Consider the following 121896-nt stretch of genomic DNA (forward strand, 5'->3'; position numbering starts at 1 on the left):
AGTGTGATGAGACAGCGCGGTGGAGTGTGGTGAAACAGCGCGGGAAAATAAGTAAACGGATGACGAACTAGGTATGAGGAATAAAAAATATAATACGAATGGTGTCGCCATCATTGATATCTAAATTAAGAATACATGCTAACATAGTAACAAGCAAGTCTTTGGTTTTGTTGGTAGGTAACATAGAGAAAAATAACAACTTGAAGCAGGTCTGTTCACGTAGATTGCTGTTTCGTAAGTTTATGTTAGATCGCGATCAACGTGTATTAAATATCACTTAACGCAGTATGTTTCTTTTATATACGTCGTGCTGTAAACTACGTGCCTCCCTTTTAGTACATAGGAATAAAATAAACTCCGCTTACTAAAAATGTAGTATTGATAATTTCGGACTAGGTGTCATTTGGTAGGTAGGGTAGTAATGTGACAAAATTCTTGACAATTTTGAACTTCCATTTTTCTTCTCTATTTTAATAAAATATCCGTACTCTGTCTGTTTGTACGCGGGAAATAAGTCGTGCTACAGAAACACAAAATGCGATATATAAAAGACGGACGAACCAATGGATTTATTCACAAACTACTGACTAGTTTATTTTATTTATTAATACACGTTCAAAACAAACGACGCCTTCTAGAAAACACCCAAATAAGTCTTCCATTGTTTGGAAAATAAAGGTAGAGTAAACTCTCTTTTTATCTTGCACATCGCCATATCTCGAACAAATATTTTTGTCCTTTTTCTGTTTTTTTACAACCTACATGCTTTCTTTTTTCCCACCTTTCTCTATCTAGAACAAATCTCTCAGTTTTGCAAGTTTGGAATGGGTTGCTTTTGCTTCAATAAATTACTATTAAGATCCCACGAAACACTGGTGTCTGTGCAACTTTTTTAGTGATTAGCTTAAAACTCGCCTTTGATTAATTTCATTTTGAATGGATGTGACAGTGTTTGAATTACAGACTATATTCTAAATCTATTTGCTTGAATGATAAATATATCTCCGGTGGACGAAATAGTATGGCTTAACGAAGATTAGCTGTCATCCGATCAAAATATCCTTTGATTGTTTATTCTTCCTTGAGAAACCTTCATCAATCCATAACGATAGCAATAAACCTTAAACTTAAATAAATTTTTCAATATAAGATTACAAATAAATCGTAACGGCCCTTGTTGTATCCGTTTTGAAAAAAAAAGGAACAAGAAATAACAACAAAATAGCTGTTGTCACGATGTATTTGCCATCTTGGTATGTCTACGGAATTCATTCTGCAAAATAACAACTTCAAAAAAGGAAATGAAAAGTAGCAAGCTTTGTTCAAATGGCGACATGGTAATTGCTTCAAATACCAACGAACAAAAACGCAAGAAATGGTTGCTATTATTATTTTACCTAACCTTGCGCGTTGCTTAGACTGAAACCACGTTCTTTTGCAATCAATCATAGTCCAATGGCGACAAGGGAGGTACAGCGGTTTGTGAAAACATTCGCGTATAATTTACTACAGCGTATTGTCCTAATTAACTAAAATTACAGGCTGTAGAATTTAATGAAACGTTGCTAATTTAATGAAACAATTAATTGGGCATAAACTTTACAATTTGTGACGTAATTATGATAATTGAAGTCGCTTTTTACTGCGTCAGATGTTTAGAGGTAGTGGCGTAGAAACGAACTTGTGACAAAACATATAGTTTTGTTTATGACAACACACGAGAAAATAGACGAGGTTTATTTTCTTTTTTACTTAAACCAACACACCTGTCAACTATATCAACTATAGATCCTTACAAAACATTGGAAAAACGCATTGTAAACGATGTAGAGAGGGTGCTAATGTCCTTGCCACCACGTCTTGGTTGCCTAGGAATAAAAATTCTTAAAAATATTTCCGACCAAGGAGGTTTTTAAAAACTTTATAAAACCTCCTTGTTTCGACACAGAATACGAGAATTCTCGGAAAATAACGACGGAGCTCGTAAATACGTTTCTCAGACAAGACGAAAATGCGAACGAGATCAGCAAAACGAAAGCCCAAATAAAGTCTGAGAGAAATAAAAGCTATCTAAACATTCTACAAGGACTGTTGTCTCAAATGGATGAAATTGCTAAGAGGCGGAACGAAGCAAATCAGGAAACGGGTGCGTCAAACTGATTGACGACTCTACCAATAAAAGAGAGTGGTTGCTACCTCACAAAGGATTAGTTTTTTGACGCATTGAGAATTTGATATAATTGGGAATTACCCTGATCACCATTTGAATGTGTATGTGGCTCAAAGTATAATCTCGCTCATCCGTTATCCTGAAAAAAAGTTGGGTTTGTCACACAACGTCATAATGAAGTTCGGGATATAACTGCTCAGCTTTTAAAAGAAGTATGTAAAGACGTACGAATTGAACCGATGTTTGCTCCACTACAAAATGAACGCTTCGACCAGAAAAGTGCGATCACATCCAATGAATCTCGATTAGATGTAAGCGCACTTGGTTTCTGGATTCCTGGCCAACGGGTATTCTGCGATGTCAGGGTCTTTGATCTTAACGCCCAGAGGTACAAGAACACAGAAATCAAACGCTGCTTTGAAAGGAGTCAGCAAGAAAACAAAAGGTCATACAACGAAAGGGTTTTGCAGGTTGAAAATGGTTCTTTTACGCCCTTGGTTTTTTCTACACACGGTGGGTTAGGGAGAGAAAGCAAGAGGTTCTATCAACGTCTTGCCGAGTTGATAGCAGACTTGTGGTATACCAACGTCTATCACTATGACGTTTGTCAGAATAAAAATTTGCTTTTCGCTACTCCGATCGACGTTGCTATGCCTGCGTGGATCTAGATCATTGTGGCGGGATGTTGACATATCTGATATCGACATGTCTTTGACCAACACACTATCGGAAATAAGGGAATTCCGATAGCCGAATTAGTACTATATATATTTTATATATTTTAAGCGGTGTATGAATTTTTAACGTATCAAGCCAAACACACAGATGATAGTGTAATTTTATAATAATGAGTTGAAAATAAATGTTAAAAAAAGGAGAAAACGTACTGAGTTTTGGCGGGAAATGCCTTAAATAGCTTAGGTAAAACTTGTTTAGGCATATGGAAAAATATATGTTACCATCACACAAACAATGGTTATCACTATAAAGACAAAGGAGGCCAGAGTAAAATCGGATTAGCTTCAGATTGGCGGTTACCACATTCGAGGCGGCTTATAAGGTGTAGTTTACATAACTTGGAACTTTTACTTAGAAAACAGGTTGAATCTTTTAACTTTAAGTTATATTGAAAATAAGTTGGAATAGGATACAGAACCCCTGCAACCAAAATGCTCACCTTGATTTAAAGATTTAAAAAAGACGAAGATGCGGATGAAATCGTAGCTATACGAAATCTACCGAACACTTGAACCGCTGTTTGCAACTAGCGAAAAAACGATCGTCATATTCTTTAATTCAAATGGATTCTACTCGTTTCTTAGAAGGGTGTTCCCAATCGCAAACTAATTCAAAGTAGTGGAAATTTCTAACCTTTACCTGTTAGCTATGCTAGGATGTATGACAGCAGAATACCTCAATTGCTTTTATTTTTTAACTCACCCTTTGACTAACCCTAACCCGAACTAATCTGGAGTTATAGGTAACTTCGAAATTAGCATCTTTCTTAAAGTATAGGCTTAAATTATAGATTTCAAGCTACACATCGATCTTTCTAATGAGAGTTAATATGTCGGGGGCTTGTTACTACCATAAACACAGACAGTTGACAATAGACAAGTAATGAACCCGCTCTTCCTCCGGAGCCGAACCAATACTGAGATTAAGAAAATAGGAAGAAAGATTAACTAGCTTAAAGGAAACGCTAACAACTATGTTAATAAAGAAAATCGAGAGACATTTTGGTGAAAAAAGTTAAAAAGTTAAAAACAAATAGGAAATCTTTGTTTATAAATCACAACTTTGTTTCCAAAGCCTCTTTGATAAGGAAGACCTAGGACGAATCTAGATGGATCATTGCAGAGGTGAAATAAATAATTACTAGCGCTGCCTTAGGCTGTAGTTGCTATAGATACGTGCTTTTTGTCTTAGTTATCTCATTAATTGCCCAAGTGGCGACATTGATGTTAATGTGTTCCTGATTTGTGTAACATTAATGACATCAAGGTAATTAATTAAAATTTGTGTTTTTAATTAGCTTGCGTTATTCTAATTAACAGCTAATTAGGTAGAGACCACAGATTATGTTCTCTCACAACGGTATTGCAGAACTTAAGGCCATTTTTACGTCAATAATTTATAAGTTAGCCAGACACGACTTAAAAAGGGCATCTTCAAAAGAATGTACTTTGTAATTTGCCATTCTCTGGACTCAGATATATCAAAACAGCTTAAAAGAAGCTCTGTGAACGAGATTGCAAGGCTGTAGGTTATGACAAAAGCGCTAACCTTAATTACAGGATATTTTTTAAAAGAATTTAAGTTATGGAAATGAGATGGGAAATGACAATTTGTGTCCTTTTTCATAGGTTGTCTTAATCTTCTTTTATCATTTCAGAAGTATAGAAACTGTGAAGTAGTACCGTGACGTTCTCCATCTTTGTGGAAAGTAATATGATATCACAGAGATAAACAAGTCAACCCAAGCCATATCAATCTCTGCAAAGCGCTTACGTACACCGCGCTCTCCTCCCTATGAATGAATCCTCTGTTATTAACCTCGTCCTTGTGCATGTCTGACGTGGTATTTTGTACAATTAAAGTTAGTAATAAAAAATTATCAATCCAAAGGATGTACATAACCACACAGCCAAAATTCACCAGCTCGGATTATTTTGTGACCCGAACTCTTCTATTTAAAGTTCCATCCCTACGGACCAACAGATTTTGTGCCGGTAAGGTATGTTTTAACATTTAAATGAGCAAAGAGATTGGAAACTGGGGTTTATATTGAAAGTTTTGCAGTGAAATATTTTTCGGTCACACTATACCAGTTCACAACCTGGCCTCCAGGACTAATTTACGCAGTCAGCATGTAGAGTCCGTAGCTTAGTGGTTATAACTCTCGCACTTTGTGCTGGACATCAGGATTCAATTCCATTTAGCGGCGATTTAACATGGGCGAGTGAATGTTACCATAGCCCCGGGTTAACACAAGCCATGTGAGGGAAATTGGGGAGGTGGCACACTGTGTGGGCCTTTGGATGTTGTAGGAAGTTGTCTAGTAAGCGCGTAGCATTATAAACTCTAGGACTCTCCATCTAAGCCATAGTCCCTCCTGGAAATAATAGACAGGGTTTATCCCCCGATATTTGTGAGGCTAGCCATGTAAAATATGCACATCTGTCTATCTCTATATCGTAGGCATCAAAGAAATCTGGGGGTAAAGTTTACCAGTTTTTTAAATTATCAGAAAACATGAGTACGCAAGGCGTATGTATAATTTATTTTGTTGATAAAATAAAATTTTTTAGAAATTGTATTTCAGTTGACAACTTCTGCATAATTTCTTGAAGCTGTTCTTTCATGGATTTTATTTCACTTAGTTCGTGGCGTAATGATGAACGCTGGAAAATCCGCCATCTTTGATTTAACATATCTTCCGTTTCCTTGCTTTCGTCATCAAGAGATTCAATAACAGACGACAAATTCGAATTTGTTCTATCCAATGCGATCAACATTGCTGTCTAAAGTAACATAAACAATAGATCAAGGATAAAATGTTTACACAGCCATATTTTTTTCACTTCGATATGGCAGATATACATCAAAACAGACTCCTGGAAACGAAATCGCTACCAAGTACCGTGCAAGTCAATTAAATAAGTCTTTTTTAAAAACAAACAATGCAGTATAAGAAAAATAACATTTGATGAACCTGGAAGTGATGTTAGGTCTTGATAAAGTGGGTGGCTGGGGTTAATAGAAGAGAGGAAATTATATTATGTCAACTGGTGTACATTCTCCCCAAAAAGTAAACCAAAAAGCTATATACTACTTGCATTCGGTTGTCAAAATCTCAAACCCTAACGGCTCTAAAAAATCTCTTTTGCGAATCATTGTTTGTTTAAAGACATACAAAATCTTTGAATGTCGCCCGTGTTAGTTTTACCTTGTAGGATTCAAATCTTTCTTGTGACTCTCTTATCATCTGCTTAGCTTCATCGGTAGCTGCTATGATCTGGGTGGCTTGCAATTTATGTTGTTTCTTTTTCCCCTTTAACTTTCTAAGAGTTTCTTTGAGTTCTTTCACAGCCTTCATTTTCCTATCTCTCTCCCAGTGTAACAATTTTACATTCCACGACGTATTTCCCCATCTTTTGTCTTCTACACTTGCTTTAGTTTGAATTCTTTTTCTTCGAAGGACTAAATTTCGAAATAATCGACTTTGTTTTTGAATTTTATTTAAAGCTGGTATATCAAGCAAAGGCTGTATCATATCTCGCTCACTTCTGACTGCTTGGACATTTTTTTCGCTTTTTTGTGGCTCTGTACGTGAAGAATCATTAAGTTGAATTTCTTCATATGGTCGTTCTTCAGCAAAAGCTAATTTTACATCCACATCTCCGTCAAAGCAATGAGAGGAATAATCGACATATTCAAAACTCTCGTCCATTGCTGTTTTTGAAAGTCGTTTTAATTATGGAGAAACAATGTAAGGAAGGCATTACAATGTCACTATAAAGGTATCATCCCATTGCAGTGAGAATACGTAAAGGCTGGGTGTAAGGAGAAGTAAAAATATTGAAAAGCGGTTTTCCCGCTCTTTTAGAAATAGACTTATTTCCATATTTATTTTCGTTCTGCGGAATATACATACCAACATACAAAATAACATAAAAACAAGATTAGTTTTAAGCAAATTTTCTTGGAATGTTCTTGCTTAATTTTGTCACATTTTAAGCTTCTATCGTAGATTGTATTTGTTAAAAAAATATTTAAAATTTCAAAATGTAAGGTTAAAAAAAAGGATGATATTCTAATTCTTATATTTTGTATTCAGAGCGCCATCATTTTTCCTTGGATCACTTCACAATGCAATTTAAAATTATTATCAAAAAAAAAAAACACAAAATAGTTACTCGAACGGTTCCGACATATTGCCTAATACTGCTGACAATAATTTCTGTTAAATTTTGCCCATGAAATAATAAGTTAAAAAACAATGTAAACATTTTTATGAGGTCAAAAACAAAATATTTGGTTTTATATTTTCACAAATTTACATCGGAAGAATTTCATGGAGATTATTTTCTGTGAAAATAATGTATAGGGAGATGTGGTTTTGATGATTGGTTAATGGAGACATCGATTTTGATGACGTCAGCGAGGAAAACCCATCCATGCAAAAAACATTTTAGGAATTTGTTACGTCGTTACTTCTATTGTGTAGACCTTAAAAAGCTGACCAAAATTTTAAACATTAACCTGCTGGTTCCGAAACAGGTGGGTTTTCAAAATTTGGGAAATATAGCTATTTTGATCTTAGGTGGCTCCTATTTATCCACGCGGGAGATGACGGCAGTTATTTTTTCACAGGTTTCCATACTATTGACGTCAGTTTAATGTTAAATACACAGAAAGGTTACTAAAATGGACAATTTAGGCATGTGCATATTTGGCTATTTCAAAACACACCCAATTTGCCTGTCAGATCAAATATCAATAGGTATGACACGAATTTAAGATTAATTGATCTGCATTAAAATTTAGTTAGGATAGCGAGCTAAGTAGCTGGTCTGATTATTATGGAACAGCGTTTGCCAAACATTCATTTTTATTACATCAGTTCGAGGAATTTTAACCGTTTTTTGTCCCCTTTAAAAACATAAGAAGTTATAATCATTTCATACATGTCAACTTATAATAGAAATTTATAAAAAAATTTGAAGTACTAAATTCGCGCCTAGAATTAATAGAGAATTTCAGCTTTCTTTTTTAATATTTCGCAGCATAATCCTTACAAAGCTAGGAACAACTATTTAACAGAAAAATATATAATTTTATTTCATTTATTTATGAATACGGGTTCGTTTTGTTTAAGCGTGCTTCTTCTTTCCTTTGGATTTTTTTACCAACTTTTTTAAATGCTTTTTACTAGATGCTTTAACTTTTCCTGATTTACCTTTTTTCTTCTGTGGTGGTGGTGGAGCTGGCTCTTCCACACCTGGAGCAGGTGCTGGTGGAGCTGGTGCTGGTGGAGCTGGTGCTGGTGGTTCTATCGCTGGTGGAGCTGGCGCTGGTGGAGCTGGCGCTGGTGGGGCCGGCGCTGGTGGAACTGGCGCTGGTGGAACTGGTGCAGGCACAGGTGGGAGCACGGGCGGTGCAGGAGCAGGGGTACAGTTAGGATTGTAGTTGGGGTCGGATGGGTCAAGGCAAACTGGCAGTGCAGGTGGTGGAACGCCAGCAGGAGGCGGTGGAACAGGTGCAGTGGATCCTTCCTCTTCCTCTTCATCTTTGTCCTTTTCATCATCGTCTTCATCATCATCACCTTCACTATCTCCACCATCAGGTTTTTTTTCTTCTGCTTTTTCGTTGGAGGTTGTAATGGTTTTTTTACTAGCATCTTCTTCCTTGGTTACTTTTGAGTCTCCCTCCTCTTTTTCCCCGTCTTCCTCTGAGCTTCGTTTGCCAATTTTCCCCTTTTTAGAATGTTTTTTATTTACCTTTTTCTTGATTTCTTTTTTTGGTTCTTCTTCGTCTTCTTCTGGCTCTGACACAGCATCTTGGTCTGGTTCTTCTATTAAATAGAGTTAGACAACAATCCAAGCGAGATAGAACAGGGAAATGAGAAAACCAAAATATCATAAATTGAATCATATGTAAATTTATTAAACACATAAAATGTCCAGACTTAACTAAAAACTTCTATCTATCAATTTACTGCGTATATTTACTCATTTTGTTTTAAATGGCTTGTGGATTTAGTATGAGATTTAGCATGTTGAACAGAAGGAGCGTTTGGAGTTTGAGAGATTTTGTTGACCGTATGCGTTAGCACGGTTCCCTTCTTGTTAGATTTAATCGCTTTTGCCAACATGCTCTTTCTGGATCCGTCTTGCTTAAGATGACTGGTTGACTTAGTATGGGATTTAGCATGTTGAATGGTAGGAGCATTTGGAGTTTGAGAGATCTTATTAACTGTGTGTGTCAACACAGTTCCCTTCTTGGAAGATTTCTTTAACTTCTTTTTAGGTAAGTTTTTAGGTTCTTCTTCTTCCTCTTCAATTTCATTTTCATCTAGAAGAAGAACGTTGCTTCTTTAAATCGATTATGTGTTAATAAAGTTGTTTGGGCTTAATAGCTTTCCTTCTTTTATTGTTAGTTGCGTGTGTTAGTTTATCTTGAGTGACTAAAATCTCTACACTATTTCTGTCTTACTAATTTCATTACTGCTGAGGTACATGATAGCAGCAGATACACTTGAAAAGTTTGAACTAATGACAGATCTTTTGGTTTAAGACTGTTCTTACATTCATATATTTTTTACTGATTATTCTAACTAACCATGGACCGTAGCAAGATGTTGAAGGTTGTGGGGGAAAAATGCCTCACCATTTAATCGGCGTTTTTGCTATTTTCAGGAAAATAATTGCGACTTATTTACGGTGGTCAAGACGAGAAAAGTTAAGACACAAAGGCACTCTGCAATCTACAAGTTTGCTGATAAACAAATGCTATACTTATTTTGCATTGAGGTTAATAACAAAAAATCGAAGATATTAGAGTACAAATGTCAAAAATAAGGTGCTGTCTGTCAATTTATGCATCTTATTTGTACTAATTTTATGTCCGCGTGTATTAATTTTCGCGAAGTGAAAAAAGATTTATTTCACGCGTATCAATTTTCGCTTTTATCATTTTGCGCGCAAGTTAGAATTACTTAACAAATCACATAAAAAGTGAACTTCAGGATTTCAGGCAACCTAAGATGCATTCTTTTCGCGCGAATAAATATTTCGTGCAAAAGCGGAAAGTAGAACGCGCAAAAATTAGTACGAATATGGCAATTCCTCGACATTATACTGCTGATATATTTCTTTTGCAGCTAAGCGTGACTACAGCCATACAACGTGAGAAGTCTTACAAAAATAATTGTTATTGATATAGCACAAAATATAAATGTGAAGGAAATATTTTTTATACAAAAAAGAATCCATTGTAATTAACTAGAAAAAGAAGAAGAAAAAGAAGAAGCGATAATGTCTAATGAGAGAAATTAGTTTATGGATTAGTTTATTTCCTTTTTAATTTTTATTTCTTATTATTATTACTTTCTGAAACATTATGATTTCACGGGACTGAATCCGTTTAAAGTTTAAAGATAATTAACCATGACGTTAAATGGAGACTGTTATAAAAAATTCTCTTCTGAGTACCCCCTGCTGTTCGTTGCTTCACGTTCTTGACATAGAAGGTTTATTACTGACCAATGAACTGACTTAACCTCTTTTTTGATTTCTTGGCCTTTTTCTTCAATGACTTTGAGGTTTTAGCATACTTAGATTTTCCTTTTTTGACCTTCTTCTTAAATGGTGGTGGTGGTGGAGGCGGTGGCGGAGGTGGTGGAGGTGGCTCGGTTGGTGGTACTGGTGGTTCAGTTGGGGGTGGAGGTGGCGGTGGTGGAGGTGGAGGTGGTGCTGGTGCTGGCGGTGGTGGTGCGTCTGGGGGTGGTGGGGGTGGATATTGAGGTGGTGGAGGTGGTGGGTACTCTGGTGGAGGATATGGATATGGTGGCGCCACAGGTTGTTGCTCTTCTTCGCCACTTTGTTCATCATCTTCTTCCTCGGGTGTCTCTCCTCCATCTCTTTGTTCAGCTTCTTCTGGCTGTTCATCTTCTTCACCATCAATGGAAGCTGGTTTTTTCCCATGCTTTGCCTTCTCTGCTGGCGCAGCTTTTGCAGCTTCTTCTTCTTCATCGTCATCATCATCATTCTTGGTATGTTTAGCTTTACCTTGCTTTATCTGTACTTGCTTAGTGACCTCTGGTTCACCATCCTCTTCTTCATCGTCATCATCATCACCTTCCTTATTATACTCATCCAACAGAATGGACAGCAAGCTTCGTCGTTTTCTTTCGCCATTTTGTTTCAAGTGGCTTTTAGACTTAGTATGAGATTTAGCATGTTGAATAGAAGGAGCGTTTGGAGTTTGAGAGATTTTGTTGACCGTATGCGTTAGTACAGTTCCTTTTTTATGAGACTTCTTTTGCACTTTTTTATGCTTTTTTACTTTCTTTTCCTCTTTAACCTCCTTCACTTCTTCTTCGCCATCTTCACCGTCTTCTCCGTCTAATTGTTCTAAAAATCCATACCGTAATTAACGTTTTTTTTTGTGTTGATAATTATACATAAATCGTGTGAATGTGCTGCCATCTGTGCTTGGATGATAGTTATATATGCGTGAATGTGCAGACGTTCTGGTGAATCTTGATCAACTTTAGTTTTAGTGTGAAAACTCATTATTCTTCATGTGTGTCCGTGTAGGGTATCTTTGCGTTATAAGCGCGTGTTAACATATGAAAAACTATAAGACTATCCTACGTTAGCGTCTTTCTTTCTGATAATAGTTAAATATAGATCTTACTACATACGGTGGATGCTCTTGAATAGGTTATATATAATTTGCAACAACTTTAACTAATCTAATTCAACCTCAACTCAGTATGTGTGTAGGTAATTATAAGTAAAAGAAAATGTAAGCGATAAAAAAAATATATATAAGTAAGGCATGTATAACATAGCGTAAAGTATTGAGATGAAATGTAGATGGAAATAGACTGAAGTATGTCACTTAAAATAGTTAAACTCACCAGCGGAGCCATCATCATCTTCGTCAGCTTTTGCTGGCGGTGGTGGTGGTGGAAGCTCTGGTGGTGGAGGAGGTGGTGGTGGAGGAGGTGGTGGGACCTCTGGTGGAGGTGGTGGTGGATACTCTGGTGGTGGCGGTGGTGGAACCTCTGCTGGTGGTGGTGGGGCTTCCGCTATAATAAAAAAAATTATATATAAATATATATATATACATAAAAGTTAATCTAATAAACAATATTGTGAAAAAAGTTCAGTTATATTTACCTGGTGGTGGACAATCCCAGATTTTCTCTGCGTCGTTCCATACTCCCCCGTCGCATGGCGGCGGTGCGGGAGGTGGTGGGCCGGGAAGTTTAGTCCAGCCTGGTGCTGGTACTGGTGGTGGGGGTGGAGGTGGAGGTGGAAAGCCTGGGGGTGGTGGAGGGGGTGGCGGAGGTGGAGGTTCGAATTGGCTGTCTCCTTTGTTTGAATTAGCTGCTTTTGCGTTCTTTGGGGCTTTTTCTCCGATTTTCTAGATGTATAAATGATGTTTTATATTGACAGATGTTCAGTAGAGATGAGAAAGATGTTTTGGGCAGGCATCATTCTATGTGGAAAAATACGCCACATACCCAAAATTCAGAATCATATTTTTATCGGAAAAAAACCAAGTTACTTTGCCACAATAATTCTATTATGTCAAGATAAGATAAAAGCATGTTCTGAGGGTTAATACCGTCTTGTCGTTGGGGACAAAATTGTTTTTTTTAGACCTGGCAAAAATACAGTGTAAAAGTATTACAATTACAAATAAGCTTACCTTCACTTTAATTTCTGAAGAAAGGCCACCTGATTTTGCATGAGCTTTGTGGTGTTTATGCTTCTTAGCTAAATAAACAGAAAGTTAAAGAAATCAATAATCATTAATGCTATGTCTAAAGTCCAATCTTTTGGTGCAGTCATTTTAAGTTTATGCGTGCATTTCTGTTTCCAGTATACATTGTACTGCTTGGATGCACGACTGCGCATCGCTAAGTATGCCGTACTTAACTTAATGTATCTTTAATTTTGCGTATTATGGCAAAATTTTCTAATCTCGCCAAAATTTATTTTCTCAAATTCTCAAAATATTTTTATTTTGGAAACTAAGATAGGAAATTATTTTATTTTAAATGTTATGTAAAATAACCGCGAGAAAGACTTGAACCTGCTTCATGCTTATAAAAAATCAATACCGTCTCACGGATTTTTAGGCCATGGTCTCTAGAATCTAAATTTTATAGGTTTTTGTAATCCCTCTGGGAACCTAAATTAGACGCAATTGGTTTTTAGGCCTTCCAGAAAATTTAAGATATATTTATTTCCACCTGTAATATTGATTATGGCTTTTCTCAAAAAAAATATTCTATCCAGACTACCTCGTCCCCATGGCTCTTTTTCTCTTTCTGACCTCAAACGGCGGAGATTGTCAGAAAAAGAAAAAGGGCTCTGGGAACGAGTTTGGTATCCGGACTTACAAGAAAAGCTTTTAGGTGAACATTTTGCAAAGAAATTATTTGTTTTTTGTTATAGATTTTTTTAGTTTTTTAGTTATTTTAACTATATGACAGCGTAGCTTGTAATTAAGATAGATAGCTATATCTCCCTAATTTAACATTAAAATATTGCACTTTTTTATAAGAACTTTTTTTAATAACACCGAGGCTAAGAATTGTTAAAAAATAAAAACAAAAAAACAACAATAGTAAGGCCTAAAATTTACTGTTTTTTTCTTTTTTCCTGAAAAGCACAACAAAAAAGGAGACATATTCAACACAGCATATTTCACAGAATCAATGTTGCGATTTTACAATATCCATATACACGGGGGACGAGAATAGGTTTACCATATATTTAAAATAAAATCGTAAAAAAAAAACGTGTAAATATATTGAGAAATAATTCAAAAGCAAACAAAAATAAACTAGTCTAGTTGCTTGTGATTTCTAAATATTTTCGCCACAAAGTTTGTTTTAAAAATAATTAGACTACTCTTTGTGCAAGCGGTTGAGCTCCCTACGTCGTCTTTTCATTCAAAACCTATTTTTAAAAAATTTGAAAAGCATAAGAGAATTCCATTAGTTTGACAGCTAATTGTAAGTTGAAGGTAATACATACAAATAACTTTATCATTATTTTTGGCGAGTTGTATGTAACTGCCGAGTTATAAATTGTAATTCATTCGACGGTATTTCTGTCCGAAAAGTCTAATAGAATAACATAGCACATAGAGTATAATATAGTATGCCAACAACCGTAAAAAGATATAAATTATTCTTACCAGAAACAATGGCGCACACCAAAACGCCCAAAAGGACGATTTGCAAAAATCTCATCTCTCTCTCTAGGTTTCGACTACAACGCCAAAAAAGATAAATGTTTTATTTCTATTTTTTTTTTCACCGGAAAAAAACAATTACTCAAGGTAAAAAAAAAATCTATAAATAATTAATGAAATACAACCAGTTTTTTCTATTAAGTGGGCGACCAAGCGTGTACACATATGCAATATCGCTTGTGAGCTCACCTCAGCTTTGCTAAAATATTTTGTTTAATTCACTTTCTGTATGATTTTGATTTACTTTCGGTATGATTTGGTACCAGGCTCCTTGCCATAACATTTGTAATAATTTAAAAGGTTGCCAAATACTTCTTTCCCAGGGCACCTTACATTCCCTGCTATGAAACATAGGTACGGGAATGAGGTTGCTTAACATATTCTTGAACTTAGAAAGCTCTGCAACCTCCTTCCTAGACCAAAAATAAAAAATAAACAGGAACTGGGAATTATCCTTAAAGATATCGCAAGAAAATTTTCAACGACGCGGAATCAGCGCCCCATGCAGAAAAGCAGCTACTCGTATGGCAAAACAAAATGTGGCTTGGTTATCACTGACCTAATACATTAATATGTCGATAAATGGCCTTTTTTAATTTTGTTAAGTCTTATAGAATCTATATCTATATCGTGGAATAAACCCATTAAAAAGCACTGAGGAAATCAAGTTTGTGTATGGGACACAAACTCGTCTGACATAATATTTCCACAAGTTAATATAACCTTATAAACTCATAACCGGGTTGTTTTAAACTCGTTTTCAGAGACAAAAGGAAATAGGAACATCCATCATACCCTCCTTCCCAGGTTTTTTAAAGTTGATCGTAAGTTGACAGAGCATAAACACTTGTAGAAGAAGTGCTGATGGGTAAAATATTTCACACCATGTTCGATCAGGCAAAAAAAAAAAGTGTTAAGCAAATTCGTCTCCAGACCTATTGGGTTTCTATATTTATATGGAAAAAATTAAAAAGATCGAGGAAGAGGTTGTGTGTTACGGAGCTAAAAATTTTGCCCAAATAAGGATAACTCAGTTTTTCTTTGTTTAAAAAAATACGCTTTAATAAGAACCTAGTTTATAAGAACATTGAGGCATAGGTTTTGCCCAAAATAAAGAACATAAAAGTGTTATCCGCTTGAATTTCTTCATAGATTATAAAATAAAATAATTTACGTCTAGAATTAGGAAGAAAGAATTATTTCCAAACAGTTTCTTGTTTTTTACTAGTACACGTGTATGTTTTTACAACAACATTATTTTGACATTATCTGGGTTTTTTTTTCAATCCTGAAAATTATGCATCATCAATCGTTAAATTTGATCGTATATTTCGCTACATTTCGGAAAGAGCATAAAATAAGAACATGTAAGGCTGAGAGAGTTTGAAAAAAATAAGCACATCCAGCTTCAGCTGAAAATTACTTTTTATATAAAAGAAAACACAAGAACGAAAGGTTTTAAAAATATTTGCTGCATCCAATCTTGTCCCCCGGACTTGTTAGGCTTTTTATATTTAGACGGCCTGAACATGTTTGTGCAAAAAATATAAAAAGCCCAACAAGCCCTGGGGACGAGATTGTGTTTCATCCTGATGCGCGAAATAAAAAAAATATTATCTGTGAATGGATTATAAACAATCTTTGTAAGAGTTTTTCATTCAACTATGTTTTAAGTTTACTATATTGTATCACCGACACAATAATAACAAAATGCTGACATCAGCATCTTTCGGCTTTTAACGGAATAATAAGGAAACAAGTGAATATGACATAAAACACCAATTATCGCATCCGTTCATCAAGCTCCAACCAGTGGTAATAATAGTTTTTCGACATGACGAGGAACTGAGGGTCTGGAGAAAAACAAACTACTTTTTTTGCAAAATTTTACTTATTACTTAAAATAATTGTATACGATTGCTAATGATAACGAATGATCACATCTCCAAATCACAGTCAGGATTAAAACTTGTGATTGATAGTGGATAAGGGTTTTTTTTTCTTTCACTGAGATTTTTGTAAATTCTAATTTTCTTGCAGAGTTCAACAAACAGAAACATGTGAAGCAGAGCCATATCATTACAAAAACTGTTCACTAAATTTCAACATATACGTACACGTAACTAAATTTAAATATTTTCAAAGTCTCAATTATCTTGGTCTCAGTTATCCATAACATGCAAAAATTCATCAAAAATAACGTCATAAATACAAAAGAAATATGGCTAAATCAGAAACAAGGATAAACATTATTAATCTGACTAAATCGCCCATGATGGAGAACAAGAACGTACCTGCAACTGGTAACTCCCGAAATATTAAAGAAATTGAAAAAGTAGATTGACGGGTCTCTGGATGAAAAGAATTTTAAAGATATACAGCGTCCAGGCTCTACATTTTCAGATAAGCTCAGAAACGTTCCGATTGAAATCAAAAATTATGTTTCTTTTACAAAAAACGTGTACAACAAATTTCTGATTTCGTAAAATTGATATTTTAGGAGTGTAAAACACCCTCCCTCACAAAGAATGACTAAATTACTACCTGGTTTTAACTAATTTTCGCGTTTGCTAACTTTCGGGGTTTTGTTGTGCCTCTGTTTAACATATAGTTCACGAAATAAAATATACGCAAAATTTGTCTGAAAACTAATATACGCGATAACCAGTACGGTCAAGGTCATTCCTTATTTCAGTAAGGTTTAACTCATTTAACGCGATTTTAAATTTAACGCGTTTTCCATTTTGACGTTAATTAACTACTTAACAACGATAAAAAATTAACATTTCTAATTTATGTCAGCACTCAGCAAATGCCGACACAATTACCGACACAAATGTCGACGTGTTAACAAAACAGGCAGGCATATAAAATTTCACGTTTGACAATTTCTGCAAACGTAAAAAAAAATTGAAACAAAAAGGCTGAACATATTTTGTCATTTCTAATTTTCTGTTATTTCATTAAACGTAACTCTCTTTAAAATGTTAAATTTTAGAAATGAAGCATTCACGTTCAACGCGCTACAAAACAAAAACAGTGAACCGACAAAATATATACACCGTGCGTAAATTAATAAATTATCAAAAATAATATAAAAATTAACTAACCTCACTGCAAAAAAACTTCATGAAAATGTTAACAAATTATCTAACATCTTAAAAAAACAGCAACATTAAATTACGACATTGTAGAAGTTTTAAAACTTTGCAGATTCGGATGAAATTTTTTTTTTCATCCAACAAAGTAAAAATTAAACAATTCTACTATATATCCTGTTTCAAGCCATATTCTAATATGACTGGAAAAACATTCTAACATCATCTCTAATTAAATATGAATGCATAGCGAATTATAGATAAACAAACAAACAACCGAAAATACTACAAAAATAACAATATCTACAGCTAGGATACCATCAATCAACCGGTTGACGAAAAACTTTTATAGATGGGGAACATATATGTACACCAACGAAAAACCACGCTCTCTCTCGCTCATCAACATTTATTCAAAGCACACTGTATTAGAAATCAGAATCCCCCTTCTCCTAAATTATAAATAATCAAATTAAATAATCCTTTTTGTGTAATTATCTCTATGCAATATAAAATCGCGTGTTATTAAAAATTAGTTAGAAAAATGATTTTTTTACTCGTCGGCTAAGCCTGTATACGATAGCTACGTCAGTACTGTGCATACCAACACGCCATTTGAAAAACAACCACCACGAAGAACATGTTGTCTTTTGACTGGTGTCGTAGCATCAAAGTTATTGGTATTGCCAGATAGAAGAGTATATACACTCGCGTAGGTACATATTTAATCAGAAATGCAATGAAAATTCAACTTTTTTATATACACGTTATTAAAATAACATCGCATGCCCTCCCTCCTGGTTATTATGCGTGTTGAAGTGATCACCTTCTGTAGAATATTGAATAACAGGCGGAGGAGAGCTCGCCTCTCCATTTGGTGATGTTGAGAAATTAAGTCGATCTCTTTCTCTTTGTATAACAGTGCCAAGGTCATTGACGGAGCTCGGTTGGTAACCACTTAAACCTGACGGCGGAGCAGAGGAGTTTGGATTGCCTTCGTCAGCTAATTCGTCGTAATAATATGAAGATTCTGCAGGATATGAGTAGATTGTGGCTAAATTCTTTGTGCTGAATGCAACTTTCGCAGTCTAAAGGTTAAATCAGCCATTAAAACAAATACAATATATAAAAATATATTACTTCCAGCGAATAATTAGTTCGAAATTTGTTTTATAGATTTTTTACAGTGTTGTAGTTGCTGGAAGTGCAAGTGGTTTCAGGACAGATGGTCGTATTAGCATTATTAATACCGTGGAACGTACGTTTACTTCTGAAAAAATACTCTCTGAAACCGCTTCCATCATCCATTTATTCCACCTTCAATTTAGGTCCCCCCTTTTTAAATTTTAGAGTCCATCCCCCAGTTGCATGCTAATTTTATTAAAGTGGCCACAGATTTAACACTTCATAATTTTAGCAGATTTTTACTTCGGTTTCGGTTTCGGGACCACATCTTAGGAGAAAACACTAAAAACTTGTAAAACTATTCTATATTTTAGGAGATTTCCAAAAATTTCAAAATGAAATAAAGGTTCTAATAATAAGCCTTCCCTTTTTTGAATTCGACAGAGGTTGTTTATTTCAAACTGCAGTAATTATACAAACTAGTCGTTAGCACGTGGAAAAATCCACGGGTTCGCCCGTCGCAGCTAAGCTACCATTTTGCGTGACAAAAAAACGGACCGACAGACGTATACGGGCATTATAATATAGATATTATTTATCATGATGTTGCAAGGTAAACATGTGCAAAAAAAAAAAACGATTTCACCATGAACAACTTGTATTTTTGGTTCAAATTTTAGGTTATTTCTGGGAAATTTTAGCTGAGGTGTGGCCATCCTGTTTGCGCAGCATCACAAAAAAATTTGACAAATTGTACGCAGAGGCAGGCAGGCAGGACTAAGTGAAATCCTAAATATATACAGCTAAAAGAGAATTTAAGCAAACACGAAGAGGGAGAGGGTAAAAAAATAATCGAAAGAACATGGTTTTGAATTTCAATTGTTTAGAGATGAAAAATACTGCAGACATTAATTAAAAAAATAATCGAAAGAACATGGTTTTCAATTTCAATTGTTTAGAGATGAAAAATACTGCAGACATTAATTAACAAGTGACTGTTTGTACGTTTCTTGCTTGTTATGCTAGGTAGATGTTTACATTCCGTTTTTTTTTGTGATGCATGCAAGAAATGCAAACAAAATTTTGATCTGTCACTGCATATATATGTCACTTTAAATATATATGTGCAAGTTATTGATCCCGTTTTTGTATTCAGTTTTTTCTTTAAAAATATAGACACACTAGTAAAAAATAGATTAAGATTGGGGGAAACATTTGCATTTATGTATATATTTAGTTTCGCTTGTTTTTACAGACTTCATATAAAAAACTTATCAAAGTGCTTGAAATGATCTGCCTACTTTGAAAAGTTCTAAAAGTTCTGGGTCAAGTTTACAAAAATGATAAAAGTTTCCACACAGCCTACATGCAAAAAGTATTAAAAAATGTACACAATAGACGAAGCTTAAAATTTAAATTACTTTAAATGTAATTACGACATAATGATATTATTGATATTGTGGTCTGTGACAGCCTACTATTAATATCCTGGTAAATTTCCTCGTAAATTACTTTTTGTTTGATTCAGGGAAAGCAAAATTATGTAAGATACAAGACACTGTTTCCTAAAAAAATGCACTGGTCATGTCAAAGAAATTGATTAATAAAACTGGTTAATTAAAATTCCCAAGTGAGAAAGCTGTTTAATTTATCAATAGAAAGACAACAATACCATAATTATGTTTCTATAGAAAGTTGATATTGTTTTGAGTGGAAATGTTTTTATGTACACATAAAAGGAATTGTACATGAAATTATCATGATAGCAAATATACACAGCATTGTCAAGGCAGTAAATGCCTAAACAAAACAAAAATAGTTGAAGCATGAGTTATGTTTCTGCCTTAAGGATAAAGTTTTAACCCTTTTTGATTTGTACAAAAATATATAAACCAAATTGAAACACTAGACTAGGAATTTGTAAGAATTACAAAACAAACAAAAATCAAACTAAATAGTACACACCTTTCTGTTTTTATTTCTGTTAACACCTGATGACATAATTGATTTGACACTCTCTACTGGTGAATTAAAGATTATTTTTGGAACTTTAGGTGGAGGCAGATTTGGGTCTTCGTCTAGTTCATCAAGTTCATTAGACATAAATGTCAAAGCCAATCCTTGAATTGGGTTTTTAGGATTCTCTACAACTTCTCTTTTTAATGAAACTTGCCGTACACCACCAACAGCAGAGTTTTTGTTGGAAGATTTATTCCGAAGCTGTTCGTCACGCTGATCTCCTGTCATTATAATAAGTTTTCCCACTCTACGTTTTTGCTGACTCAGAGATGGCAGTGGCTCTGTCTGATGATTTGTGGTGGATGGAAGAGATTTTGGCAATACTTGCTGTCTTTGTACAGAAACCATTTTTGGCGGATTTATTTTTACATCTTCTGCAGTACTCTTTGAAGTGGAAATCTTGTTTCCAGATGTAGACACAGAAATATCAAATGAGTTATGCCTGGCACCTTTTTCAGAGTGATTTCCAATTTTGTGTTTCTCTCTATCAACAGGTTGTTCTGGTTGGCCATGTTTAGCTGACTGAGGTACTGGGACAGGACTTGTTAATTTAGACGTCTTACTATTCTCTACTTCCTTCAATTTATGATTTTCTTGTGGTTGTTGTGGCTCTAGATTAGTTAAAACAACTTGTCCAAGTTTATTGTACTTGATATTAGGATTGCCAGAACTTTGTTGTGGCTGTGAATCAATTTTCTTATCAACCTTAAAATGATACTCTGTTTTAGGAGATGCTTTAGGTGATGCTTTAGAAGAGTTTTGAATATGGCTGTTATTATTGTTATTATTATTAACAGGGGCACTTGCAAAAATCTTTCTTACAATTTTAGCTTTTTGTTGTGGTGATGGTGTACCTGCGTTATCCAATGGAGTATCAAATTCTTTGCCTTGCAGAAAATTTTCTTTCAAAGACTTGTCATGAATGGGTTTAGATTTAGTAGGTTTGACACTTGGCGTTTGGGTTTGTATAATATTTTTACTTTTGGTTTGATGGTAAATAGCTGAGTCTGCCTTATTACTGTTGAAATTATGGACACCATTTTCAAAAGAATTATGATTTTTCTTCGGTTCGTGTATACTGGGTTTTAACTCAACCTGATTATTTGTGAAATAATCAACCTCTGTATTGTTCTTTGGAGAAGCAATTACACCACTATTGGAATTATGGACACTATTTTCAAAAACACTGTCATTTTTTGATCCATTGGTTTTTAACTCAACTTCATGGTGTGAGGTATGATCAGTAACAGCTGATTCTTTATTTTTCGGAGAAGCAATTACAATGCTGTGTTCATCATTGGATATGTTTTTCTCTTTACGTTTAGCTATACTATTTTCCTGAATCCTCTTATCAACAACATCCACTGATAAACTTAGTTCATCTTTTTTTAACAAGTCCACCAAACTTCGTCGACGTATTCGATTATTTTCATGATTTGACACACTACTATTCTTCTTTATAACTGGATCAGGATAGCTTGTAGACTTTTCACCTTGAAAGAACATAGGCGCATTACTATTTAAGGGACTTTTCGAACGATTAGTGCGAAAATGGGCATATTTATCAAAATCTTGTGGTTTATATGAATTATTTTGAAAATTCTTCATTCTTTCTAAAACAGACAATTTTGGGCTTTCTTCTTCTGTAACGTTGTTATTCAATTTTTCTATATCTACCACACAATTGTCAGTTGTGTCATTATTATTTAAAATCTCTGTAGATTTGGCACGACGAATGTTGGTAAATTCTTTCTGGTTAAAAGATTGTTCAGATACAGAATTGGGTCTCTGTTTCTCACCAATAGAAAGTCTTCGTAACCTAGGAAAACCATATGGTAAATGGTCTTCATTTTTAGACTCTTTAATAGGAACATGTCGTAGATTTATGCCCCATTTATTACGAGCTACAGGTAATTCAGAACTATCAACAATACTTTCATTTTTTTTCTGCTGCTTGATCTTTTCCTTTCGCTTTTCCTCTTTTACAATATCATGTGATATAAAAACATCACCAATCTCATGTGATATTCTTTTATCAAGCTTTTGATGTTGGTTGTTGTAACGAAGCATATTTTGATGAATGTTGTGCTCAATATTTATATTGTAATCAATGCTAGGGTCAGCAGCTTTTACCCACATTCGTTTTACAGTTTGAGGAACAATTCTTTCAAACAACACACTATCTGCAACATTCTTACTATTTTTAACTTCTTCTAAATTAGATTGAGCTTGGTTTAACTCAGCACTGTCATGTTCAACTTTGTAGTTAAAATTACTTTCGTTAACAATGTCTTTGCTTGGTGTGTCATTAAAATATTCATCGAAACTATTATGATTAGGGTTTTGTCTTGGACTCAATGACATTTGGCATTGCCAAGGTGACACAGAATGCTGTTTTGTGTTGGATATCATACTTAATTACGCATCTTAATTCTTTAATACCATGGTTTTTTAATCACCACAATAGTGTGGTTAGATTTTGAAATATTCTATAAAAAATCATAAAAACAAGAATTAATCCTCTTACAACAGATACATAGATAACTGAAACACAGTAGAAAGCATTCTTCAATTTCTTGTTCTTGACCACTGCGATAACATTAGCCACCTACTTGCTCTTTTTTTAATTTTTGCGAACATCTTTACATCGTAGGATGATGCTCAAAGACGAAGCTTAAAACTTAAAAAAGGACCGTAATAGAATAGATGCGACACAAATCTAACCCACTTGCTAGTTGCCAAAACCCTTCAGGTGATTCTTTGGTTTAATATCCAATTTGTTCAACAGAAGAAGAGTCGTCCGTTATAGTTGATGGATGTTTCTGTATGTTAACAAAATCATGTTTTTACTGGAAACAATAAATAAGTTACTACTAAAAAACACAAAAGAGGAGAACAAAAACTCCTACGCAGGGATTGTTGATTTGTCATAGAGAAAATGCGTGAAAACAACAACCTTGTCCCCAGTCCATAAACACCAACTATATATTAGCTAAAAATAAAATTATTATGTTTTTCCTTCAACGGGTGTTTCCTACGGCGCGCGGATTCTTCGTTTGCAAAATGCACCTACTATTTTAAAAAAGTAGGCGTTTGATTTAGGCATATTTTGAAGAATTGCTCAATCAACCAGCCTCGTCCTCAGGGTCGTGTGGCCCCTGAGCCATATTATTACAGAGTGACCAACAGTTCGGCCGCTATCAAGTTTATCAACAGGGCAAAATGCCCTGGGAATGAGGTTGCTAAACCAACGTTTGGAGACCACAATGGCGGTTTTTACGACCCCAATTTCCTCCTGTCCTTTACATACTCCGTAATGGCTGGTTAGGGGAAGGTTGTTTGTTTCTGACATCGCAATGGCAATATCGAAGTCCCAATATCTAAAAAAGATACAAGATATACAGCACAAAAGGTTGTTCGATTTAAAATAATGGAAGGAAAGTGCAGTTGCTTCATAAAACATAGTGTATTTTTCAACCAAATATGAGGCTGTTTATTAGAACACATGCAGATGTTTACAAAAGTTTGCAAAGTTTCGTATATGCGGTGCGAATACCATCCTCGTCCCCAGGGTTTGTTGCCTACGCCAATGCCACTGGCGTTCACTATCATTTAAAATGTCAACAATGCAAAATGGAACCCCAAATAACATCTTTCATAAAATATTTACTGTTTGGCTCACCGTTTTTTATTTAACCTTTTTAAACATTGCTCATAATCTTTCAATGTTATTGTAACCAAATCCACTATCTTTACAGTAAATCGTTGTATATATTCTGACTGACGCGTGAATGAATTATCGACAACGGATGTAAGCCAATCGCATCACAGAACTTATCAGTCTGTACCAGGGGTAATTTTGCCGCCCGGCCTCAATGTCAAAAAGGCAAAAAACCTGGGGACGAGGTTGGTGCGCACATTTGGTAGATAGAAAAATGTATGTATCACCCTCGTCCCCAGAGTTATTTTCTTTTCAATATGAAAGAAGACGGTGGAGGGCGAAACAATGATTTTTCGCCGTCTTCTCTCATATCAAAAGGGCAAAAAGCGATGGGGACGAGGGTGTGCATAGTTTTTACACTGGGAAATTATTTGTATTTCAACCATACACTACACACACAATATTCACCAATTGCAAGTTTTTATTGGATTTCTTTGATTACAATGATCTGTTTGACTTCTGTGTTTTGCGCATTCTAATAGACGTCTATTAGAATGTGCGCTCATAACTATTGTTTTCGACGCAAAAACCGGCTCTGTGGAAGGAAAGCAAGAAAATAGTCGGGACGGAAAGAAAATTAGTACTCATTTCCTGCGAAGGAATTGATTTCTGGTATATATCATCATTGTCTGTTTATTTTGAAAAGCTGGGGACGATAACGGATTTATATGGTGTAATTTCTTGCTGAGACAATTCTCGTCCCGTCTAGGAAACGAGTATCTCTACTTGAATTACACACAAGATCTCACTTACGCCGGAATCTTTTTCCTCGGGTACTCACCGTTTCTGCATAATTTTCTGTCCCGTTATATTCCATATAAAACAGGACAAATAGCTTTATTCGGACTAAATTTTAATTTTAGAGGATTTATTTCCATCAAATTACAGTGTAGATTTAAACCTCCGTCGAGCAAAACTTAAGATAGTGTGACAATTATACGTGGAGGATTTTTTTTTAAAGCAGGAAAAAAAATAAGACATTACATCTATGTACTATTTACGTCAGTAACCTCTCTGATTTAGGAGAAACACTCTTTTCACCTACTTTAAGAGGATTAATTTCGCGTAGTTAGAGTTACGCGGGTGTCATATACTTCGTGTGGACTAATTTTCGCGGATAACGGATTTTTTTAATTTTTCGCGGAGATTTGTTTACGCACGTGCATGGTGAAAAATAATATAAAATGTAGCTATCATTCAAAGGTAGTATAATTTTTTTAAAACATACATAACCTAAATTTTTTTGAATAGACCAAAATTGTGAAGGCGTTGCAAAATCATCCCCAGGGTTTATTGCCTATGTCAAAGCCGCTAGCGCTTGGCTGAAAGCAAATGCCCCTGGAGACGAGGTTGAAAGGTGTTACCATCTTAGATATCTAGTTCATATTCGGATACAGACCTCATCATTGTGACGACCGTTGACTTAGATAATTTCATGCTAAATTCTACAGCTGGTGAAATGTCAACACAACCGATCGTTCTGATAGGATAGATTTGTGAAAATGAGTGGCAAATTCGAGGAACTCATAACAACAGCATCGAAAATACCAAAAGCTTTTCAACCACTTATAACTACCTTCCCCTTTGCAGATGTTAATTTGTTAAACATAATATTCTCTAAAGCATTTTGCACGCATTGTCGTTACAACACTCATTAGCGATTTAATGACGATATTCTCAAGCTCTTTGCCAGTTTTAGGACCTTCTCTTGCTACTGATGCATACCAATCTGCAAGTTTTTCTTAAGTAGGTTCTTGCCCAAGAGTTCACAGTTAGGTCAAGTTGCTGAAAAATGTGCGTCATGTTGTTGGGTTCACGCTTTTGGGTGTTCATTATTTCCCTATAGTTCTAAAGAATAGAACTGTTGCTTTTAAACCGAAATTTCCTCCTGATATGATAAAGCATATCCCTATGAGAAAGAGCGCCTACTTTGACCAAAATTATGTGGAGTTCCTTTAAAACTCAAAAAAAAAAAAAAAAAAAAAAAGGTTTCGCAAGGCAGATTCAGTTTAGATTGTTTTTTTTTGAAAGAAACTTGTGTTCGATTTATCTGTATCAAACCAATCAGATTGAAATATTGCTCAGTTCTGCAAAATAACATCTGCGGAAATCCGGATTAGAAAATACATACTATTTTTCTATTTTTCTATATTTATTTATTTATTTGTTATTCTTCCACCTTGTCATTTTTTATAAAACTCATTAACCCGATTAAAAATGTTACATATCAACTCAAAAGAAACTAAAAAATCGAGTCCAAAAAAAATGAATTGGACATCAAGACAAAAAAGAATCAAAAAATGTCAATTTGCTATTTTCCGAAAAAGTTGTAAATGTGAATAAAGGTTGATGAAATTGGTTCGACTAACGAATCTCTAAAGTTTATTAAATAAAAAACGTACAATTTGAAATTAAATAAAGAAATAAATAATAATTCTAAAAATCAAAAACGTTTTTGGACTAATTAAAAAAACACAAGTGACTTGCATGAAATGAAAAGTGACGAAAAAGGTTCTAAAAATTTATAAAAAATTTAACAGCGAAAAAAAATGTTTAAAAAATACTTCGGCATGTCCAAATTCTGAAAATATATACAAAAACAACAAAAGAACAAAATTTTGGTTTTGTAAAACTTTAACCATTTTTTTTTTTATAAAAAAAACACAGATCTCTATTCTATCGAAACAGAGCATATGATAATCTACGTGGTGTGAAGATAAACTTAGAATTCCATTTCAACATATGTTTTGATTTCGATCAACTCTCCGCCATTTTTAATGAATTCTTTATGCCCGTGCTTTGTGTGAGAAGTATTTTCAGGAATAGTAAACTCGTCGGAGGAGAGCATGATTTTCGTTGTGTCGCTTTTGTTGTCGTCTTTTTCTTCCGGCAGATCAGTGGTCGACGGATAATTGTCAGTGTAGGCTATAAAGGATGCTTCTTTATTTGGAGAGCTACTGTCTGATTTAATCTTCTTTTTTCGAAAGAAACTCAACTTCTTCTTTTTCCCATCCACAACATCGTTCTCAAACTCCTCCTGCGACATAGAGGAAGGACGCGAAGGTGTTTTCTGAGACGTGGCGTCCGTTGTAATTTCTAAACTCTTTGGTCGCTTCGATTTTTTCGATTTTTTCTCAGGGATGTTTACGCTTACATCGTCAAGTGATTCTGGTACAGATTCTGATAAGTCTTTCTTTTGCTTTTCCTTCTTATTCCGTTTTAACGGAAACCGGAATTTCTTTTTCTTCTTCTTCTCTTTTTCTGGCTCATCAAGTTGCTCGTCAATAGAGTAAGTATCTGATTTTCGCATCGATTGGTCTTGGTTACTTGCCTCTTCTAACATATTCACCAAGTCGTCGTTGTTGATTTCATCCAACATATTTACAAGATCGTCACCTCCATTCACAGAAGCACTAAGTTCACTGGTTGCAATCGAAGAGGTTTCAGCAGTCGCATCATTCGATGCACTATTTATAAGTTCAATTGGGGTATTTCTAATAGCCTCAGGAGAGTTATTGTTTATTTGTGTGTCGAGATCCACGGATATCTCGTTAGCTAATCCAGCTATATTAACGTCGGGAAGACTATCCTTTCTAATTTCTTGGAGCTGTTCTTCTACGATTATTCCTGGTGGTTGCGTCTTGATTTCACAAGGCGACTCTTCTGGTATGCTTTCCTCATGTGTCGCATGTATTTCAGACTGGATTTCTTCTTCGAGATCCTCTGTATCAAACGACCAATCGGATATGAGTTTGTCTGTGCGAATAACTGCCGTTACGACTTCTTCATCGTCGGAAATATTCCCGTTGTCTGTTTTGTTCTCTTTTTGAGAGAGTTCTATGTCAAGTTTATTTGATTCGCTTTTTAACGTGAACTCGTTGAACTCACTCGATGCCGGTGTTCCGCTAACACCGGCATCGAGTGAGTTGCTACTTTCTTTAACGCCATTTTGTTCCCAGTTATCACCTTCGCTGGGATTATTAGTCAAAACGTTGCTTTCGATAACGTCCTTATGTTTGTCAACATTTGAGCGTTTTTTCTTTTTAAGTCCAAAGCGTTTCTTTTTCCCTGTCGTTGATCCTTTATTTTGTTCATCATTGAAGGACGGGTTGCGGTCTATTATATTTCCTAACACTGACGCTACATCTGACGAGTATTTAGTATTTTCCGGAACGAATTCATTAGGTAAATCAACATTGTTTGTAGTTGAAATTTCAGAAACAGTCGAGACTTTAATATCAATATTTGTGTTAGGAACGTCGTTTTCAATATTTGTGTCATTAGTTTCAATCTGGTTAACTTCCCCCTTTTCTGCTATTATATCGTTACCTTGGAGCACGTCGAGGTCCGCAGATGTTTTCCTTTCATGATCAGAATCTGAAGATTTTCGACTTTTTCTCATCCTAGAAAACAACCCTTTCTTCCTTTTATCGCTGCTCTCCTCCTCAGGTTTCGTTGCTTCATTGACGTGAGGAACATCTATCGCTCTTTCTTCAAAACTTTCAGGATTATCTTTCACGCTAACAAGTTCTACGTTGCCATCTTTTTTTTTACTCTTCTTACTTACTTCTTTCTTCTCAGTTTTGTGTTTTTGGAATGGAAACTTCTTTTTCTTCGTCGAATCAGTTGCAGTAACGTTATATGATTTATAATTAGACAAAAGTGGATTCGATGACGCATTGGTACTCTTCACAGGTTCCGTTGCGCTGTTTGATTTTGCGACGGATTGGTGTATAACTGGTTTATCAGCATCTTTTTGTTGAAATGACGAAGGTCGTGACTTCACTTTGCCGCCGCCGAAAATGCCTAACGCACCGGCGACCATACCCGAGGTATCAACTTCACCAGATGTTTTCGGTGCTAGGTTGCGTCGTTCGTTAAAAGATCTTGAGTATTCTGTTTTTGGTTTCTCAAAGTTTGATAAATCTAGTTGTGATCTCCGGAGCGGAGCGTTTAAGCTCTGCGTACTTGGGTATTTTTTCTTCAAGTTTTCAGCAATTTGTTGATCAAACAAAAGTTTATTCTGCATCACCAAGCTACCTGTTTTTCCAGTATCGCTGCCGTTCGAACGAAGCGACGACGAGCGTTCTTGTCTTGGTGAACGACGCATCGAACTTTGCTTGGACGACAATTTTTTTGTGCCATCGACTTCAGGTGATGTGGAACGTTGAGATACGGTCTCTGGTGAAATTGAGCGTTGAGAAACGGTCTCTGGTGAAACTGAGCGTTGAGACACGGTCTCTGGTGAAACTGACCTTTGTGATATGGTTTCGGGCGATGTTGAGCGATGCGAAATAGTTTCTGGAGATGTTGAACGTGGATCGGTGCTTTCAGGTGACATTGACCGGTTAGAAGATCGACGATTAGAGGAAGCGTCGTTAGATTTTGTTTGTTTTGATGCTTCCTCAGTGCGCTGATTCTCCTGATTTTCCTTCTTGGCTCGTTTCAATCCTCCACCAGCAGAGAAAACCTTTTTCGGTTTTTCGACAGGGGAGAAGTGGGCACTGCTATCCGCCGACTGAAAACCGCTCTCTTCAGTTACTGGCGTTGGTGAGAAGACTTCTTCATAAGCAGAAGTACCCGAATCAGATTTCTCCGCGGCTAAACCCATATTCGTTTCCGGGGAATCGAGAGATAGCTTGGGCGATTCAACTTTAGAGGATTTTCTACTCGACACTTCCAAGTTCCCGATAAAATCGATAACGATGTATTCTTCGTTACCCATAACGTGCTCTTTCGACTCCACTCTTCGCAGTCTGTGTTTTTGAGGTAATTCGATCTAAATGCAAAAAAAATACGTGAACCACCTATTGAATTTCGACAAAATATATTTGAAGACTAACCGCCGCTGCGTGACGAAGTTCGTCCACAGACAGATAAACGAGATTAGCTTCAGTTTGGCACACACTAGTCAGACAGGAGCTGAAGTATATTTGTAATTAAACAATTCCTAGCATCAATAAACAAGTAAAAACAGAAACAAGACATATACAGTATATATTTTCGCTGCTAATATAAACATTTTTCATAATTCACCCGTAATTTATCTAGGTCATTGCAACCTTTTTTAAAGAATGATATTTCGCAAAAGTATATTCGAGTAATCACTGACCAGCAGTTTTCATGGTGTTAAAATATAAAATTAAATCGGGTTACATTGGACGATGATCGTTGAACATATGCAAAATGGAACACATCACTATACTCAAACTATATAGCAACCAATCAGATGCGATCAGTATTCGATCGTAATTTTGCTTCATAAAAAAGTTGACATATTTTATTTTTTAATTAATCAATCAACAAAACTGCAGGGTATGTTAAATATAGGAACATGATTTTTATTTGTTATACTTTAATTATGTATTACCAATTGGTATTATATATTTATATATTTAAAGTTATAAAGAGAGTCTTAATACCTTTAAGAAAGAGTTGTCGTTTAAAAGTTCTTGGAGTTAGCACTTCTACGCAACGTTAATAGTAATTATATAACTTAACTACATTATTTTAATTTTATATATTTACCGTTATTCGTTGTCATCCAGTTATATTTTAATACGACATATCAGTAGAATCAATTATTTCAAACTCCTAAAGCAATTAATATGAGCTTAATTCTACTATGTTTTTTCATTTAAAAAACAACAATAAAATTTTTTGTTATTCCAGTCTGTCTTTATAAAGGTTTATGAAATTAATCCTGGTTGCAACAGGCATGTAAGCAAAGCTATGTGCAACCAAAATCATATTTATCACAAATAACTTTACAATTCAAAATTTCATAGAGACAAGAATTTGAATGACAAAGACAAGCTGGACACGAGCTTGCAAGAAGTTTCTTTACCTAATTTTAATAATTACTGACCAAGGTCAACTTCAAGAACACAAATTATAGATTAAAATAATGCAACCTCAGTTAGCCAGAAAGAAAATACTCACTTCATCGTCATCTTCAAAGCCACTTCCAATAGCAGAATCTGTTTCGTTGGCAGGTCCGCTAATGCTAGTAAACGAGGCAACAACTTCGTCCTCGTCGATCGTTGAATCACCCACGTTGGAGCGCGCTCTCCTAACAGAGATATCGGGTTTATTTGGTTGTGACTGGACTGATCCAGAATACAAAAGTTGGGCCTTCTTCTTTTTCCTGGATAAAAATAAAATGGGTAAAAATGATTTAACTTTATTTTTTTAACAAGTTCTGAGAACAATATCGCGGATAAGGGGATTCTCAAGGGCCAAAAGTTACAAAATTCAATTATTGTAGGCCGAAATTACAAACGAAGGAGAGTTATCAGTTCTAGTTAAAACGAGTAATTGCACCTAAATAGCAATTTAGATTTCATGTAAAGTATACAGATTCTGAGAACACTACGACAAATACGTTAAGTACAATGCAACCTTTTGTGCGTTGTCACCACGCGAGGAGAACCTCAGCCGAGTAGTTCCGGAAATGAAAAACTGAGCATAAAAGGAAACTCATTGAAAACTCTCCTCACATCAGAAACTTCATGAAGCTTTGTTTATTTAAATCTACAGCGTCAGGATATAATAGAGGATTATTCTTGTATCTGAACTATATAATAAATTCTTAAAACAATCGCCCATGTTGTTATTTTGACTAACAAGATAATGATGGGTTTATCGATGGGTCGCTGTAAAAATTTTTTAAAAATTTAAAAAAGTTGAGATTTACAAATCTATTACAAATTTTGAAAACGTGTTCAAATTGTTCTTAAGCAAAAGTGAAAATTTTTGCGGACGGGAAAGCGTCACGATACTGGTTAAGCCAATCAAGAGCGAAAATTGAGCTTAAGCAGCCATTATGAAATGGTGTACGCATGCCACAAGCATGCTGTTTTTGTGGTCAGACCTTCATAAATTCAAGACAGGATTTTTCAACGAATTCTTTTTTTCTATCTTCAAACATTTAATATGTTTGCCATTTAGTTACATTTAATTTGTAAGTTTGGTTAATTAAAATTTCTACTGTGAAGGTTTGACTGTGAAAAGTCCATGTTGTACACCAACGGAGAGCACAGAAGGACATCATCCGGTCTGCAAGAATAGGTCAAACTGTGGTCAAACTTACTGAAACACAGCACCTCCTAACACACCGTAGTTCTAAACTATGAAAATATGTATGGTATGGTTTTATTAAACCCTAATCCAATCAATTTAATCGTGTTTCTTTAAACATGGAGAAGAATAACATACAGCTTCAAAAGAATATAAAAAACATCCCGCAACTTCAAGAACGCACGATCTACCACCAATTTCAAACTATAAGTTTAAAAGAAAGAATATATAAAAAACATTACATTTCATTGCTTTCGTTTCCATTTTGATTTAAACCAAATAAATTATTAAAGAAATCCATGGTCAAACTCCTTAACAATCTTCACCATGTAAAATTGAAAATCCTTTGCAGCAAGCAGCGATATCCGTCGTGAATATCAATTGAAGGAAATGTTCTTTGATATTTTTTCTTCGATCCTCCTTAAACTATTTTCGCGTCAACACGGCCAACAATAAGTCTTTTAAAAGGACAGATAATAAAAACACGATCGTAGCTCAATTAAATATTTCCCAATCAAGTTAAGCAATCATATTTCTTTCATGTTGTATTCAAAACAAACTCGATGTACAATTCCGCATCTGACGTCGAAAATGTGTGATATAATATCAAATATGTTATTCACCTATATCAACGACAACTCGTGAAATGGGATGTTATCATTACAAAGATGTTGGAAGAAAAACCTCAATAGTATCAGAAGCGAATAACACAACAAGAAGTTGTTTATTTATTTTCATGTTTATATAAAGATTATTTCTGTCCACAACAACAATTTGTATATTGACTTTGTTGGTTTTATTCCTCATACTACGACGAATAATATGCCTTGTATCATCTAGACATTAAATCTTGTATTATATAAACATAGATACGAGTCGCTCCTCCACTGGAGCTTAAAACTGCTGACGTCAAGATTAACATTAAATTTTAAAGACCTTCACCCTCGACGTTACTTCGATATTTAGGCATGATTTCCATTAGAAAGAGACTTCAAAAAAAAGTCATTTCAACTAATTATTTATATTGTCAAAATTGGCGCAAAATACTTAAGTTTACAACGGGAAGTAACCTACAAGTCAAATATGAATATTAACGTTCAACTTCTATGTCTAACATGCTTCTGTTCCGTCCTCATTTCGCACACCTAACAGCCTGATCAAATTCAGGATGTGTATAATATCACTAAGTAGTTGAACTCATTAACCAACTAATTACATTAAATCAATATAAAACCTGTCATCTAATTTAAATGACATTTCTTCATCATTGACAACACGAATGACTAACGTCCATCACCACATATCTGAATTACACACCAGAATTTAATGTGTGACAGCTTATTTTCCGTTCTAATTTTGTAATCATAGTGTTACTGACCAGCAACACACGTGGCCAACAGTTAAAAACCTCCTTTATTATTGGCCATACATGCGCAGAAAGAAAAAATCTATTCGATGAAAGTAATTTTTACTTTCTTGTCTGATGATCAAGCATTCGCAAGTGAAAAACCACGACATTGTAGAAAAGAAAATATTTCATACAGCATCCGGCTTCGTTTCCATGTTACTCATTAATTCAAATACAGCCTCGTTTCTATATAATTATTTACTAGAAAAAGACGGCTACTGTAACATTTTTAAGAGATAAATAACTGATGTAGCACCACTATGGTGCCATTATGCTTAATACTGCATTTACATCTTATTTTTCAAAAAAGTAATAATAATTCGACAATGAAAATTTTTAAAATTTTAACATTTGAAATGTTTAAAATTGTATAGCCACTATGGGAGATTTTTTATGCTATGCATAGATCACTAGTACAGTGGTCACTATCTCGACAACTCTCTATCTCGAACAAAAGTCTCGGTCCCTACCCCTCGGTAAGCTATTTTTCTCTCTTTCTCTCGAACCTCTCTATCTCGAATAGTTCTATTTGGAACCAGAATTTCTGTTTCGTTCTATTTTTTTCTCTCTCCATCTCGAATTTCTCTCTATCTGAACAAAAGAATCGGTCTCCGAGCTGCTTTCTTCTCTTTATTATTTCAACTATTTCTCTATCTCGAAGCAAAATCCTGTGCCGTTGCGACTTTTTTTCTCTACATCCACAACGTTTATGTATCTAAGGGTTTATCCACGCAGAAAATGGAAAAGGTTCGTAAATTGGAAATTTGAATGCATCCAAAACATCAAATTTGAAATTTAGCTACAAACAGGGAAAATATTAGGCTTTATCAAGAACAGCTATGTGAAAACGAGAGACCTTTCATGCAAATAGATTTTTATATGTTTATCTTAGTATAAGTATAAGAAAAGTCTTACTAAGCCTTTGCACCATCAATAAAACTTTAATACCTCCTTTTGTTTTAACAAGAATTACAATTTGTATGAGAATTTTCACTATCTCGAACTTTCTCCATCTTGAAAATTTTTTAGAGTCCTTGCGAGTTCAAGATAGAGAGAGTACAGTACACTGTATTGCTAATTTCAGATTAGCTTTTGAGTCCGCGTACTTTACGTACAAGTTTAAAAGGACATGAACACGAGTGGTGTAAAATTTACTACCTGTGACTAGACATATACGACAGGCATGTGTCCAAATATTTATCACCTTTGGTCAAACATGGAACATACCTTAACACTTCCTCAATCACTTTCACACTTTGTTTTACAGGATAAGCTTTTGATAATATGATATAGTTACCACACTATGAACGAAAAAATTAGGTTATAAATTCGTCAACATCTCGTAAAACAAATCTTGGATAATTCATGGCATTTTGTTAGTAGTAATGAAACAAGAATATATTTACATGTCACGTGATCGTTGGGTATTTTGCCCAACAGGATCATGTACAACATGTACAAACCCTTACATAATTACTTTGCTATGAAAATGTTTTTTGGAAAGGAAATTTATTTTCCTTGGAATGAAAGCTTCGAATATTCTTTTTCTTCTCTCCATAGCACAGAAAAAACAACCCCGGTAGATACCCTCCTAACTTTAAAACATTTGAAATTTGAAGACGCAGTGTGCTTCTGACTCATTAAAATTTCTTCTCAGATAAATAAGGTTTTACAACTATTTAGTAGCACGTAAAAAAATCATAAGCAATAATAACTACCTTCACCCATCCAGCAAACGATAAGTATTTTTCAGCTCCATGTAACAGCCACACGTGTCTTTCAAAGATGTCTCCTTTTGTGTATACTCTGTAGTATTTATCAACTTCAGGTTTTTCTTCGATACGCCTTAAAAATAGAAATATTCTTATAAAAAAGTTTCTTAATATTTTGGAAGGCGACTTGTCAGATTCTTATAAAGTAGTTTCTCATAAAAAACCGTCTAGTTGACTTTTACAATGTTTAAAAATGACAGTCAATAAAAATGACACTTTTTTGTCATAATAAAAGCAATTATAATATGACAACTAGAATCAGTTTAGTTGGAAAATACGATGAAATTTAAAGCGTAAACCGTAAATGTTGAAAAATGTTAAACCAAAACATCTTGTTAGTGAGATTTCAAAAATTACGATGTTGTTATATTGTATGCTACAGGTTGTACTAGTAATTTTCGTGGTTACGCGAAAGAGTACTGTGGTTGTTTCACAAAGATTATTATCACAAAAAGTTATTTTCAGGAAGGAAATTTTTCGTGATTTCGCGAATTGTAGGTAATAAAAAAAATGTTCAAGAGACGTCGGAAAAAAAAAACTAGTTGTATATGTCTTGAACAGGCTTACTGTAGTACGATATATCAAATTACTTCTAATTTTACAAATTTCGTAAAAAAATAGTAGTCGCAAAATTCGCGAAATTTAATCTCGTAAAGATAAACAGTACCTCAAAAACAACCTACTTGTGAATGTTATATAAAACCTGAAGCATTAAAACTGAGTTAAATGGAGTTTGTGCATCACAGAATTCTTCCAAAGCCAGTTGCAACTGCAAACTGCTCTCGGTACCAGTCCCACCCCATGTGGACTAAATAAAAAAAAACATAGGAAATAGTTCTCTAGGGTAAAAACAACAATAACAAAAATAACGATAGAAAAAACTACGACAACAAGGACAACGACAAGGACAACGACAATGAAAACAATGACGGCAAGTTGAACAACATCGAGAACTAGTCAACCAACGCCGGCAACAAGTCGAATAACGTCAGAAAAAAGCCGAACAACGTTGGGAACAAGCCAAACAACGGACATAAAACAAAACGGAAGACAACAACAACGACAATAATAACAGCGTTTTAGATGACGACAACGACAACGTCAGCAACAACAACAATGACGACGACAAAATACGGCAAAAATATTCACCATGTCTTAAAACAAGGAATCTATTCTCTCGCTCTTAAAGCTAACCTTATAGAAAGTAATAGTGCAACTAGCTACAAAGAAAAAATTATACATTCGTAAACAAAACACACCAAAGTGTTAAAACAGATGATCAAACAGACCTTGCGGAACAAAAGAACATCGTTCACCGTAAATCTTCTCAAAACTAATGATGGTTTTCGTGACCTAACAAAACTTGAACGCTTCCTTGGAAAGTAGATGATTTGATTCTTATTTTTATCCATGACTTACAAACCGAATAATAACGATTCGCCTTATAAATTGTCTTCTCAACATGCACCGTTCACAAACCACTCAAGAACACAGTTCATACATAGTTCTCACAAAGCAAGACCTTAACATAAACACTATAACATATCCTGAAAAAAGATTTCTTATCTATACTTTGAACAGACAACAAACATAAAATCTCACCGCCTGTCCCCCTGTTCATTATTATCAAATGTATATGTTTTGTTATAAAGTTGAAAAAAGAATCAGGAGGTACGAAAGATGAATATCAAATAGATGTAGGGATAAGATAATATTTAAGTTCACAGTGTTGGACAACAATTCGCTTGGTTTAAACGATTAGAAGGACGTGTTGTTGTTTTTCTGAAGAAAATTCCCTACACACATTAGATCTGAAAAATTATAACCTTATTAAAAACAAAAGTTATGCCATAACATTCTAGCTGCCAGGAATTAAGTTTTTAAAATATCCCGACCTGGCACACTGCCAAATATTACTGCACGTTATAATTCTCGTATACACACTTTACCACTATCCAGACTAACTTTAAATGTTCAAGTGTCAGTGTGATCATTCTGATAAGTTTCCTGGTCTTTTCAGAGCAGTCTTCTTAATTCGCGTTGGCAGAGGACAATTACTAACGTTATAAAGCTTTACGTTAGGTTCATAATGACAAAAAAATGACAAAAAAATAAATTAGGCTGCACAGAGTGATTATCAAAAAATAATATTTCAACTCCAAAAAAAAAACGTAAACATTTCCCATAACCTGATGACTAACGAAAATTAAAAAAAAATTATTTTTTCCAGTAGATTTCATTTCAAAGATTCCTTTCATTTCTAAGATTCCTTCCATATCAAGAGTTCGGTAACTTAACCTGATGTATATAAGGAATGTGAAAAGAAAGGTTATTATACCATCAATGAGTGCAATCGTGTTCAACTCTATCATAACCAGGACTTGACCACTTAAAATTAACTTATTATGAAAGAAAGCTTTAAAACGATCAATGAAGTCTACACCGAACACCGTGAAAAAGCTTCAAACACAGGTACTTACACTATCATCTTCTGTTACATCTTCTAAATCAGACATTTTGATCAAGTTGTAAACACAATCTTCTTAATAAATTACAACACAATTAAAATGCTGCAAGAATATAGCTCAAGTATTGTTTAAGGTAATTAATTTTTTGCTTTAAATCAATCTTCTCCACAGAGATTAAAATAGAAAATACTTAAGAAAGACTAACCACAATCATTTATATATTTACGACAGAGAGTGAGGTGTTTTAATCTGTTTAAAATTTGTGATAATACTTTTAGTTTCCATTAAGGGTTGTTTAATTACTTCTGATAAAAACACAATGAAAATTATTTCTATAAAACAAAATCTTCCTTTCTCTAACTGGTAATTGCTTAGATATACTTTAGGGAAGGAAGGACCAGGATAGAAATTTTTAAGTCTTTCTGTGCCGGTTTGGTAGAAGAAAAGTGTTTATGGAACCTAACATGATTAGACATTTACTAATAAGTAAACGAAGTGTCTTGTCGAATTATCAATTCCATCTTTTAATTTCTTTAATATTTTTGAGTCAGCAGTCGATAGTGAGATAATCTGTCTCATCGAAAGAATAAAAAACATGGAAAACCTAAAACTTATAAAAAAATCCAAATTTAAAAATTCGAAATGACATGACACACTATTCCTGATTACTGGTAAGTCGTACATTTATAATTATATTTATAATTACATTTATAACTATTTATATTTATTTTCTTTACATTTTTCACATTTTTTGACTAAATTTCTTCTTTTTTTATCTATTTTAGCTGTATATTGATTTTGTTTGTAGTTCACCTCACACTTAAAATGTAATTTTGATACAACAATGATCTTAGACTAAAAATTAACGCTAATTCTTTAAGACCTGATATTCAATCCTTTCTTATATTCAAAAAAATTATTAGCTCAGACTTCCCATTTCAACGCAAAATTCCTAATTAGTAAGTCGTTCACTTTATTTTCTAAAGTTCCTGGAATTTTTCTGACATTTTAAACAAATTGCTGATATTCCTGACATCAAGTGCTCATCCTTGAATAACGAACTGTTCAGTTAAAAGTAAAATCTATAACAGATATCGTAACCTAGCAAGAGAATCTAAAGTTACTTAGCACCATGAAACCTGGCAACAAAGAGTAATTGTGTTTTTTTAGTGCTAAGTGAAGTAAGCAACACTATCATGGATAAAATCTGAAATTAAAACATCTAAATCCTAACGCTTGTATTTATAAAAAACTGTAGATTGATTTAAAGATCTGTTTTTAACCACTTAGATTTATAACATCAACAAAGTGTATGGATAATTAGTTTGTTTGCTAATCTTAACTGTGTCTTTTTGTTTATTTAGAAGTTATTATAGAAAATTGAAAATTAAGACTCCAATTGAACTCTGTCTAATGAATTTAACCTCTGACTACAAAAGACAGTAACTTGTAAACATTCTTGAAATAGTTCAAATATTTTCACAGGTTGAAATAATTATTTACGAAAAAGAAATGTTTTGGTTGTTTTCTTTTGAACCAGAGTTGAAGAAAAAACAAGTAACTGTCTTTTGTTCAAAGTATTTATTTCAAAAATATTTTTTTTTTATCTAAATATACAAGTCCCTTTAAAAAAATATACTAAATTCACACTGTTCAATTGACAATAACAAGTTGAAAATATAAAGCACTCTATGTTATCTAAGATAACTTTAGAAAAAATATCAAACTAAAATATATGTACAATTGGTAATCCCCCAGCAGTTTTTGGTAACATTTTTTTAAACAAAGCAATGAAAATAAATAAGAAAATAAATGCTTTGTACGTACAGTCTAAATGTTATAGCTTGGGATAATATCTCATGAAAAACTTATTTAATACAAGTGAACCAACTTTGCTCACAGAGAAAATGCTAAAATTATTACCAGATTTGATAAAAATTTTTTTCGTGATTTAAAACTACATCAGACAAGGTAACGGCTCCAAAAGAACATTAAAAATTAGCATGAGTAAAAGATATATTTTTCCAGGTTTTTCATGCAGCAAAATAAATTCTTGGTTCTTCCATGCTTTCCATAAATAAGCTTGAAAATATGGTTTAGATTCACATATTTTTTTTATCAAAGTCATCAACATGTTGACTATTATTACAAAACAGTAAGACATGTTGAAATTTTTTTTTTAAATATGTATAATAAATAGAAGCTAACATGTCAATTTGTAAATAACCAAACAAATGACGTAGCATAAAACGAAATTTATTATGAAAGTGAACAAAATTAAAAGCTGTGGCACAGAACGAATTTTGAAGAATTTTTGTGAATCTGTTACAAAATTAAAGGCTGTAGCTTGGAACGAAATTTTGAAGAATTTTTTTTTTGAATTTATTACAAAATAAAGGGCTGTGATACGGAACTAAATTTTGATCAATGTTTATGAGTGCATAAAAAACTGAGGTGGCGCAGAACCAAATTTTGGTCATTGTTTTATGAATGTATAACAAAATGAAGGGCAGCAACGATGACTCCAGTAAACATCATTACACCTAACATCAAACATAAACATTTATTCACTATAAGGCTCGTCACCTTTCCGATGTTTGATCGCTTCGATTCTTCTATTTCATCATGCAGTAAGGCTTTCTCTACATCAATAACATCTTTTGGTGAGAAGTCTTCTTCCTCATCATTGTTAACTGTTTGAGATCCATCACTAATTCAAAAAAGCATAGTAGTTGTATGTTAATGTAATATTATAGTGTCAAATAAAAAACACTAAGAATCAAGTCATCTGAATGAGAATGATTGACTTTTCTTTCTTTTTTGAATTGGGAAAATGTTACACTAACAAACAGGACAGCGTTTTTACTTATATTACCTTAACAATTCAATAAAAGAAAAGTGCTTAGAAATCGCTTCAACCCTAATAATTAATTGTTCCAGAGGAGATGGCACATACTGAGTAATTAAGAAATATGTTACATGCATGAGGGTGATTCATATGCAAATTCCGTTTGATTTATCAATTACACAATTCAATAAATAATACTCACGTTCGATCACTATTTTTTTGTCTTTTAAGGAAATCATAATAGCTGTCATCTTTCTTGTCTTTCTGTTCGAGCATTTTATACTTTTGGATGGCATTTTTAACACTTCCAGCCCTTTGAACTGTGATCTATACATTAAAGATATACGTAACTATTAAACAATCACTGAAAAAGACACAAGGTCATTAGAATATAAGACAATTAATTCTTAAAATATTCCTTACAACAAAAAAACAAAAAAAAGCAAAATTTTCCATCTCACTGCAACAACAAATATTTTTTAAAAAGAAAATTATTATGAACTGTTTTTTTTACAACTGATTCTATCCTTTAACAACAGTTTTAATATTCCCCTTCGTATAAAAAGTAGAAAAGTAGAATTCTACAGATTTTACACATGTAAAACATTCTGTAACACAACAACAAAAGTCTGTCAATTGATCCTAGATATTAAAATCGCACACTTCGAAATGACAGCACTTCATGCTAGTTGGTGATTGGTTGAAAACAAACCTAGCTGCATTCATAATCCCCCAGTCCTAACCTTTCACACGTAAGAATACTTGTTAAAAGACACTTATGCACACTCATGATGTACAGTAAATATTTTACCTCATGAGTTTCTTTTAACGTGTTCGGATTTAAGAATGAGTCCTTTGCAGTTTGTATATCTTTAATTTTGATATCAGTAGTACGCCTTCTTGGAGGCCGATTACAATCAAACAATAATGGTAACGCCAAAACTGCCATGGCTGCAGTTTGCGAACCAACGTGTAATGCTTGTGGAAAATCCTCCTCAATTGGTTTACTTTCTTTTGCTGGCTGCTTTAAAGTTTCCAGCCATTTACGAAAGAAGTTTCGCGGATCGACAGGTCTAAAAGCAAAAAGTCTTTCCAATAAGAAAGTTATTGAAACAACCTTGTTTGACAAGTTAACGAGATAACAACACCATCAGAAAGAAATTTAAATAAATCATTCTTACGATTCCCACGTTTGATTTGTAATGCTGTCATTGTCACTAAGTTTCTCTGTGACAGTTATGTGAAATGTTATATAAAATATAAAACTCATAGATACATCTTAAAACTTAAGAGGAATTGGGAAATGGTAAACAAAACAAAGTCAATAAGTTAAAACAAATGTTAAAATATTTAGTAATGAACATCATCATATATACATGTCCATTAAAAAAAGATATTCAAACTGTATGCAAAATCAAGTAACTGAGATACCAAAGTGTACAAGAAAGATGATATTTTACAGTGTAACTGTTAAAAAGTGTTTAATGGGACTGTAAAAAATACCCAATTTTTATCTGGAGCTTCTCTAGTTTGATTCAGATCAAAATATTTGCATTTACAGGTTTAATAAGAACTTCCATTAAATTGAAAAAACCTTATACTCTATACCATACATAATTAAAGACATTTTTATTTACATCACTACATGCCATAGTTGAATAAATGAAATGGCATTGTAAACAAGAAATAATTTATGACGAATATATTAGAATAAAATATACTGTGAATCGAACAGAAACAAAAAAAAAACAACGGTGAATATAAAGTACATTGTCAAACATTTGAACAGATTTAAATATATCATAAAATTTTAATAAACTGGTACTGAGAAGTACCTTTTACTTTTTCAGGACCCAATCATCTACTGATGACTGGCACACCTTATGCAATACAATAAAAAACAATGCAGCATTTGAAAAAACACTGGATTAAAAGATGGTGTTGTTATCTCGTAAACACAAACAATAGAATTGGCTATAAAACAAAACATTAGCTAGATTGGGTCCTGAGGTGTCTGTGAAAGCTTTTGCAGGATTCAACGCTTACGAAGCATTGATTTTCTTTTATTTTCCACACTGTTTAGACGAACTTGCTCAATTCTGCTTGGTCTGCTTCGCTTAAGTTTACTTGGACGCAAATTATTTTCCTTAGGATGTTGGATAGTTGGTTGAGAAGTCATGCTATCTTCAGTTTCAAAAACACTATGATTTGACATATCTATACCAGTCAATTTGTTAGCATGATACGAATATCTTCCAATCATTCCTGGTACAGCCAATCGATTTCTACTTCCAAGTGGACACAGTCGTGATCCCCTTTTTAGGTATGATGAACAAGGCAAATTTAACGTATCATTGTCAGTCGATAAGTCCCTGTTTTTTGTGATGTTACTTGTATCGAAACTGCTTACAAGAATCGAGGGAAAGGATTCATTTGTTGATCTATTCTTTACAGTAGGTTCCTCATAATTTATTTCCTTGCTTGCTCGCTTTTTGAGGTAACCTGGAGAAGCATCTTGTTCAATAGAATTCATTGGAAAGCTCTTTCTTTCAGATATTGGAATTGGAATTTTGGAACCTACTTTAAGGGAAGTTTGCCCAATTGACTTTCTTAGTCTTTTTCTCTGTACAGGTTTTGTGAGTTCCGAATTCTCTGATTTAGTAGATTCTTTAACATTTTTACTCAATGATGTAGTAGACAACTTGGATTTCGAGAATTTATTTCTTCGCAAACTAGATTTTTTGGCAATTTTGCCTGAAGACCCTGAAGGTCGTAGTTGAGTGTGATATTTTGGAACACGATGTCTTGAACTTGAGCTCTGCTGACCTAGGTTGATTTTAGCTTGGTTGCCAATACCTATTTGGTTTGTTGCCAAGTTTCTACATATGCTTTTTCTGTGACTAGGCCTTCTTGCAATACGACTTCTTCGATTATTTAAACTAGCTGCATAACTACGTGTAATAATTTGACTACTACACAGACCCACTTTGGTAGAATTATTAAGATTGTAGGAAGATTCATACCTTGGAGGGTTTGTCTTCACACTTGTTTGAGTCTTCTCCGGTGTCTTTTGTTTCTTAGATTGGCTACCAGATCTTTTTTCAGACAAAGATTTAGTACGAGTTCTTTCTTCTTTCTCTGAATTTTTCCTCTCCTTTGTATTCTTTGATTTTAGTCCACCACCTTTTGCTTGGTAAACACCTTTCTTGGTTCCATGTAAATTATCTTTTGTTGACTGTCTCTTCAATACCTTAGAGTTGTCCTGTGACGCTTGTCGTTTTAGTGACTTAAAGGGACTTTTAAATCCCTTTTTTACAATGGGAGCATCTTCTATGACATCGTCATCAAGTTCACTTAGTTCTTCTATGCTAGATTCACTACCAACAGATGTTACTGACTTTTTATTTTTTGATACATAGGACTTTTCCCTTTCAACAACATTTTTCTAAAAACAGAAAAATGAGAAACCACTTGTTATGTCGACAAGCTATTTTTATTAACTATAATTTTTTGTTACTCTTACTTAACACAACAGAATGGGTCCATATTATTATATCATTCTACTTTGTCACCTTCTTTTAATAAATATCCAAAAACAGCTCCAAATACCTGATTGTGTTCTTCCCAAAATTGTTTTGTATTTCCAACTATGGCTTGATCTTTTAATGATGCACGATCAGATTTACGTTTCGTTTTACTGGCATGGTGATGAAGGTGAGTACTTGTTTTACGAATACCTCCCCCTACAACAAGTCAAATAAATTGTAAAGACGCAAGCAATCAGTCATGTTTTAAAAATAAACCAGTAACAACTTAACATGTTAAATGCAAAGTTTACAAAGTTTTAATACAAAAAATAAATATGATTTCAAAATTGTTTTACCACTACTTGTTCTTTTTCTGATCGGTTTATGAATCATTGCATCGTTACTAGGACTGGCAATGGTGTAATCAGCATTTTCTCTGTCATCAGTGTCATATAGGCCTTTTAAAGATGTCATGTTTGACACTCGTTTAGTATCAAATCCTTTATAACGTGTCTTCGGATCAATAGTGAAGTCTTTATAATTCTTTTGCAAGCTATCATTAGTTGTACCAGAAAGAAGCTTAAAAATATTTTCACGTTCTCTCAAGATTGCTAAAGGTGGGTTTTTCAAAGCAAATTGCCGAACCATCCAAGCAACATCCAATGCACTTAACACCCCTCTACCAGCACCAGATCCAGTGGGCCAGAAAGGCTAAAATAATCGAAAACATCAAGGAAAACAGAACTAAATTTTTTGTGACAAATATATCTGGGATTTATGCACAAGGATACTGACTAGTCTTAATAATACTAGTTGTATTTTGGCTGTCTATTTAAAATGGCTGCACATAGCTTTAATTTTCTAAATAAGTGATGCAAACAAAAATTATCATGCAAAAGCCATAGTGAGTTAATTCTATTGTTTGTTTCTTTTGTATTTTCATTGTTTTTTGGCCATGCGTTTAAATTTATTGTCACAGGTTATAAGCAACTGAGAAGTGCATTTGTCTATTTTTTAAAGTTCCCAGATCAAATTTCTATTTCTGACTTTGAAATAGGCTGAAAGTGACAATTACCAAACTTTGGTTGAAGTTAAACTTAGGCCACGCCCTTTAGATACAAGGCTGTGAAGGAACAAAAAAATTGACTTACTCTACTTTATTTTACACATAGAAAATATAATTGTCTTTTTTTGACATACTTCAGGTTTGAATTACCACATTTAAATGAAATATACAAAAACTTTTTTAATGAATAGAAGATGAATTTTACGATTAATTTCGTTTCAATTTTCCAGTATCCAGTATTAAGCACAGAGATTTTAAGCAGGCCTCAAGCTTGTTCATTCAGAGACTATAGTGGATCTGGCCTTCCGTTTCTTTACTTAAAAATTAGCTGCAAAGCAACCATATTCAAAATATTTATTACTTGCTCACCATATTTACCTTTATTTAATTTAAACATGTGACCCATGAACAAACAAATAGATAAAGGAAACAAACATAAGCTAATTCATTGTGACTTTTGCATAATAAATTTTTATTTTTTTATTTTATATAAATTCAGTTTTATGAAATATAGAACATATTTAAGAAATTATTTTATAGCTGTCTTTGTAGAAAATTGTAGACAATAAAAATTGCCTTTTTTGCCAGACAAATAATTTTGAAGAGGCTCGACTTACTTCTATTAAGCTGTCACCAACAAGAGCAACCATCAGCCTCTGATTCTTTCGGTCAATTATTCTTGATGCATTCGCTGCCTTCTTGATAGAGGTAAAGTCAAACAATGCTATATCTGGATTTCCATTTGACAGTTTTTTAAACTCTAAATCTTCTGGCAGCTGATGGTTGGTTGCATGGTTTACAGCATATCGGGCGAATTCAATTAATCGTTCTTTGTCAATGTTAGATGGTTCTAACAATAACGTGGGGTCAGCAATATCCTTTAAGAATTGAAAAAATCACAACACCTGCAACAGTATCAACAAAAACAAAAAAACAGCTAACCAACATTAAACAACCAGAAAAACTTGAGAACGCCATTATATCATACTTTTTTTTCATATTCAAACATTCGAAAACACACCATGTGATATTTTAAATACATGTTGGTAAACATTCACTGTCCTTACCTCTCGTATAGCACCAAGATTTAATAAACTAGATTTTAAAGCTGTCATGACAAAATAGTGAGTTTCGTCTTTATAATAAACAATGTTCTCAAGTTTGACCCCATACTCAGCTTCCATGTCATTAAAAAATTTTGGGTTATATTGATATGATATGCCACTGATTTCTGGAACTCCTGCTTCTTCAATAGTATTGTTGTTTACAAAGTTACATGTAATACCTATAGCAAGTGCACCTGAAACATAAAAAATAAGGAATTGTTATAGGGAATGTAGTTTTCAACAAATTGGAATCATTGTTTAGTATTAACTAAAAAATAAATTTGTGATGTGAAACAAAATTTAGTCATTCATAATCTAAAAAAAGTTTTTTGGTTGTGCAAAAAAAATTTCTGTAAATTTGAAAATATCTATTTGCTAGGAAATGATAAACTTTTAAATAGCTTATTGTCAACCTTTAGTACTGCAGTATTCAATTCACACCAGTATCCAACCTCTATGAATAAAAATGTATGTATTAAAAAGGTTTACTGTACAAATGAAACCTACCTCTAAGTTCAATTTGTGGAAATCCTGGCAAAACATTCTTTTTTCCATCAGCAGAAATAATAATATCAAACTTATATTTTGACACTTCGTGGTTTTCAGGTTGATAGCTGGCTGTCCAAGCTTTTTTCTCTTCTGTGGGCTCCACAAGGTGTTTGAAAGTTACGCCTACATGAATCTCTAAGCCAAGAATCAGAGCAATTTTCAGTAGAACACATTGCAGCGTTTTTATATCTATAAATAGACAGACAAAAAAAGAACATTAGAAAGTGCTCGAGAAAGACTTGTAGCTCCTTTCTCAAACAGCTTCATCAAGAAACTATTACCTGCACAAGGTGGCAACAGATTAAAAACTTTACAATTTTAGGACATATTAGGAAAATTTTGGAGGTTAGAGGGTAAAACTTTAGCAGGAAACATTTAATAAAAATTAATTAGTAAGGATACTAAAATTAATTGAATATTTGAAGATTATTTTTTGGCCTCTCTTTCTATTATTAGTTTTATATACTTGCAGGAGTAATATTTAGTTTCTGGCTCTGGTGCATCTTCTTTCCCTTTTTGACAAAATTTGGTACAATGGACGAAAATTTTGACATTAAATTGCTCGTTGAAATTGGTCAAAATTTTCATCATTGTGACTTTAAAAAAATTTAGGTGGAGAAAAAACGAAAAAGCATTGTGATGGCTACATCAAAATGGAAATTTTTTGTGCCATTTTACGCAAAAAAAAAGACAAAATTTGTTACACAAAAAATATTCACAACATTTACAGCTTTTAAAAGTCTAGTAAATATTTTTTTAAAGTGAACTGTTCATTGCTGGCCTGGAAACCAATTATTTTTGAAAACTAATTTATATATTTGACAAGAATTAATTGGATCAAATTCAGGGTCATTCAGTTTGTTTAAAACTTAGTCTGCGTGCGTTTATTTATTGCAATGTAAAAAATTCCATTTTACCATTATTGAGTTTTTTAAAAGGCGCTTACAACCTGCCGAGTGTATATCTTGAAACTACTGTAATGGTTAGCATTTTTACTATAATTGTTTTTTAGCTGTGTTTGAAAATAATGGACAAATAAAGTGGTACTCGAAGTGTTTTTTACTACAAAACTTATACTGAACTAACTATTTCAAAAAAAAAAAAAAGAAAATGTGCAGATATTTATGGTAGCATGTAGCATGTGGACATTGTACAAAACATAAAACAGGTTCCTCAAGAGCTTGTGGCAAAAATTAAATTGCAAATGAGCAATGCCAAAACATTCTTTGCACACAATTATTGGTAACATTTTTCTTTCAAGAAAGAAAAAAAGATTCAAAATAATTCTCATTTTTTATATATATATATACAGTTAAGAATTTGAAAATAATATATAATTTCTATGAATACATGTAAACAAAAATATTACAATTTTACTCAAGAATAATATTGGAAGTTGTAAAACCATGAGAAGACATAAGTCAAGCTTGAATAATGCCCTATTTTTTAATTTGTTTATTTTTCATTTATTTTTTGTGTATGTGTGTGCAAATGCAACCCTCGCGCGTTTAAGTCATTGATACTAAATGGAAAGACAAGAGAGATGTTTAAATGATCAGCAACATGCACACACAAGATATGGTACATAAAACCAACCATCATCTGAGATTATAATGCAGGCATGTCCGGTGTTGATACGACTGACCTACTATTATGACTGCCAGAGAAAAAAAACATAATGCTGCGTATCTTCAACATTTTTCCTTCAGTGCATACTGCCTCAACACCCAATATGGTATAGATAAGCCAATGAAATTATTAAAGTACAGAGAAGCAATTATTACCGCTATAAAAAGAGACAGAGTAAAGGCAAAGCCTCCAATCAGCCCAAATACCATGCCTAATCCTAGATTCGTAGATGGCAGCAAACATGTTAAGCCCACTTATTTAAATTCAGGCTTTTTCCAAGGTTGTCAGGGTCTGCTAGCCACACACAAGATTGAGGTTAAGTTTTTAAAAGATAATACCATGATAGTACAAGGCTTAATGCAACCACAGCCAATTAAAAAAAGTCATGCACTTGTCATGCTATACTTCAACAACTGCTCCTTGGCATGCACTTGTGCCACCCTAGGTAGATTGGGAAGACTAGAAAAACAATTAAGCTACAAAAAACAGGTTCACACTTCCCTTGGTCAACAAAAAGCAAAACCTGACCTGTAATGGAAATCTGCATTCGTTTAAGACTTCCATCTCTAATGTATATGGTAAATTCTAAAGGAAATCACTTTTTCAAATTTTTTTTCTCTTTTTTTAATTTTTTTTTAATTCTTTTTCTTTTTAATTCACATATATTATAAAGTATGTTTGATTGAGCTGAGGCAGTCTAAGGTTTATCATTTTTTGTTTCTTCTTTGTTCCAGTGGCCCCCAGTGGAAACAATCCACTAACTATATTTTATTATTATTATACTTTAGTTATTAATATTATTAAAATTTCTAAGATAGTGTGCATTAGGATGGTTATGCAATAAGGCTCAAGTTGTAACTTAATTTACTTTAGTTTGCTATCCTCATTGTGCTAAAAAATTCCTTTTTACTTTTCTTTCAAGAGATGAGGTTAACTACCCATGATTGTAACTGATCAAACGGACCTGGGGGCAACAACAGCTGTTCTCACACCTGTTGTTTCAACCAAAATAGCCAAAATAGGCACTAGATTTGAAAACAGTTTCATTGTCTTTACCAAAGCAGATGTTATGTGAGGGGGGGAGGAAATAACCTCCTCCAAAAAGCGTTTTGCATTGCAACATAAGTATAAGAGGCACAAGGTGCAGATGCAAAATACTAAAGAGTGCAAAATTTTTACATAGTACGATGCAGACAGAAAATTGAGGTATCACTTCCTTTAGCCTAAAAAAAGGACACTTTCAGGCTTTTATTCACCAAGGTTTATACACATCATAAAATCTATGGTCATACTTTCAGGCTTTACAAGATTGCATTTAAGTGATTTTTCAGCATGTACATTTTTTTGAATGCGTTTGGATGTGAAACACTTAATAACAGTTATATTATAGTAAGTAAACAATAACATGGTTTTCAAAGGATCACTTGTCTCCTGGTGATAAGCATTTCACACCTTTATTATTGACATAAATATTGCAAGTTCTTAAGTCAACAAAATAAAAGCGTGTCTGGCAATTTTGACAAAATTCTGTTTTGCATATATATAATGGCAAAGTGAGAAAACAATTTGACCTTACTTTATATATTTCTTTGTTGTTTTTGTATCTTAGCAATTTCCACACTATTATGTTTAGTCAAACCCCTTTTAAGCCATTAATAATAATAAATACTCTTAAATAAATACTTATGTGGTGCTAGCAAATTTTTCACAATAATATATATTTATTTTTTGCTCATTTAAGTTACAATTACACCTTATTGTTTTATTATGAAAAAGAAATTGTTCAGGTCACCATTAGTCTTACATCCCCTTAAAAAATACAAAGAAGGTTACAATTAAAAGAAAAAATATTTATCCGAGAAATATTTTAAAGTGCAATCAAGTTTTAATAAAAGTAAGTTTTTAGATTAGAAACGTGTTCAAAAACTGTACGACATTTTAAAAATTTCACTTTTCACAGTTTTTACCATAAATGTGCATAAACAGGCTTACTTAAAGCAATGTTAAAATTAGTGGAACATTCTTTATGCTTCTGTGTCGTCATGAACTTTCAATGAGACAATGATTAGCAACCAATGATCATGGCAATTAAAACAAAGGAGGGCATTATATAATTGAAGGAGTTATGATGTATAATTGTTTTCAAAATGTATAAAAATATTAGACTGTGTCTTACGACCTAAAATGTATGATCAGCTTTTATATTTTGATCACTAAAACTATAAGCAGAAAAAGTAACATTTCATTTCTATGTCATATAATATTCAATAGACAAAAATATATAATTTATTAGGGATATTCAGTGTTAGTATAGCTATCTAGGTAGCTTTAAATTGTGAATATGATAAAACATATTAAATATTAAAAATTACGAAATAAAAACAACTTACTGATATGCTCAATGCATCCAGCACCAAACTTTCCATAAAACTTTTTTGCACCAAGAGCACGGAAATCTGTGAGTAAAAATGGCCACAAGTGAAGAACATTATTTCTAGTAAATTCAGTTCTTTTTTCAACAATAACAGTTTTACAACCAAGTAATAAGGTTTCAATAGCCATCCTTAAACCAATTGGACCAGATCCAATTATTATACAACTATGACCTTTGGCAACGGTTCCGTTATTATACTCTTTGTGTTTTAACCTGGCATTTAGCAAGTCCCAAAGAGACTGGCATTTCCATGATGTTAGCTTTGATTTTAAAACTTCGTAAAATTCTATACCATGTAACGTAGTATCTACATTTAAAGCTACCTTCAAAGCTTCAAAATAATCTATAATATCACAACAGGTCTCTGATTCAGTAAATAAATTCCATATCTCTTCAGGTGGGTGAAAACTTGCTTTCCTGAACGCGGCAGATTTTCTTCTTCCGGAGAATTGTTCATTGTCTGAACTTTTTGAAGAGTTTTCATCTTGATCTTGTGTCATAATACTTTGTGGAATAATTAATAAAATGAATACAAAAAGAAAAGAAATATTTGGCCGAAGTGCCGTCAAACAAGACAGGCAAATCCTTCGTCCTTGGCGCTTTTATATTTTATTTTTGTATTTTATCGTGTTGACGAATTTTAAATTTGTTTCAACTCAATGGTTTTATATTGTGGTCAAGCAAGAACCTGGCGTGTACTTAAATATCACTACATCTTAATAAAGAAAATGTGACCACGAAACGATAACATTGCTACCGTTGATTGGCCAATGCTGTGTTCTGTAAATAACATGGAAAATTCTCAACTCAACATGGTATTCACACGTGGTGGCTAAATTATCTCTCTCTTGAATGTTTCTTATGATAAATTAGGGTTAAAACCCCACAATCTTAAAAAGTCTCCCATATCTCCCCCAAAAGTAGATTTTTTAAAAACTTCCTCAATTCTTCCCAATTTTAGTTTTATATTTTCACAAAAATGTGTAGAAATACTACATGGGTAGCTAGCTAGCTACAGAAATAATTTTTTTCATTTTCGAGATCACCTTTTAAACCTCCTTAAATATTATTAGGATTATTTAGGACTTTTCAACTGGTTACAAAATATCCTGAAAGAATTAATGGGTTTTTCCACCTGGGTAAGGGTCAAAAAAATCTTTTTAGCTAGAGTTATTTTTCACTATTAATTTGCAGTCAGCAAATGATTTTCATATTTTTTTATTAGTGTTTTCCCAGTCGGCAAATGTCACATGATACTTTTAAACCAATTACAGGTCTGTATTTTTTAGGGTAGCCATAATGATTTGAGGAAAACAAGCCATTTAATACGGCAGCTCTTTGTAAATAGGCGGTAGGTTTTTTATTAATAGGGTTGTGACCTGCATCTATTTTGAACATTCTGATCAATGAAGTGATTCCTTTAATGTGGATGTATATTTAATAGCAGTGAAAAAGATATAAAAACACATCTATACTAAAATACCCGTATACGTCTGTCCGTCACGCAAAATGGTAGCTTAGCTGCGCAAGTAGCGAGACAAGAGGGTGTTGATAAGCCGCTAACACCCGAGTTCGGGTGACTTTTCAAATAAAATTGGCTGTTGTCCCCCGAAACCGCCCGCACTTTCCCGAACTCGCCCGGAACATTCCCGAAATGCAATTCCTTGTAACAAACCATGCGGACGATGGTTGGGAAGAAGGCGCTTGATGAGAAAGGAGTTAATAAAGTTTATTTATAAGTTATTTATAAAGTAAACTTTTTTTCAAAAACCATCAAAACAGTTCTTCTAAGAACTTCGCTACGACATAGTAAGTTTATTTTAATTTTTATAGTTTTTTTGAATCATATATTAGTGTCTGTTTTTTTTTCTTTCGGGCATTGTTTAGGTCTATGCGGGTTTTTTCGGCACTTTTTACAGTGTATGCGGCTTATCGGCACCCCGTAGCGAGACGCACACAATACGGTATAGAAAGGACGGGTGAACCCATGGATTTTTCCACGGGCTAACGACTAGTTTTTGAATTGAAACTTCAAGCATTTGCTACATTTTTGTACATAATTCAAAATCAGGAATAAAAAAGTCACTATATATATAATGTTTATTATACAGTTAATTCCAGTACTAATCTAAACCAATCAGGATATTTTAAAGTCACAAACAGTGTAACAAATGTATGCGAAGTTTGATAAGCTTGATTTGTATGCTAAAACTTTATATAATACATGTAAAAATCACTGTAAAACCCCGAAATAATGTGTCATTTTGTGAAGGGTATATTATATGTTGTTGTTTTTGAGAAAGATTTGTAGCATTTCTCACCTTGTCTTGTTTTAGAAAAGATGTGTTAACTTTGGAGAAAATGCCACATATCTTTAGGGGAAAGGTGTCATATTTTTCCTCTTGTTGCCATTGTATATACTAGATCTGCCAAAAAGGACTGAAAAATAGAAATATCTTTTTATTGTACAAAGTTTTCCATTTTTTGCACAAACCCTTTTTGTTGTGTTCTTGCTGATTGTAAAATATCATCTTATTTGATAAGCTCTTTGATAAGCCTGTGTTTATGAAACTAAATGTTCTTTGAAGTCAGCCAAGAAAATTTGTTTCTAAACTGCACATCCTATTTTGACTTGAAACTTTTCTGATCCCCTTGAACTAGCCATGTTTTGACTGTAATATTTAAAGGTGTCAAGAAAATGGGTTCTTGGAATAGATTCCACCTAAAATCAATTAAATGCAAAAAGCAAAACTATGCACACGGCGCTTGTTTTTTTCAGCATATAAGCCTTAACTTTATGAAGGAGCATGTCCCATTCTTAAAAATAAACTACCTATACAACAAAGCATTCGGTTTTTGTTTTAGGTAATTTTAATATGTCAGATTCAGAAAGTGATTGGTCAGATGTACCTGAAGATGAAGCAAATGAAGAATTAGTTCTATGCCTATTTTGTCCTAATAAGTTCTCATCTGTGGATAGTTGTTTTAAACACATACAAAACAATCATGAGATCAACATAAGAAAGACCATTAAAATGAAACAGATGAGTTTTTATGTGTACATTAAATTCATAAATTATGTCAGGAAGAATAATTTAGATCCCTCTGCAGCAAGTCAATTAGAGCTGCATCAGTTTGAAGATGAGCAATGGCTTATCCCATCAATAGAAAATGATTTATTGTTGCAGTATGACGTTGAAAGTGAGCTGCGTGTCGATTCTGATTCACAGGAAGAAAGTTTGGATATAGTTATGAAACTTAGTATTGCAGAAGAGCGTGCTAAATTAGCTGAGGAGTTTTTAGAAAGAACACTGGACGACCTAAATGTATGTCGACAGGAACTCAATGCATTGTTACTAGGGAAGGCATCAGGAAGAGAATTTAAGCCCAATGCGCAAGAGCAGGAGAGCGAGGGGTACTTTAGTTCTTATGCCCATTTTGGCATACATGAGGAAATGTTAAAAGACAAAGTTCGCACTGTGTCTTACAGAGATTTTATTTTGAAGAATACTAATATTTTTAAAAATGCGAAAGTGCTTGATATCGGGTGTGGGACATCAGTATTGTCCATGTTTGCTGCACAAGCTGGTGCTACTAAAGTCTTGGCCGTTGATAATTCTGATGTGGCGTATCAAGCTATGGATATTGTGAAAGAAAATAATTTGGATTCTATTATTGAAGTGAAAAAAGGTAAAGCCGAGGATATTGAAGTTAGTGAAAAAGTTGATGTTATCATATCAGAATGGATGGGCTACTTTTTGTTGTTTGAAAGCATGTTGGATACAGTGCTGTACTGTCGTGATAAGTACCTGTCGGAGAAGGGTTGTATTTACCCAGATAAATGCAACATACAATTAGCTGCACTCTGTGACGACCAGCTGTACGAAAGTAAGTTGAAATTCTGGGATGATGTCTATGGATTTAAAATGACTGCGATGAAATCTGGTGTGCTTGAGGAGCCTTTAGTGACAGTTGTTGAGAGCGCGAAGATCATGTCTGAATCGTGTATTCTAAAGGAGTTTGATCTGATGAAAATTTCAACATCATGTTTGGATTTTGATCAGAAGTTTACTTTAAAAGCCGTTAAGAAAGGCACATGTTCTGCTATTGTTGGCTACTTTGATATTAAATTCGAACAGGATGCAACTCACCCAGTTCTGTTCAGTACCAGCCCACATGTGGAGCCAACACATTGGAAACAAACCGTATTCTTTTTAAAAACACCTATTCTTATGGGCATTGGTGATGTACTAATTGGACGGATAATTTGTAAGAAAAATAAACAAGACCATAGGGCGTTAGATATTGCTATCTTTTTGTATGATAAGAATGATTGTGTTACCTCGAGACAACATTATGTCTTGAGTTGATCATCTTGTAATAATTGATAATTTTCTAGGAAAAAAGCAATTCAAAAATTTCGCAGTTGTATTTGCATATACTTTCGCAAGAAAAAAATCCTGCTGTTAAAAAACAAATGTTTGGAATTTCACAAAGTAAAATTTACGATTAACTACCAAAGTAAAATTTGCTGAAGTTTTTTATTTTCATTGTTAAGGGTTTTATTGCGAATACACGTTATTTCTAAGCAACCTTTGGTTTCAGTCTCATTGTTGCTAAGAATTTTTTCTCATGCCAAGTTTTTAACATACAATTCCCACAAGCTATCAAACGATACAAAGGATGCTAACTTATTTTTATGTGTTTTACGCGCTCCCTTTTTTTACGATGCGAACATTATACGATGCAAATCCATTATGCTAACTTCTTGTGTAAATTTTTATATTATGTGATGCGAACTTTATATTTTACGATGCGAACTTTTCATTATGCGATGCGAAATTTTCGTTATACGATGCGAACTTTTTATTTTACGATGCGAACTTTTTATTTTACGGTGCGAACTTTTCATTATACGATGCGAAATTTTCGCTATACGATGCGAAATTTTTATTTTACGATGCGAAATTTTCATTATACGATGCGAAATTTTCGTTATACGATGCGAAATTTTCATTATACGATGCGAAATTTTTATTTTACGATGCAAACTTTACTCAAGTAAGCGTTAGCGGTTTTGACTTCAGGCAACATACCCTGTGGACGAAGGTGCGCAATTTGTCACAATATTTGGTACAACCAAAAAAAATAAAACTGGACATAATGGTAACATCATTTTCTTCATCTTTCCACACCTAATTCGCGACAACTGAACATCCCGGTACTAAGATTCGTAATTTCAAAGAGTTAACTACAAAATATATTTTATTTCATTTTATTAGCTAACGTTGTTTTTCTTAAACGTGACGTTGTAGCTACTACTGAAATGCTTTTGTCGTGCTTTTTCTGTGCCTATTTGAATGATGTTGTTATTTGTTTCTCCTTACTGTATTTTCTCTTATAAATGCCCTGGGCGTTTAAAAAAATTTTATGAGAAGCGTTTATTAAAAAAAGAGCGTTAATAAAAGAGGGCGTGTTTTGTGGGATTTTTATATTTACAATATTAACAACGTCATCTATTTTCTTCATTAAAGTCAACAACCTCGATCCAAGGGGCTGTAGCGTTTTTATATCCTGATATAAAAAAAACGCTGGGATCCAGGTTACATCATTCACGGAATCCGTTGCACAATTTTTCCTAGTCTGCCCAGATTTTTGTTTCTGTTTTCTTTACAACATAATTGTCAATCGTTTATTATTGTGCACACAGAAATTTTACTGCATTTTAAGAATGCTTGGATAGACGAATATTTAACCGGACAGTAGTTAGAATGCTTTCCAATCACCTATTTTTTATTATGATAAAAAATTAGATGCGATTTGCTTCGCTTATAAATTCACAAACGGAGGAAAATTCACTGAATCCCCCCTTCACATTTATCAAAAAGCGTATTTTTCAATCTTTCTTCATCATACGCCTTCCTCTTTGACGTTTACCGTGAGAAAAAAAAGTTATGCTACGAAGGTCATTATTTTACTCGAATAATATACGAAATGGTAAAAAAAATGTTTTGGATTAATAACACACTAGCCCAAAAGAGCAATAGCAACTCGCATTATATAAAATATTCACAACTTACTTCTGTCGATATAGCCAAGTTGATTAGCGCGTTGCACTTAGATGTGATGTTACATGCTCAGGTGCTGGTTTTACAGTCCCTAGGAGCCATTTTTTTAAAATAAAACTTTGTGAACGAAATTTCGTTAATGACGTTTAACTCTAATTTGGGACATACCTTATTACAGGAAATTAACGGATTTTGGCCTTTTTTCGCATCAATTTTATGCTGCTTTCATTTTTTGGGGCCCGTAAATTTGGTGACACTGATTTTCTGCCTCAAGTAATTTCATGACCGTTAATTTTGTGAAAAAAGCCATAAAATTATAAAAAAAATGCGGGACATGTGGTAAAGGGCTTAGATTACCAGTTTTATTTTTCCTTGAAATTTATTAACTTTAATTCATTAATTTCTACATCACTTCCTTCTCTCTCTTCATTTTCACTATCTTCCTGCGGATTGTCCATATTTTTTTGAGGATTATTTCCGAAGAGTCGTCAGAATACTCTCCATATTCTGGAAACGGAACCTTTTCTACATGTCGCTTGAGTACATCCATTGCTCTTGAGTTTTGCCATTTCGCCTTCATTATTTTCCTTCTAAATTTGTTCCCACAGGTAATATTACCATGGCTCAAAGGTAGCAAAAACACATATTTATACAGGGTTTTTCCATTCAAAGGTTAGTAAAATAGACAAAATATATATAATTACAAAATTTCTGTCCATGGGTCCTGTTTCCCAGCCCCCCAAAAATAGTAATAAAATTTAAAATAATAACTAAAAATGTGTTGGTAAAAATTAATATTTACAATATAAAAAAAACTCTTCATATAATTTTACAAAATGTTCTATTGATGTCGAAGATTCTTTGGCACCATAAATGTCACAATATTGAAATTGTCCTTGACGATTTCAATATTGTGAGAATAGTCTTTTTTAATGGAGAATAGTCTTTTTTCGGTTTCTCAATCCAATCAAGTATGGGTATTTCCCTATCCCGAACTTTAATGGCCTTCTACGCTCGATATCTCGACTATCTTTTATCTTTTTTTTTACATAAATTAAGTTTTTCTAAATGTTCTATATATACAAGTAATAAAAAAAATGTCAATTTCAATAAAAATAATGTGTGTTAATTATAATACAGTAGAGTCTCCATAACTCGAACCTCTATAACTCGAATCTCTCCTTAACTCGAACAAATTCGTTGGCACCGTGAAAATTTCCTAATAAACTCTTATAAAAAAACCTCTACAACTCGAACCTCCATAACTCGAATCTTCCCTTAACTCGAACAAATTTTTTGCAGGCCTTATTATTAATTCGAATGATTAATGATGCGTCATCCAAACCTTTCGAACGTCTTTTTCGAACGTTTTCGAGAAAATCTAAAGAATTTCAAAAGAAAGACACTCTCATAACAATGTCGTCTGTGGCAGGATCAAAGCGTCGAATTGACAATAAGTCGTGCAAAATCTAGTACAAAGCTCTTAAAGCGTTGGAAAAGGGTACTGCGCCAAAGGATGTGGCAAAAGAGTTCAAAATTCCTCCAAGCACCCTGTCAACTTGGAAAAAAAATAAAGAAAAGATTTACAAGCAGTTTAACAACGGGCAAACATCGAAGAGATCAAAGCCAGAAAAATTCGAAGATGTGAACAAAGCTGTTCATAAATGGTTACTTATGATGAGGAGTGAGAATATCCCAATCAGTGGCCCGATGCTGAAAGAGAAAGCTCTTGAGTTTGCCGAAGCGTTGGGTGTCGAGTCATTTCAAGCTTCTCAGGGGTGGATGGCTAAATGGAAAACCAGGTTAGTTGACTAAGATTTTGTTTGTTTATCTTCGTGAAGATAAAATCTAAAAAAATGTTACAATAGCTTTGGTAGTTGTTTTTTCAAAATATCAATAGACTGTCTTTCAGAGAGGAAGGATAATTTGCATGGGACTTTCATCCCTAATCCATCACCAGCATTCAATGACTTTCCAGTAATTGTTATTTTGCAAACATTGAAGCTGTCATTCTTCAGAAAGTAAAATATGACTTTTGCAAAGCGTCCTGACTTTCCTAGTGGTAGATGTCCAATGATTTCTCCATCATTTTTCTTGACTGCAACTGCATATTTATCCATTTTATTTGTTGGTTCCATGAAACCATAAAATTCATCTCCAACAGAGGGTGTCCAATTACTTTTATAAACATGATACCCCATGACAAAAGCGTCGATTTCGTACGTAATAAGTTTAATGATAGGAAGTTCTATACAACAAATAATGTCTGTTAATCTTTTGACTTGTTGGACTTTCATGGCTTCCATGCTTTCTTTCACTCGTCAAAACTTCGAAACTTGGTAAAAATCAAATCTTTTTCTATTCGAATTCTTTCACAAATCAAAACATGGTAACAATCGAATGTTTTCTATTCGAATCATGGCCATGGCATTCTAAATTTAGAATTCCATGATTCGAATCAAACAAAATGTAAAGCTCCATCTACACTAGTCACAACTACAGAGATAAACCTTTTTCTCATCCATTCCTTTCAGGTATGGAGTATCCTTCAAAACCATCGCTGGAGAATCACGGTCCGTCACTGAGGAAATGACAGCGCCATCGTCGGAGACAACATTACCAACCATTCTCTCCCGCTATCCTCTCGCGAGCTTGATCGAAAATTCTCTGTCTCTAAGCGAAAAATTGCTTTGATTATTGACAATTGTACCGCACATCCTCATGTTGAAAACCTGGAATGGGTAGAATTGATCTTTCTTCCTCCAAATACCACGTCCCGAACCCAACCTATGGACCAAGGAATTATCCGCGCCCTGAAAGCAAAATATCGATCGCTAGCAGTGCGGAAATTGATAAAAGCCTTGGACGAGGAAAAATCGACTCCGAAGTTCTCGATTCTTGCAGCTATGTACATGCTAAGGAAAGCATGGGATGATGTTTCCAACAAAACATTCACCAATTGCTTTCGAAAATCAGGAATTTCCCAAAAGGATGCAGAAAGAGCGATCAACGAAGATGACGACCCTTTTAAAAGTTTAACCAGCGAAGTAGAAGAAGACCCAATTCCAACCCTCGATGCTGAACTCTCTTACATAAAACGAAGGTTTCCTGACCACATTGATCCTGACTTATCAACTGAAGATTTCATTGATTTTGACATTGAAGTCAGTACATCCCATGGGCGTCTGAAGACTGCTGACATCATTGCTGAGATCACTGGGACTCAAGACGAAGAATTAGAAGAGGTCGACGAAGAAGACAAGGAGGAAGAAGATAAGATCACAAGACCGACGGCCGAGCAAGTGCGTACAGCTATCAACGTCCTCGAAGACTTGAGTATTTTTTCACATTTTGGAGAAGAAATGATAGCTTCCCTGAGGGACTTGAATCGTAATATCACCAAAGATTTTGATATGAGTTGTAAGCAAACAGTTATCACCGACTTCTTTTCTAAATAAACATTAAAAAATTCATTAAAAGTGTATTGTTTTGACTTTCATTAACCTAATAGCCCCCTTAAAGTTAGACTTAAGATTAAATATAACGTTTTTATCCAGCTGGTTCACGTAAAGGGAGGATATTGCGCTAAAAGTTGAAAACCTCTACAACTCGAATGTCTCCATAACTCGAACGATTTCCTTTTCCCCGTGGCTGTTCGAGTTATGGAGACTCTACTGTATAATACAGTCGACGCTCATTATCTCGAACCTCCGTTATCTCGAACTTTCTCTATCTCGAACTTTTTTTTCGGTCCCTTGAGTTCTGTAAGCAATAGTAGGCAAAAAAACGTTCGGTATCTTGAACCTCCGTTATCTCGAACTTTCACTATCTCGAACTTTTTTCTCAGTCCCTTGGACTGATTTACGCTCGTTATCTCGAACTCTTGAAGAGGAATTTTGAAAAAAGAAGACCTTGCACTGCTTGTTTTAAAGTCACAAAATGTTGCAATAAAAAGAAGACATTCCATTGTAAAACAGGTAGATTTTGCAATGTTTTTTTTGTGATTTCCTTTGTCAGAATGCCACCGAAAAGAAAGCTCGTTGTAAAAACTTTGGCAGAAAAATGCCAAGCATTAAAAGAATTGGAAAAAGGTATTCCAAATAAAGATATCGCTAAAAAGTACGGGGTGCCTAAAAACACGATATCAACTTGGCTAGCCAATAAGGAAAAACTTTTTTCTGCTCTCGAAAAATCTTCGAGCAAGAAAAGAAAGATCAGTGATGGTAAATTCTCAGAAGTAGATCTTGTCGTGTTCAAATGGTTTGTTTCACAACGAAGCAAAAACATACCAATCGATGGGACAATACTAAAGGAGAAAGCTAAAAGCTATGCACAGGAGCTTGGAGTAGAAGATTTCAAAGCTTCAGACGGTTGGCTTGGTAAATGGAAAAAAAGGTAAGAATATTAAATCTCTTTTTTTCGAATTGGTTTTATTTTGATATTAAAATCTTAAAAAGACTAACATAAACTAAATATGTTTCTTGAGTATCTCGATGCACTTTTCCGTTCCAATAAATGTCAAATTGCATGGCACTTGCATGCCTTCACCATCTCCCAAATTAACTGGTTTTCCAGTCACAGTTACTTTGCACGAGCTTAATTCATCAGCTCTGAGGAAATAAAATATTGTTTTAGCAAATTTTCCAGATTTTCCAAGTGGTAAATGTCCAACTATCTTGTTTTCTTTCTTGACACACACAGAATATTTGTCAACGGGATTATTAGGCTCTCCTTCGCATTGTAAAGTCTCCCCATTTTTTGGAGTCCACAATGCTTTATAAACGTGGAACCCCTTAACATGTGAAGCCAATTCAAATTCTTTTATCATTACAACATTGATTAAATTTTGATCAATTATCCCTTGGGAGTTCGAGATAACGAGCGTCGACTGTAGATAAAAAACAGACACACACATAAATAGCTGAAGAATATCACAATAAGAAAACTGAGTAGATATATTGAACGAATAAAAGACGCTATTGAGGCCGAAAAAGTCGAAATCACACAGAAATTTGCTACAAATTGGAAAAGTTACTTCAATCGACACCACTAACAACGTTATCGAGACCTTGGTCCCTAATATTCTCATATTGTCTATAATGGGACTCTCGAACCTCTCAGACAGAGTAGTGAGGCACGAGTTATTTCCATTGAAAGGCGAGTTCTAAGCCACGTTATTACAGTTCCATAATTTTCATTGTTTTTTCCGACAATTTTTTCGCTAGCACTGCACTTGTTTCCAACGCCTCCGTTGGCACCAACTATCGGTGTAAAACTTCCATCTGCGATTTCCAAAATACGATGTAAATACCCTCTCTTTTTTGCCTGCTGGTGCCGTTGGAAAATTTTATGGATTGCCTGATTTCTGGATACTTTGGAGTTGACGTGCGTTATTTTAATATCAAAAAATGCAGTCTCTCCTTTTGTCCAGAAATCTCTCAGGATTCGTCTCCTGTGTTAGCAGTGCGGTAAGCAAACTGCACTGTTGTAACTGGGATGAGGTGCGGTTCAGACTGAAAATCTCAGCAAACCCTGTCCAGACAAATGGTGAGAAAATCTTTGATATTATCGTGAAGATTCACGATAAATCCACTTTTTTTCCAAGACATGGCATGGTACTCATCGAACTTTTCGCCGCAAGCACACTTCGAGGGTAGGTTCTTCAGCTTTTCATTGTAACGTAGGCGTATCACTATCTTTTATCTCGAACTTTTGATATCTGGAACTTTTTCGTCGGTCCCTTGAAAGTTCGAGATATCGAGCGTCGACTGTACCTAGCTGAAAATTTATCAGCAGCCGCGAAAGCGTCAAGAAAATAATTAGGCCTAGGGACGAAATTGTGAAAACACGTGCTCTACTTTTCCGAATCTACCCTGCGGGGAAGTGCAGAAAGAGGCATCCTGTGCACGTTTTCAGGCTGACTGCCAAGGCTTGATTGAAAGCAAAAAAAAAGTGGGAAAAGATTTGGGCGAACGCAATATGAATCCATTTTATTTTATTTTGACAGTAACATTGATCTGTCTATCGTCCGCTACTGCTCAAGGTACTTATCTTCTTTTAGATCCAGCTTTATGTGCACAAGACATTGAAAGCTTTTTGCACATAAAAATACATAAAAGACACATAAAAGCTGAAAAACAACCTGGCACGTTAGCTAGCCAGCCTGCCATAGCCATATCCATATATCTAAATATTTTCTCAGTCTGTTTCTTGACTCAATAGTATCATTAGGGCTTTAAATGTATCAATTAACATATACCAAATTTAGCACCACTTTGTTAAAAAGATGTTTCACTTTAAGCCTTCAGTTTACGATGCGTAGCTCTGACTTATTCTAATTTTGCATAATAATTTGTAGACCAGATGCTTTGCAAAACAGAGACATTTTGTTAAAGGACAGAACAACTATTAGTTTTTACTTGATAATGTTGTGCACATTTCAATACAGAAAGCAAACACACTTTGTGTAATTCTTATGGAATAAAATAATCTGATTGAATAAATGCTAAAGAAAAAGTTAAACTGAATTTCACTTTGCTCAGACTATTATTATTATTATTATTATTATTATTATTATTATTATTATTATTATTATTATTATTATTCCGAATATTTATACAGGATATAGCCACTTCAGTGTTTGAAACACTGTTATCAATGTGGGTCCTGTCTTCAGGATGTATACAGAAAGTATACACCGGCATTACCTACCCAGTTTTCCTCACATGGCATGGGTTGACCCACAGCTGTAGTAAAGACACTTGCTAAACATGGTGTGGACTGAACCAAGGACCCATAACACAAGGCCACGTGCTACAGAAATGAACAGTAAAATTTTCTGTTCACGTTATGTAAACATTTTTAGTATGCGTGTTTTCTGTTCCTTTATGTTCTATTTCATAAAGAACGTTGAAAAAAACCTTATTTGTTGTGTGCAGGTTTATTTTTCGTGCTAAGTGCAGTGCATTCTTCATTTGCAATTATTAGATTTTTTGTTTTCTTATTTGAAAGACTACAAGGAATGACTGTGAACACAACTCTTACACAGCTTGAGCCTCGTTTTCATGTTATTTGATCATTGTAAGACAACTGCATAAGAAGAAATCTGACATATGAACCTTGATGGTGAAAAGCCTCCTTTCCAAGTTAGTTACATTCGAAAATAACATGCTGTGTAAACTTTTGCATGAGAGAAGACTTTTTTTATTTACATGTCAAATTCTCGTTAATAGAAACCATTCAGTTTGATTCAATGGGACAGTTTCCATCTGCAAAACTTATCAGCAGCAAAGGAGCAACATTACCCTAATTGGGGTGCCCCATATTTTTAAATTTAATGTCAGGTTGAATTTAGAAAGCCAAGATTTCATATAAAATTCATCCCCTATTTATGAAGAGTGTGAATAACGTGTTTTCCTTCAAATCATAATGCCTACCCTGAAAAATGTAGAGCTATAATGAGGTAAATAAATGATATTTGCTGACTGGGAGAATACACTGCACAGGAACTACATTTTTGGTGTGTATAGCGTACATGTATATAGTGATACATACAATCAAAGCTAAAAATGATGCAGAATACTGTTTAATCAAATAAAATAATATAGAAACAACTGTATAGAAACAGGTTATTTAGGAACTTTAAACTTTAATGGTACTTTAGATGAGACAACTGACTGTAATGTCAAAACCATGTAATTTGGGTGTATTTCTTGTTGTGTTGGCCAGATTCAAAATTGGATGAAAATATTCAGGAAAGCTTGACAGTAAATATTATATAAATATCCTCAATTAAAGTCGATTATACTTTGCATAATCATAGTTTTTCTCCTTTTGCATTATATTTGATACGTCAGCTTAGATCATATATCATATATACGGCAAGCCTTACATTAACATACAAATACATACCTCGTCACTATAATTTTCAGGAAATCATGTTACAAACTTCAAACGTAATAAGGAACTTCGTCTAATGCATGAGAACATTACTTTATTTGTAAAAACATTTCTTTCCACAGAATTTTCCTTCCGGTATAATACAATTTGTTACTCTGAACCTACCCTTTTAGAAGTATAGGACTCTTTTAAGGAAACATAGTGACTGTTAATGCTAATAAAAACGAAATTAAAAGAGAAAGAAATACACATTGTACAAATTAAACATGTAAATACATCGAAGGTCACAGATCTAATGATAAAATTTTTTTTTTTTTTTTTTTTTTTTTTGCTGCTTTGTAAAATTATCAATAATTCTCCCAACCACTTGTTTAACAAAAGTCACTGGTACTTTAAACTTTAGCTAACTAAAAAATCACCAAATTCTAAGCCAAAAAATTTTCAAAGTTATAGAAAAATAGTAAAAAGGAGGGACAAACAAGAAAAGGGGTTTTCTCTTTCTGACTAGACTGACTGACTTTTGGTTTAATACTATATATACTTTTGTTTAAGAGTGTGGAAGAAATCTTAATGCTACAAGTGGAACAATTGAATCACCAAATTATCCCAATCAGTACCCTGAAAACTTAACTTGTACATGGGTTATTACTGGTGGGCCTGACAAGAAAATTCAAATCAATGTTGAAGATCTAGACATTGATGCACAAATTCATGAGACATGTTCATCGGAATATTTGCGAATAATTGTAGATAGAACACCTAATGACTTTTGTGGAACAACTAAACCTGCTGCCTTTAACACATCAAGCGATGAAGTAACTATCAAATTTGTTTCGGATAGTAAAAATTCAACAAAAAAAGGTTTCAGGTTGTCTTATGCCATCTTGGAGCCTGCCAAAACAACTCAGCACCCGGATGCAACGACACTCCAACCAACAACTGGAAACAATGTAACATATCACCCTTCAAACATCACTTCAACAAGTTTGCGTAAGTTGTATTAATTATTTCTGCATTTAGAGCATTGGTTAGGCACTTTTTCCTTTCAAATTACGAGGAGCGTAGACTTGATAATAATGTGAGAGTTGTTGTTTTTTTGCGTTTTTTATCCATTGGTTTCGTCATTTTTCATGGTATAATAAAAATGGGGATTTGTGAGTGTGTGAAAAATTTTTTGCCACCAAAGTTGTGCTCGAGGCTGTTCTTATATTTACACATCAAGCATTTTTTTGCATGTCATTTGCTTTCTGGATTAACACTTCGCGTCCTGAAGTTGTAAATGCGAAAATGTTAATTTTTTGTGCTTGTTACAAGCGCAAAAGAAGTTTTTCAAAAATACTGAACGCAACATCCAGGTCATTGACCTGGTGCATTAAAGTGTTAAATTTACCAGCATCCCATCTTAATACCGGCCAGTGTTTATAGACGAAGTAAATCAACCCATATATATTTATTTGAAATCTATTACACGCTTTTTTGTATAAGATATCAAAATTCTAACTAGGCTGGACGTTTTCCTTTATTTCTCTATTGTTTAAACAACTTTAATTCCCAGTCTGATATTCTTGCATAGCCAGGGAATCTCCTACAATCTCCTAGGAAGTGTTCAAAATTTCATATTTCTCCTTGAATCTCCTAGAAAGTGTTCAAAATTTCATATTTTCTCCTAGATTAATTTTTCAGATTATGCGTTAAACACTTCTTGATATTTCAGCAAGTGTGATATTTTTATGTTTTTTCAATAGATAATAGAAAGTGATAAAAATAGGCTAAAAGGAATGTTGTGATAATAAAAGAAAATGAAATAGCAAGTTTAAATTTAAAAAAGGTACAGCTTGAAAATGCCATTGTTGAATATTTAAAGGAATATGAAGGAATATATAGGAAGGAATATTTCAAGGAATCGGATAAGTATGCATTAGAAGCTGAAAGCAAGGCAAAGAAAACCTTAGCTATTAAAGCTGTGTTCATTATTCATTGGAATTTCTATTTTGATTTGTGATGCTACAGCATTTCACTTTGTTTTTTAAGTTTTGTTTCTTATCATATTTTTAAAGCAGAAAATGTGCTGACGCAAGCAAAAAGTTATTGCCGCCATTTTGTTCCTTTTATGACGTACTATAAGTGTGCCAAGTTTGATTCAATGTAAACAATCCTATGAAAAGTTATTAAGGGGGGCATCCCCCCCCCCCCCCCCCCCCCCGTTAATAGTATGTTCGAAAAACCCCGGACCGAATAGGGTTAAAGCAGTTATCTTTCAAAGTTCTCATATACAGTTTGTTAACACAAACCATTTAGCTCATTAGTTGATTAGGACATAGTCGTGGTTGTTAAAAAAAGTCGTCACAGTTTTTGGTCTTAAATTTTATATTGCCTTTTTACTTGTCTCTTTCATGATAGGGGTTTTAAGGGACATAATTTATTCTCAGAGCGATATAACACAAAAAGTCTAAATTATTCGTTAAAAAACTAGAAAGGTGACTTAAAAGTAAATAGTTTCAAAAAAAAGAGAAGCTATTTATGCATTACAGTTATTGTGTTATTTATTATAGATATTTATGTTTTTGAAAAGTTGTTTTATCTATTCCAGATATTTTATTACTTATAAAAAAGTTCTTTACTTTTGTTTCAGAAGTTGTCTCTCATTCCTTTGGACTCAATTTTTGAAGAAGTATTCATGTGTGTGTTTTTCGCGATTTTTTCCTAGACTTTAGGTGAAAATTTACCTAGAATCTCCTAGAATTTCATAGTAAATTTTTGCTGGCCACCCTGATAATGTATTCCCTTATGAAAGAAAAAGCCAATAGGTGTACACTATTCTCACTGTATTTTATGTGGTACCCCACCCAACCTTACCGTTCTCTTCATTTTGCTTTTTTTTAGCAACCTGTAACACTCGTCCGGATAACAACCACCTTTATTTTTTTTGTTATAATGTGCGCTTTTTTAAACAATTCGATGTGTTCTGGTTTGCTGGTATTCCAGGTTAAAAAATGGCTTATTTTTAAAAAAAATTAAGAAATAAGAATATTAACCAGCCTGGTTTTAATTTTTATATTTTTTTAAAAAAAAAAAATTTAAATCGTTTTCTTAGTTGATGTTTAAGTTCTTATCGCGACCTAAAACTACTTTTAACAATCGACAAGAGTCATTTAATACGCTTCAAAACCTAGCATGATTTGTGGTTTTCGCAGCTTTTGCATCTTGTTTGTAACTAAAACTTACCAAGTCATCCATTTTTAAATGTTCGTTTATCGTCATGCACCGCGTTTTGGCTTTCGCCAACATTGCCTTTTTTTGCTGGAATAAAACTTTGTCTTGGTGAAAAAATTGTTGATTTTCTCTTTTGTTGGTCGAGTTTGGTCGCCAACGAAGAGATTAACGAGGCAAATGCCGCATGTTTTGACACTTGCAGGAACAGTAAGTGAGATGTGCATATTTACATGGTTAGCCTTACAAATGGAAAAATGAAAAACTGCTTTTTTAATGGAGGGATATACCCTGTCTATTATTTTCAGGAGGGAACATGGCTTAGGTAAGAGTCCTAGAGTAAGTATTTCATGCTCATTTTGAGTTACCCATCCAATTTTGTCTGCGCTCTACCCGAGAGATCCCTGCAACATTCAACGGCCTACACAGTGTGCCATCTCCCAAATATCCCCCACATGACTTGGGTGAACCTGAAGCTATGATAACATTCACTCGCCTATATTACATCGTGCTAAGGGGAATCAAACCCCCGTTCTCCAGCACAAAGTGCAAGAGTTATAACCACTGAACTACGGCGCTAAAGTAAAAAAACGTATCTAACGCATCCCGAAGTTTTGTTTGAATCTATAAAAGAGCTTTTAAGATAGCTGTCCTGAGCTTTCTTGAACGTGAGAAATATAATCTCTAATAATATTTCAGCGACTGTCAAACCAAAGGAAAGTAAGGAGTTTCCAGCTTGGTGTATTGCGGTGATCGTTATTGTGGTTTTGTTGGTCGTACTTCTCATCATCGATCTGGTTTTGTATCGAAAGAATATGGGTTTGACATATACAGTGAAATCAGCTTGTTGTGGTGGCTACGAACAGGTGGCCTAAGGACATGTTTAAATATACTTTTTTTTTACTAGTAATTAAATAATTTGGTATATGTAAGAAATATTTAGATTTGCTTGTGTTTTTTTTAGCATTCTTATTTATAATTGTAATTCTTTTAGTTCATATAAATGAATAAAATTATTTAGTTTTCGTTAGTCCAATCGTATGACTACTTAGTGAACAGTATATTTTTATAAGTTGATGATTATTTTTAGGGTTGTGATAAATAATTAGGATAAGCTAAAATATACATTAAGATCACAAAATTACTTTGAATTCGCCATTTCATGCCTGAAAAAATATTTTCATAAACATCAGACTAAATTGTATTCACTATTACCTGCTCTCTTAAAGAATAAGTTGATTTATAAATAAACTTTGCTCTTCTTGGCCGTATGAGATAGGGATCAGACTCCGTAGATTTTAGAAAAACAACTAAATAAGTTAATTTAAAGGGATTTTAATGTTGTTTTTGAATATATATAACTATTAGTTTTATGTTAGTGTTCTTTTTTTTTCAATCTTCTTGAATGTTATTTAATAATTTTGAAATAGTTTTTTCTTATATTTGGAATAACGATTTCTTTACGTTACAATCTCGTTTTTAAAATTTTAGATTCACCAATCTTGTGTCTACAACCTTTGCAAAAATTTAGGTTAAAATTTCCGATCGGGTGGAATGAATAATCAAGGTACTTTTAGTGGTATTATTGTTGCGGTAAATGTTCTCTTGTGACTTTCCATCCATCAAATGTGGCCTGTTGTGAAAATGTTTTAGAAGAACTGATAAATTGAGATGAAAGTGATTTTTCTGGCACCTGCGAATCAGTGCAAACACTTGCGAACTTATGCAAATTCCTTTTGCCCGGTAATGATTTTCCAACCAATAACGCGTTAAATTGTACATACACGTATCACTATCTCAAAACAATTTTCTTCTTTTCTTATTTTCGCGATACGGCCACCCTGCACGAACAAGGAAATGCGCTCATGTTTTGTATGTTGTGAATTCTTGTTTGTAGAAGGAGTTGCAGTGGATTTTTCTACGGGCTAACGGACGAACCCATGAATTTTTCCACGGGCAACGACTAGTCTCTATAATAATAGCCGTCGTCTGTCTGTCTCTGCGCGGACCCCCCGCTGAGTTAAAAAATAATGTTACAGAAACACGAAATCAAATGCAAAATATTTTTATCCACTTTGTTGCGACGGGTAAATATAAAGGACGGGCGAACCCGTGGACTTTTCCACGGGCAACGACTAGTCTCTTTAATAATAGCCGTATTTTGTCTGTCTGTCCGCGATAGGCGAGTCCCGTGGCTGAAACACGAAATGCAATATAAAAAGGACGGGCTACCCTGTGGATTTTTCCACGGGTTAACGGCTAGTCTCTATAATAATAGCCGTCGTCTGTCTGTCTCTGCGCGGACCCCCGCTGAGTTAGAAAATCATGTTACGGAAACAGGAATATCAAATGCGACATATTTTTATTCACTTTGTTGCGACGGGTAAATACAATGGACGGGCGAACCCGTGGATGTTTCCACGGGCAACGACTAGTCTCTTTAATAATACCCGTCGTCTGTCTGTCTTTGCGCGGACCCCCCGCTGAGTTACAAAATGATGTTACGGAAACACGAATATCAAATACGATTTATAATACTCGTAAGCGGCGTCCCGTAACGGAAACACGAAATTTTTAAAATGCGCACGAATATCAAAGGCGATATATTTTTATCCACTTTGTTGCGACGGGTAAATTTAAAGGACGAGTGAACGCGACGGGCGACCCCGTGGATTTTTCCACGGGTTAACGACTATATTATAATGCCCGTATACATCTGTATGTCTGTCTGTCACGCAAAATGGTAGCTTGGCTTCGCAATACCGGGAAGCACGTAACGCGGTATAAAAAGGACGGGCGAACCCGTGGATTTTCCACGGGCTAACGACTAGTTATCTTAAAATCGTACTGTAAACTAAACGTAAAGTATAACATGTCCCTGATCGGCTTCTGTATGTCTGACGTGATGGCCAGAAAGTATGAGATATTGAAACTTATGCATCTGACGGGATAAGCGTGTAAAATATTCGGAAAAAAAAGCGAGCTAATCAAAGGATTCTGTCGTAATTTGGAAGCTTCAGGTGCTACCCCTCGAAAAAACTATATCGCAGAGGATTGTCTTTCCCGAAGATATTTGATGAGGATATCATAATATGTGACGGTACGACAAAATTAAGTCGGAAATTTCATTAATTGGTTGCCATGGTTACCAGTTGCTAGGAGAAGTATAGGCAAAATATGCCATTTTGCTGCTCGACGTCCAACCAAATAACTGAATAACGTGCGTTATTTCAAGCGCCTTTTTGGCCGCTTTTGTTCCTCAAGGATCACATGTATGGATTGAGTGATGCGCATTTTCGCAAGGCTGACTCGTCTTCCAGAGAACTGATGCGGTATTCTTTGGACGACAGAAAAGCTAAAACAGGGCGAAACAGGCAATATCTCGATAAAATAACTGAAAGACAAAACTTCGATTTGAAAATCGGTTTCATTTAAACACTAGGTGGTACTAATGCTTGCAATAATGGCAGAGGAAATTGTAAAGTGTGTTTGTTTCGATCTTAAGAATTCTTGTTTCGCGTGGATTCCGAACTTAACGGCAAAAAAACTTGTTTAAAGATCATTTTATGGACATTCTTGACTTGTGCATCAACAAAAGGTGTACGGCAGCACTATTTTTACCTGTAAAGCACCAAATACCTAAGAAATTGTCATAAGTCTAGTTGATGACGAGTTGGAGTGTGCATCGTTAAGACAACTTTCTGACTGCGTGTGGATATTATAATATTCAAAACTCTTATATATTGTTCTAGGAGACTCTAAAGTATCATCTAGCTATTGCAAAGAATTAAACATCGACGGAGGGGCAAGGAAGCTGTCTAGAAATGCGAAAATGGTTGCTATAAGCGTTGCTATACAATAAAAACCTAAATATGTCATAAGCGCTGCAATTTGAGAAAACGTGCAAATTAGTGTTCTATGACTAGCACTACTTTTCATCAACAAAATAACTGTTCGTTTCGATAATCCGGATTCACCTGGGAGTGAGTACCTACATCTTGCCTAAAAAAACTGTACAATAGTGTAATCCAAATCAGAAACACTGGTTCATTAGAACGCACGAGTTCAAGTCCAATTTATTTTTTTATTTTCGTCTTTTTCTGACCACATCCATGAAAATAACCCAAAAGTGAGAAAACCGGGAAAATTTTGGCCATATTATGCCTAAATAGTGCAAAAAATATCAACAGCGGAAACCGGCCTTTGGCTATTTTCAAAACACCGGAAAAGTCGGGAATATCTGAAATTTTCCTCAGAACAACCACCCAAGAGCCTATACTCATTAGGAAAACTGGTAAGCTGGACAACACTTCCATCAATCGAATTCTTGTTTAGTTGTTAGGCTGAAAAAGTCTCCGCAGTTTTCGCCTGAAAAATCCCCTCGTGACGCCCTAGTTTAAAAAAAATGGAAATGATGAAGCTTAAGGTGGCACAAGGGGAGAAGGCACTTTTTTTTAAAAAAAATGAAGATAACCCAATAAGTTTTGGTATAGTGATACCTATTAATAAAAAACTCTGAAAAATCACAAATTTAAAAATTTGGATGATGACGTCATAATTTATGCGCATATTTAAGCGATAAATGGGCCTTTTTCTAAAACTTCTTTTAGATTAAATAACTCAATCAAAAATGGTCAAAACAAGATGAAATGTTCTTTATGACTTTTAGCACGTGGCCTATGGAACAGATTTTTCAATTTTTGCCTTTGAGCCACCAGGTTGGCTTTCAAACTTGAGATTATGAAATTTTCTAAAACCACTGGTCAAATAAAGTAAAATATTATCAGAAATGGATTATTTTTGAAAAATCTGCTTCATAGACCACATTTACAATATATTCAGCTACCATCATGCAAAATTTCAGCTCAATACCTCAATTATATTAGAAGTTATGTTTTCTAAGAGTGCGAAAAATATTGAAAAAATGACTTTTGAGAAAAACGCGAGTAAAGTTTAATATATAATATAGAATATACATTCATGCCATAAAACAAGCTCAAAATTGTCCATAACGATACACTTGTCCTTCCTCCTGCTCCTCCTTATCCTTGAATCTTTTCCTTATACCTCTAAGGCGTTTACGTCTGTTTTTACACTTCTCAGTGGACTTTCGGTTGGCGTGCTTGATACGCTTGACATCACACTTTTGACTTAAAATGTTTGTGAAATACCCAATTTCTATCCCAGATTTTTCAAACACAGGGTAAAGTCTTAATGCTCCATCATTATATGTTATTACAGCTGAGGCAACTACAGTTTTGAAAGTACTGTTTCTAACATATATCCGTTTCGGACACCGTGTCCAGATTGTTTAATGACTCGTTGACATTTTGTGTCTGTCCATGTTGGCATTTCTTTAACAATTCGTCATTCCCAAGTATTTGAATTTGCTGTCAGAAACAACTAAATGACAATTCTTGAAATTTACAAATTGTTCTAGGCGAACCACCTTAATAGTGTGCATGAATAAAATTATGTCGGTATAATAATTGCTATCTACGGTACCATTTTTCTTGGCACGCATATACGGAACATTACAGTATAGATTTTTTTAAATAAGGTACGCCATGGCCCTTTCATGCTTCCATATCAGCTTTGGGCTGCCACCTAAATAAATGAGTAGTAGTAGCAACCTTGTCTGCAGGCTCTTCCACACCTATGATATTTGGACCCCTGGGGACAAGTTGACCCTGTTAAACCCTCACTAAATTCGAGAGATTTATTATATTAAAGAAGACTACAAAGGGGCTCTACAGTGTTATAAGCTCTCGTATGTGCTACAATTTGCCAGCTACGCGACGGCCTTATATCGGGATCGAACCCACGACCTTTGCACGTGAGACTAGCGCTTTACCGTCTGAGCCACCGATACTGAAAGATTATTTAATCATTCGCTGATTTGTGGTGCATGTTTAAGCTTCTCGACCTTCATTGGATATATTATAATAACACAATTTCGACAAACACGCGCTTAAATATTTACATTAAACAGAGTTGTTTTAGGAATTACATAGTAGAAAGGCTGTTTTGATCTGTTTTTATTTTTTAGTCAATTTTTTGTTTAACATGGTCTAAGACTTTTAACGAGAAAATCGGCAATGGGTTCAAAATTAGTAGTTGTACTGTTGTTATGCCTAACAATGACAAGCAATATGTTTGATGCGTCACAAGAAGGTAATTATTTTATTGCGTTAAATTTGTATCAAGCTTGAAAATTATTTACAATCCTGATTACCAGAAATATACCAGAACACCACTGAATGTCGAATAATCTATTGACATGAGCAAAGTATTTAACTTATTTCAGAGAGTCAGAAAATCCACTTTTACTTTGAAATCAAGTTGACACATCATATCAGAATAAAAGTAGTCAGAAAGAGAATCAAGAACAATGTTCCATTGCAGTGACATTTTATTTAAACTGAATGACGTAGCCATTTCCCGAAAATAAACATGTTTTCTCTTTTCTAAAACCGCTCACATTAATTAATTTTTATATTAACTTCAAATTTAGAAAAACACGAAAAAGCATTCACCTAACCTCGTCCACAGGCTCTTTTACGTCTATGATATTCTGATCTAATATTTAATACTTTTTTTTTTCTCTATTTTTCTTAGACCAGGCAGAATTAAAATTACAATTTTCTAAGTGTAGAGCCTTCTAACATTGGCCATAACATACGAATTTTACTTCATGCATCATTGAAAGTCGTAATCAAAGGCTTGATTTTTTAAGTCGCGTTGTCTTCTTGTTCTCATTAATTAGATTACATATTTTAAACTTTGTTATAGTGGACCCCCGTCCCCAGGGTATCTTACTTTAAAATAATATGAGAGAAGACAGCGAAAAGGGCAAAAAAACTAGTGAATAGGGTGACAGCAAATTAAGGATACAAGATTAGTTGGTTAGATGCAAAATCCGAAATAGTTTCAACTTTTGCTGTCGTCAATATTTCCTTTTCTTTAAATTTTCAACTCTTCATGGACCCTAATGTTAAATACTTCATAATGCAGGTTTTGATGTAGAAGGCTTGACAGTTTCAGCATTCTGGTTTTACATACCTTATTAATAACTCTGCATAATTAAGTTGGGAGGGTGGGGGAGTGCGATGGGCCAAACACCCCTACACCCCATAATATTTTTTGATTAAGCGTGATTAAGGGAAAGAAGATGCATCTTAAGTCAATCCCAATCTCGGTGGTCAAAATCATTACCACTAACAACTGTGGTGTGCCATGCAATGATGCAATATAACTACCCTCCCCCCAACTCGTCACAAGCTTCATTTTCGCTTTCTGCTATGAAGTGCTGGCTGCATATCAGAAAGCGAAAAGGAAGGCCTGGGAACGAGATGCCTCATTTAGTAAAAATAAGTGCCTAATACGCCCCTGACATTGTAATAGATATTTGGTTCGTTTTAGCCACTACGTCAGTTCCACCGAACGTTGACAGAAGGTTATCAACATGGCAGTCTGTTATTATATGTTTTGTTGTTATAACAGCTTTGCTTCTGTGTTCTCTCACGTTGACTTGGACATTTATGAAATGTAGACGACGAAAAAACTACTATCAACGTTGGAAAGGATCGTCGTTATAAAATTTTAGAGAATTGGTTAGTCAAATTGAAAGTTGTTACTGTTGAACGTTCAAACAAGTTATAGAGCAATTGAAGAAAAAAAAAGACAAAGAAGTTATGGGAGAATGATCTCCTTTTTCTGCTCTTGTGTCTGTTCACATTTTGTCCTCCATGCAAGATATCAAATGTGGTGTGCAAAGTTGATCTATTCAATAGGAAATTAGAAAATTAGATGAAATTGGATTTTTTAAAGTGTACAAATTTTATGTTTATAAAATCACGAAATTGTGTAAGTAATAGCTGTCCCAACATCGTTCCCAGGTCCTTTGTCGGATTTCAATATCAGAAACGCATCTTTTCTGAAATCTGGTATTTTCTTTAGCTCCACCATTTCCTAGCACAAAATTTCTCCCACCCATAGCCCAGTACCAAATCTCTCCAATTTCGTCCCCAGGACATCGTATATTTTTTGATTTTGGGCAACGATGTTCTTAGGCAAGTAGTCGTGGGAACGAGGTTGCAAATTTGCGTCCGCTGACTAATTCGTATTGATTAAGTTACCTTTTTTACTTCCACGGAAATCAAAATTTATTGGATTTCTATAGACCATGTTTTATTAACCTGAGAAGTCGGTCCATACCACCATCCTCAATATTAGGCCCTGTTCTTCTTTTATATATCTGACGGTGAGCAAACATTTTTCGTGAGATCGGTCGAGAAGCGCAGCGCTATTGAGAGACAAAAAGCACTAGGATTGAGGTTGATATGCCATTAGGGATAATACAAACAGGGAAATAAACACGGCAAAATATCAATTAAATTGAGAATCTTTATGTTATTTAAATTTACATCACATTTTTATCAACTTCCATCAGTATTTCAGTTTTTCTCTCTGAACTTTGAAGGTACTTCCAATCTAATAAAAACAATAGAAAAAAAAATCTGAAAATAGGGATGTTACTTAACAAAATAAGTTGAGGTGAAAGGACGCTGTGAGGGTTATTTGTGAATTGTGCCACGTTGATAAGGAGTGGGGGTGGAACGAAGATAATTCCCTAACAAAGCGATATTAAATTATTCGACTTTAGTGACTTACACGAAAGTCAAGCTGATGGCGATTAAAAATATTGATGACGGGGACCCTACTTAAACCTTTTCGTAGTCCCTATTATTTGAGTTTTTCGACAAATAACACCATATACAAATTCTTGCAAACAATCAATTCTCCAAAGAGTATCCAGAGCCGTAGCAACTAGGGGGGAGAAGCAGAGAAAGCGACCATCCCCCCTCGCCCTGTAATCCCTCGCTTCAATTTGCTAAATTTTCTACAATTTGCGCTTTAATGGTAACAAATACAGCACTCTTTGTCAACTGTTCGACAAAGTGTAGTTATGATCACGTGACAGTTCCGCATGTTTATATTTTCGGCACATTTCATTAATATTTTAGTTTTATACTATATTCCATTCCTATATGTTAGCTGAGTTTTATTCTTCATTATATTTTATACCAATAAAGTGAACGCAAGTATTTGAGCCTCGAGGTTTTGAGATTTTGATCTCAAAGAGGAGTGTAGCGGGTAGGATATCTGGGTAAACTTAGGTGTAGATCAAAGAACGTAATGCTTGAGAACCTTTTTAAAGTGGACATCCTCATAGAAAAATTTTCGCAATTAACCTCTTTAAAGCAGACACTCCATTCCATTTTCTAGACCTGTGTGAATATTATGCTTGAACGTAACTTCATAAAGAGACGTTGGCAAAGTTTTTTTTCACTATGTACTTATTTTCTTTTTTTCCAAACAATTTTAAAAATAATTGGCGTTTAGAAATTCTAGTCGTTATTTTTCCTCTCTATTCCTTCTCAGTTACCTTTTTACTAAGTAATTTTTATTTCTTTTTCTCGTTTCTTCTCCAAACTGAACACCTCTCTTACGCAGGCAAAGATCTTTGTTCTGCAAGTGCCGCGTCAGGGAGTAATGTTTTGCTAACCTATGGCATATCGCTTCGGATGAGAAAGAGAATATAAGAATTAGAAATTCAAATGTTTCAAATTCAAACGTTTAGGTGATGTAAAAACACTGTAAATTATGTATTACTAGTCGTTAGCCCGTGGAAAAATCCACGGGCTACCTACGCAGCTAAGCTACCATTTTGCGTGACAGACAGACGGACGGATAGACGTATACGGGTATTATAATATAGATAAAATCTTATTATAAGTTGTAGCTACAGGCCTGTTTTATAACCATCAAAAACAAAATCTGCAAAGGTTACCTCTTTGTAAATTCGTTCAACGTCTTTTTTCGCTTGCATGTTTTCTTTGCTCAGTGTAGAAGCCTTGACTTCTTTCTTTCCCCGCCTAACGCCAGTTCTTGCTCCACTTGTTAAAGCCTGTACGCTTCCAACAAGTAACAAAACCATCAATAACGTTGCGGTCAAGTTTTTCATGACTGCAGTGAATCTAAGAAGTTAACGAATGATGCGAAAAATATGCAGTGGTCACACAGCGTGTGGGAATATGTGTTTCTTTAAGCAATCTAGTTTCCAACTGTTTTTAAGTTTTTATATAACGGTAGAAGAGGTCAAGCATTTTAGAACAATGGAGAGAAGGGGGTTGGCAGAAAAAATGAATACAAAAAACATGTCACACTAGTTCGTTAGTTTTTTATTTCGTAATAAGTAAACTTTTTGAATGTTTTGGAAGAAGTAACAAAGATACTAGAACTTTCTAGTGTACTTCGCTACAACTTTTAACCTCAAGGATCTTTATGCGAAGATGAGGTAGTGGCACCAAGTTAGTTTTTTCTAATTTGCACAGCTTGATTCGCAACTTGGTGAAAATTCTTGTTTTCATGTTTTTACAAAATGTTAAAACCACAGATGATAAATAAAATACAAGTTAGATATAAACGCTAAAAATATTTCTGAACAAAATATATTCAATACAGATGCGTAATGCTATCCTCAAAACAGTGCTCGACTATAACATTAAATCACAGGAGCCATATAACAAGGGTAATAAAGTAAACTGAGCTTTTACAGTACTCAGAGTTTCATGTATTCACTATACAATCCTCAGCTGTAAAATAAATTCAACTGATCTAAGAACAAAATATAAAAATATAAAGAAAAAGTGTTACGATACATACGTTGTCGTTCAAGGGTGTGTTAGACAGGTTACCAAACTGCAAAATGGTAGATATACCGAGAAATAATATAATACTAAGAAAACCATAGCAACTGGGCAACCATCATTAAAATATTTTAGCATACAGGTAGAGAAACAAACTCACTACAACAATGTCAATAGTAGACAGTCATGAAATTGTGATTAAAGTTTATGCGATTATATTGCGTTTGAAGGAAATGTATTTTCGTAGATTGCTTGCTTAAGTGACGGTAATGCATAAAACCCCAAAAAATTAGGTTAAGACGAGGAACGCATTCTCAGTGACTAATCCAACACTTATCTTACGGCTTTTGATCTTTATTCTACCAGGGAAAAGTAAAAAAAATATCTGAGATTGCAGATAATAAAAGTTTTTATTTATTCTAAGAAATGGCACGACATCTTATGAAAATGGCGCGTCGTAAAATGTGGCGCCAAGGAAACGACTTAAGACGTCGTCTAATGCATAGAGCTTTAACAGTGTTATCAATATAGGTCCTGTGTTCGCAATGTATAGACTAAGATTACCCAATTCCCTCTGTAAAAACAGCAGTTATTCTCGAGAAAACCTTTATCGAATGTTTTTATCCAAGTTTTCCTTTAAGTTACTTGGACCCTGTTTCAAGAAATGCCTGGTAAAGAAGAACTGCGCTTGCACTCTCTGAAACATCGTATTGTTGAAGTTACTGCTGAATCTCGTTTTCGGCGCTTGCTAGTTATATTTTATATTTTGACGAAACGTGATTCCGTCCAAATGTAAAATAAGCTAACAAGACCTGGGAACGAGGTTGGCAACTGCTCAACAGAAGACACACATATAGATATTGTTTAGAGCTACAAGTATAAGTTCGACTTAAAAGAATTAACACTAAAATTGCCCATGAAGTGTGACTTAGAATAATAAAAAAAATTGCGAATTCCTCTCAGCCATCATATAGAGGAAATTTTCTAGATTTGGGGTGATTTTATTTTTTACATGTACAGCTTCAACGACGTAATATCTATTGAAACAATACGTATGATGACACATTCTTCTACTTTCTTACTTACATAGCTGACATGCATTCTCGTCCCTAGAGCTCTGTGAGATAAACCCAAACCACAAAGAGCTCTGAAGACGAGAATGACATGCCTAATCTAAATCCTTTATCAGTTGATATTTTAACTCTGAAGCAGTTTGACGCTTAATGAATTGTGACTGTTTTGACGGCGTTCTTATGTGTAATATACCTAACAACCCCGGACAAGCGTGACATATGGATCATCTTTTTTTTCATCTTTAAAGTAGAAGCAAAGGGATTAGAAAGATGGGAGCGACATATATCATCTTATTTCAAAGAAAAAAAAATACACGATAAGAATATAATTTAATGCAACAAAACAAATTTACGTATAATATATATGTTCAATTGTTATATTGTTATAAAATAAGTGCATAGAAATATAGGATTTTAAGTCGTCAACACCAGGAAGTATTGTAGCACTTTACAATTGAAGACCATGAACTAACGGATGTGTTGACATTTAAACCTGATAGACATTTAAATCTTTAAAAAAGTGCAAATACAACATTTTTTTCCAGAAAATGTTTTCATGGTCAATTGGTCTGTTTTGTGTTACATCCATTTTAAATATGCAAGTACAAAAAGATACTCGGAGTCGTGCAACTCATGAAAATGCAAACAATTATCCCTTTGTGTGGTAAATTGATAAATAGTCGCGTCAGAAATACCAACACATCACATCGCCGATGTCATGACGACAGGTCTGTCGTTTCGTACGTCATCTAGCATATAATAGGCGCCCATTCATGTGGAGTGCGTCCGTACTATAACAAAGAGAAACTACAGCATAATAAAGACAACTTAATGGCTCAAATTTTTTTGGGCCAAAAAATTATATTTCGCGGTTATGAATTTTCGTGAATAAAGTAAAAATGATATCAATTTCTTCCAAATGTTTTAAAATAAATTGATTTACATACATAGCTTTTGATTTAGTTGAGCAAATTGGTGATTTTTCGCAAATTGGTGATATTTCGCGAATGGTATCATCTGGGCAATCGTCGCGAAAACTAGCACCCGAAAAAATTAATAACAATCCTCCCCAACAATTTTGTCCACCATTAATTCCCCATTAATGTAGTTTTATCGAATCGCGGGATTAAACCTAAATTATGCGTAACAAGACTCAGGGAGGGATAAATGAAGTCTACTAGAGAGATACTTTATCTCTACTTTTAATCTGTAAATTTATTTTGTGCGAGCTCTTTCATTTATTTTAACGCCGGTAGTGATGTGGTTTAAATATTACGTTTATGAAATATGCGTCATTACGTTTCCACTGTGAATGTCTACATAGTATGTTTGTGTGTGGAAACTTTATTACCCTTTTAGCCAGGTATCCTAAAATCTTCTTGCTAACGCAAGACTTATGTTAGAATTTCTTCATTATCCCACATTAGATAATAGAGAAATTCTATAATTACATTGGAAGTTCATCTGTTCCTTTTGTGCATTTTCTCTGTATTTTAAACTTTGTAAGTTGATTTTATCTCGTATTGTATTGGATTTATTTAACATGGATTCCGGTTGCAGCAAGAAATATTATCTTACCAAAAAAATATCTCCTAAAAATTTAATTGCGACGAATTATAAAAATAAATCAATACGATGTGTTTTATTTTTAATAGATTCATGAAAATAACTCCTTATCGAAATTTGTGATGTGCGTGATTCCCTAATTTTTTTTCTTGCGACAATTTCTTACAGTAAAGCAGTGTCATGGTTGCCTTTTAACACGCTTTCATAACTCTTAGTACAATCAGTCCATTTTATTACTATAAACATTTAAACAAGCCGCCCTGGGAAATTATTTAATCATTATATTCCTAGTCGCTTATTCGAGAGGGGTGCTAAAAGAGGTAGTTACTTATAATTTTTAAAAAGAAACAATTTTAGACTGCGAAAATAAAAAAAATTTCATGTTCATCCTCAGATATTACATTTTCTAATTGTTCCCATTTTTTAAGTCTAAATCTTTAATGGAAAAAGATCTTATCTTTCTTAGGATCGTAAAAAGAAATTCACTTGATGTTTAAGAATTTTCAAACTACAAAAGCGCCATTGTATATATTGGTTGCATATATTGGTTTTCAACCTGTTAAAGAATGGGCGAGAAGGCAGGCGGTTAATAAATTCTAAAATATCAGCTTAACATTACTTTTAATCTTGGGATCCCTGAGTTACTTTCTAGGCAATTCAGATTATCATACCTGTATATCTAACAATGACTTGTAAAATCGAGGTGCTAACATTCCGTCTGATTCTGTACACGGAATTTCTAAAAGCTAAAACACATGAAACAAACGTTAATACTGCATCAATATTTTTATTTCAGCTTAAATAATAAATCATTCGATCAATACCTGATTTTTGTACAAAATTTTTCCAATAGGACAGACAACGCATGCTGTGCCAGCAGCAAAAATACCTTTGATCTATAAATAGTAACAAAAAGTAAAAATTAAAAAGCTGATAGCAATATGTTGGACATTTTATCATTGTTTATTACACAATTTTTTAAAAATTGTAAAACATTTGGGCTAAGGATCAATACTGTTTTAGTTTATCTTTAACAAGGTTACTTGATGCTTGCTTTAAAATATCAAATTCACGTGTTTGATTGCTCATTTCAGGTAGCGCAACAATCAGAATAAAACTTAAGCTTTAATCACGTATTAACCCACATAACTTTTGGAACAAAAACTGAAACTTTTGTTTTATAATCCCTGTTTTTTACTCTTTGTTATTTATTAACTGCAGGCTAGATGTTACCTACCAGTTCCTTCAATTTTTGAAGGGTTTTAGCCTCATGTACGTATAGTAAAAAAGCATGTAACTGATATTTTATTTTCAAATGTCGTGTGTACAGGTCACAGGCTGTTATTGCAATGCAACACACCTTAAATAAAAATAGCGCTCATTTAATTTTGCGACATTAAAGAAGAGCGTTAATTCAAAAAAGGTCCTCATTATTAATATTGAAAAGATATTGTAATAATTTTTTACGCAAATTTAAGAAGAAATTATTTAAATTTAGAAATTTTCGGGTGTTTAGAAAACAATGTAAGACAAAGATCTAACTAATTTTTAGCTTTATTGATTAATGTGCAAAGTACCAGGCACAGAATGGGTAAATTGTTTGAAATAAAGAAGGTACTTATTTAAGGTAGGCGTTCAGTATATATTTTTTATCAAAGGGGTTAGGGCCTCTATCAAGTATTTGTACTTTTATTACTAGTTTTAATTTTACCAGAACTCTTAGTGAAACATTAAAATGGAGTTTATGCTAGATTAATATAAATTCTTGTTTAGTTAACAATTAGCAACAACAAAATGTTTATTTAAACAGGTTAAGCATACCCTATTTTCTTTTAAAGCTTTGACAACGTCTTTCATAGTAAATGTTCTTTCTGACACCAAAAATTCATCCTGAAAAAAGAAAGTACTTTTGGGGTTTAACCTGAACGTTTCCTAAATTTAATAGAGCTTTTCTGAAATTTGTAAAACCTAAAGATCTTTATTTTATTTTCTGAAAATGCTTTCCAACGATAACTAAATTTCAATATTTTTGTGAGTTAGTAGTTGAAAGAACCTATAGTTGTTAGGTTTCACGGGTACCTAGGACCTAATAACCATAATAACGTTAGCCATAATATATACGCATACAAATAAATTTTTATTTCCCTACAGGATTATTCTTGAATAAAGTACCGAACAGTCTGTAAAAAATCGAGACAAATCGAGACATACAACACAACTTTACAATAGTGGTATGTTTCTTAAATTTTGGTTCGTTCCTGATATTATAGAGATAAAAAATGTTGTGTCATCTACTATAGATATAATTTAAATACAAAATTTAGTATAAGTAAAAATAGGGAATTTTGAAAAGATGAAATATGCGCAAAACAATCAACTCACCCACTTTCTTGCTAATTCTAAAAATGACTTTCTTGTGATGCCACGTAAAATTAGTCCATCTAGAGGTGCAGTAATCAATTCTTCCTCTAGAAAAACGTTTGAGAAATCTTAAAAGCTTATGGATTTTGTTTTTCATAGAATTCTGATGTTCCATAGATAATGTGAAGGGTATACCTCCATTTTCATTTTCCCAATGCATAAATATATTCATTGTTCCTGCTTCTGTTACCTATCATAAATAAAATTTAAAATACTAATAACTTTTTTGTAATTAAATCATAACTTACACAACTATAAAACATTCCACAAAGTATATCTTTATAAAGAATACTGTAATTAATATTTGAAGAAAGTTTTACGCAAATCAGTATATATAATGCCAATTTGTTTTAAAAAAATTGACCTCATCATTGAAAAGCCATAAAATTTGATTATATCCTTTCTTTTCTGCTTCCTTTTGAAGAAATACCGTGGAACCATAATTACTAAACAGAAAAAATATTTAACAAATTAATACAGCACATTGTCTTTATATACAAATTCAACTAATCTCATGATGTTATCAAATATCCTAATACAAAATGTCTCTAATATACCCGCCAGCTTTGCATTCACCCAGACCACCTGGCCATGCTCTGACATAGCTGGGTTCTGCAAGAAGGGATACTGGTTGCATGGAATCCCCTTTAAAATATGATCCAACTGGAGACAGTATAACAAATAACAAAGCTTTATTTATATCTTGATCAGCAGAGACAGTCTAAAAAGATCACCACACAGGTAATAATAAAATACCTTACAACAAAAGTACAACTAAAACAAAGAAAGAACAGTAGGAGTAGTAATTTAAACAATTATTACATCTAAGCTGATTAGTGATGGTCGTATATATAGTGAACAACCATCTTCTTTTGGAACCCAATCTTTTTCAATTTCAACTAGTTCAAGTATACATCTTAAAAGTTCATTTTCATTGAAAGTAGGCAGTGCCATTCTTCTTGCAGAGATGTTGAAGCGAGCAACATTACAGCTTGGTCGAAATACTCTAATCTTTTTATCGACACCGTAAAAACCTTTCATACCTTCATAAATCTAAAAAAATATGCAAATGTTTATTCAAATTTTATATTCTTGTAAAACAAACAAACAAACAAACAAGCATAAAAAACAAAACAACTCATAGGAATGTATTGACCTGTCCACCATATTGCAAAACTCCAGCTGCAGGATGCAACTGAAATACTTCATGGGGTTTAATTACTGGAGTACCCCATCCATGCTCTTTATCCCATTCTATCTGCAGCATGTGGTCAGTCATAACCTTTCCAAAGGGCAAATCTTTTACTTTAATCTTTGGCTTTAGTTGGTCTGCTAGAAACACTTTTAGATTTCTACTCTAAATAAAATGCAATCACAATAAACTTAATCTATACAATATTATATACAAATACAGCAGAAGTAACACACAATAGGAAACAGACATATGGCTGGTCAAACCTGGATATTCTTTTCTCCTTTAACATCAACCAGTGATTGCAGTCTTCTTATATTTGCTACATTCTTGAATCTTCTTATGCTATTTAAAAATGCCATCACTCTTGCCCATTAAAAACAAACGAGTGTTAGAAAATTTCTCGAAACTAAAACCGAGCATGTATTTTTTTAAAAAGTTTTGCTAGCTAACAAAATGGCACAAATAGCCAGCTCAAGTAAAAACTATATTATAAAATGTGCATCAGCTGAAATGACACGGTAACCTAAGATATTAAAAATAATATTTATTTAATTATGTAGTTCGGCTTGGGCTATCATTATTGACCACGCTTGTTTACCTTTTTCAGTTTAACCACGTGCGCGGTGAATATAAACAAATAGGATTTCGGTTTATTATTTTTATTCTTGAATGTAGTATATGACGGAACTGTTATAACCAAAACCACGATCTGCTTAATTTTGCGTTGCACAAATTATATCGTCTTTGTTCTCTTGCTTTAAAAGTCATCCGTTACAAGAAAAAATTCACATGGACAGCCCACGTGATGAGAATGCCTCGTTTGACCTAGTAGGATCTTCTGTCAATTTTATCTTTGTAGCCCCCAAATGGTGTTGCGCTTTGTTGTAATATGATTTAAATGTTGGTTAATCTTTCGCTCTTTAAAGGAATCCCAAGTTACTTTTACAAGTTGGATTTACCTAAATGATTTTCATAAGAAATTTTCAATGCCATATTTACTTATTGGTAAAAGTTCATGTAACCCCCAGATATCTTTTTTTAAATATTTGTGACTGTCCAGGGGAATTTGATAACAAACACTTGACTTTAAATAGCGTTTAAAGCGGTAATATTAACGCTTTGGTGCTAACATTTAACGCTATAACCTTAATAACACTAATACAAATTTTTTGTAATGATAACGTTAAAGACATACTAATAATGCTATTAACGTTATAAAGCAGGATTACGCCATTTTGATTTTTTGTGTGCTGGCAAAATTCCTTTTTTGGCCATATCAAATAATGCGAACAGGGCTGAGACTTTTCCTGCACAACTGACTCCCCGTAGCTCGTTTCGAACTTTCGTCAGATAAAACATCAGATAAATTTCTGTCTTAGTCAGACACTTTTTTCTAATGCGAAGGTGAACGCCGAGGAAGCACAGATAAAGCAAGTCTGCAAAACTGCGCTTACAGGTGGAATGGACATTTTATCATGGATTTAATTGTAGATAATTTCTTTTTTGACAAAACAATTGGAAACCATACCAGTTCCGAATTTATTGGATTCCTTTCTTTATGCCACAAGTGTTATTCAAACAATTTCTATATAAATTTTGTTAAAATATCGAACCATCACACACCTACTCAAATATTCCTGAAAAAGACTTTAAGAACGCATGGTGGGCTTTTGCTATACAGATTATCTATTTTAATACCTGGAATAGAGATTGTAGAGAGTATTATTCATTCAAATTTTTGTAACCTTTACACAAAGTCACGATGTGGCCCTATTATTTTTTTTGAATAATTCTTAAGCTTAAGAATAGACAATGCTAGTTAATGTAATGCTTTTAACGTTAATTTAGCGCTATTAACGTTATAATTGAACATTAGCGCTATTTTGCAATCATAATTAACGCTATAATGTTATCTCATGTTAACGCTATATTGTTAAAGTGGACTTTATCTGGCGTTAATTAGTGTTAAATTATGGGCTTCGTAGCGATATAACGTAAAAGTTTAATGCAAATTTGTTTGTTATCAAATTCCTCTGAACAATCACATATATTTGTTTTTTTTGCCACCTTGACAGCCCCTTTTTTGCTCTAGTCTTTTTTGTAGCAATTACTTTCATTAGATATCATTAATGTTTTCATAGCAGAAAACAATTAATATGCCTTTGCAACAAAGTTAAAAAGATTAAACATATTTTCCAAATCGATCTCTGTACAAGTGATTTTTGGTAAGTTAAGGTAGGTTTATTAAATATATTCATTATGTAACAAAAATTTCTTATTTAAACAATATCACATTTAATTATGCTGCATGAATTGTGATGTCATATTTAAGTAATAGCGAATTTTGACATTTTCTGTCATCACTAATTTTAGACCCGTTAAGGGATATGCGTTCAAACTAAAATTAATGCAGAGATATTTAAGCAGTGAATTGATTAACATATATTTTTTTGCCAAAATACTCGTCCCAGGCCTCTTAATTTTTTGATGATGACGCCATAACTTGGGATCTGTATGTCAGTTTACAATCAAACTTTGTAAGTAAACATATAGAACCTACACAAGCCTACCTAAAAAAATTTATCGTTAACCAAAGTTTTTGTGACAGCTGTGTGAGAAATAATGTCTTCATCAGCCCTTAAAATTAAGATTTTTTTACGTCAGCAATAAGACCACCAAAGTGAGATACATTTCAACTGATTTGCGTCAGCAATATTTTTTTGTAGTGAAATTTTTCAGCTGGCAATAGCTTTTGTCATTCACGTCTTATTAGGGCTAGACCAGACCCCTCATAAATTCGATGCATTAATCTTTTAAATACAATGACAAATAGGAATGGAGTACAAGTCTTATTGACATACCTTCTGGATGGTGAACTTCATTAGGTTTATAGTTCACTGCTAACTGGCTTTTTATGTTTCGAGATGAACTCATTAGGTTAGGGCATCATTATGTTGTATATTGCAGAAGTCGCCAGCTACATGCTTCGAAAATGCTTGTCACTGGCACAGTTTAACATGAAGCAAAACTGTACAGGAGACTCAATTGTTAGAGTCTTCACAGATTGTCTCTCCTTACAAAACCGAGGGCAGGGCTGACTTATTGTCTGCTGTGTTGTGTGGGAGAAAGAACTTCTGGACTTCTTTTTAATAGGATATACAATTTCTTCAATTATTATTACAAATCGAATGGCATGTGTTTGCCGACGCAACTACAGTATCTTCGTATTTTACTTCGTCAATTATGTTGGCAGTGCCGAATGCCTATGCTAACTTTAAGGGCTGCTTCATGCAATAAGTTTTGACGCATTTGATTGTATTTTAATTGCTTTTGCAGAACCATTTGTTTCGAATTTAGTTTCTGTATTTAGTTTGAAATTGTTGCAGATTTATTTCAAATTTGTTTCCTATTTACTTCCATATGATTTCAACATGGTTACCCTCTGTGAAAAAAGGAACAATTGTTGGTATGAAGGATAATCAGGATAACTTTCTAAAACCTTTCAAGCACTTTCATGTGGAATCCATTTTTTTTTTGTTTTTTTTTGTTATTTATTTATTGTAAAACAATCTCACCAAAATTGTCTCAAATTGCTTTCCTTTTGTTTCCCTTTTTATCAATTTGTAAAATCTGAATCAATGGGACCTTCGATAGTTTTGATTGCCACAAAAATAAATACTCAGAAAAGAACCATCAACCAACTCATTTTGAGAAGAATTTTAAGAAACTATAACATCAATTTTTTTCTATAGCAGCCTGTTTGTAAGCAATTTTTATAGGCTTTAACTACATGAATGATGATACCATTTAACTAAATTGGATTTTATCACAAAAAATCATTTGTGGCTTTTTGATTACTAACAATTTATAGAGTGACAAAGGTGGTATCTTAATTTTCAGACAGCTTGATGCGTCATGTTAGTGTGTTTTATATTTAGGTCTACACGTTAACAAAAAAAATGACCAAGTTTCCTGAAATATCATATTTACTTAATGAAAAAAGGGATGCATCAACAACCAGCATAGTAAAGGTGTTAAAGAAAACAACCAGACAACTTTTTGCTTTCTGTAGTGAAGATGAACTCATATTTTTGACTTATCCAAAAGAAAGGAGTAAAGCCAGACACTTGATCAATGACAGTGTTAGCATTCAGGAGATAAAAGAATCCTTTCAAGCAAAGAATAGAAACCAGAAACCTCAAAACTATTGGTTTATAAAGTTCAATGATACTGTTTTGGATTTTTGTTTCAATATTAATGCAGATGTACTGTTTGTTCTAACAAGTAATGGTGATGTTTGGCTTGTCTCTATTGATGCTTTATTTAGCAGGTATTATATGTATCCACATATGCTCTGCTTTAGGGATATAAATATAAATAAAAAGTTAAGGTGCTAATGGATTACTGGTCCTTATAATGCACATTTTTGTTCACTAATCTAAAATATTCCACCGTATATTCCTGCCTTTGCAAAGCCCATTCCATTTTTTAAACTTGTATGCACTTTAAGTAGGGTAAGCTGGTTTAGCTTGTGTCATTTTTGTGTTAAATTGAAAGCACCCCAGGCCTGGTCATGAGATTTTCACCTGGCGCGTGGTGCACAGCCCACCTTTATTTATCGAGGTGTGCGATCATTATCACGACCTTGATTTTCTTAGATGTGTGATTTTAAACCTTAACAAAAACAGCCATCACCATTTAGCATTTTTAGCATAGCAAAGTAACCATAAATTATTTAAAATAAAATGTCTTACTATTTTAAAAGTTTAAAAACGAATAGTGACGATAGAAATGTTTTTTTAGATCGCAATTTAAATGTTTAAAAACGAAAAGCGGCGATAGATATGTTTTTTTAGATCGCATTTTAAATTTTTTATTTCTTCATCACGAAAACTTTCGTAATTTCCCTTTTTTATACTTGTTTAATTTTTTCGCCTAAATTTAATTTTTTAACATCAAGCAGATACAAACTAAGTTTAATGGCATTAATAACAACTAACGAATACCAGGTTGCTATTACCTGGGGTAACTTGTTAATGCTTGACCATGATGATTTACCATCATTGATAGTGGTGCAGTGTTTGGGGTTCACTGCTCAAGGAGTTTGCTTTGTGAACGCCCCCCACCCCTTAAAATAGTTTAAACTTTGTGCGGTGTACAAAGTAATAGAAATACTTTTGTTCAAGTCTACGCAAGAAAGTCTTGTTGTGCGAATGGATGTTTGTATAAATTTTGCCATGGCGCATCTACTTTTGGAAGGCACGCGGTTCATCACGCACCTAGGCTGGGGTAGGCGCGTGCAGAGGCGTGGGCGCGTGATCACGCACCCTATATAACCAGGCCTGCACCCATTGAGTTCTTGTTCCTTAAAAAGATTGTACTAAACACCAGAGCACACAACCACATTTTTCATGTCAAATCAGCTCTCCTGTGTGGTGTCCTGTAAAGGATTTTGGTTACCAGTTCTGTATAATTTATTTTTTGAGATTGCATGTGTGCAGGTTTTAAGGCAGGCAATTGACCAGATGCTTACCTAAAATCTTACAAACTGACCTAATAATTTTCTTCATGGTAACAGAAAAGAATAAAACACGTCAAAGAATAAGTACATTTCAAGCAAGTTATTTGAAACAAAAAAATGATGCTAAGCCATTGTAAAATATTCTTGTTAATTGAATTAATTAGAAAACTTCTAAAGCATTTTTCTGTAAGAAAGTCTCCAAACTATATTTTAAGTTATTATTTTCCTTCCTTATTTATATATATTATACTTTTTCACATTCTTTAAGTGTTTTTTAAATAAAGAGCGATTTACTTTTCTCTGAAAAAGTTTTTTAAATGTTTTATTGATTTAGCGATTTAATGTGTCAAGCACATTTTCTGAACGCATTGTTCTAATTGAAAATTTAAATTGTTGATCCACTGCAGATGTGAATATTTCCTTCCATAAAAACGCATACAGAAGTATAAAAAACATTTTTGTTCACTTTTAAGGCTTTGCAAGGCATGATGACATGACATGATGAAGGTAACTTAAAACCAGGACCCACCCTCATGTACATAAAGAATGATATAGTTATCACACCTGTTTAAGAAATAATAGACCCTACCTGTTATGTTTTTTATTGGAGTTGAGAACATCTATGTGGATTTCCAAGTTTTAAAAAGACTGGCAAACATTTCCTTTGTTTTTCCCCTTTTGAGATATTCAAACCCTGAGGGTTTTTTTATTTCTATTTCACAAATAACGTAATTCTATTTCACAAATAACATTCATGTGTGTGTTGTATGTCTTTAAAACTGCCATTCATTCTTTTTTAGATGTTTTCAAAGTTCTGTAGAATCCGATATTTTTGCTGATTTACTTCCACAGAACCCTTCAAACTCGGGAATAAACATCAGCAGTTTGAAATCTCTTTTTCTTACGATGGAAGGAGGGCTTGTCATGAATACCACTGAGAATGACTTATTTTTGCTTTCAGCATGTGGTAACAAATTGAATATTTTAGTTTCAAGCATCAAAATTCAGTCACAAGCTTCAAATTTAAAGCAAACAAAACAGCTTTTTGATTCAATGCCTCATAAACACATAACTTTATATTTTCTATCTGCCAATAAAACATTTCCAGGAGTTATCACTGATCAAAAACTGTTTTCAGACTTGTTTTTAAACCAGTTGGTATTAACCTCGTTTGTGTGTTTGTTTAGCACAGATGGATGCTTGTTCTATGTATCGGTAACAGGTGAACGAGGTATCTCTGATGTCCACGTTTTATGTGAATTAAAACAGCCATTGAAATCTTTAAGTTCAATGACTGTCAAAAATGCTACATGTGATAGTTTTGTAAGTTCCACCTGCTATGATGAGCCTGGAAAAGCAAAAGTTGATAAAGCAATAGAGTCTTTCTGTGATAAAGCTGTTGAGAACAACATTTTACTACTGGTTGGAGTTTCAGGAAAAACAGTATCTATTTTTAATGATGGACAAAGAATTATTTATTTTGGAAATCAACTCCCGTCTCCTGTCAAAGCAATCACAACAAGTGAGGATATCATAATTCTCTCTGATCTTACACATGTTTATATGTATAAAATGGTAGTCAAAGTGCATTTGATACATGTAAAAGGAGACTCTCACATGCAATTTCATCCTGGACATATATTACAACAGAAAGTACCAATAATAAATATTGAAGCTATGTGCAATTTTAGTTCAGAATTCATGCTTGTATATTGCATTAACACAGATAAAAAAGTAATGGAAGTCCAATTCCAAACTTCAGAGTATAAGCCGAACAATGGAAGTTTAGAAACAGTTATTAAACAACTGCAAGATTTAGATACTGAATTAATCAACGTCGAAAACAAGTCATCTACCATGAACCTCCTTTTATTAGAAATCCAAATGGTGACAGTTATAAGTTATGCTTTGCAACGACAAGTCAAATATGGGCAAAATATATTGTTTGATGTTCACATTGATACACAGCTATTATTTACAACAAACGAACAAAAATTGCTCGTAAATTGTGACTTCGTGAATGATTCTATGCATGTTTTCCATGGCAATTGGAGTATCACTATCAAGTGCCAACACAAGTATTTAAAAGCTGCCTCCACAGAACCACTACATATCCAATCTCAAAATGAAAACATTCCTTTGCCTTCAGTGCAGTCGAAAAGCAAGTGTAAATTTGACTTTTTAATTAATTCCAGTTGGTTAAAATATTCACCGATTGTATTGCACTTTTATTTAAACTTCACTTTTGAGGATATTTGTAACAGAGCTCAAATCGACAAAGAGTTCAACAGTGTGAGTTTTTATATAAAAAGCCATGAGATAAATGTAATTGATTTCTGTAAGCTGTCAAAAACAGCAAGCCTATATTTACCCACACTTGCAAATGGAGAGGATCAACGTCTAAGCAGAGATATCTTATTTTTTCGGAAACTGCAAGTAGCAGATGGACAACAACTACTGAAGCAGGATAATTTTGAATTTTGTGTTCCGTTAACACCAAATGTAGTTCAGTATATCAAGATATCGCAAAATTCAGAAGAAACAAATATTAAACTGTTGATATATAAATATCTTCTTCACAAAGAATGTGATTTTTCTTCCACCAATTCTTCTATCACTCTTAATCATGTAAATGGAGAAGAGGCAGAAATTATTCTAAAGGAAAGAGACAACAGTGCATATGATTTGTATCTCAAGTCAAATAATTTACCTTTTCTTGCTTCACTTCATTCTCATATCTTATCAGTATTACAGGTGAGGAGCTTTGCCTTATCTATTTGTGTAAAGTATACAGTTGTCAAATTTCACTTAAAAATTCAGTGAAACTAGAACTGTGTGGCTAGTAATCTGGAAAACTTGAACTTTATTTCAAAATTGCAATAAAAAAAATCAAAGAGAGACGGAATAGAATAGTTTTTCATGGAAAACTCAGGGAATTTGTTTTGTAAAACACAATTGTGAACTATGTGAATGCAAATTAAGCATTGCATTGAAATTTTTGTTTTTGAAATAAGAAATTTTACATACGTAATTAAGGCAATTTACATTTCGGTCATGAAAAAGTCAAGGAAAATATTCACTGCATACCCTGAAAGAGATTAAGTAAGCAAAGCTATGCATAAGTAACCTGCACCATGCCAATCTTGTTTTTAGGAATGTCCAACAGATCTTAATGAGGATGATGACTGTAGTAAAAGACTTCAAGTAAACAGTTGTGATACACATTTTATACATCTATTATAATATACTAGTTGTTGGACTTCGTGACATAATGTTAAACTAATTAATTTGTTACAGCTAATCACCTATTTTTAAGGGAGGATGAATAGACAGACTCAACGTAATACTATGATAGACTAGTCAATAAAGCCTCTGGAGAAATTCATTTGGGAAGAAGAAAAATGCAAAAAATAAAGTTTGCATTAGAAATTTTGATTATTGATTACTTGTAGCCTTGTGTTTGTGTGAAGCATGAAAAGTTGATCAAGAGATTGTATAGGATCAAGTACTTTAAATGAACGGTCAAGGAGATGTAAGGATAAAAATTTGCTGACGTCTGATTTTTTAAAGAAAAAAATTGCCTCTAGTATGCAGTGCTTTAAACCCTGGTTAAAATAATGTATAGAATAATGTGCTTTCCCTAAAAGGATAATGAGATATGAAGGTCAGCATAGATCTGCCATTGTACCAAATTTTTTTTAAAGAAATTAATATAAGGGTTAAAACGAATTAGGAAAATGTATAGGATCAAATGCTTTTGATGAATGGTTGAAGAGATATTAGTGTTCAGATTTTTCTTGGTTTGACGTCTGTTTCTAAAATAATAATTATCGCAGATTATTTCTAACAGTGATGTCCGAATGATTTTTTTTCTAATTTTTATATAATTTGTTTATCCATTTATATCTCATGGATCACCGTGTTTGCGATAAAATGAATTGAATCAATAAGGGCGAGATAGTTTATATTTTCATTGGCTCCCAAGGTCTAGTCATCAGATTTTCACCTGGTGCATCGCCGAATAATTTAACCTAGGTGCTCGGTCATTGTTTTGTACTTAAGCTATCAAAATGAAAAAACAGGCGAAAGACGAAGTCAAAAAAAAAGATTTAAATAAGCTTTGCAACCCTTATCATTGATTTGGTCATTTTTTAAGGTGGTGATACACGATCTGATTAATCGAATTTGATTTGTCAATATTATATTGAGTATTAAAATAAAATCGAATCTTAACAGGTGGCAAGGTGATGATGTACACGATCCAATTAATCGAATTCGATATATCGAAATTATATTAAACATTAGTATAAAATTGAACAGATTTTTGATAAATTCCTTTTGATAAAATGTCTTTAGAGAGTGAAATCAGAGTTGAACTCGCTGCTTTTACAGTTATTATTACAACAACTAAAAATTTAAGAAAGTTTAGAAACTGAGTGTGTTATTTGTTACTTTTCTGTTAACAAGCTTCATTCACTGATAAAAATCTCGTTGATTTCTGTTTTATCTTTTTTTGCAACATGATGTTTTTAAAGTTCCTCTACGAATGTTTATTTTTTTATATAGAAGCTTATATGTTTTGAACACAAATTTGATGTACAGATTTTAAGCATTTTGATTGGCTAAAAACCTTTCGATTAATCGAAAAAATTGAACTGGTCCGACTTTTGAGGATGCAGTTACTTCTTGGTCTTCCCAGAGAGATTATAATTTATCGGAGGTTTGAGGGACAAATAAGACAAGTCAAATTCCAGTAGAAGAACATGTAGAAAAAATAATTTTTAACACTTTAACAACATGAGAAAGTAGGTAAACAAAGAAAAACTTTCAGACTATTTTTGAATTTCTGCGCCCGAAGGCGTAGGAAATTCTTTAAAACCGTTGTTTTTTCTTTTGGAGCATTTTTTGAGAAAAAATCGACCCTGGGATTTCACGATCCTCTGATTTTTTGTTACCTAAATGTCATTTTAGGCCAAAATTGGTCCAAAAATTTAAACTACTTTATTTTCGACAAAATTTGGCACAGTTAATAAAAAAAGTATGCTGAACATGATGGTGGCATCAAAATTTTGATTTTTTGCCACCTGAAATGTCATTTTAGGCCAAAATTGGTCCAAAAATTTAAACTACTTTATTTTCGACAAAATTTGGCACAGTTATTAAAAAAAGTATGCTGAACATGATGGTGCTATCAAAATTTTGTTATTTTTGTCAACTAAATGCCGTTTAAGACCATAAACGTTTCAATCGGAAGACTTTCAACCATGAATGATAGGCTATAATTTTTGTTCGCAATTTCTTTTAAAGTGTGAGTTTATTATGACACGTTTCGTTTTGTTTGTGTTTGTTGTAAGATGTAATGTCACTTGTGTGTTTTATCTTCAGAGCTTCAAGCACCAAACCTCTTCGAATGTTTGGCACGATAACAACGAATTAGCAGGTTGTCATCAAATATTTTGGTAGCGAGCGGAAATTCTTAGAGCCCCCAGGGCTTCTTGTTGCTTTTTTTTCTATCACACAATTACTTCCAGCACACTTTTTGCGCATAATTATTTAAAGTTTTATTTTCAAGTCAAGAAAATTAAATAAAACACTTGTTGTTTTTAAGATGTTTTGATACAAAAATAGAAAAAGAAATTTTTTTTAATAAGGTTGAATACACGTAATACTAACTTTTTCGAAGTGATAGCTGATGTCTAAAATTCTTATATTTGATTACTATATTTAAGTATAGGTATAACTTATAAAACATTAAATAAAATAAAATTACTCTTAGACAATTACAGGAGGCACAGTTTAGCATTCCCTTAATTCGTTCATTCAGAATGTGTTTGTTTGCATCTTTGCAGATTTACGTCACTGAAGTTAGTATTTTACCAAACACAGGATCCTAATTGACACTGTTACTGCGGTGACTGTAGGACTACTTTGACCTTAAATATCTCGAGAACCAAAGATTGAAAATATAAAAAAATTAACACAGTTTATATTAATATTATAATAAACATTTTAAGCACAACTTGTTATCAATTGTTAGTTTTCCTTAAATGTTACAAAAAGACTACATTGTTTGCAAAGTATTTGCGTTTGAATTAAGTTTTGAGTTTCTCCTTGACAGGTTATACTTTTAAAGGAACAATTAAAAGAAGAACAGGTTACTATTAGCCAGGGTAACAAGTTAATGCTTCACAATAATTTAAATCATTTGATAGCAGTGCAGTGTTTGGAGTTCACTTTCCATGGAGCTTGCTCTGTAAACGTCCCCTACTCTTTAAATAGCAGTAGTTTTGTGTTTTGCACAAAGTAAGCAGAAAGTAATTAAAATTAATTTTGTTAAGCTGGTTAATTTTTTATCAATATTTACGCGAGTGTTTTAATGCTTGGGAAAACATTTACGCGAGCTTGCTTGTGAGGATTTAAAACAATAGGAAAAAAGTGTGCATACCATCGTACGCCCTTTCCGCTTTGTCACACTTGCAACCAAAACTCACGACAAAAACTGCTGTCATTGAAATTCAAAAAAAAAGTTTGGCATTGTCCTTCTGCCTAGGTGGATTTTTGCACAGTTTATCAAATAGTTTAAACATTAATTCCTGGTTGGCTATGCTTTAGAAACCTGACAATTCTTGCCAGTAAAAGGCACCCCAAACTATTGGACCTACGCTACAATTTTTTAGGAGCTGTCGAAACGTTGCACAAACCTGGAAGAAAGTTTGCATAGTGGTGATGCTGACAGTACAAATGAAGAATTTTTATCAGAACTGATGAGTGTTTACACAGAGTTACGATGTACAAAGCTATGAAAAAACGTTTCTATGATGTTGGGTAAATCTACTTCATTATAATTTTATGGGTGTTTTTTTTTGTGATACGTGATTTAGCCATGACTTCCAATATTTTCTTTGTTTTTGTGTTTACTTGAATGTCACCTCTGTTTGGGGAACCAAGCTATAAAAAAATAGTTATTAATGTTTTTTTTTTTTATGAAGCAGGTAGAGCTGTATTTATAGCTGAATTTTTGAAGTTCACAGCACAAAGAATTTTGTGTTAGTAAAGAGTGTTACAATAAAGTATTATTCCTTCTTAATTTCATGTGTTTTTTGGTGGTGTTTGCAATATTGTGTATTAGAGAAAACAGAACGATGCACAGCTTACAAGCATTCATATTTAATTAATACTATGCTTGTTATACAAAAGTTACCTGCGCTTTTTTTTAAATTCAAAAGATTGTTGTATGATCTCTGCAACTATGTTTTGTTTCATACCTTCTCTTTGATAACACTATCTGAAAATTAATGTATTGGATCCAAAATTTGTCAAGATTTGCAATCCAACCCTATTTTGGGTTAGTCTAAAACACATGCGCGAGTCCACCTAGTCATTTCAGACTCGCATAAAGATAAGTAACACAACTCTATTTTTTTATTGTTATTGTTTTGCTTCATTCTTAAACAAATGACAAGATGAAAACATATTTGAAATAATATAACCTCTACAAAGTTTTTTTTATATAAAACCAATACTTTTTACACATGGAAAATAAGTTTAGTTTAAGGAATAACTAGAACATTTAGTAAATTTAATCTCATTAGTTTTGTGTCTCAGTTCAAAAATAATTAAAAACAAAGGCAAAATGATACCGTTATGCTTCAAATAAACGCCAGGGCGTTTATTAAATTTTTTGACATTTTGAGGGAGGGGGGCTTCCTATTCGATGTGGGCGTTTAAAAGAGGGGGACGTTTATTAAATTTTTTACACTATGTCTCTTTTGCAGTTTTTAAGGATACCTATAATATATATGTCTTCACAACAGAAAATAAAAGATATTTACATGTTTTAGAGAATGAACTTCAAAAGCGAAAAGCTAAATTTCCAACCTTAAACCTAAGATTTAGGAAAAAAGTAAGTAAGTATATATATACTTTTACTATTGCCTCGTATAAACTCCCTTTATGAGTGAGGTGCGTCTATTCGAGGCAGGCGTTTATTTAAAAAAATCACTGAAAAGCAGTCCTCGTCAACACACGCCCACACACGCCTTGTTTGAATGTTCCCGTGCAAATCGCACACCAAAATAAATAATATTCTATTCAATAAAAGCGTACGGGAATAATATACAGTGCTGATTGCAAGTAAAGCTACACATCTTTGAGAGTACGAGTACAAATAAATGCGAGTAAAATAATTCAGAGTGAGAGTACAATGCAAGTGTGAGTAAAATAAATAAGAGTAATCTTTTTAATAACAAGAGTACGCAATAATTAAGCTACTATAACATAAGACATTAATTTTAATTCACCATTTAATTTTTTTTTTAATTAAGTTCCTCTTTTGAAATTAATAAATAAATTTTAAAGTTCAACTTTTTCGTCTTTTACTTCTTTAAATGCTTTCGCTACCTTCGTTATATGAAATCACTTCCAGCATGTTCTTTCGCAAGCACAGAGTCAGCATGATATCTAATTATAGTTATGGTGATCAATTGCTACATGCAGACTTTGCTTTCTGAATATTTTTCAACAAACATTGCTTTATAACTCAGACAACAATCAGTATAATTTTAAAATATCGCCATAGAAACAGGACGTCGCAAAGCTTGTTATTGTTTTGTTTAAGGGGGAATGTTTTAAGATTGAAGCAACAATAATAAGGTGAGGGATTTTTTTATAAAAAAAACAGTTTAATGTTTAATGATATATTTTTTTTGAAAAATATAAAAATAAAAAATATTTACATCTAAAAAAATATTTACAAAAAATTTATTAACTGAAGGAGTTTTATGACTCTAACATGCATGTTTTATAATTTTTCTTCATTCTGTTGCTACGTCGTATAATTTTTCTTTTCAAAATTAATGAATAAGGAACACATCGCACATTTTTGTTTCGTCGCAACAAATTACCTGTTTTTCAAAACATGGCAAAATTAGTGTTGCTGTATGCGAGTTCTATGATTACTCGAGAAAAAAATGGAACAAAAATGAGCATATGCCATTACACGCCATAGAAAATTATGTGCGAACATCGCACGCCACAAAATGATTAAAAAGTATCATGACGTGCGAAGCTCGCACGCCAGTATTTTTCTTCCTGACGAGGCCTGGGAAAGGAGGGGCGTCTATTCGAGGGGGGCGTTTAATAGAAGAGGGGCGTTTATTCGAGGGGGGCGTTTAATAGAAGAGGGGCGTTTATTCGAAGCATTACGGTAGTTCAACAAAATAAAAAAAACAACGATTTTCTGCTGTAACGAAAACAAAAGAGTATTAAGCAAAGTAATTATTAAGTCAGTGTTGTTACTCTTCACCACTGTCTGACAACTCAAAATGCAACAATTCTTCATCCAACTTGGTTTTTTTAGTTCCAATTTAAGAATTTTATTGATGCGTCTTTTGCTTAATTCCTGATCGGACTCACCGTCTTCATCTATGAATCTCTCGATGTTTTTCGCAATTGATTTTTTTCAACCATTTTTAGATTTTAGCGCTTCTTTTCTTGAGGTAACCATTAATAAATCTTTGATTTTCTCATGGCCAAGGCACCCTCTCCAATCTGTAATAATACACCTAACAGTGCTGAATGCACGTTCTACTATAGCGTTACTAAATGAAAAGCATAAAAGCAATTCCACCAGCAAAAATAAGTTTGGAAACACTTGATGTGTCTCAATGTACGCACTTGCCCAAAATCCTGAGGGATCCTTTCCGCACTGTGTTGCATCTTGGTATCAAAATTTGAAATTTTCGAACTTTTTATGTAAATGGCAACACAAGTAAATCCTGCCTTTTCTAAGGTTATCTGTACAATAAAAAATGTTTTTTAGAAGGACAGTAAACAAGAAAAAAAATAGCAACAAAAGTGAATAATACAAACCCCGAACCGGCGAAACAAGCTTTCAACATTATTCTTTCCAAAATTTACAAGGGTCAATGCCTGCTCTCAGGTTCAACAATCGACACCCAGTTCCTATGATTCATCCAAGATATCTTTCTGAAAACGCTGGACTCATCGGAAAATTCGGAAAATCTTTTACCAAGGATTTCTTATAACGAAGAGAATACTACAGTTCTTTGATGGCTAACTAAGTTTGAACCTGATGCAGATCAGGTTCAACAGCAAAAATAAATTTCTCGTTGAAATTTTTAAATTTTTTTGTTTGTAGTGACTTAGCCATTAATATGACTGCTTGGTAGTAGTCATATTTTCATATATATATATTTTCTTCAATAACCATGGTAGCTGTTGCTAATTGATCAGGGGATGTACTTTCAAAAAAGTCAGGAGTAGCCTGCATGGTTGTTAATTTCAAGCATAAACCCTGAACAATATTTGGTGAATCTGATATAGACTTCCCGTTTTTATCAGTCTGTACTGCAAGAGAAGCAGATGACATCCAATTCAGTGTGTCAGCATATGCATGACAATGCATGTAAAACTCAAAACTCAAGAAATAAGTAAAATTTCTCAACCAATTGGTAGATTTTTCACATTTTTTATGTTTCTTGTGTGTCAGTGCTCTTTTATGTGCCAGAAATTGGGTTCCAAATGGTTTAAAAGTTGAAACCAAAACAACGCCAATCTGCTCCACTACTTTTTGCAGACCAGTACATTCCTTGGAGTTTTTTTGAAAGTGAAGGAAAACAAAGTTAAAAATCCGTCTATGTCACGGTAATGCTCAAAGAGATAGTCACCACAAGCTAATTCGAGACGATATGAAAAGTACTTACTAACCAATCTGTTATATTTTTCTATTTAGCTAACAACCTATTTCTATGTCACTAGCTCCATCTGTTCCCGCGTCAATAATCTGCATAACATATTTCTCCATTTCTAATTCCAACTCTTGTAGCTAAAGGGGTATCATCAGTACTCAGAAATGTTGAATTAAAAATCGTTACAAGCGACTTTAGCGTAGCTTAATATAAGTTTGCTGCATTTACAGAAAAATAAAGCTTTAAAGTAAAAAAATATAATAGTTCAATTTTTGGCTTGCAATGGGGGGCTGTTCGAAGATATATTAATTCATCCTCATATGTTACTTTTTTTTAGCAGCCTGTAACCCATCAATAAGCCAACTGCAGAAGTTAGATTTACCAGTATTAATTCCGTATGGATTTCATTACGCAATTCTTCCACAATTAAATGGATAACGACTTGCAACTATTGTTATTATTGTATACCACAGTTAAATGCGCTCCATTGTCATTGTTCAGTTCTATTAGTTTAGTTGTTTAGTTCTATTAAATCTACAAACTCAATGAAAGGTTTTTCTTTCCTGCCAATATAAAGAGCCGTACCAAATAATGGCGTTACGGCCTTTAACACACATTACTTCGATGTCCCAAAAAAAAAATATACTGCTCTGAGATGAAATAGTATAGATACACCGGTGTCTATCCTTATGCATTTTGTGTGGCCAGCGGAGTTAAAGTGTCGCTCAAAATTAAACTTTGGCATCCAACTGGAACCCTGTATTCCATATTTATTTACGTCGCCACAAATTTTTCCTTTGTTTAGATACTTCACTTTGTCCACATTTTTTTTACAAATTTTGCACTTAGCGCGATTTACAAATGTGGCATCTTCATTATAAGTTGATTTCAGATTTTTTACAAATTTTTCTGGCCATTTTAAAAACGTAATTTTCGTTGTTGTTGTTTTTGAATTTGTTCCTTGCTCTATTTTCATTTACAAGATGAAGATTTGCTGTGCAAAGTGATGTTCCATTCCCGTATTCAATTATTCTTATTGTATCGAAAGGTGATATTTTTAACTGGCTATTAATAAAAGATTTTTAACACAAACAGCCATGTACGTGACAGGCAACATACAGGTGATTAATATCAAGTAAGAAAAACGTTTTTATTCTTCTTTTTTTAACACAAAAAAATATATATATATTTCTTTACATTTAAAATTTGTTACATAGTCTTTGGGGTTCTTTCTCATTCATTAAATTTTTCTTACCGCCTTTTTCTGCGAACAGAAATAATTATGTTGTGTGAATAGCGCTTTTTCTAATTTTTCCTTTAGAATAAAAGTAAAACTATATATTGTTCAAAAGATAAAACAAATTGTCTATAACATTCATCAACATAGCAACAAAAAACATATTTTACTTTCGAAAGTATGTTAGGTTTTCCCCCTGACCGTTAAAAAATACTATCCTCATGAAAACTGCGAAACAAGTGCACAAATGCTGTGAACATGGCTAAGTTTAATTCCAACAAAAAGCTTTTGGAAGAAAATTCAGATAAACCAAGGAAGTTTCGGCAGACAATAAAAAACATCATGCCTTGCAAATCCAAAGGAACGTCCTGTAGATCACATTTTCTTGAAGACAGTTGTGTTAAAGCTGACACTCCTGTTCAAAAATCTAACTTACTAAGCAATTTCTTTTCAAATGTTGCAATGACTTTAAAAAAGAAATCCATTTTCATGAAAGATTTAATTTGGCGCCAACCAAACAAAGTCTAACCAATAACGACACAAAGGTTTGATTTTAAATATGTTTCTAAGTCTTTCGTAGAAAAGGAATTGAAGAACTTAAAACGCCACAAGGCAACTGGTATTGATAACCTTCCACCAGCTTTGATAAAAGATAGTGCTAATGAAATATCACAACCGCTATGTTTCATAATCAACTTGTCACTGAGTACAGCAGACGTACCTACAGAATGGAAACACGCTACTGTTACACCAAAACACAAGTTGGGACCATCTACCAAAGTTGACAACTATCGTCCAATTTCGATTCTACCAATTGCCTCAAAAATCCTTGAACGAGCTGTGAGAGTTTTATCGTAAGGGGGCAGCAACAGTGCTTGCATTTAGAGGGCAATAGACTGAATGGAAATAAAAGACTATAAAACAACTTCAACATTTTCTTTTGTCTTTCGACAAACTAAAACCATAAATAACAGAAGAATACCCAAATCGAGTATAATAATACTAATATAAAAACACAGAATGAGCGTAAAAATGGAATACTGAAAAAAAAAATAGTAATAAAAAAAACGATACTAAAGTCCATCATGTGTTCATTATGCGTGCGAATCGATCAATCTACCAATTAATGAATACTTTTGCTTCGACTTAAAATTCACGAAGTAAACATGAATGTACACAAATTTTAATGAAAGAAACAACAACGAAAATATCACTTATGAAAGGGAAGGATTTACAAAAAGTAGGAACTCGCCTGTTTGAAATTTCTTGAAATCTTGCAAACGTAACACAACAAAAGTAGTAACAAAAAGAGTTGAAAACTGGTACTTCAGGTTTGAATCCTCAAAAGTCGCAAGCACTTTTAACACAACAATCAATGTAAAAACTGAAGAGAAAAGGAGCAGACAGTTCAGACTCGATACTCATAAATGTTATTATATAAACGATAAATATATACATGAAACTATATACTTTGTGAAATGTATAAACAACTATGTTGTTTTGTTTTTCTTCCCTATATTAATTAGCATTGCACTTGTAGTTGTTATCAAGCAATGTTTTTTGAAGAAGTGAAAAAACAAACGTACAATAGGAAAGAATAAATCAGGTTGTTTCTATTCGATTTGAAAAATCTCAATAATGCAAAACCCTGAACTGATTTTCAACAGACAACAAATCGAACCTGGTTCTCGTAAAATCTCAAAAAAATGAACACAATAAATGTAAAAATTTAAAATGTCACTACTAGGGTGAAAGCAGTTGAAAAAACTAACTGTTTGACTCGAGCATCATCAGATAACAATAACTTCACTCTTTTTGCATAAAACTTACAACATTGTCTGACACATTAACTTGCATGAGAAATTGAACATTCAGCATGCTTCTTGCAACCATCTTTGTATCATCCAAGGTTACTTCAAAGCAAGATGTTATTATCTCGCCAGGTGCACAATATTCCTGCCTTGCTTTTGTATTGCTATTCAGTAACGTAAATGTAACATTAGTTTTCTCTTGGCAGAGTTCTTTCACTGAGATGTTTTGACATTTTTCGCATTCAACCGAATCTTCTTCATTTGCTTCCACAGTGTGCTTGCACATGCTGCAACGCAATTGAGGCAAAAGCGACTTAGTATTCACTGAAACAATTTTACCCGTGACAGCTGCGGATGTTGAGTCAACAAGGTCTTTCTCGGTGAAACTTTCAGGATCCAACGAGACTGACGCAGTTATTGTCGAAGAATCCATGGTTTTCAGTAACCGCTGTGATTGATATTTGGAAACCCGAAGATTTCCAAAACAATAGACAGTTTTGTCTTCAACCTTGTCAACAAGGTCGCCAAATAACTTGCACGTTGTTTATCGACTGTCTTTTTAATGTCTGCCGTGGCTTCGTCATCAACATTTTTTTGAACATATTGAACTTCAAATGAGCAATTCTCAAAGTCTGCAAGATTTTGTCGATAATTTTTTTTATTATGGCTTTGTACATCACAAAGCGACTTGAATTTCAGTAATATGGATGAACCATCGGGGCTGAAACTTCATGACTATCTACCGTGTGTGTCAAATAGATAAATGGACATTTTTTCCCAAATAATCGAAACACTATATCCAACAGCTATAAAAATTAGACCGTTTCCAACAGAGGCAGAGTTCATGGCATTGTGCTGCGCAAAATATCTAACATCACCTAAAAAACCTGTGAACTTATCCCCCAACACTACAGCTACACACCGTTGTTCAATGTTTACAATAGACGGTAATTCTTCAACACTGAGAGGCCGGTATATTTTAACATTTTTAAAGTTATCATAAGAAAAAATCCTATCAATAAGAAAAAAGCTCCCGCGCGACAAAACGCGCGCGCTGAGAGGGGGAAATTCTGTTCGCGCGAGCGATCTTACAGTTCCAAAATTAAGACAAAAAGAGAAAAGAAACATTAATTTCTGAAGTCGGGGGACGATTTAACCAGTGAACCCCTGAACATTGGAGACTCGAAAGCCTTTATCTTGACTTCATTCGTTACGAAAATTGTATCATGTATATATGTTAATCTCTTTTTATCTACTTGTGGTGCCTAATTAATATAACAAAATTCTATTTTTTTTTAGGTTTGTATATATATTTGAAGATAACAATTTATAGAAAGTGTTTCATTATAGTTTTACAAATAGAGATCGTCCTCGCTGTCCCAGCTCTCGTCACTTGAACAACTATCATCATCTGAGCGGTCATCATCAGTTATATTATCGATACGGTTTGGTTCTGACGTATTCAACTTGAGCCGCCTGCGTTTTGCCATGTAGAGCACTCTCGCTCTTTCGATGATTTCTTCCCGCTCCTGAGGTGACCACAGATTATCGTTGCCAGAAATGATCAAAGTATCCTCCAATGTATCGTGAGCCATTGAAAGTCGCCGGTCTGATAGAATGGAAGTGACAGTACTAAAGCACCGTTCAACACTGGAGTTTGATCCGGATTTCTAAAATAGAAAATACAATCTCAGGAATTTAGGATATTATCACTCAGCTACATAACATGGAATCAATCTAGGCGAGTGAAAAATCACTCCACAGAGGCCTCATATTTCAGAATTAGGCGCGTGTTTGCGTGTGCGGGAGCGATCGCGCGCCTCTTATTGATAGGCCTGATTTCGCTTAATTGCTGACCAACATATTGACAATAATGAGTTACACATACATTGAATACCTGCAGTGGACCCAAATTTTTGATCACCTTGATGAAATGAACCTGATGTAGATTTTATATGGATAGGGGAAGGGTCAGCAGATAGGGAAGTTGCCATAATAGAGCATAAAATATTTTGTTTACAAAGTTTACCATGGAAGGCTGACAAAGTTTATCATAGAAGGCTGAATAAAGCTGAACAGTGCTGAGGGACCAGCTTGAAAAGACAGATGATGTCAATTTTCAAACACTAAGTCAAAAATGATGATTTTTGTTCGAAAGCTGATAAAATATGATAAAATGATGTGATCAAAATGTTTTAAGCTCCAAAATGACTTGATAATCCTGAAACCATAGTTGAAAGACTAATACATACCAAAAATCCACAACAAAGTATATAAAAACCAAACCAACTTCAACAACGTGCAATGAGTTTCAAAATGGCAGAGCTTACCAGCCAAACTTTTGGCAGATCCAACATGTGCGCAGGTCTGGACCTGTGGGCGCGATAGAAGCGCGCATTGCGCAAAAATGTAAAAACGGCGCGCCATCTAAAAACTTTTTATTCCCGAAGTTGCCTTTGAAACACTCACCAACCTAAAGGTGTGAGTGACTAAAAACAATTGTTTTTTGTTATTTACAATAGATATGTTTCTTCATAATATATCATATTCGCATGTGAAAGGATATTTTTTCATAATTTGCTCTAGCCACTTTAACGCTTTCACATATCCCCTTGCTTGATGTTACGGGTATTTCAAGTCCTAAATCAGCCCAACGATTAACTTTCTTTCCAGTAACAGTACATAATATGGTAGATCCAGGCAGTAAAAGGAAGTTTGAAAAAGCCTTGCTCAAACCCAGAGGAGCACGGCCTACAACATATGAATTACGCATGATGGAAACATCGTAAGTATCATGAGGATTATCAGTTTTTCGCGTACAAACCAATATTTCTCCATCAAATGGATTCCAGATGTTCATATATACGTGGTAACCCCTTGCATACGAATTGAAGGAAAAATAATTTGCTTCGCAATAACACGTGGCAAAGGTTCGTTGATATTGTTAGTCATTTGTTTAAGCATCATTTCTTCTTTGCTCAAAACAGTAGAAACAGTGATATGAAGTAAACCAGTTCTTTAATATGTTTGTATCAAGAAAGTATTTTGCAACATGTTTCTTCGAACGTTCGAATCAGAATAGAAACACAAGAAGCCGAGGATGATTTTGATATTAAACGACCAGAGTTAAAAATAAAGTCAAGTCAGGAAGCCTTATCTATTGTAGATGATTTGAACAACTTTTGTGAAACAATAGGCGATGCTGACTTAGTAAGTGCTTTGAATCTTGTCACACTACGAATTGAAGCATTTAGGCTAAAAAATGTTTCACAAAAAAAAAGTAACAGATTATTTTAGTAAAAAGTTGTAACATGATTGTAGATTGTACTCATAAAATCATGTATTTACATGAGTTTATTTTAATCATGAATCATTCTTTGAGGCCCTTCCACGACCAGACTTTTTGATAAAATAAAGGATGTTCATATAAAACCTCCATACATCGGTCACCTCTAATGCAACGGCCACTAAGCTGGGTCCCCCAAAGTGGCCGCTATTAGAGGTTCCACTGTAAAATTGTCAGTGAAACTTTTCCACGTGGTAAGATCACAAGAGAACTTTTTAATCTCGATTCTTGGGAGCTTTATTGATGTGTTGTTTACACTTTTTCTCTTCCCTCCCAATTTTCTTCTTTTCTCTTCTTTTTCTGCTCAATGATATATTCGTTAAGTTCAAATAAATACTCTTTTGACTCTACTTCAAAGTTCAAACTTTCTTCAATAAGTTGCTTTAAGGTTTCTTCTTCGGTAGAAAGGTCAATTATTTGTTCATATAAGTTCTTAACATATGTGTTTTCCAAATAGTACATCTTTTTCGTAATTTTAACATCTTTTCTTCAATAGATATCTATCGTGGCCGAGGGCTGCCACCATTAAAAAATAACTTTAATATTCACAATAAGTTTATTTTAAAGTTAAATTTAAAATAAAAACTTTTTAATTAAACTGAGTTTGAATCCAAAAGAAAGTTGATCTGAAATTAAATTCTATCCCTGGCCGAGGGCTGCCATCGCTAATTATTATCGAATTTGTTTTTGAAATAAATTAAACTTAAAGTTTCGCTATGGCCGGGAGCTGCCAATGTTTTGGTGTTTAAGCGCATGTCCTTAAGTCATATTCAAATTGCAGTTTCTAAATGTCGGGTTGTAGCACATGGGAACTTAACGATAGTTTGCGCAGAGATTTATAAAATTATGTACTACAAGGCATTCGAAGGAAAGAAATTTTGGACTTTATGTATCGTGACTATCCACAGTATACATGGAGCATCCGTACTTTAGACAGAAGGTTACGAAAATCTGAGATATATTATATTGACATGGTAAATACAACTGTGGAAGTTGTCAGAAGCGTGGTAAAAAAGGAATTAGATGGTCCTGGTAGACAATTAGGGTACAGGGCGTTATGGCAAAAAATCCGTCAGAAATACGCAATGAAGATACCAAGGGATGCAATACACAACATTATGTACGAAATAGACCCAGAAATGTTTAACGAAAGATGGCCAGGTACCAAGAAGGAAAGAAAACGAAAGAACTTTATCAGCAATGAACCGAGCTGGGTATTATCGTTGGATGGCCATGACAAGCTTATGGAACACCAAAATTTGACATTTCCCTTAGCTATTTATGGCTGTATGGATACAGCTAGCAGAAAACATTTATGGTTGCGCATATGGAACACCAATTCAAAACCTGAGCTTATTGGTAGGTGGTACCGTGAACACTTATTAAATGCAGAATTGTACCCGCTTATTTGAGAATTGACAAAGGCATCGAGGCAGGAGTTATGGCCACAATGCAGGCTTATTTACGGCGTAACCATGACGACTTAGACAACTCAACAGACAGTGTTATATATGGACCTTCTACATCTAACCAAGTAAGAACTATACTTTTATCCTCTTGGCTTAATTTGTAATAAACTTCTAAAAAATCTGTGCCTGTTTCTAATAGATCGAGAGATGGTGGCGAGAATTACATGAATGCTTAGAGAAGTACTTCAAGGAAGGCTTGTATTGGTTAAAAGAGAACAATCATTATGACCCTAATAGCAAACATGATAGGTAAAGATATAAATATGAGAAAGGAAAAACAACCAGTTAAAAATCTTTAAGCTCTACAATAAATATTAACACAATGCAACAATAAAGAATATGCAAAATATATAAATAAAATCTTTTTTTCTCAAATAAATACTAACAATAAAAAAAGTTAAAAGTGTTAAAATCAACATACTTTTCTTTCCAGAAATCTCTTGAAATATATCATGATACCCTTAATGCAGCAACAGTTGGATGAATACTGTATGGAATTCTCACCGCATTCGCAAACAAAAAGATCAATTATTGCCTGATGGCTTGCCGGATCATATTTTTGCCTTTCCAGAAAGATATGGTTTGCCCAACTGTGGTATAAATTACATGTTTTAAAAATTTTAAATATCTTTCTATGTTTATAATATCAAAAACTAAATTTTAGGTTTTCAGTTGTCAGAAAAGGTGCTAGAAGACGTTGCTGGTTTGTCTGTAGTCTTTCAAAATGAACACAACTACATATCTGACAACTTAGTAAGAAAATTTGAGGCTATTGTAAAGCACTGTTTTGATGCTTAAGAGTATGTAAAAATGTATCTTTTTTTAAAAGACAATATAGGTGACAAGTGAAAAAGTGGTATTATTATACTTAGTATGTGTTAAATTTTTGTTAAAACTACAAAATCAAAGATTTTAATAAATAAGAAAATATTTACACTAAAAATGCATTGGAAATATCTACACTAAAAATCCTATCTAACAATTAAAGGTTACGAGGTGGCAATTCAGCCAAAAAACAGTATTTGTTGCACGTGTGTTGTTTCTTTGGCCACGGTTGACAAATTTCCAGAACAAAACAATAGTTTATTGCTTTTGTCAAAAGAGCCTGCAGTTGTTGCAATTTCTGGATCATATAATTTAAAGCCACACTCCTGTATATCAACCAAAACTAATGTTCCATTGGTATTAACAAAAGAAAAATGGACTAAACATTCCGCCATGGTTTGTGCTTCAACATCACGATTTTGGCAAATAGTACCATCGTTGTTAACATCTGTTGTTAACATCAACAAAATCTCCATCAATAAATTCCTCAATTGTCACAGGCTCATTATTTAGGGTTCCATATGAAACGTTGTTGTAGCTCAAACAATTTCCTTTGTATTCCTTACTCTGAAGTAACATTTGTAACTGCAACGCAAAATTTTGTGCTAGGGAATGCATCTGGACCGACGTTTTGGCATGCTCCTCTGGTATATCATCAACTAGTTCTAATTCATCAAAAGTTTTTGCAAATACTTTTTTACAACAAATACTGTTTCACCCTCTAATCTATGACGTTTTGCTTTGTATGCTTCACGGAATGCACCATTTGAAAATGGACTTTCATCAACGTAATAGCTTATGTCGCTACCTTTTCCCCATTCCATGTCGCTTAATTTAAAATCAGTAACATGGATCATTTGAGCTTGCTTCAACAGCTTTTACAAGTTTGCCTAGTTTCAACATTTGCGACACTGGTAAACTTTTTGGACATGTTGATATCTTTAAGTTTGGATTTAATAAAGAGGATGATGGCCCTGATGTATGCACTGCTCCACTTTTATTATAACGGGAATATACGCTGACACTTACACTGAAGGAGAAAAAAAGTCATGTTCAGGCTTTATAAACCGAATATGTATCAATTTTATTGATGGTAAACGGTCCATTTTGGAACATGAAGGGCCACAATCACTGCTTAATACATCACAAGTCATCCAAATCGGTAATCTTGATGCAAAGGGTTTATTGCATGCAGGTTTGTTCTCGATCGTTACTTCATCATATTCAAAAGGCACGAATTCTTGAGGACCAGTGCGTTTATATTTTTTCACCTTTCCGGAAGGCTCCCCTTCAAGTGGCTGCACTACTAATTCTTGGGAATTAAGAATTTTTGCTCCGAATTGGTCTGATCCTTTATCTTTTGTTTTGTCGTTTCTTTTAGGGAACTTTTGAATCCATTTTAATTTCATTTTTTTGTTAAAAACTTCCCATCGTTGCTTTTTTTCATTTCTCCTTTTCCCGCCATTTTATTTTATTAATCTTTTGTCGCATGGGGTTCTAAAAGTTATAGCTTTAAATATCAAAACATTGACAGCTCTCATCCATACGAAGAATTTAATTAAATTTTAGTTTGCAAAGTGTATATTTTTAAACATAATTTGTTTTTAAAACTATATTTCAACAAGAATAAAATATGTTTAAAATTAAAAAGCGATATAAATTTATTTCTGAAGTAAAGAAGTATTGCGTGGCAGCTCTCGGCCACCATAGATATCTCTCTGTCGTGCACGATTTTACTCGACTTAGTAAATAACTCTGTTGTAAGTTTCTTTAAAGTTTTAAGTTGTATTTTCTTTTTCGTAACTTCGTTCGACATGATAAGTAGATAACGTTTCAAAAACAACGTATAAACCACAAATAACAACTAACGATAGTTTTCGACGATAACTAGAAATCAATCCGGCTCAGTGGACCATGAGATGGTAACCTTAGATAAGATAATAAATATTTTGCGTGCTATCGTTGAAAATAGTTTCTTGAACTGTAAGCTCTTGTACGGCATGGCATTAAAAAAAAATGTGCGCATGTGCAAAATATATACAGAAATAAAACAAAACTAACACATAAAACGGCACACAGTGGTTGTGCTTTTTGTCTTTTGTTGTCCTGTGTTGTATATTGTTATGTGTTGGAGTTGAATTATGTCTATTGTTGAAATGGCTCTGTTGTTGTCTGGTGCCTGTAGGAGATCTGTGGTGTGGCATATGTGATCTCTCGCGGCTTTAATGTGTAGTGTGTGGATAGTTATTGTTAGTATTTTGTTGCTCAGTCAGTTTAATCTTTTTTGTCATGTCAGGTCGAATTATTGTTGTGGTAGCTGGAGTTTGTTGTCCTGTGTTTTTTGTTACGTGTGATTTCGATCTTGGAGAGGATGGTGATCGTTTAGGTTGTTGTGAGGAATTTATGGTTACATGATTTTCTTTTAGTTTTTCAGTTATATTTGGGCTAGATAGGCTGTTTGTCAATGTGTCTATATTCTGTCTACATATGTTTGTGTTTTGTGATACTCCAGCATTAGTTGTGTGGATGCGTTATGTAATATGTCATTCCATATGGTCATTTTCGTATGCCGGTGCAAGTTGCACTGTAAGTCCTTCAGGTACCAGGTCAATACATTTAGTTAAGGTTGAGGTTTTAACTTGGTTAATGTGAAAGAGATTGAACATGTAAGTGTGTGAAAGTGGTGTACAGTCAGTAATAGAGGTGGCAGCCTGTTTGTTTTAAGCAGGTGTAGTACCTACTTCAGAAGCTGGTAGCTATACTAAGGAACTCTTTTTCAGTTGAAGAATCACTTGTCAAAGCAGAGTTGCTTTCCCCTAGTGTAACTGTAGAACTCCCCCCTCCTCCTCAAGAGATCATCTTTCTCTGATGGATTTAGAGGTGGGAGCTTGTCGGTGGGAGTGCGAAATTGGGACACATGGTGGAGGGTCCTAACTTGAAAAAAGCAGCATACGCTTTATTGCTTTGCCAACGCATGGGCTGAAGAGATTATCCTCCTTATCTTCCGGTCATTCTTCCCAAACTTGAATTTCAGGATCACGAGGTAAACGATAATATTTTAACGGCTCCGAATTTTTAACTTGAAGTTGTTAAAGCACAGGGCAGATGATAAAACCATTTGGTCATCGTTTCTTGCGCTTATTGAACAAGATACAAATTTTGAAACAACTACTACAGTAACAGCTTGCATTTGCAGTGTTTACTTTGAGAAAAAGCTATTATGTTTTTTTTTTTCGCGGCAAAGCTTGATTCATTCCTCGCGACTTGAATTTGACTAATATAAGCCCGAGTTACTCGTATGCTTATCGAAATAAAGTAACTTTTATCTTTACCTATGGCCACAAATTAGCGTCATCAAAAAAAGCACAAGCTCCAATAAGGTCAAATATGCTGTGTATCGTTCTGTTTGTTTACTATATTCTCTGTGCATTATTTTTTCTTATTTTACAATGTTTTTGCAACAAATAGTGGTGTTTGTGCTTTAATTTTTAAATTAAGGTGTAGAAGTTTAATAGTTATATCACGATACATTTAATTCACATGTAGTTTGAACAGTTGGCAGTCAAAAATAAGATTAACTCCTTGGACTAAAACAAATGTTTAGGATTGCCAGTGTTTGGATTACATGGTTTAAGTTTTATTATGGTGTATCAAGTTTTAACATTTTTCCTTGTATGTAGTTTTTTATTGTAGACGTTGTAGTTTGTGATTTCTAAAATAAACCGTGTCAAAAAAAAGTTTTTTCATTTATGTCTGTTTTTTTTCCCGAGTTTTCCAGATTCCCGGGTCCTAGGAAGTTAAATTCTAAGTTCGGTTTAAACAAAACCCTAATTTACACACATATATTGTGCCATTTTTAAATTTCTGTCATTGATTTGAAGAAACCTTACAAACGTTATAGTAAAGCTATTGGCGACACTCAAAAATAGAAGTCGGTAAAGAAAACCTATAAAAAACCTATAAAACACTTAATTTATTTCACAAGCCTTTCCTTAAAAGCAGTCCCACCACCGACCTCAGTATTTATGCTTATTTTTTTATAAATCTAAATCTGCATATACGCCTATAAACGTTGTGCCTATAAAAAAAAAACATTGTCGCAACTCGCCCAAAGATTTTCGTTTTTGCGTTTGATACGTGTGCTGGCGTGAAAGAAGTAGTTTCTAAGTAGTCAATTGTACGGCGAATTCGCCGATAAAATTTATTTAAGCATGTGCATTATGTTTTGATTTTGCTTCGAAAAGTTTGCTTTGCCGAAAAGTAGAAACATTTTTTTACTTTACAGGGACGAAACGTTTCGCTGTAAACTTTTAAACCAATCAGAACGCAATCGTAAGATGTTTATTCGTTACAAGGAAAAATTCCAAATATTATTCGTCAATGTCAAGATTATTTGGTCAACCTCGTCCCCAGGGGTCTTGCCTTTTTGACATCGGAGCTGTTAATTGGACTTATTAGGACCCTGGTTATTTTAGTTGCATCCAAAATCGTAAGCAAGTAAACTGAAAATAATACTTCACTGTATAAGGTTAGTCATGATTTAGACAATTATCAAATCAGTTTTTATATCGAATAAATAAAAATAGTAGATATTGGAGGAATTATCAGGGTCGTCCTAGTTAGCGGTCCTTGAATTATCGCATTTCTGGAAGCAGTAAAGGGGATTTTCACGAAGCGAATTAAGTCCTTTAAATAAAGAGCGGCGAAGTGTATTTTAATTTATTCACATAATTTATATTTATTCACATTCTATATTATAATGCCCGTATACGTCTGTCCGTCCGTCCGTCCGTCTGTCTGTCACGCAAAATGGTAGCTTATGATGAATGGTAGCTTATGATGACTGCAATGACTTCGAACATGGCGGACGTTTTTCCGCTAACGGTTAATTGGAAATGTGAAACAAAGCAGTAAATGTGAAGTTTTTGTTCGTGACTAAACGTATTAAGTAGATTAACTTTGCCGCGAAATTACTGGTACTTGTTATGGCCACTTTAAATCGACCGCTAGTGAATAACGAATCGAATCGAAATTCAAACGCAAATGGCAGTTCCGCGCAACCAATTCAATTGGCGACATCTTCTACATCATTCAGATGCAACTCATGTAATACGAGAACTTTTACCACATATAAAGGTTTGAATATATTCATCTTAGAACATGTTTACGAAAAACAAATGAAGCGACAATTACAACCTCTTCAAGCCAACCAGCTGCCGAACGAATTATTCCAACAACTGTAGTAAATGAAAATTTTTATTGGAAGAACATTCCAGGGTCAAAATTTACGCATGATTTAGACTATACATATGAAAGAATAGTTTATTGGAAAAAGAATTTGTTTTTACTACCTTCTGGTGCGGCTGGAAAATCGTTTATTCGAGAAATGACACGTCTTATAAATCTTTGGATCGACGATTCGCCGATGAAACCTATTTCGTTAAAAGCACTTCATGTAATGCCTTCACTGTTGTTACAAAAACCCAGCAAGAAGTCGAAATCAAAAGACCATACAAAAGCTTTAGAACGGCGCTTGACACTATGGGAGAATGGCGAATTGTTAAAACTTTTTGATGAAGCTGTCGCTATTCAGGAAAGACTTCAACCACCAAATCCGAAAAGTGATATTTCATCTATTTCGAAAAAGTTTCGATTGTTCATGCAGAAGGGAAATATCAACAGTGCTTTGCGATTATTAACTGACAACATGATGCAAGGTATCCTTCCACTTAACGACGAGACATTATTATTATTGGAACAAAAACATCCAGATCAGGGGAATCTTAGCGAAGATACGTTAATAGATCAACCGTCACAGCGAATCCATGATATTGTTTTTGATATCATTGATGAAGACATGGTATTAAAAGCTGCCACATATACCAAAGGTGGTTCTGGTCCGTCAGGTTTGGATGCTGACGGATGGAGACGTATAATTTGCTCTTCCACATTTGGTACAACCAATACTGATCTACGTAAAGCCATAGCCGAGTTAACGAAGAAGATGTGTATTGAATCTATTCCAGAATCTGATAGATCTCCGCTTGAAGCTTTTGTTGCTTGCCGTTTAATACCGTTAAACAAAAATCCTGGTTTACGACCAATTGGTGTTGGTGAGGTGCTTCGTAAAATAGTTGGGAAGATTGTGATAAACATATCTAAAAATGACGTAATTAAAGCAGCAGGTTCGTTACAAGTTTGTGCTGGTCAAAATGCTGGTGTTGAAGCAGCCGTCCATGCGATGCATGACATTTTCGACAACGATGATACTGAGGCTGTTCTTCTAATCGATGCTGAGAATGCCTTTAACTCAATTAATAGAAAGGTAATGCTGCATAACATTTCGAAGTTATGCCCAATAATTGCTACGTTCATTAACAACTGTTATGCTGTGCCTGCACGTTTATTCGTGATAGGCGGAAAGGAGATTCTTTCGAGGGAAGGCACCACACAGGGCGATCCGACGTCGATGGCTGCGTATGCTATTGGAATCATACCATTGTTGAAAGCACTTTTCAACAATACACGTTCGAATGACCACACCCTTAAAGAGGTTGCATACGCTGACGATTTTACTGTTGCTGGAAAACTTTACGAAATTAAAGAATTTTGGTCGAAAATCGTTGACATCGGTCCGAAATACGGCTATTTCCCGAAGGCAACTAAATCCCATCTAATTGTGAAACAAGAGTATCTACTTAGTGCTGAGCAAATCTTTGCAGATTCAAATATTTTGGTAACATCGACTGGTCAACGTCATCTCGGTGCAGTCATTGGTAGTCAGTCTTACAAGATTGAATATGTTAATAACAAAGTTGCAAGTTTAGTTGAACAGCTAAAACTTCTATCAAAGATTGCTGAACTAGAACCTCAATCATCTTATTGTGCGTTTGTAACTGGTTTTAAAGCTAAATTGACATTTCTTCTCCGGACCGTTCCCGACATAAAAAAATTACTTCAACCGATAGAGACAGTCGTCAGAAACGAATTCATACCTGCGATAACTGGTGGTCATCTATGCTCCGAAAACGAAAGGCTTTTAATATCACTTCCCACACGACTTGGAGGATTGAATCTCACTATTTTTCCTGACGACGCACAAGTACAATTTAATAATTCGAGAGTGATCACAAAATGTCTTGTCGACTCTATCAAAAAGCAAGACATAGACGGTATCTACGATGTTGGAAAAACAAAAACTGCTAAAGCACAAGTTAGAACTTTAAAATTGGATATCCAGAAAGAGAATCTGGCCCTATGCAGAAATAACATGACGGTGAAGCAAGTTAAGGTAAACGACATCAACCAACAAAAAGGAGTCTCCAATTGGCTCAATGTATTGCCAATAACTGAGCAAGGTTTTTATCTCAACAAGCAAGAGTTTTGGGATGCTATGCGTCTACGCTACAATTGGAGCATTTCCAACTTACCCAGCAGTTGCGTTTGTGGAGCTCGATTTGACGTTGAACACAGCATGAAGTGTAAGATGGGTGGCTTTGTTACGAGACGTCAGAACGACATTCGTGACCTCACATCAAAGTTACTCAAAGATGTTTGTCATGACGTACAGTTAGAACCGAATTTGCTACCGCTGACTGGAGAACGTTTCGATTTAAAGAGTGTAAAAACCGGTGATGATTGTAGACCGGACATTCGTGCTCGTGATTTTTGGATAAACGGCCAACAGGCATTTTTTGACGTAAGGGTTTTCGACCCCACTGCCTCGAGGTACAACAACCAAACTTTACAGCAATCTTTCATTTCAAACGAGAACGAGAAGAAAAGAAATTACAATCGTAGAATTTTGAATGTTCATAATGGCAGTTTCACGCCGCTTATATTCTCAATTCACGGAAACATGGGTCGCGAATGCATCACTTTTTACAGTCGGCTTTCGGAAATGATAGCGGATAAGAAGAACATACCCATTTCAACTGCAGTCACACATATACGCACAAAACTTTCTTATGCTCTGTTGAGATCTGGTTTAATATGTTTAAGAGGTTCGAGAAGTTTATATAAAAAGTTCGATGTAGGAGATGATATTGTGGTTGATCATGAAATTTCAAAGTTGAACTGTTAAATCGTTAGCTAGGAATATGTTGTGTTATTGCGCCCCGCCGAAGGGGCGCACATTTAGTGGACCGCAGGTATATAGTGTTTGTTGCGCCCCGCCGAAGGGGCGCACATTTAGTGGACCGCGGGTATATAGTGTTTGTTTTATGTATGGGAGAAGTTTTTTTCTTACTCTCAACTTCGCGGGGGAACTTCGGCTCGAACATCCAACCTAGGTTTGATATAACACAACCTGTGTGTTTGGTACCATCAAGACAAAAATAACACTGATCGAGCAAAACTTATCTTGTCTCGGTTTCTTTGTTGTCTCTGAAGATTTGACTGCCATAAAAAATATTAATCGAGATTCTTTTGTTATGTTAATTTAAAGCTTTGTAATATTGTCTCGTTTAATATGCTTAAATGTCACTGCAGCCCACGTGAATTTATCTTCAAGAAAAGGTTTGTTTTTCTTTGTCCAAGTTGTTTCGAAACTTGTTAACAGTAAGTAGAAGGATTACTTATATTTTATATGAAATTAAACTCAGAACGGTTTATGGCGTTGATCCAAAGGCCGCAATTTATAAATGCATCACAATTTAAAGTCAATCAAGAACAGAACATTCCGTGTATAAAACTGCTTGCATTTTGTTGGTCTTCCCTTCCCGATGGTCTGGCTTGTCGTAATAGCTTTAATGATGTAGCTAGGGAGCTAAATACTTATTTTTAAATTCTTGCATTTTATAAGTTAATAGTCGTAAAACTACTCTCACTTGTACTACAGCTATCAAGCTAGAACTGCACAAAATAGTGCTTTCATTAGAGTCCCTTTTTTCAGAAGCAACAAAAAACTTTTATCCTGCCCTGTGTAATTTTATCAACGAGGGTGCTGATAATCCACATACACCGTAAAAAGTATAGGCGTTTTGGGTGAGTAAAATAACTTCTAAAGGAACCTTTGTGAGGCTGCTATCATGTATTCTTGCAGTCAGAATGTTCTCCTTCGTTGCTATCCGATGGAGAACAAAGTGGACTTTTCACGGTCAAACCTTCAAAGTAGCAACCTTACTTAAACAGAATTTACAAGTAAAACGTCGTTAAAATGTCGCAAAATGGCAAAAATTAAGCAGTATCTAAAACATATTAAAGATTTGACTAAAAAAAAAAAGAATTCCTTGAAAAATCCAGTATTGTATTTATGAAGATTTCACCACAAAAACATTAATTACGGCATTTGTACCCCATTTCATAATGGCTGCCCGTGATTGGTTGACACGAATCAGACCGCAAGAATATATATAAAAAGATATTTGTTGAATCATGAAAAAATATTGTTGTTCATTGCACGGAACAGTCAAGTTGAACTGATAAATTAACCAATAACATAACATAGTTAGCCCTTGCAGTACAACTAGACGCTACCCACAGTATGTTACAGGTTTCTTTGTTTTCTTCCCTTTTTTATGTTTTTTCTTGAAATTATAAATGATGTTGTTGATTTATCAAATCTGACAAATTTATTAATTGAGTGTCTACCCTTTTTTGTATCAACTTGTTCAATTCAGTTCGAAAACAATGACCAATCAATTTCCTCGATAATAAACAATCAAATTTGTAAAATTCAATAAATCGATTTCAACAAAATAAGTCCTGTATTGTCCACAGGTTTGAAAATCTTGTATCGCCTGCTTAATATTATACTTGTTTAACAATGATATCAAAGCCAGCTTGACTAAATTTATATATATATTTTTATTTATATAGTATACCTTTTGTGTATCACATGGCATTGATTTGTATCTTTTTAATAAATTCTAACTTTAAATCAGATAAGTAGACAATAATTAAACAACCTAGTATTAATTCAGTTCTGGTAAAATTGTATTCTTCTTTCTCAATTTTAAATATACTTTCTTTTTCAGATCATTTGTTATGAAACCATGCACCATCAGCAGTTTCGAAAAATCTTCAACGAGAGAAATTTTTTAAGGATTTTATTGGTAACTTAACAGAGTAATAATTCATTGAAATTGAAATTGTTCAGAAGTTATTATATATATTCGAATCGTGAAGTTCATACATAGCAATCCTGCATCCTGGAATTTTCGAGATCAGTTATAAAAAAATCCAGTTAAAGTTTTAACTATTGTTTTAGAATATATACTATATATATGTAAAAAAAAATTATTTTTTATTTATCAAGTTGTATTTTACGCAATAATAATTGAGAATTAGGATACTTATGATGTGTTTATATACCCCATTGTTCTCCGTTTTAAAGTCTACTTCAAATTTCAGAATCTTTTAGGCTAATGACGGAAATCTTCAAGTCGCAGGGCTTCTTATTTAAAAATTTTCCCCCGGGCAATAAGCTTATCACAAGCCTCTATGCAATTTCGTACTGCATTTCTATCATATTCGTCATATTTGGCGGAAAATGTTTCAGCAGAATAGCTTTCAGACACAATTTGTTATTACAGCACAAGAATTTTTGGAGTTTGGATAAGTCATATAATGTATGCGTAAGTCTTTTGAACGAATTTTAACCAAAAATCAAAAGCAATGATTACGTGAAATTACACAACAAGAAGGCTAGAGGCGTTTAAAGTGTACATATATTTAATCAAGATCTAACTTTATAGATAGAGCCTTAGCCAAATGTGAAAATAACGAAAATAATAAGTTCTAACACTGCAGTTTTTATAGATTTCAAACGTCCACCATTTTCCATTTTAATTTTAAATCCCGTTCTAAATTTGAATGTTTGAAATCGTTATTAATAATTCGGGGCGCATTAGTGGTAACTATGGCTAGTGTAGTAAATTAGTCCCTTGTAATCATATAATGTTCTAGTTATTGTTGTAAAATTAAAAATAAAAAAAAATGTAGCTTAGCTGCGCAATACGAGAAGCACGCAATGCGGTATAAAAAGGACGGGCGAACCCGTGGATTTTCCACGGCTAACGACTGGTTTGTTCAAAATTAAAAGCAGTATACAACTGACATTTTCACGCTACATGCGATCATCAGATATAAAATGGAAAAAAACACTCTGAAAAATGTTATATAAAAAACTTGCTAAAATACTTTAGGGAGGCTTACATACAATTATGTACAATAAAAGAGAATTAAATTTAGTCTGGATTTAATTAATTTTATTAATTAATTTAATTTATTCACATAAACTAAAATAATATTAAACCTAATTTTTCTCTATGTTTTTCTGCATCGACCAACAGCAACAACGTGGGGAACAAACTGTGTGGCTGTCCGAAAAAAACGTTGCTAAGAAATTAGAAAATAAGTCTTTTGATAATTCATCTGACTGCTATAGGTTGTATTTGTTTTATCTTGTGTAGCTAACATTCATTTATTTCTAGATGCGTTTTGGTTATATCTATCTATATAGTTTAGCTAGCTACCTATAGCTAGCTAGCCAGCTAGCTAGCTCCAATGATTAATCACATGTAGCAATATCCAGAAAGTAAAAAAAAAAACATATTAAAGGAGAATCATTTATATTCAAGAATTATAATTCATATTCAAGGAAATTTTTTTCATATTTTAGGCCAGAATATATAGCTACAGATTCACAACCTTGATTAGTTTTCGCATCCTTAATAATTTTCGCAACCTTGAATGATTTTTTTACAACCTTGGATGATTTTCTATATGGCTTGAATATAATGTCTACAATTATAAATGATGCATGCTTATTTGACATAATCGGCTATGACAATGACGATACAGTATTTGA

The 121896-nt window shown here is 33.8% G+C and overlaps 12 protein-coding genes, 1 long non-coding RNA gene and 1 pseudogene across 16 annotated transcripts; 8 read left to right on the plus strand and 6 right to left on the minus strand.

Annotated features, from left to right (window-relative positions):
* Positions 1 to 4304: 4304 nt before the first annotated feature.
* Positions 4305 to 7784, minus strand: LOC130612676 (uncharacterized). Its single transcript, XM_057434030.1, has 2 exons — positions 6120 to 7784; positions 4305 to 5694 (listed from the first exon to the last, which is right to left on the minus strand). The coding sequence occupies exons 1-2, from the start codon at positions 6621 to 6623 to the stop codon at positions 5452 to 5454; spliced, it is 747 nt and encodes a 248-aa protein (XP_057290013.1). The 5' UTR covers positions 6624 to 7784; the 3' UTR covers positions 4305 to 5451.
* A 146-nt stretch (positions 7785 to 7930) lies between these two features.
* On the minus strand, positions 7931 to 14273 carry LOC130612664 (uncharacterized). Of its 2 annotated transcripts, none has more exons than XM_057434017.1 (5): positions 14117 to 14273; positions 12617 to 12684; positions 12082 to 12328; positions 11820 to 11990; positions 7931 to 8747 (listed from the first exon to the last, which is right to left on the minus strand). In XM_057434017.1, exons 1-5 carry the CDS (start codon positions 14169 to 14171, stop codon positions 8047 to 8049), a joined length of 1242 nt encoding a protein of 413 aa, XP_057290000.1. In that variant the 5' UTR covers positions 14172 to 14273; the 3' UTR covers positions 7931 to 8046. The 2 variants fall into 2 exon arrangements, with proteins under 2 accessions (XP_057290000.1, XP_057289999.1); XM_057434016.1 differs by lacking the exon at positions 7931 to 8747 and adding an exon at positions 8815 to 11307.
* Positions 14274 to 16234: 1961 nt separating this feature from the next.
* Positions 16235 to 23273, minus strand: LOC130612656 (hybrid signal transduction histidine kinase A-like). Of its 3 annotated transcripts, none has more exons than XM_057434005.1 (3): positions 23144 to 23273; positions 20362 to 22904; positions 16235 to 18359 (listed from the first exon to the last, which is right to left on the minus strand). In XM_057434005.1, the coding sequence occupies exons 2-3, from the start codon at positions 22825 to 22827 to the stop codon at positions 18042 to 18044; spliced, it is 2784 nt and encodes a 927-aa protein (XP_057289988.1). In that variant the 5' UTR covers positions 22828 to 22904; positions 23144 to 23273; the 3' UTR covers positions 16235 to 18041. The 3 variants fall into 3 exon arrangements, with proteins under 3 accessions (XP_057289988.1, XP_057289990.1, XP_057289989.1); XM_057434007.1 differs by lacking the exon at positions 23144 to 23273 and adding an exon at positions 23028 to 23046; XM_057434006.1 differs by lacking the exon at positions 23144 to 23273 and having other exon boundaries at positions 20362 to 23008.
* A 3520-nt stretch (positions 23274 to 26793) lies between these two features.
* On the minus strand, positions 26794 to 51639 carry LOC130612652 (uncharacterized). Its single transcript, XM_057434000.1, has 15 exons — positions 50979 to 51639; positions 46918 to 47148; positions 46372 to 46604; positions 45922 to 46182; positions 44595 to 44949; positions 44321 to 44454; positions 43735 to 44156; positions 41523 to 41784; positions 40914 to 41038; positions 40450 to 40573; positions 36079 to 36203; positions 35342 to 35468; positions 34851 to 34924; positions 31079 to 31283; positions 26794 to 29915 (listed from the first exon to the last, which is right to left on the minus strand). The coding sequence occupies exons 1-15, from the start codon at positions 51520 to 51522 to the stop codon at positions 26859 to 26861; spliced, it is 6279 nt and encodes a 2092-aa protein (XP_057289983.1). The 5' UTR covers positions 51523 to 51639; the 3' UTR covers positions 26794 to 26858.
* A 1126-nt stretch (positions 51640 to 52765) lies between these two features.
* Positions 52766 to 55443, plus strand: LOC130612662 (protein arginine N-methyltransferase 3-like). The gene is made up of 2 exons (XM_057434013.1): positions 52766 to 52831; positions 53888 to 55443. The coding sequence occupies exon 2, from the start codon at positions 53899 to 53901 to the stop codon at positions 55390 to 55392; it is 1494 nt and encodes a 497-aa protein (XP_057289996.1). The 5' UTR covers positions 52766 to 52831; positions 53888 to 53898; the 3' UTR covers positions 55393 to 55443.
* A 4436-nt stretch (positions 55444 to 59879) lies between these two features.
* On the plus strand, positions 59880 to 60548 carry LOC130612867 (tigger transposable element-derived protein 4-like). Its single transcript, XM_057434208.1, has one exon. The coding sequence runs from the start codon at positions 59880 to 59882 to the stop codon at positions 60546 to 60548; it is 669 nt and encodes a 222-aa protein (XP_057290191.1).
* A 560-nt stretch (positions 60549 to 61108) lies between these two features.
* On the plus strand, positions 61109 to 61489 carry LOC130612868 (tigger transposable element-derived protein 2-like). Its single transcript, XM_057434209.1, has one exon. It carries the CDS (start codon positions 61109 to 61111, stop codon positions 61487 to 61489), a length of 381 nt encoding a protein of 126 aa, XP_057290192.1.
* A 1437-nt stretch (positions 61490 to 62926) lies between these two features.
* LOC130612682 (blastula protease 10-like) lies at positions 62927 to 69670 on the plus strand. The gene is made up of 3 exons (XM_057434035.1): positions 62927 to 63133; positions 65542 to 65979; positions 68899 to 69670. Exons 1-3 carry the CDS (start codon positions 63070 to 63072, stop codon positions 69072 to 69074), a joined length of 678 nt encoding a protein of 225 aa, XP_057290018.1. The 5' UTR covers positions 62927 to 63069; the 3' UTR covers positions 69075 to 69670.
* Positions 69671 to 76587: 6917 nt separating this feature from the next.
* LOC130612683 (uncharacterized) lies at positions 76588 to 79081 on the minus strand. The gene is made up of 3 exons (XR_008975520.1): positions 78928 to 79081; positions 78053 to 78239; positions 76588 to 76692 (listed from the first exon to the last, which is right to left on the minus strand). It is a non-coding gene; the product is annotated as an uncharacterized LOC130612683 (long non-coding RNA).
* Positions 79082 to 80257: 1176 nt separating this feature from the next.
* On the minus strand, positions 80258 to 85961 carry LOC130612671 (branched-chain-amino-acid aminotransferase, mitochondrial-like). The gene is made up of 11 exons (XM_057434024.1): positions 85430 to 85961; positions 85128 to 85328; positions 84794 to 85024; positions 84529 to 84692; positions 84336 to 84417; positions 84107 to 84161; positions 83933 to 84018; positions 83372 to 83440; positions 82375 to 82446; positions 82222 to 82296; positions 80258 to 80775 (listed from the first exon to the last, which is right to left on the minus strand). Exons 1-11 carry the CDS (start codon positions 85523 to 85525, stop codon positions 80734 to 80736), a joined length of 1173 nt encoding a protein of 390 aa, XP_057290007.1. The 5' UTR covers positions 85526 to 85961; the 3' UTR covers positions 80258 to 80733.
* A 2817-nt stretch (positions 85962 to 88778) lies between these two features.
* LOC130612657 (uncharacterized) lies at positions 88779 to 108299 on the plus strand. The gene is made up of 4 exons (XM_057434008.1): positions 88779 to 89496; positions 91488 to 93441; positions 93841 to 93891; positions 97365 to 108299. The coding sequence occupies exons 1-4, from the start codon at positions 89126 to 89128 to the stop codon at positions 97488 to 97490; spliced, it is 2502 nt and encodes an 833-aa protein (XP_057289991.1). The 5' UTR covers positions 88779 to 89125; the 3' UTR covers positions 97491 to 108299.
* LOC130612869 (uncharacterized) lies at positions 102494 to 103491 on the plus strand. Its single transcript, XM_057434210.1, has 4 exons — positions 102494 to 102531; positions 102718 to 102811; positions 102919 to 103155; positions 103204 to 103491. The coding sequence occupies exons 1-4, from the start codon at positions 102494 to 102496 to the stop codon at positions 103489 to 103491; spliced, it is 657 nt and encodes a 218-aa protein (XP_057290193.1).
* A 333-nt stretch (positions 108300 to 108632) lies between the features above and the next one.
* LOC130612870 (uncharacterized) lies at positions 108633 to 110774 on the plus strand (annotated as a pseudogene).
* Positions 110775 to 115470: 4696 nt separating this feature from the next.
* On the plus strand, positions 115471 to 118167 carry LOC130612872 (uncharacterized). Its single transcript, XM_057434211.1, has one exon. It carries the CDS (start codon positions 115471 to 115473, stop codon positions 118165 to 118167), a length of 2697 nt encoding a protein of 898 aa, XP_057290194.1.
* The last annotated feature ends 3729 nt before the right edge of the window (positions 118168 to 121896 follow it).

This window comes from Hydractinia symbiolongicarpus, chromosome 10 (assembly GCF_029227915.1).
Source record: "Hydractinia symbiolongicarpus strain clone_291-10 chromosome 10, HSymV2.1, whole genome shotgun sequence".
Lineage (NCBI taxonomy): Eukaryota > Metazoa > Cnidaria > Hydrozoa > Anthoathecata > Hydractiniidae > Hydractinia > Hydractinia symbiolongicarpus.

Coding starts and splice junctions, on each gene's coding strand:
- LOC130612676 (XM_057434030.1), bottom strand. CDS start 6,623: ATGGACGAGAGTTTTGAATATGTCGATTATTCCTCTCATTGCTTTGAC. Junction 5,695..6,119: donor AAAGATTTGAATCCTACAAG/GTAAAACTAACA, acceptor ATGTTACTTTAG/ACAGCAATGTTGATCGCATT.
- LOC130612664 (XM_057434016.1), bottom strand. CDS start 14,171: ATGAGATTTTTGCAAATCGTCCTTTTGGGCGTTTTGGTGTGCGCCATT. Junction 11,991..12,081: donor CTGGGATTGTCCACCACCAG/GTAAATATAACT, acceptor TTTTTATTATAG/CGGAAGCCCCACCACCACCA. Junction 11,308..11,819: donor AGATGATGATGGCTCCGCTG/GTGAGTTTAACT, acceptor ATGGATTTTTAG/AACAATTAGACGGAGAAGAC.
- LOC130612656 (XM_057434005.1), bottom strand. CDS start 22,827: ATGATATCCAACACAAAACAGCATTCTGTGTCACCTTGGCAATGCCAA. Junction 18,360..20,361: donor ACAGAAATAAAAACAGAAAG/GTGTGTACTATT, acceptor TTTAACCTTTAG/ACTGCGAAAGTTGCATTCAG.
- LOC130612652 (XM_057434000.1), bottom strand. CDS start 51,522: ATGACACAAGATCAAGATGAAAACTCTTCAAAAAGTTCAGACAATGAA. Junction 46,605..46,917: donor TCCACAAATTGAACTTAGAG/GTAGGTTTCATT, acceptor TTTATGTTTCAG/GTGCACTTGCTATAGGTATT. Junction 41,785..43,734: donor GTGAAGACAAACCCTCCAAG/GTATGAATCTTC, acceptor TTTTGCTTTTAG/ACCTGTCGATCCGCGAAACT.
- LOC130612662 (XM_057434013.1), top strand. CDS start 53,899: ATGTCAGATTCAGAAAGTGATTGGTCAGATGTACCTGAAGATGAAGCA.
- LOC130612867 (XM_057434208.1), top strand. CDS start 59,880: ATGGACCAAGGAATTATCCGCGCCCTGAAAGCAAAATATCGATCGCTA.
- LOC130612868 (XM_057434209.1), top strand. CDS start 61,109: ATGCCACCGAAAAGAAAGCTCGTTGTAAAAACTTTGGCAGAAAAATGC.
- LOC130612682 (XM_057434035.1), top strand. CDS start 63,070: ATGAATCCATTTTATTTTATTTTGACAGTAACATTGATCTGTCTATCG. Junction 63,134..65,541: donor ATCGTCCGCTACTGCTCAAG/GTACTTATCTTC, acceptor CTTTTGTTTAAG/AGTGTGGAAGAAATCTTAAT. Junction 65,980..68,898: donor CATCACTTCAACAAGTTTGC/GTAAGTTGTATT, acceptor ATAATATTTCAG/CGACTGTCAAACCAAAGGAA.
- LOC130612671 (XM_057434024.1), bottom strand. CDS start 85,525: ATGGCATTTTTAAATAGCATAAGAAGATTCAAGAATGTAGCAAATATA. Junction 85,025..85,127: donor TTTTGCAATATGGTGGACAG/GTCAATACATTC, acceptor ATATTTTTTTAG/ATTTATGAAGGTATGAAAGG. Junction 84,019..84,106: donor TTGGGAAAATGAAAATGGAG/GTATACCCTTCA, acceptor ACGTTTTTCTAG/AGGAAGAATTGATTACTGCA.
- LOC130612657 (XM_057434008.1), top strand. CDS start 89,126: ATGACCAAGTTTCCTGAAATATCATATTTACTTAATGAAAAAAGGGAT. Junction 89,497..91,487: donor ATTGATGCTTTATTTAGCAG/GTATTATATGTA, acceptor ATTCTTTTTTAG/ATGTTTTCAAAGTTCTGTAG. Junction 93,442..93,840: donor ATATCTTATCAGTATTACAG/GTGAGGAGCTTT, acceptor TCTTGTTTTTAG/GAATGTCCAACAGATCTTAA.
- LOC130612869 (XM_057434210.1), top strand. CDS start 102,494: ATGTACGTGACAGGCAACATACAGGTGATTAATATCAA. Junction 102,812..102,918: donor AACATATTTTACTTTCGAAA/GTATGTTAGGTT, acceptor TCCAACAAAAAG/CTTTTGGAAGAAAATTCAGA. Junction 103,156..103,203: donor TTTGGCGCCAACCAAACAAA/GTCTAACCAATA, acceptor TATGTTTCTAAG/TCTTTCGTAGAAAAGGAATT.
- LOC130612872 (XM_057434211.1), top strand. CDS start 115,471: ATGACACGTCTTATAAATCTTTGGATCGACGATTCGCCGATGAAACCT.